Source organism: Elgaria multicarinata, chromosome 1 (assembly GCF_023053635.1).
Source record: "Elgaria multicarinata webbii isolate HBS135686 ecotype San Diego chromosome 1, rElgMul1.1.pri, whole genome shotgun sequence".
NCBI lineage: Eukaryota > Metazoa > Chordata > Lepidosauria > Squamata > Anguidae > Elgaria > Elgaria multicarinata.
Window position 1 is genome coordinate 15,366,439 of NC_086171.1, and position 144,179 is coordinate 15,510,617.

The window sequence follows — 144,179 nt, forward strand, 5'->3', positions numbered from 1 at the left end:
TGAAGCTCAACTGGAATTGCACAATTGTGCATATCACAAACAAAAAATAACCCACACCACCCCTGAAAGCTAGCCTTTATAAAGTAGATGAAGTTAATGAAGGACAAGAGAACAACAAGGACATAGCAGCCTCCCTCTATGGAAGACACTCATAAGATCTCATTTGTTTGCTTTTACAACTCTGTTAGTTTATTGGCCAAATCCTGTAAGCTGTTTGTGGCTCTGTCACCTCCATTTTTGAGTACTTATTTTCTCTTCACTATACACCTTGGAGGGAGGTCAAAAATACTCAGTAACAATGACTTGGAAATGGGAATGACTGCACAAAAACGTTGTGATGGTTCAATCAGTTCTGCCATAATTAGCCTTAACTTCATTAAGCAAGCTGCACCCAAGGATATGACCGAGGTGTCAGAATGTAAGCACTTGATATTCCCTTCCAGATGTTCAAAAGAATCTGTGAGATGACTAATAGTTTAAGTCAACCTCAAATGGGCTGTGCATGAGTAGCCTTGAAAGCATCTAAAACTGTGTGATTCTTATTAAAGATTAACCAGATTTGTTTTATTTCCCTTACATACTTTTTTAGGCATTTTATGAAAACATTCAGTTGAAGAACATAAACATAACTAGGGTTTTCTCATTCATACTTAATGCTAAGAGGAAACAAAGGCTTCCCAGATAATGAGGAGGCAACTAACCATAACATTCCAAAGCGGGGAGTCCTACACTTGGTTAGTTAGGGCAGCTCCATTTTGTCTGCAGTGGAGGGGGGCAGCGCCTCTGGGGATCAAGGGGGAAGGCATTGCCTCCTCTGGATATTATCCAAGCACCCACCACTGGGCCCTGGAGGAGGAGGCCTTCCCCCAAGCTCAGTGATGTTCTTCCCACTTGAGGAGAGAGACGCAGTGAGACAATGTATATCATTCACAATCTAATTCATAAATTTGAATTTGAAAGGTTTTGCTTAGCTAGCACCTGAAATTGAGTTTAATGTATGACTCAGTGTGTATAATCTAAATAAGCTTAAAATGTAAGTGGCGATTTTGTTGTTGCTTTTCTTTTGGACCTACCATATATCCCATAAATGTAGAAGCAGCAGAACTGAAAGCATAATAGCCTAACTGAGCAATCCTGGGGGTGGGACCAGAGGACATTTCAGATTCCTGGATCCAAAGTCAGAGACCGTGCTCTACCTTGGATCCAGGCATCCGTGCTCCCCCTTCCTCTCACAGCTGGCACAGAAAGATCCATGTCGGCTATGTCTCCGAGGTTCAGGAATTTGACCTCGGAGAGGGGATAAAGAAGGCGTTCTAGTAGGTGAAAAGAGAAGCCTGGAGAGACCAGGTTATGAGATATCCCAAGGCATCACCAGCCTCCTTCTGTCCCCCTCCAGAATGCCCCAGTTAGATGCGGGGGGAGCCTGTCTACCCAAAATGCAGAGCAGGAGGACGGGGAAGCAACAATCACCTGTGACTCATCTCTGCCACTTTGCCCTAGATACTCATAAACCTCCAAATTCAGTGGTTTACAAGCAAAGGGTGGAAATCATAGGATTGTGCCCTAAATAAATTTAATGACTGTTCTAGTGACATTTCATAAAGAGTAGTTTTGCAGAAATCAGGAAAGGAACATAGTATTTTTGAGACATGATCAGTAATAAGAACAATTTCCTATACTGAGGAAATAAAAACAACCTAAAGAAATTCCTCCCTCCTCTCTGTATGTAAACACACTTATTAGGCAATAAGCCCTATTGAATACAATGCAGCTTATTTCTAAGTAATCATGTATAGGATTGCAGTTAGTCCCACTTATTTCAAAAGGAGAGTTGTGCATCTGCTTAAATCTCCCCCTTGGAATAAGTGTACTCAAAAATACTTCAGTTTAGCTAGATCATGCTCATAATAATTTTGTAAGTACAATTATAGCCCTTTAGATAACCTGATTTATCTATCATGTTTCATATCCATTCTTTCTGTCCAAAAGCAGCATACGACATAATCTTTTGTACTGTACAGTAACTATATTTCATATAAAATCTCCTTCTTATTCAAATGTCATCCTAAATAGACTGGTAGATTTCTATCACAAAGGTTAAAAAGTCTGCATTTTCATTTATCAGTAAGTTTTTAGGAAGCCGGCTGCTTGAAATGTTTGTTCATCTCTTTTCATGCCACTAGAAGCTGGCCCACAAAGACAGGATTTCGGTCCCTTATTAACGCCATCATAAGTGCAGCAGCTGAATCCATGGTCTCTTGAAGCTTCACATTGTCCTGAAAGGAAAAAAAAAAAAAAAACCTCATCAGTCGTTTTAATTTTTAGAATGGTAATTTCAGAACACTCCTGGAGAAGATAAATTGTAGGAAGAAGAAGGAGCCAATAGCTCAGTGACAGACCACATGCTTTGCTTGCTGAAGGTCATAGGTTCTGCGTTTGGGATCTCCAGTTTTAAAAAGGATTTCGGGAAGCAAAGCAGGGAAATAATTTTGCAGGACGCCTTAGACAGCCACTGCCAGTATATGAAGTGGAAATAGACAGTTACCGTGCCAATTGTCCAACTTCATATACAGTTTCATGTCACTAGATTCTTTTCCCTTCATCTAGGCTCAATTTTCAAATTTCCACAGACTTCAGTACGTGAAAAGTTTAGACATGTTGTCAACTATCAAAGACAGCAGGACAGGAAAACAAAATAAGCAGCAGATATCTTGTTCTCATCCCACACCAATTATCTCGTATTATCGACCACCCACTGCTACTTCTGCAGTTCTGGCATCCTAGTTGTGTGATGCTTATGCATCATGCAAAGCAAATTGTTTGACTCATTAATTAGCAAAACCTGTAACACAAAAAAGATAGTGATCCTGGTAATTACTATTTCTACTCCCCTACCTTAAAAAAAATAGATTGTTCTATCATAAAAATGCTCAAGGAACCCAGCTTAGTTAATGTCTATTGGATCTTCGTAGCCTGTCAAAAAATTTTACGTTATTTAAATGGATGACTTACTGCATTTACGTGCCAAATAGCAAAACATTTACCACACCATGTGGATGAAATTTGGAAAAGAAAACTGTCTGGAACCTTGCCAACCCTACAATCTATAAATTCATATTACAAAATTTTGACTCTACAAGAAGATACGTAACTTCTGTTTTTAAATAAGAAAAGTCTTGTAAATTCCAGATGGATTCAGATCTGCACTTACTGCATCTGATTTGTCACTATGTGGAGGCATCCATACAATACACTGTTTTTTCATGCTTTAATACTTGTTGGATTCTGGTAACATACTGCCAGAAAGCAGTGTCATATTTGTTTTCTGGTGGTGGTGTGTTATTGGTGCTCAGTAATTTGTATTTATATATCCAGACAGGCATATCAATATACAGAATAAGTGTTTACATTTTACTAAATGCTTTAGTGAGAGTGTTTAATATACTTTGGCTTCCCACAAAGTATAAAGAATGGGCACGACTAGAAGAGACTATCAATGGTGTATGTGAAATCTTTCAAAGTAGTGTATTCAGGATGGATTCTGAAGAGTTATAACTTTAGTGGGTGAAACTGTACTGTGCAAATATGATTACATTTTCTTCCAAAAAGTATCAAGACGTCTTTCTCACCACTAACTTTCCCCGCCCCCCTGACACCTCATGGAATTTGGCCATAAGAAGGATCCAACCTTAGTTTACGTATTATATTATTAAAATATTTATATACCGCCCCCTTCATCTTACTGGATTTCAGAGTGGAGCACAACATAAAGCCAATACAGAAAATACAATGCCAATTGTAAACGTAGCAGATAAAAACTTTAAAACAGATTGAGATTTGAACAAATAAAAATCTGTGAAATTACAAATAAAATTGTTTTTTACTGGTGCCTGAAAGACCTCGATGTTGGCACCAGGGCATTCCACAACCGCAGCTCGGCTTCTGAGAAAGCCTTCTCCCTTGTAGATGAATGATGCACCTGTGATGATGGAGGCACATGGAGAAATGCCTTGACAGAGAATCTTAGAGCATGGGCAGGTTGATATGGGAGGAAGTACTCCAAGCCAATTTTGGTCTACAATTTCCATTATTCCTCACCACTGGCAAAGTCTGATGGGCTGATCTGGAGAGTCACAAGTTGCCCACCTTTGTTTTAAAGATAAATACCAGCACCTTAAATGTTAGTAAATAGGTAGCCAGTGTAGCCCCTTCAGAACTGAGTAATATGGATAATATGCAATATGATTGATGTAAGCAAACTAGGCAGAATTTGTTTTAAAGGTAAACACCAGCACCTTAAATGTTAGTAAACAGGTAGCCAGTGTAGCTCCTTCAGAACTGAGTAATATGGACAACAAGCAATATGATTGATGTAAGCAAACTAGACAGAATTCTGGTAGTTGAATTCTGTTTCAGTGCTAAAACCAGATTGAAATGAATTTAAATAATCCATTTCCTCCAACAGAGACTGGAGTAGAACAGCCACCACTACCTGAAGTGCCTAAAAAGTGAATATTTGCAACTGGTTTCAGTCTTCCAGGTTCAGATATGATTTCTTAATAGCCACACAACTGCCTTCTTCTCTCTGGCGAGGAAGCATTAATAAGCTCCTGGACCCACCCAGTTAATCCTCTACAAGATGTGCCTATATTTTCCGTATATGTGGGAGCCAACGGCACTCTACGTTGTGGAGAACACTTGAGAGAAAATGTATTAACAGCCTATTCCATTGTGGGACAAAGGCTTCAACAAGGAGCTACTAAGGGCATTCAAGAATCCATGGGATTCCATAAGTCTCTGGGGATGGCCAAACCTAATGGGTCCACCATTCCCGCAGAGGGGAATGATAGCTGTCAGTATAAAACTCACCAGGAAGCGGTGTGATCATGACAGGGTGGTCACACCACCAAACTCCTAATCAGTTGAAAATATTGATCCAAAGTGTGTTATGGCAGCAATGAAGTCAAGACTATTAAGGCACCCTCAGTATCAATACTGAATTCTGACTACAGCTAATGTAAGTTGAGCAAGATTCAAAAAACATGCTGCTTTGTGGCCGTAGTCACAATGGCTGAGAGACTGAAGGCCAAGGAATCATTGCCCACTGTGTCCTATTATCCTGAATTCAGCTACTGGGTTTAGCTTTCATGCCAACTGAACCTGTGAATATTTTTCTCCTATAAAGCTCTTATAAGCATATATTTAGACTGGCAGCTACTTTGCCAGCTGTGTGCAGTTAAGCCAAAAGATTTGTGAATGGTAGTTGCTTCAAAGAGGTGGTCTGCGAATAGAAAAAAATGAGGTAGTATTCTGTGGAACACATCTGGCAATTCTTTTGGGTGGTTTCAGTAAAAGATTTAGAATAACGTCACGTAACTGTTGTATAATAAAAGCACAGGGGCCCTGGTTTCATTGTATTATTTTGGGAATGAGCAAAGCATTTTTATTTATTTACCGTATTTTCCGGCGTATAAGACGACCCCCAACTTTTGAGAAGATTTTCCTGGGTTAAAAAGTCATCTTATACAGGGCGTATAAGACGACCCCCAACTTTTGAGAAGATTTTCCTGGGTTAAAAAGTAGTCTTATACGCCAGAAAATACAGTATTTATTTATTTTACCAGTAAGGTGTGGTAACACCACAGTGGACTTGCTTTCAAAGTCCGTTGAAATCTGTAGATCCCTTCTCACCCATTTAAGCAGATCTTCTGGATGAGACTTTCACATAAGCATTAAACACCCATCTTTCAATGCATCTGCTGTCAGTACACATATTGGATTGTTGGTGACAGAAGAACAAGGATAGTCTGTAAATTATTTTGGTGACTGGTAGGAATCCTGGCTTAGAAGACCCATCACACTCTTAAGGAAACCATTTAGATATTTCCAGACTCCTGGAAAATGCCCAGCCTTCCAAATCATTTACAGACAGTTTCAGCACTAAAGGCAAAAGAAGATTTAAGAAAATATATAGTTCTTATACAAAATTACATTAAAAGATTTAAGTAAAGACACAGTAAAAGCTGCTTTCCACAGTCCTGTACTACTTCTCCGTTTCTGATGGACACAAACATGAAACACTATCATCAAGAGTATTTCTTACAAAATCCTTTGGATAGTGTACTCAATTCTCTGCTCTACATATTATTGGAAAGTATTCAGAAAACTGTAAAAGTGATGAATGTTTTAGAAGACCAATCCCACCCAAAAAAGTGGGAGGGGGGATGGAGCTGGTTACAATTTAGCCTAAATAAAACAAGAAGGGGAATATGTTTATAGTATTTAGATATTTAGAAGAATCTTAGAAAAAGGTAGTGGCAACAACTGTTCATTCTATGCATGAAGTACTGGACAAATAGCAGTGGCATTAAATACTGGGAGAAAGAGTTGGGCTAAACAGCAGGAAAAACTAACCTTAAACAGTTCAACAATGGAATAAGCTACCAAGGGAGGTTGCCTGATATAGAAATTTCAAGAAATGGTTGCACTATCACCTTCCAGAAATGCTTTAAGCATAATATACCCTGTCTTATGGCACAAAGATGATCAAATAAAACCACGAAATCTATATTCTATGATTCTATGAACATTTGACCTATTATACTCTCTCAAGGTAATACCTCACATGTTAAAAATACTTAGGGCTTTGCTAGACCAGGGTTTAGCCTGGGCTGATACCCGGGCTCGCCCCTGTGTGTCCATATGACGCACAGGGGATCCCGGGGTCAGGCAGGGGTCATCCCTCTCTTGCCCCGGGTTAATGGGCTCCACAGTGTTTCTGTAGTCCCGGGCTGAGCCCAGGACCGCGGAAGATCTAGCCCATTACACAGATTTTCCCAGCTATGTGGCTTACTCGCGCATAGCCGGGATAAGCCGAGCAGGGGAGAGATCGCGGCCGGGGGGGGGGGGAGATCAGGGGTAGGGGGAGCCTTTGGCACTCCTGCGCACCCGGCCCTTTAAAAATAAAAAATGGCGGATGCGATGGGGCTTTCCTTTAGCCCATCGTGTCTGACATGTGGATTAGAGTGACAGCCCACGCTAGTTGCAGTGCGGGCTCGCCCCTCCACACGCCCGGATTTTAGGGTAGGTCTAGCAAAGCCCTTAAGACTATTTAGACTATTGCAGCTTGAGATTTATAACACACCTAGTCCCAGCTCTCTGGCTCAAGGGAACTCACAATAATTTCACCTAGACTTACAAATCTTATCTTTGTGCCAAAGGCGTTTTAGTCTAAGAAAGGAATTGAAGGGCTTGAGGCTCCAAGGATGCTGCTGCTTTTTACTTTGGTTTAATGCCGAAGTTTTAAATGTTTTTATTGTGCCATATTTTATGGTTTTAGGTGATGTAAATTACCCAGAGGGCTTTTGCTATGGGTGGTATAGAAACGTAATAAAGAAATTAAATAAATATATAATAAAGTTGAAGTGTTCTATAATACAGAAAGTGTGTGTGTGTGTGTGTGTGTGTGTGTGAGAGAGAGAGAGAGAGAGAGAGAGAGAGAGACAGACAGACAGACAGACAGACAGACAGACAGACAGACAGACAGAGACTGTATGATCAGGATACCTTTCTGCTCACTAACACATCTATTCCCTATTATCTGTGCTCCTAACTTACACTTCTGCACTGTTGTAGAACATCTTTGGAAGAGACAGCGATGTGGAAGCCACACAAAATACGTGCCCCCGTATGCTTCCTGATTTCCCACATCTACATATCATCTAAGATAGAACATTCACACTTATCCTTGCCCACCCCAGAGACATGAGCAAGCTGCATTGGAAACTTGCATATATCCAGGGCAGGAGCAAAGGGAGAGTGATTCAAGAATTCTTTTCCGACTGAGATGTAAAGCATGAGGCACTGTCATTTTCTATTCTCTCATCTCAATAACATATTCATACACAGACACAGAATTGTAGTACATATAGAACATAACCTACAGAATGTGAGATGGAACTATATCCACTGAAATAAATAAGAGTGTGCAGTGAAGACCAGTGGAGTTCAGTGTGAGTTGAACTGATGTAACTGGATTGTATCCAAAGAGCCCCAGTAAGGAGGAGGAGTAATAAAATGTTGGACTATGATGGCGGAAACCCAGGTTAAAATCACCCTCTTTACTTTAACCTAGCTTACTTCACATAGGGTTGATGTGAAGATAAAACACCCGTGTGTGTGTGTGTGTGTGTGTTATACAGAGGGCATGGCTAGACGAGGAGAGTGGAAGGGGATGATCTCACGATATGATGTTCGTGAGAACCTCCCCCTCAACCTACATGTGGCGCGCGATGTCCCGGGAGGATGGAGGTAGTTGTGCCTGCCATTTTGGATTTTTTTTTTTTTACTCAAGATGAGCGCTCAAGTGCTCCTTCAAAAAAAATTACTCCCACTCTCCCCACCCCGCTTCCAATGGGCATGGAGTTCCTGAAGAGCCCCATGCCAGGTTCCTCGCAGTTACTCGCGAGGAGCCAGAACAAACCTGGATGGCCGCCCACACGTCTCGCAGCCTTGGGATCATCCCAAGACCACGGGAAAATTCAGAATTATGTGGCCGCACAGGGACAATCCCAGGACGATCCCTGGGATATTGCCCCATGTAGACATGCCCAGAAAGAACCATGTATGGCCCTGTTCAAAAGCCACCTTAAATGAAGGTGGTTAAGGCTTTAACCACAGTGGTTAAGGCTTTTTTTATTAACAAAAAAGCCTTATCCACCGGAGTTTAAGGTGTCTTCTAAACGGGGTCTATGCCTCTTTAAGGTCCTTGGGAGAAAGGTGAATAAAGAATTAATTAATTTACGTGGCTGGGAGAGTATAATAAGAATCCATATGTTTTGTGGCCTACATGTTCTGAGAAATATGCACAAAGATTAAGCAACATTAAGTTATTTCCCTTTTTAAAAAGAAATGTCTTTGTGGAGAGTTTTGGAATCCATTAAAAGCTTCTGTGGAACAAAATAATGAGAAGGAAATGCAGTTTTCCATATTCGCAGCTTAAAACACACTACTCTGGCTTCCTGAACACACTGTATTCATAAACAGTAATCTTGAATGTTATAAAAGGCTCCCCTGTCTAGACAAAAACTTAAAGGTACAATAACCTGTATTCATCTATATTTATTATTGGTTTTTCCAAATTTCAATTAATCCTAACCCTTACAAGATGAGAATAAATTGAGAAACCATGAGCAATTTGTAATAACTACTGAATTCATTCCAAACATTCCTCTCAGTTATAGATAATCCAGTTGAGATGTTTATGCGGAAGTGCTAGTCTATGGCAAAGTAATTGATTTATTTTAAAAACTTAATAACTACAGACCAGTATCAAATCTTCTGTTTTGGGGCAAGGTGATTGAGAGGGCAGCTGCTTTCCAATTCCTAGCAGTTTTGGATGATACAGATTTTCTAGACCCATTTCAAACTGGCTTCAGGGCAGGATACGGAGTTGAGACAGCTATGGTTGCCTTAGTGGATGATCTACGTTTGAGTATTGACATGGCAAGTGTGTCCCTGCTGGCACTTCTGGACCTGTCAGCAGCTTTTGATACTATCGACCATGGTATCCTTCTGGAACGCCTGGGAGGTTTGGGAATTCGGGGCACTGTGCTTCAGTGGTTCCGGTCCTATCTCTCAGGGAAGTTCCAGATGGTGATGCTTGGGGATAGCTGCTCCTCAAAGAAGGAGCTGTTGTGTGCCTTCCTATACCCAATGCTGTTTAACATCTACATGAAACCGCTGGGAGAGATTATCCAGAGGCATCTCTTACAACCTGGCTCCACCATTCCAGGATTCAAATATGGCAGACAAAAGCATGGCTCAAAATTCATTCATTCCAAAAGCCATTTTTCTCTATATATATTTTTCAAAAAAGTAGAAAGGAAGATTTGGATTAATTTGCACATGCTTGTATGCAATGTGCAATTGGCCCCTAAAAATCAGGACAAGGTGCAATGTTATAATCTGTGGAATTTTCTTTCATGAGTCTGCCCAACATATGCATTGTCTTTTGGATATGCATATGTTTTTGTCTGGTTGAGCTTTTATATTGTATTTTGTGTTGTTGTTTTGTACTTTGGGTGTTTTTAATTTTTGTGAACCGCCCAGATAGCTCCGGCTATTGGGCGGTATAGAAATGTAATAAATAAATAAATAAATAAATAAATAAATAACATATCACACCAATATAATCCACTATTGTTAACACGGTGCTCAGTACAAAATGGTGTAGAGCAAAAGCAAAACTAGTTACTAGTTATTTTTGTTATTTTTATTGCTTTCATTTTATCAACTTTTTTCACTTATGTATACGAAATTTGAAAACAATCATGACCAACCCAAAAGAAAGCCATTTGATGAGATCTCTATAGAAGATGCCACATACTACTGTACTGAATTTACCTTCGTACTTAATTCCACATCTAAAATAGAAATCACCATAGTCTATGGCATCTTCTATAGGTGTTCAAACAACAATTTACATCCAATATATGATTATAAACTGTGCTGAACAGACTAGCAAATTAGATAAACCTATGTTTGTATGAAAATTCTCTGAATTTTTTTTCTAGTGGTTTCTATGGTGTGATAAATTTGTGAAAATTGTCTTTTCTTAACTTTCCTTGGTAGTTAAAGAAATTACAACATTTAAAAACACCACCACCACCACCACCAAAATGGGACATGGAGGACAAATAGCATCTCCAACATGTTCTAGCTATTATAAACCTTTGGGTAAGACTGCAAATGTCAGCTTCAGCAAGATTTCCCTTTATTCTCTTCTCTGATTCGATTTTCCGTATTAAAAATCCTAGCGGTTTATTCATTTCCAGATTAGTGTCCAAAACTCATAATTAAATTAAAAATCAGAACACTTGACACTAAAAAACTTTCATTTTCTTCTCCGCCAGCCAATAGTGATTCAAGAACATTCTTTTGCAGCTTCACATAAACATCATTTGAAAAAATGTTTTTAACTTTCATCTTTGTTTTCCCCCCCTTCTTCTTAAGCTATTTACATAATAATGTTATTGCCTCATTGAAAAGCATTAGTCATGCAAATTAATTTGATTTTCCACCACTAGCCTCATCTATTCTGAAAAGTTTGACGGATTTAATAAAACCAGGATCTTGATGTCTTTCCAGTTTGGTCACTATCCCCTAAACACCAGCTTACCAAATATCTGGAATAGGTCATCTTCTCTAAATTCAGCATGCTTTCATTCCCATTGTACTTTATGAAAGTTGTATCATAGAACATTCAACTAGACTTTAGAAACAAAAAGTAATTGAAAGTAAAATAATGCTCCGGGGAAAAAAGAAGTTTTTTCTTACTCGTTTTTGTTACTGGTAGAGCTTATCCATACTTTATATATCAGTGCTAGTCAGCATGATTACAGATTCTCCTGCTACTAGTTGCTTCGAATTAAGTTTCAAAAGCAAGCTAGAACAGTGTTTGTTTTGTCAAATCACCAAATAATGAAAATTAAACATCTTCAAGTTTTCATTCTGCTAATGAAATCCAGCTATTGTTATTTGGAGATTTTTACAGAAAACAAAAACAAAGCCCAAAGCAATATCAATTAAATAGCACTTTAAACCCAGTGTGGTTTCAATAGCTGAAAATGGAATCTGAGGTTTACATTAACACATTCTTATCTTCAGTTAGGAATACAATAAATGGGTTGGATCCAGATTTACTCATATAAAGAGGATGTCCCTTGAAATCAATAACTAAGGCCATGGCTAGACCAGGCTATAACCCGGTGATTGCCCCGGAATCATCCGGCTGCACACAGGGCATCCCAGGAGCAGGGAGGGATGATCCCTCCCTTGCCCTGGGATATTGGCAGGCCCTTTTTCCCTGGTCTCGGGATGATCCCGAGACTGCAGAAAGTGTGGCCGGGCGTTGCGGGTTGTCTTGGCTCCTCGCAAGTAACCGCGAGGAGCTGGGAACCAGGCACGGACCTCCATGCCCATCGGGGGTGGGGTGGGGTGGAGGGCAAGTTTTTTTGTTTTTGTTTTTAAACACCTTTCCTTTCGTTGGAGTGCTCATGAGCTCCTTTTCCTTTATAAAACCAAAATCAAAATGGTGGCTGCGATGTCACATGCCGCGTGTAGATGAGGGTGATGATCTCGCAATCATAAAATCGCAAGATCGTCGCCCTCCAACCCCCTCGTCTAGCCATGGCCTAAGTTAATTTTCAATGGGTATATCTGAAATGACTAAATCTGGATCTGACCCAAACAAATACTTGCTGAAAATTCAGATGTGATTAGAAACACTAATCAAGTAAACAAAAAGTAGCAGTGCAAATATTTTTCCCCCCAAAGAGTTTAAAGATAGAAATGTTGGTTATGGTGTGTTATGGTGTGTATGGTCATCTCACTGTCACTTTGGGTAAACAAGGGTTTTCCTCCCCTATTTTCAACTACAGTATTATTTTTTGACAGATTTTCCCAACTGGCAAAACCTAAAAAGTATTAGGGGCAGTAACTTGTTGTGATATATATTTATAATTGTTTAATAATACTAAGATAGTTATACCAATGTTCTGTACATTGGAAGATATAGAGAAATTGAAGAAAGTACTACAAACCCTTCCTCCTGGAATTAAAGAATACGCACAGGAGCAGCAACCTCAGGAAAGTTGAACAGTTGTACTCCTAGAGAGTATAGATTATTAAAAGAAATGCATTTTCCACCAGTTAACACCCACAAATCCCAAATTACCATATGTCTAAACAGAAATGTGACAAGCAACGTGGCCCGCAAGGTCTTCAGGAATAAAATGTGGTTGGGGGAGATTAACACAATAACGTTTTTTTAGATGAGAATTTAGCACAGAGGTGTATTAAGATACCAGCGACTGGAGCTGAAGAGAAGATGTTGTTTCCAGTAGCTCTCAAATTACACGTGAGAGCTGATAAAGCTAGGGCTTAGCTGCATAAGGTTAGAGGCTTTTCATATATCATCTTCATGAGAAGAGCCCAATTCACGAGTAGTTCTCCTCAGTATGTGAAGACTAGTTCTCCTGGCCACTGTCTTATCATGAATCTTAAGATGCCAGGGTTCTTAGGGGCTAGGTGGTGGTCTATTATCCCTCTCAGCCCTAGCTGCTGAGCTCTCTGCCTCTCCAGAAGACAGATCCAAAGGCATCACCCCTGAGGGTCCCAGACCATCTTAGGTAGTGCCAGGATCTTCTGAGATGACCTGTTCCCTGGAGCTAACTGGTTTTGGAGGCTTTGGCACCTTTTCTGAAGATGATTCCAGTAACAGCATAACATCTGGGGACATGAGACTAATAAACCATGGATTGTTAACCACGAACAATACAGATAGAGAACCCATGGTTTGATGTTGGTTTGTGAATTCTGGGTTGTTTAAACCATGGGTTGTCATTATATGTGAACCCAGGACTTTGTTTCTTCAGGCTACAGAGACAGCAGGCAAGAGTAGTAACACACACGCACACAAGCTGCCCTACATGCCAGTACTACACCACCGCAAAAGCATTTGAGATACAGGGAGGGAGTGGGCTAAGGAGCAGGGAAACAAAGAAAACAAACCATGGTTTGTCCGTCTGCCAAACAAACCATGGGTAGGGCAACAGGCCTTGGGTTAACCATAGGTTAAATAAACCATAGGTTAGTGTTATGTGCAAACCAAGTGACTATGTTCCTTAGCATTTTGAGTATGCAGAAGCCAGTGAAGGAACACAGGAAGCCTAAAACCATCCAAAGGCAATAAGAGATACTTGGTATTTAAGCCTGTGATGTCTGTCAAGTAATTATGCTTTTTCAGAACGTACTAGGAAAACTAGATCCTGTGCCGACTATGAGGACTTGTTAGAAATAATCATACAAGTCTTAATCAGCAGATATCTACCTTCAAAAAAGAGAAGCTGCTTTTTTAAAAATGGCCACAATCCAACATACGCTCAACTCTCTGTCAGATTGGTTAATGGATGCCAAAGTAAATGCAAAATGATTTGTAAAAAGAAAAGAAAAGAAAGAAAGGCATCACACATATGGGACCCAGAAGTATGGAATTTTAATCTTTCAGAAATAATAGTTGCTTGTTCCATTATTAGTACCTAAATGAACAGGAAAAGGAAGAGGAATGTAACAAGGGCATTTGACTAGCAACCAAGTTCTGAGTTAATCTGTCTTCACTTTTTCCCCATTTCCACTTTTGTTCTTATTAAGTTCCTTTCTTCAGAGTAGTGGCTTTAATTGTGGTGAAGAGTCAAATAAAGGAAGATTTTTAATTGCTCTGTGAAAGAATGCACATTTGTTTCTGTTAAGATTTCACCATAAAAATTAGCTGGGCTTCAATATAATCTAAAAAGAATGCCATTCTCTGTGTTATGAATTAAAAGACAACTGGTATTACAATAGCCATGTATAATTTCTTTCCCTCAAACCACTAAGACAGCTTGCTTGCAAGAAGGTATAAAATGCACTAATATGCCACAAAACTAACCATCAATAGAATTCACCATGTACACTTATTTGCGCAGTACACTAGTTACAGTGGTGTTCACTGTAACTATTCAATTGGATATGCATACTATATTGCCAGGATTCGACCATTTTTGTCTGTCTCTTCTGCCAAGACTCTCGTTCACGCACTGGTTATCTCTCGGTTGGACTACTGCAACCTCCTTCTCTCTGGCCTCCCCTCATCTCACATCAGTCCGCTGGTCTCTGTCCACCACTCTGCCGCTAAGATCATCTTCCTGGCCCGCCGCTCTGACCATGTCACTCCGCTTCTGAAATCTCTTCATTGGCTCCCAATTCACTCCAGAATCCAATATAAACTTCTCCTGTTGACCTACAAAGCTTTTCACGGTCTAGCTCCTGCCTATCTCTCCTCTCTCATCTCACACTATTGCCCCGCTCGTGCTCTTCGCTCCTCTGATGCCATGCTTCTTGCCTGCCCAAGGGTCTCTACTTCCCTTGCTCGGCTTCGTCCATTTTCCTCTGCTGCCCCTCATGCCTGGAATGCTCTTCCAGAACACTTGAGAACTACCAACTCAATCACAGCTTTTAAAACACAGCTAAAAACTTTTCTTTTCCCTATAGCTTTTAAACTTTGAGTTTGTTCTGACTCTATACTGTTAGCTTCACCCTTCCCGGTGCCTGTTTACACTTCCCTGTGCCTGTTTGCATTCTCTTTCCCTCCTTATTGTTTACTACAACTTTATTAGATTGTAAGCCTATGCGGCAGGGTCTTGCTATTTACTGTGTAATCTGTACAGCACCATGTACATCGATGGTGCTATATAAATAAATAATAATAATAATAATAATAATAATAATAATAATAATATTGTGTTCTAATTGAAATTCATGTAGCAGCTAATTTACTTAAATAAATATGAGATTGCTCTTATAACATATTATAGACGGCCCATGACTTCTCAGAAATAATTAAAATGAAAAAGAGCAGCCCTTAGAAGTAAGTCTCCCTGAGTTCTAACTCCTGAGACTAACTCCTAGACAAGTGTGTTTAGGACTGCAGGTAAGAGCCAAGCTGATTTTTCCCCCTAAGATTTTTCTTTTTCTAGTGCACCTAGAAAACAATTGCACCAGATAAATTTCCCTAGAAAAAGGCCACTTAAGTATTTTGTCCAAATACTCTGCCAACATACATCCTCTATCAGAGAAAGCCCTGATAATACGTTAACAGATTTTCATCAGGAAGGAAAAAGATGGGAGATGCTGTGGGAAAACACGGGACTATTACAAGTGGAAACCATCCCCTAGACTCCCACCCCATAGAATTCTGTGAATGTAGGCGATGGTGCTATAAAAGCCACCTGGAAGCATCCTGGAACAACGCTAGGTCTAGGGTACTGTGGGGGATACAAAATTGATTTTGTTCAAACTTGATTTTGTTCTGACTTTATACTGTTAGTTTTACCCTACCCAGTGCCTGTTTACCCTACCCTGTGCCTGTTTGCTTTCTCTTCCCCTCCTTATTGTTTTATTATGGTTTTATTAGAATGTAAGCCTATGCAGCAGGGTATTGCTATTTACTGTTTTACTCTGTACAGCACCATGTACATTGATGGTGCTATATAAATAATAATAATAATAATAATAATAATAATAATAATAATAATAATAAAATTGGGGTCAAATTGCCAAAAAATCCTTAAGGGAAAAAAGCTGTCCTTGGACTCATCTATAGCTATAAGCCTTCCCGGGGTGGGGGGGGCGATCTCGGGCTTTCTGGCTTCATGGATCCTCCCCCAGCGTCCAAACGCCAGGGCGATGTCCCAAAAGCCAGGAGTGATGTTCTGGTGTGGCACAGGTTTGGGGGGGGGTTGGGGAAGGAGGAGCCGGTTGTGCAATTGCGTGGACCCGATCCTCCAAAAAAGTAAGGAAAAAACAACAACTTTAAAACTCAGTGTCAAAAGCATTAGCAGCCATCCTGAGGATGGCGAAATTGCTCCCAACCCCACCCCGATGGGCACGGAGTCAGTCTGTATAGCTCTGTGCCCCACTACTCACAGGGAGGAGGGAGGTCTTGGGAGCCCGTGCCACTCCGCCCATGGTCCTTGGGGTTGTCCCGGGACTGTGGGGGGAAAAGGGGTTAAAGGTAGTCCATTTTATCCCAAGCAAAATGAGTGGTCATCCCCGGTTGTCCCCGGGATCCCCTGTGAGTCATTTGGATGCACAGGGACGACCTCAAGCTAACCCTGGGATAAATGGATGGTGTAGACATGCCCCTTCTATCCATGTTAGTTGTCTGCTGCCCCTGCTAATTGTGAGACACCCCAAGAAACTGTTGGGAGAATTTCTCTTCCCCCCTGGAGAAATTTGGTAAAATGGTGTGTGTGTGTGTGTCCCTGCATTTCTCCGCCTGCAAACAGCATGGAAAATATGAACAAGCTATTTGCATACAGTTCTAGTTGCAGTCTGAATTCAAGATTTTAATTCAATCTGTTTCATAAGCAGTTGTGCTATGCCACTAACTTAAGGCCAGGGCTGTTTCTTAGGGGGGTGAACAGGGCTCCCGGCTTGGGTGTCAAATTCTGTGGCACCAAAACAATCTCCAAAAGGTAGCAGTGGCACTCTAGCAACTCCCCTATGCCAACCGCCCAGCCCTCCACACTGCCCAGAGAGAGAGCCCGCCCGCCCAGTCTGAAGAATCTACCAGAGATAGCAAGCAGGTGAGCTCTCTGGATAGCCAGCCAGGCCCAAATGCAGTGCTTTGAGGAGTCCTTCCTTAAAATGGGGCATTATGGATGAGGTGGATATGAAGAGTATTTGTACTCTATCTTTCCAGTGCCAGGTTAAGACTGCTATCTTTCAGGCGCGAGGTTAAGACTTTCCTCTTTGCCCAGGCATATGGTGGCACATCTTAATCACCCACATGTTTAGTTTTTTAATGGTTTTTAATGCTTTATGTGTGTATGTTCTGTGTTTTAGGATTTTAAATTTTGTATACTCGTTTTAATCTTAATTTTAGAATTTCTGTAAACCGCCCAGAGAGCCCTGGCTATGGGAGTGGTATATAAGTGCAATAAAGAAATAAATAATAAAATACTCCCATGGCACAGATTACGTCCACGTCCACCTAACCTAAAATGCCTCACTTTAAGGAAGGACCTCTCAAAGCGTGGCATAGGAGTGAAGAAGAGGAGGAAGAGATGGATGGTGGCTGAAGATAAGGTGATCAGATTAGAGCAAGGGAGTGGCAGCTGATGGCTGGGGGGAGAGAAGAGAGGGGCAGTGGTGCCAAACATCATGTTGCCTAGACATCAGAAGCATCTAGAGGTGGGCCTGCTTAAGGCAGATTCCTAGACAGGTTTTTGCTGACCTCAAAACCAAAAATCCTTGTACATTGAGCAAGAATATGTTCCTGAACATTCTTGCTCAACACAGCTTCACTGCAATCTGTGAAAACCTAAATAAAAAGTTAAAAGAATCAGATCAGCTAGGGATAAATATGCCATCCAGTTCTGCAAGACAGAGGCTTGCACCCATCACTTCCTGAATAGGTTGTGTTGTTCAAAAAGTATTCTATCAGGAAAGAACAGATGCAATATGGAAAAGGACAAATAGTTCAAGTTGAGTCAAAGTACCGCGTCAAGGCACACTAACCACCAAACGTCAACTCCTGTTAGGGATATGTATTCTATTATCATACCTGGAAAGCAAGGGTGGCCACCCCTTAAACAGTATGAACACATTCTTGTCCATAGAAATATGCTTTTGAACATCTGCATTGTCAGGATGGATGCATGCACTAGCAGGCAGATGAATGTCTTGTGTCAATATAAACTGTTGGAACTTTGGCAAAACATTTATAATTATAAATCAGTACAAAATGACGATCTATTACCTGTTACTGTAATTATATTAATAAAACCGCTGCTGACTGATGAAGACATATGATATTTTTGCTGGAGGGATTAAAAATGAAAACTCATTGATGAGCAATTGAGTTTTGGTGAGGTGTTTTACCAGAAAGGTAACATAAACTTTTCCTGAACTCCAGCTGGTTAACCCTTCTGATCCTCTCACCTTATTAGACTGACTCATTTTATTATCAACAATATTACTCACTCATTTGTCTACAATTACATTATAACAAAGATGACTATAGATACAACAATCCTATCATTAAAAGAATCTCATGGACAGTACAAAATAGTTGTAACTCTGTATACAGTTGGGCTGCTAAGATCCCATTACTTCATTGAAATTTCAGTGTTTAAATATTGCTATCAAATTATTTCTACTCTGCTTTTCTGTAAAAGAATACACAAAGCACCTTACATAAGTACAGAGCACTATCTACATTGTTTCAAAAGCCAGTCCTTACAACTTCTAATCTTATCTGAAAATAATAATATTTTAGCCAGTGATTTCCCACATGAATTCTTAAAAGGTCAATTGCACTAGTGTTCCCCCCCCCCTCTCTATTTTGCAAATGGCACATTACAATTTAGAGATCAGATCATCTGTAATGAGAAACAAAATGTGTTTCATTTGTGTTTATGAGCTAGTTGTTTAAAAAAAACCATGGAGTAAAGGAAGTTGAACTAGATAAACAGACACTCTCATAAGTTGTATATGAAGAAGGCATGTTTTCCTCAGTCAGTTACTTGTTTTTCAGTGCAGTGGTTTGTCAAGCAGACTTTGAGATAATTCCCACAACCTTACATGGCGTGGGAATTTTCTTATTTTAAGAAAGTACATATACACTGCTTTTTTCTTTTTTCTTTCTAGCTTTAAAAAATTGATACGCAAGGATTTCCATTACATAAACAGACATATTAGTATGCATGCATACATTAAAACATACAAATAACTTATTTAATACTACAGTCAATAAGATTATTCCCACCCCAATCTTATTTTAATTCATTAAATACATAATTAAAGAAATATACTCTAAACAACTTATGAAGTCATCAAGCTAATATCCCCATAATTAAAACCTCTTACATTTTTAATAAAATGAATCACCAGTTATATGTGTTTATTTTGTTGAAATACATGCATTGGGGGAGTGACATACTTTATCAATGATCACATACCGCTTAAGGAAATATATATGCTTTGTCGGCCAGACTTCTAAGTAAATGAACATCAGAGTACATGGAAAAGGACATTCCACTGACAGTCTTAATAGTATCTTCATGTTTTCCAAAGGCTACCTCATATAGTAAAGTATAAAAAATGTTGTTAGAGACTGTTGTTATTCTTAATCCAATTATTGGCTACCCACACACAGATATAGAGAGGCTTGATGAGTGTTGGTTTTCTGCATGTGGTTCAATAAACTAGTGTTGTGTGCCCCATAGAGGGATTGACAGAATAAAAAAAATGTTTGCAGGGAAAAGGCCTTTAAAAGCCTGAAACTGACCCAAAAAGCAAACAAAAAAATCCCAATATAAACGGCCTAAACAGTTATATATACTACTAACTTACAACACTACATGATTATGCACATTCACCTTATTGTTAAATAAGATCCTAAAAATACAAGACTGTTTGATGACATGTAATGATTTTATATATTTCTACTACCTAAAAGTTTCATTGAACTAAACAGGACTGTCTTATCGATAGGATTGTGCTAATAATATCAAACATTTTGCAGGTAAGCTATACAACATATCTTTTTCACACAATTATTTTTTGGGGGTTGCAGCCAATACAGCATGAGTGCATACCTGCCTCTCCTGCTCACTTGTAGTCTCCTGTGCCCTCTGAAAAACCTCCCCTGAAAGAAGGGCCTGGGATATGAATCAGGCATCTGCAGTAGAAGGAATCAGATAAACCTGTTCATGAAAACTCCCTCTGAACCCATCCCCATCCCAAGCCATTGGTGGCGGGTGGGATGCATTCTCACTGTGTGACTGTCCTTAGAGCTGCTATGATTGTTGTCCTTAAGTTTCAGTCTTCATTGCTCTGGTTTCTGAATTCTTGTCAGAATTCTTAAAAACCTCTGCACTCTCTAAATTCCCATCCGAATTCTAATAGCTTTACCATCCATATAAAACATTAAGGCCTCTAAAACTCATAACAGCACAGCTAGCTTTTTAAACATTACATTGTTGTGTAATATCATGATCCATGGTTGACTATTTAGGGGGTGTCCCTAAATAGTCCCCCACACAAAATGTCCATGGTTGACTATTTAGGGGGTGTCCCCCACACAAAATGTCAATAATCAACCATGGAGTTGAGTATTAACACATGGCTGTGGGAGCTAGAAACGTAGCTATGAGCTAGTTCATACATCAGGCAGACTGTCGTAGGAGCACAATGGTATACCGGGTTCATAGCCAGCCCAGGGTTGTGTGGAGGTGCTGCTTACATGAATCAGCATATCCATGGGGCTGGTGTACATGTAGCAGCTCTGATGTATGTGATTGTGGCAACTTTTCCAACCACTATAGCTGAGACTGAGGCTTGTGCATATACCACTGCATACCAGTTTTAAAATCTCTTCATTGGCTGCCAATTAGTTTCCAGGCAAAGTATAAAGTGTTGGTTATCATCTTTAAAGCCCTACATGGTTTGGGTCCAGGCTATCTGTAGGATCGCCTTCTCCCGTACAATCCACCCCGCACACTCAGGTCCTCTGGGAAGAATCTACTTCAGTCAGCCAAAACCAGGCTGACAAGTATTACCCAGAGAACCTTCTCTTCTGCTGCTCCCAGACTGTGGAAAGTCTTGCCGGAAGAGACTCGTCAACTTAAAAGTCTTTTAGCATTTAAGAAAGCTATAAAGACTGATCTAATCCAGCAGGCCTATCCAGTGGAATTTTAGGATGTTTTTAGGATGTTTTAATAATGTATACTATGTTTTTAATTCAGTTTTATGTATTTTATACTTATTGTTGTTTCCTGCGTCAATCCAAATGGAGAGGTGGGTAAAATATTATTATTATTATTATTATTATCTTTATTATTATTATTATTATTATTCATGACAGATGGCAGCCCCATGGATTACTAAGGTAATCATGTGTGGTCTGTGAACCATAACCCAACTTGTTACATCAACATTTTCCAAAGGCTGACTCAGGGTTTGCAAATGTGAAAGTAAAGTGGAGCCCTACCCATTTTTGATCAGCTTTTCTTTATGAAAATGGTATGTGAATGAAATAAACCTAGTTTTCACAATTAGAATTAACTGCATGGGAACAAAGTCTGCATCAATAGCTGCTAATGTGTTCCTCAGGCTGTGTATGTTTATGTTACCCACTCCTGCTTAGTATGTCGAGATCTATGTTGCATTTAGTTAGTAAAATATTTTTTCAAAGAGATGTTAATGACCACCCAGTAGACAAACAGATGGAGAATTAGAAAAGCACATGGAGTCCACTAGGAATTTTTTCCACATAGATATTAGATTATAATTAATAATTGTTGAAGATTGTTAGATATCCCAAACTATTCTGTGTAACAGAAATGAAAAATATAAAGACAGTTATTGCACCATCTTTGCACTAAATCCAAATGTACAACATCATGAAACATCTGCAGCCAGATTATCTGTTGCAGAAAGCAGTAATTAAAGTGTTTGGCTCGTTTTTCCTTGATTCAACCATGACATTCTGAGTACAAGACTTATTTGAGAAAGCAATTACATTATAATTATTTGTTCACACAGTAAATGAATGCAGCTTTTAACAAAATATGTTTTGGCACTCTTATAATTAGTGACAATATTTACATAGCAAAGGTTTGGTGCTCTCAAAACGAAGAGCAATGAGTTGTGCAGCTTTTTAACATTTAATTATTTTTGTGAACCGCTCGGGGAGCTTTGGCTATTGGACGGTATAAAAATGAAATAAATAAATAAATAAATAAATAAGAAATGCATTTCATCTTAGGTGATTAGCAAATGCATGGGTTTAAAACGGCATTTTGGCTTAAAAACAATAGAATATATTTGCTTGAGCATATTACTGGCAGATTACTACACAGACCAGAAAGAGAGCAAAAGCTTCTGCTTTTGATTTTAAACTAACCAGAGTTACCTGTTATAACTGAACTTGGGGGACTATGGTTTGTTCAAACAAGCCAGAATCAAACTGTGCTTTATGATCCTGGCTTGTTCACTAGCTAGAGTTTACATATAACAGCAAATTCTGGTCAGTTTAAAACCCGAAGTTGAAGCATGTGCCAGAAAAGGAGGGAGAAGTGCTGGAGCCCAAGGCTCACCACAGTTCATGCATGAAACCATGGTTTACCATTATGTCAGCACTAGCTCCATAGCTGGATTGTGCCAGGGGAAGTTGTACCTGAATGTGCAGACCTGTTTCAAGGCTGGAGCTATCTCTGAACAAGAAATCTATTTCTTAAGTATGATCGTAGCACTTAAGTCTTGATTAACGTAAGTATGACTAAAAGAGCAATCCTATGTAGCCTAGACAGCTTCTGGGGTGGACATAAGATTCTTTGGTTTCTGGGAACCGAGGACAGAACCAGGGCTCTGACCTTGGAGCCCAGAAACTACTCTCACTCCTCCCTCGTAGCCAGCACAGTCCTTTCCACATCGGTTACATGTATGTGCTCAGAAAAGGAGCATGGAGAAGATAAAAAAGGGGCAGTCCTGGAGGCAGGGAGGGGAGAAGACCACAAAAGCTGCTTTATGCAGCTTCCTATTGGGCCCCCAGGCTCCCTCTCCCTGCCTTCCCAAAGCTGTGGATAGAAGAGTGAAATTGCCCATCTAGACAAAATGCAGAGTGGCTGGAGCATGCAGAAAATATCCTAGCCATGCCCCAGCCAACCTGCATAGTATAGTCAGCAGCCGCCACTTTTGAAGGCTGACAACTATCTGGATAGGATTGCTCCCTAAGTCTGGGTACAATCGATAATAGTCAGTTAAAAAATTCATACAATACACTTTTATAAAATAATACTAGAAGTACATTCAGATGCTTCTTTTGATCTGACAGCTACTCTTTGAGCACAAAAGTTATGTGCTTTAGTTCACTTTACAAATAGTGTGCACTTTTCACTTGTTTTGGAAAACAAGCTGGTTTCTATTAGCAGCACACTCATGTACTGTTTTCTTTTCATACTGCTAGGTTTAAAACAGCAAGTTTTCTTTCAAAAAGGCCAAACCTATTTCAAGAGCTGGTTCTACGAATCCTGGTCTAAAACCCAACATAGAGGCTTGTGGATGGCCTTTTATGTTTGGAATAAAGAAAAGCTTTATTGGCATCTCATAATAATAAAATAATCCACAATGATGTGGTTCTTGTGGCAGTGCAAACACAGGAAATGAACTATTTCTATTGTCTTTTTGAAATAGCACTTTGTTTGTAGCCATTAGTTTTGTGTACAGGTGGATATTCAAACTGTAATTATCTTGCTCCTAGAAAAATATATATTGTTTCCCCAACAGGTGCTTTTATTGCAAGTGCATTGTGTTATGAATTACGCCGGTTACATCATAAGTGAGAAGGCTCAGAACCCAGCCTTACCTTTTCCCTTGCCATTTTGTGGATTTTTAGGGGCTGGAGCTGTAATTAACATCTGTTGACACATAGGGCATGTCTACACCATGCTTATATCCCGGGGTAGTCCTTGGATCCTCCCTGTGCGTCCACATGACACACAGTGGATCCCGGGGGCAATCCAGGACTAGCAAGGACTTACCCCAGGATATCAGGAACCGTGGAAAACTTGACTTTTCGAGGGTTCCAGAACCATCCTGAGGAGGGCGGGCTGTGTGGCCGCTGCTCCCTGGTTGTCCTGTCCTCTCCGCGAGTAGCAGTGACTGCAAAATGGGCACGGAGCTGCATGGAGGCAGTCTGTGCCCACTGAGGGGGGTTCCTTACCTTTGGTGCTGAGGGCGAGTGAGCTCCTCTCATTGTTGTTTTTTAAAAATGGTGGTCATGACGTCCTTCCAGGCATCTAGACACCCAGGGAGGATCACAGAAGTCAGTAAGTCCGCAATCCTCCCCTATACCCTTGTGGTGTAGACGTGCCCAAAGTGTTCCTTGCTATAACAATAGCTCATGTAACTCACCAATTTACAAAAGGTTTCAAACCGTACCAGTTTCCCTTAAGTATATCTGAACACACATTTTTCCACGTGCAAGCATATACTGCAAAGACCAAAATCTACTGACCATTCAGTAGAATTCCTGACAATACAGAAGTGATAGAAGTAGAAGATCACAAGAGAAGACTGAAGGTGGACCATAGGTGTGCACAAGGGGTGTGCCGGGTGTGCCCAGGCACACCCTAATGTCTCAAACAATGTGTCAAATTGAGGGGGCCATTGAATAGGGATCCAGAGGAAGATCCAGATGCAGTGGGAATAATCTTCCGACTGCCCTCCAGCCGCTCCACCGCCATGCTGAAGAACTGTGGCCTCTGAGAGAGCACTGTTGCTCCCGGCAGCAGAAGTGAAAAGGAATCGCTCTGCTGGGAGCCACTCTGCCAGGAACTGCACCCCTACGAGGCCTCTGCTGGAGTAGCTGTGCCTTGCACCAACAGAGTCACATGTAAATGATACTGGATGTATGCCATACTGAAATGTCACCCACACAACAAGAATGGTCCTCTGGCTGCTCCGCTGCTCCTGCCCCTGACAGTCCACCATTGCTTCCAGCAGCAGAAGTGAAAAGAAATCGCTTTGCTGGGAACCTCTGGGCTGGGAGCCATGATCAAAGAGGCCTAGGAGGAGGGGCTCTGAAGGCCAATATCGCCTCCTAAGCTCCTCTTCCAGCCAGTGTCAGCACAAAGCCCCACCAATGCTGGGGCTTGAGGAGCATCTCCTCAATCCCCCCCCCTCATTTGCAACGGCCCTTTCATGGTCAGGCAAGTAGGGCATCAGTGTCTACAGTGCTTAAGGAAAAAATGAATCAAAATAATTTCCATTATGATTAAGTATTCAATAAATGTTCGCCTTTAAAAATAGTTTTTTTAAAAAATCCCTGGGTGCACACCCTAATGAAATGTGCTGCGCAAACCTATGAGGTGGAGGGAATCAGGAAAAGCTGCCGCACTGATTTCAACCAGGCTGCAGTGAGCCAGCAGTGCTTCGGATGTGATGGTCACGCCACACAGAATCTTACCAGAACTCACAATATTTCTCTGCCCATTAAATAAGATGAAGAAAAGTGTAAGTGAAACGAGGAAATAGTCGGCAAGAGGGCCTCACTTTATGTTCCCATAAAATGAAATATATGCAAAGAGAGGATTCAGCAATCATTGGTTAGATCAGGGGTTCCCAACCCCTGGGGCCACGGACCAGGACCGGTCCGCGGCCTGTTAGGAACCGGGCTGCGCAGGTAAGCTGCTTTCACCCACCCACCCCCACCCCAGCATACCTGGTCGCAGGGCGCCATCTCGCCTGCCCAGCCGAAGTGAAGCCAGGACGCTGGGGGCAGCAGCTTCGGAATGGCGCGCCCAGCTGGAAGCCGCTCTAGGAGAGCAACTTCCAGGCGAGCCGTTCCGAAGCCGCCTGCCTGCCCCAGCATCCTGGCTTCACTTTGGCTGGGCGCCCACCCAGCTAAAGTGAAGCCAGGATGCTGGAGTGGGCGTGGCTTCCCAAAACCATCCCCTCAACCCCCACCCCCGGTCCGTGGAAAAATTGTCTTCCACGAAAACAGTCCCTGGTGCCAAAAAGGTTGGGGACCGCTGGGTTAGATTACATTTAAATTAAATTGCTTACCCTTCTAAAATGTATTTTGCTATCATTAGTATAAGAATAATTTAATGCCTAGACTCATGAATATATACTTTGTGTTTTGCGGTTTTGATGTTTGCATAAACTACCTTGGGCAGCAGTTGGTAGAAATCCAGACTACAAACTTAACCAACGAGAGACATTGTGATGCATATTATGCATTAAAAAAAACAAAAACTGAACAGTGTGGTCCTGCTTTGGATAACAGTCCAAAGGATAAGTAAGGCCTACAGTCTGCAGTTGGCCTCATTCCCTATTAGGATGCAGCTTCAGGATACCAAAGGCTGAAGTGTTGCCAAAATATGAATATCGATATTAATGGCAGCGATGTATGTGTTGACTCAACCCAGAATGCAAATCTGCTTTATTTTTCAAAATAAAGTTATATTCTTGAAGGAAAATTCAAGAATCAACAGACTGAACTCAGTACAGTATAATTACTTTACATATTGTCAACTGCTGCTGCCTAACAGAAAGAATAACCTTTTATAATTAACACAAAATTATAATTCAGGGAACAGAACATAATAAACACAATTTACACTGAAGCACTTAAATGGCCACAGCAAAATTAGGTTCCCAAATATGCTGTAAAAATCAAATATAATTAGTTCAGACTGTCAGAAATGGAAATTCCATAAATTATGACATGGACTTCCCTCTCCCCTCACCAATGTGGTAGGAAAATATTTCTCACTCAAATTCAAATATAACTGCAGACCAGTATGCATTTCTTCCCAAGGTCCCATGAATATTTCTGAAGATTAACCCATTCCAGTAACAAGCACAGCTGCCAGTGTCAAAAACTGCCTAAAATATATTTTATACAATTTTGAAAAAAAACTAGTCTGCAGCAAACCGCTAAGCCCTTCTGCACATGCATGCATGCATGCATGTAACAGGGCTTTCTCAATGCAGTGAATTGGTTTTCAAACATGGGTGATCTGTGACATGTGCAGACCTGAGTTTTGGACATTATTTGGAAGTCCCATTGGAATCAACAGGACTTGCTTTCAAGAAAATGGATTTAGGTTCAGATTATTAGTTTGATGGTAATCATTCCAACAAAGGGATTAAGGAATACATAACATAGTTTTGTACACTCATACCAGAAGATACTACCACAAATTAATTGTTATGAACTACCCAGAGAGCTTCAGCTATGGGAGGTATAGAAAAGAGATAGATAGATAGATAGATAAATAGATAGATAGATAGATAGATAGATAGATAGATAGATGCCCTTAACCTGCACTCTTGACAATTGGCTGTTTACTGATTTGGGTCAGCAGGATGTATAAGACTTCAGGAGGCAAGGTTTGTTTCCCCTTACAAACCATCAGGCTCTGCCCATGTTTCTCACAACCTAGGCACAAGCTTCTGAATGAGCCACGTTAACTATTATTCTGTGACTCACTGGTCCATTTTGGACATAACAGTAAACAATGGTTTATCATTACATCCATGAGCCTTGGTTTGCAGACCCTCTTCCCTTCTGGCATGGTCATGGAGATGAAACTAGAACCTTTTGCTTCTGATTTCAATTAGCCACAAGTTAGCGATATATCCAAACCCAAAACTGTGGTTAGTCATAACTAAGGTTAGTTGAAATAACAAACAATCCAGAATTTGAAGTTACCTTGTTTCTAGTAACCATAGTTAAAGATTAACCACAAAGGCAGCAGCTTCAGAGACCTCACTTTACCCCTCTATGCTAGAAGGAACATTATGGGCAGAACCCAGCATTAGTCCTAGAGTACAGTCATTAAAATGAATGGGTCTAGTCTACATAGAACTAACATTGAATACTACCACAAGTCCAACTGACCGTTCCTTAGGACTGCTAACTCTGGCCTCATCCATCAGCTTAGCAAACAAAGGGCCACTGGGAGGCTGCATCCCCTGCCTTCCAGGAGGAACATCACAGCAAGGGGGAGACCAACCAAAGCCCTATACATTGGCCAGAGAAGGACCAGCTGCAGGGGAGATTGTTTCACCCTTCCTTGCTAGAAAGAACACCTATAAAACCTTTGAACACCTATAAAACCTTTGAAGCCCAAGAGCAGGGGCTATCTTATTATTAATCTTTGTAAGCCATTCTGGGAGCTTTTTTTGGCTGAAAAGCAGGTTAAGAATGCTGTAAATAAATATATAAATAAAACACTAATTGTAAATGAAAAATGCAGAACTGGAGGAGTGGGGGGGGAGAGGAACATGTGAAATACTGAGGAAGCTGAGCTCATTTTTGTAATGACAAGCCATTGTTTATTACAGAAGTGGAAGGGACTTCAAAGGTCATCTAATCCAAACCCCTGTTGATGCATCTAAATTTGGCCAACAAATCGTGGATTCAAAAAGAAACAAAAACTTGTTTACACTGTAATAATCCAATATAAAAATTGGAATGCATATTTTTGTAGAAGTACTTCCCCCCTTCTAAATATAGAAGTCTTCTTCCTATATTGTTGGACTTGGACCTGAGAGACCAGGATTCAAATCCCATTCAACCTTAAAACTCTCTGGGTGGTCTTGGAACCATTACTGTTTCTCAAACTATGTCATGGAGTATCGAATGGGATAGGCCCATATACTTTACCCTGAGCCTATTTGGAAGAGGAATGGGATAAAATATATTTTTATATTCTTTATAAAAAAAATCTTTCTCATTGTATTTGTTTTTCTGTAACAAACAAAAAATCCTCAATATCTATTCAATCAAAAAAGATGGTAAAAATGTAACCTAACCATGATGCAGAAAAACTCAGAGAATATCAGAGAAGAAGCATCCAGCATTTAAATGTTTCAAGCGGTCACCTTTAATTTTCAAAATTAAGCATAAATTTAAATATTTCCACAAACATCTTTTTAAAAACAAAACTACCTACCACCCATGATGAAGCATTGAAATCCTTTAATGGCAAACATAGCCCTCACTTGGAAGCTTTAAAAGCGGATTAAGAAAAGAAATCTGACCTTTTCAACATAAGTGTTTCAAGCTTTAATGAAAGTAGCCCTTTTAGAGCTTTCACTTACACAGAATTGTTAAATCAAATGCCCAGTTTTTAACAAACTGAAAGCTTTAATTCATGCATTAAAAAAAAAGCTGTTACTCAATTGCCAATAACCCTGATAGCACACCTTAATTGGCAATCTCTGCAGCAAATGTGAAACATGAAGGATGGGCATGTGTTCTTCAATATGCAGTGGTGATGCACAGGGGACTCACAGCCCATCATGTGTACCTAAAGGTTAAGGGTTGATTCACGTGCTCACTTTGAGAAAGAGGATGGGGCTGCTGGCTTGTGTAGAAGCATCATTTCATAGAACTGTAGCCTTCACAGGTGAGGTGCATACATGGTTGCTCAGATTTCTGTGACTGGCTTTCAGCCCCATGCCCTTCTAGCGGAATTGTATGAACTAGCCCCATAGCATCCCACCGATGTCATTATTACAGTTTATCTTATCCGAGCTGTTCTGAGCTGAATCATATTCTCTCCTCAGTGCTCATTTGTCCAGATGCAATTTTATAAGAAAATATGTGCCAGAAACATTTACTCAATCCATGTTATTTCAAGGCATAGAGTATACACAAAATCTATATTTCTAGATTTTGTTTAGCACAGGAAGCACTGCCGTCACACATTATATTCCCTGAATTATACTTACATAGTACTGGGAATAGCTTCAGGCAATTATTCAAGAACTGAAATTAAAAAAGACAATTCCCAAAGGCAGAGATGAAATATAAACAGAGCTAGAAGGAACTGTAGTCCTGAAGCCCTCGTTATATTATGGGGATATGGTCTTTTCGGACAGTTATTCTTTTTTTTAATTACATATTAAAAGTAACTACAATGTAGGGGCAATGGATCTTGAAGTATGGGATGGTTCTTCCTGAGAAATGATAAGTTACTGAGCCATGGAGTTGGAGGGGCCTTGTATTTCACCTAGTCTAGTCCCCTTGATACAGGAGAACCAGAACTAAAGCATCCTCAGATGGCTGTGCAACTTCTGCTTAAAGACCTCTAGCAAGGGAGAGTCTGCCCTGCTCCAGATAATTGGTTCCATTGTCAAACTATTCTTACCATTAAGAAATTCCTCCTAATGGTCAAGCAGAATCTACCTTCCTGAAACGTAAGCCCATTAGATCTAGTCCTGGCATGTTGGGCAGGAGAGAACAAGCTTTTGCCTCCTTTTGTGTGACGGTTCTTCAGTTATCTGAAGCACTGCCAGCATCTCTCAGCCTTCTCATTTGTCCACCTGTGAGAGCAATTAGGTGGGTGTCCATACAGGAGAGGGCCTTCCCTGCAATGGCCCCAAACCTCTGGAACAAACTCCCATTGGGGGTCTAACATGTACCATCCTCGCAGGCTTTTAAAACGGGCTTAAAAACATTTTATTTTACCATGGCCTTCCCATGATTATTGCTGCTATTGTTGTTCCTGCTGGTTTTATCATTGGTTTTATTGTTTTAATAGCTATTTTATTGTGATCATGGGTTTATTGCTTTTAATATTTTAAGTGATTTATGTATTGTATTGCTGTAAGCCACCTTGTGAGGGCATCTGAAATATTTTAAATAAATAAAATAAAAAACGAAATGTTTTAAATAAAAAAATTAAAATTCTCTTCTCCAGGCTAAATATACTCAGTTCCTTCAACCCTTTCTCACAGGTTTTTATTCCATACTCCTGACTCTCTTTGTTACCCTCCCTGAATCTGTTCGGGTTGTTCTACATCTCCTTAAAGTACAGCATCCAGAACTGGGCAGAATACTCAAAATGAAGGTAAACTAGTATGAAATGATGTAGGAGCATTATTTCATGTGATTTGGAAGCTATGATTCTATTAATGCGCCCTAAAATCACATTAGCCTTTCTTGCAGATGCATCATGCTCCTGACTCATATTCAGCTGTGATAAACTGCAATCCTGATATATTTTCACATCTACTACTGACAAGCCAGGTATCCCCTACCCTATTGTACATTTGAATATTAGCATTATTTGCCTTACTGCACAACTTTCCACTTGTCACTTGAATTTCAATTTGTTAGTTTTACTCCAGTTTTCCATTCTATCAATATTATTTTGAATAATATTCATGTCTGGCGTTTTAGCTTGCCCTTCCACTTTTATGTCATCTATCTGCACATTTGATAAGAATTCCATCCACCCTTCATCTAAATCACTATGGACACAATCCTATGCAGATTTAGACAGGAAAAAGTCCAACAACTCCCAGCATGCCCCAGCCAGCTATGCTGTTTTTTCTGTCTAAACCCACATAGGATTGTGCTGTAATAAAAATACAGTAGAGTACTAGGCCCAGAACAAAGCCCTGCAGCACCCAAGTCAAAACTTCCTGCAGTTTAATGATGAATCATTTGAGTAAAAAGTTTCCTAATCAGTTATAAATCTACTTGATAGGGATCATTATCTAACCATCACTTAATGGGGAACTTTATCAAATGCTTTGCCGAAATCAAAATAAGTCCACAGTATTCCTACAATCTAGGGCTGTGCACCACCTTGGGGTCAAACCCTGCAACCGGAACTGAAGCAGTCCAATTCATCTCACTTCGGTCTACATCCGGATTGAGCCCGGATTGGGCCAAGGCGGTCCAAACTGCCTCAAACAGGTGGGGTGTGTTTGGCTGGTGGGGGGGAAAGAAGAACAGGGACTGCTGGGGCTTCCCTCTGCAGTCTCTCCCCTCACCTGCTGGGCGTCAGCTGACTGAGTGCTCCACCTCTCCCTAACAGGTACATCTGCAGCCTGCCAGAGGCTGGGAAGGTGGGGTGTGTTTGGCTGGTGGGGGGGAAAGAAGAACAGGGACTGCTGGGGCTTCCCTCTGCAGTCTCTCCCCTCACCTGCTGGGCGTCAGCTGACTGAGTGCTCCACCTCTCCCTAACAGGTACATCTGCAGCCTGCCAGAGGCTGGGAAGGTGGGGTGTGTTTGGCTGGTGGGGGGGAAAGAAGAACAGGGACTGCTGGGGCTTCCCTCTGCAGTCTCTCCCCTCACCTGCTGGGCGTCAGCTGACTGAGTGCTCCACCTCTCCCTAACAGGTACATCTGCAGCCTGCCAGAGGCTGGGAAGGTGGGGTGTGTTTGGCTGGTGGGGGGGAAAGAAGAACAGGGACTGCTGGGGCTTCCCTCTGCAGTCTCTCCCCTCACCTGCTGGGCGTCAGCTGACTGAGTGCTCCACCTCTCCCTAACAGGTACATCTGCAGCCTGCCAGAGGCTGCGCCTCGGCGACGCGCAGAGTGCGGCGCTGAGTGCGCACTTGGCGCCGCACTTTGCGGCGCACATAGGAGATACCATACTACTGTACCTGCAAGATCTCCAACCAGCCAACCAGCAGCAAATTTGTAAAATACATTTTAATTACTTTTTAATATGTGCCTGGGGAGCTCTGGGGGATACGGGGATGCCCACATAACTGTGGTCACGGGTAGGGGGAGGTATGGTGCTAGGGGAGGAACAGGCCAGATGAGGAGAAGAGGGGATAGATTCCTTACAGCTATTCCCTCTTCTGGTTCCTACCCCAACCGGATAGTTCCTGGTGGCCATATCAGCTTGCTCTCGGGTCTGGTGGTGCTGCTGCTGAATGCCAGGTCAGTCCAGAATAAAATCTCCCTCATCCATGATTTGATTGTGGATGAGGGGGCTGACCTGGTATGCATCACTGAGACCTGGGTGGGTGAACTGGGTGGGGTTGCTCTCACCCAGCTCTGCCCTCCTGGGTACTCGGTGCAGCACCAGCACAGACTCGAGGGCCGGGGAGGGGGGGTTGCCGTGGTCTATAGGAATACAATCTCCCTCTCTAGGCTTCCTGTTCAGTCGAGTGCTGGTCTGGAGTGTTTGTACTGTGTGTTGGGTACTCGAGACAGATTAGGGATTCTGCTGGTGTACCGTCCACCCCGCTGCCCAACAGTCTCCCTGCCTGAGCTGACGGAGGTTGTCTCGGACCTGGTGTTGAGGACCCCCAGGATGGTGGTTCTGGGGGATCTCAACTTCCATGCCGAGGCTGCTGTATCCGGAGCGGCTCAGGACTTCATGGCTGCCATGACAACCATGGGGCTGTCTCAACATGTCATCGGCCCAACACATGCAAAGGGACACACACTTGATCTGGTTTTCTTGACTGGACAGGAGGATGGTGATCTGGAAGTGGGGGAACTAACATCTACCCCCTTGTCATGGTCGGATCACTTCCTACTGAGGTTTAGACTCTCGGCGGCCTTTCCCCTCTGCAAGGGTGGGGGGCCTATTAAAATGGTCCGCCCCTGGAGGCTAATGGACTCCGATGGATTCCAGAGGGCTCTGGGGGATTTTCCTGCTGATATGGCCGGTGCTCCTGTCGAAGCCCAGGTCGCTCTGTGGAATGCAGAGATGACTCGGGCGGTTGACACGATCGCGCCCAAGCGTCCTCTCCCTCTGAGCAGAGCCCGGTCAGCTCCTTGGTATACATCTGAGCTGAGGGCGATGAAGCAAGAGGGGAGACGGCTAGAACGCAGGTGGAGGAAAACTCGTGCTGGGTCTGATCGAACACGGGCTAGAGCTCACTATCGAGCCTACTCTGTGGCGGTGAGGGTGGCAAAGAGGCAGTTCTTTTCCACCAGCATTGCGTCTTCTCGGTGTCGTCCGGCGGAGCTTTTCCGAGTGGTTCGTGGCCTGTTACACTCTGGGCCAGGGCGTGAGATAGTTGAACCCTCGGTAGCACGCTGTGACGAGTTTGCACGGCACTTTGAAGATAAAGTCGCTCAGATTCGTCATGAATTGGACACCACACTTAATGCAGCACCACTAGTAGAGGCGTTCAGAGCGCCGTCCGGCTCAGTTTTATTGGATGAGTTTCAGTTATTGAGGCCCGAGGATGTGGACAAGGTGCTTGGCCAAGTCCGGTCGACCACCTGTGTGCTTGACCCTTGCCCCTCGTGGCTCATTACATCAAATAAGGAGGGGATCGCCGGCTGGGTCCAGGAGGTTGTAAATGCCTCCTTGAGAGAGGGAGTGGTGCCGGCCTCTTTAAAAGAGGTGGTAATTAGACCACTCCTGAAGAAGCCTAATCTGGACCCGGAAGATGTAAACAACTACAGGCCGGTGGCTAATATCCCTTTCCTGGGCAAGGTGCTTGAGCGGGTGGTTGCAGGACAACTCCAGGCACTCTTGAATGAAACGGATTATCTAGATCCATTTCAATCGGGTTTCAGGCCTGGTTTTGGAACAGAAACTGCCTTGGTCGCCCTGTGGGATGACCTCTGTCGGGAGAGAGACAGGGGGAGTGCGACCCTGTTGGTTCTCCTGGACCTCTCAGCGGCCTTCGATACCATCGACCATGGTATCCTTCTGGATAGGTTGTCTGAACTGGGAGTTGGAGGTACTGCGTTGCAGTGGTTCCGCTCCTACTTGGATGGCCGATTCCAGAAGGTGGTGCTGGGGGATTATTGCTCTGTGCCGTGGCTCCTAAGCCATGGGGTTCCGCAGGGCTCTATTTTATCCCCTATGCTGTTTAACATATACATGAAGCCGCTGGGGGAGGTTATCCGGAGATGTGGACTGAGGTGTCATCAATATGCGGATGACACCCAGCTCTACCTTTCCTTTTCATCAAACCCAGGTGAGGCAGTGACTGTTCTGAACCAGTGCCTGGGCACGGTAATGGACTGGATGAGGGCTAACAAACTGAGACTCAATCCAGACAAGACGGAGGTACGGTTAGCGGGTGGTTCATTTGTCCGGCGAGGTGATGTTTGCCCTGTCCTGGACGGGGTTGCACTCTCCCTAAAGGATCGGGTCCGTAGTTTGGGGGTGCTCTTCGATCCAGAACTGTCACTTGAGGCACAGGTGAACTCAGTGGCAAAGAGCACCTTTTATCAGCTTAGGCTGATATACCAACTGCGCCCTTATCTGGACAGTGATAGCCTAGCTACAGTTATCCATGCTCTGATAACCTCTCGTTTGGATTACTGCAATGCGTTATACGTGGGGCTGCCTTTGAAAACGGTCCGGAAGCTTCAGCTGGTACAAAACAGGGCAGCCCGTTTACTAACAGGGACTGGCTGGCGAGATCACATTACGCCAGTCCTTTTACAACTTCATTGGCTGCCAGTCCAGGTCCGGGCCCGATTCAAAGTGCTGGTATTGACATTTAAAGCCCTAAACGGTTTGGGGCCAGGTTATTTGAAGGAACGCCTCCTCCCATATGTACCTACCCGGACCTTAAGATCATCTACAGGGGCCCTTCTCCGTGAGCCCCTGCCAAAGGAAGTGAGGCAGGTGGCTACTAGGAGGAGGGCTTTCTCCGCTGTGGCACCCCGGTTGTGGAATGAGCTCCCCAGAGAGGTCCGCCTGGCGCCTACACTGTACTCCTTTCGTCGCCAGCTGAAGACCTTTTTATTCACTCAGTATTTTAACACTTAATTTTAACTTAAATTTAAATTATACTGTTTTAACTCTGTATTTTAACCTTATATCAATTTTGCTGCATGCTTTTATCCTGGTTGTGCTTTTTATATTGTATTTTGTATTTGTATTTTTAACTTGTTGGTTGTTTTATGATGATTTTAATTTTTGTGAACCGCCCAGAGAGCTTCGGCTATTGGGCGGTATAAAAATGTAATAAATAAATAAATAAATAAATAAATAAAGACTGCTTTGGCCCGATCTGGGGCAATAGTACACCACTGCCCCCACTCGCCCTTGGGACTTAGCTGACTTTTCCTGCAGCCATGTGTTCTTGATGAGAGTTGCTGTTTTAGAAGAAAAAGGGAGCTTTATAGTTTCCTACATCTAAAGTCTCAAACTATGGAAATAGCCCTTTGCTTCCACCGTAGTTTGCGACTTTAGACATAGGAAATTACAGAGGCCTCATCTTCCTTTAAAATGGTGGCTGTCATTGAGCATACCCAGCTGCAAGATGGCTCAGGTAAGTTCCATATTTACCTACACACAGATATTAAGATCATTGTCTGAGGTTCTCCTCCAGGTGACCGAGCCAAATTAGGTGATGTGGGTAGCGACGTGAAAGGGCCTTTCCAGTTGTGGCACCATTCATGGAATGCTCCCCCCTAGAGGTTTGCCTGGTGCCTACCTTATAGTCTTTCCAGCACTAGGTGAAGAACTTTTTATTCTCCCAGGCATTTTAAGAACTATTTGTAGTGCTTTTAGTACTCTATTCTGCTGCTGGTTTTTCGATGTTATAATGGTTTCATTCTTTGCTGCTGTTTTTATCTTGCTTTTATTCTGCACTGCTTTTATTTTTTTTTGTTTTAATGTTTGTACTGTATGTTTCTACTGTATTGTCCACCATACAGAGAACTTCAGTTTTTGTTTAGAAGTACAGTTTAAAAGTACAGGAAATAAAATAAACTTTCCTAGCTAACTTTTCTTCTTAATTAACCATGAGACACTCAAACATGTATTTCATGGCTAAATGTGCAAGTAAGGATACTCTACCTGATCAATAACTCCCCTCCCCCAATTGGCATGAACTTTCAATAATAACAATATAATCAGAATTTTTTTTAAAGAAAGAGACTGGAAAACTGTGCCAGGCTTTCTGCATAGAGGTTCATAATCGATTTAGCTGTAAGAGGGTTTCTTCATCAAGCCTAACACTAACTTGAATCTTGCCAAGCAGTGGGTTTACCAGCTGATGAAGTGAGAAAGCCTAATATGAAAGTTTACATCAGGACTAATTCTTCTTAGGTGTAATACTGTCTACTCACTACAAAGAGTACTGTCAGGTAAAGTTGGCTTATCTTAGTATGGGCAAGTTAGAAAGTATATCCTTTGCACATTTTGGTAGGCCATAAGTTAATATACAAAGCAATGGCACTAACCTCATTTCTAATATGGAGGCCTCTGCCACAAGGTGAGTAAAATAAGCAAATGGGCAGATTGCATGGAAATCAGGCTAAAGTTTAACCTGTATCAGTTACACATTTATAATAATCTTATGTACTTTAAAATTTGAACTGGTGCTTGAGATACAGCAGAAAAATGTACTTACTTCAGAAATAAAACATTTTTTTAAAAAAAGTTCATTTTAAATAACTTTCTAAAACTACTTTTTAAAACATAGACAATTTACAGGTTTCATTAATTTCATTTTTGTCATCCACAATTGTGATCTTTTAAAACATACATTTTAAAATAGAACAGGAAGTACATGTACTTAGGTCAGTCCCTATACTCGTCCATCATGGTCTGCTCCTGTTGGACTCTCTCTCTCTCCTCCCCCCCTCCTGAACTCCTGTTCCTTGTGTGTCATGTCTTTATTAGACTGTAAGCCTGAGGGCAGGGACTGTCTTTTTTGCTAAGTGTAAGCTGCTCTGAGAGCCTTTTTTGGCTGAGGAGCGAGGTATAAATATGATAAATAAATAAATAAATAAATAAATAATAAGCTGGCCTCACTCAATCTATATTAGTCGGGCCACCTCGTGGGTTCCCCAGAATCACCATTTATGCAAATTTGCATAATCTGCACAAACTGCAGCTGCAAATTTCTTACTTTGCACAATTCATGCAAAATTTAGCAATTTATGGTCATAGTTTGTACAAATTAAGCAAATTATATCTGTGATTTGCGTAAATGGCGATTATAAGGGGAAAACCCCAGGAAATTTTCCGTATTTCAGAAAACGGCCCATGGCTCAGCTCACAAATGTGAGCCAAGGTAGGAGCTCTGCGGAAATCCCTTGAGCCCAAAAAGGGCCAGATTTCCCCAGGACAGCATCCCTAAATGTACATCACCATCACTGAGTATATAACATTGGCCAAGAAAAGAAGCTTATTGTGAACTGCTTTAGGATATAACTTCAGAAGGGTAGTGTACAAATACCTTAAATAAATAAAGCTGAAAATATAACTTTTTTTCTGTTAACCTGTGTCTTCTCATGAGAACACTTAAATTAGGGATTCTGCTGAACAAATATGGACAGGCAAACACCTTCCCAGAAAAAAAGATTTGGGTCATATTTATATCATGTTTTATATTTTTAGAAACAAAAAAGAATCAGTTAAATGGGTCACAGAAATGGATAATTCACAGATAGTTCACATTAATTTGACTACATACCTTTTGGTAATGTATGACAAGTCCATAAAGCAAAATATTTTTCGGTTTTATTTCCTTTGCAAGTTTAGTTAAGCTTTGCATTTCACTGCTAAAAGATGCATTTTCTAAAACATTCAAGTGTACCTAAAAGGAAAGTAAGATTAAAAAAATAATGATATACAGAAATGAGTATATTTCCAGGGTAAATAAACGCAAATGAAATTGATTGCTATTTATATGCAACAAAGAAAACTTTTCCTGAAATCTTTCGTATATTTTTAAGTACTTAAAATGCTAAGGCTGAAATCCCAGCCCAACTAGACTTATTCCTGAATAAACATGGACAAGACTGTACTACAGATCCAACAGTTCTTTAATGCTACTATAGAAAAGGACTACCAATCTTGCTTAATGTGTTTAAAAAATGTATTGCTTTAAAACTTTAATTGTAATGAGGGTGGCAAGATTCCCAGCTGCAACATATTTTCAGAATCCTGTTCTGGAAGAGTATGAGATTGCCAGAAAGTCTTAAACTAATAGCATAATTTTGCGTTTCTGTTGTTACAAAGGTCACAGCAATTTTTAAAAACAAAATCTCATATGTGGCCCTAAGTGTGACAAACCTCCTTTTATAAGCTGAGTGATGTAATAAATTAACCTACCGAAATGAGAACAACGGAGTATAAGACAGAAGCATTTGTGTTTTCGAGTAGGTCCACTAGCTGATGGGTTTCTTGAAAGTCAGACAGTTTATCCTGAGAAAAAGAAAAAAAACTATGTTAATAAAAATGCTCTTCAGATTAATGGTGGACTACACCATCATTCTCTCTTGTTCTGTGAAGGCTTTGGCACATCCCTCTAGTTCATATACCCTACTGTGACTAAGCCTAAGTAAATGTAACTGATGTAAGGGATATTATCCTTCCTCCATTGTCTTCCTTGTGCTGCATTATATATTGTAAGCCCCTCAGGAACTCGTACTTTATAAAGTGCTCTGCACAGTGATGGTGCTATATAAAGAAATAAGAATAATTTTATAATATTACACAAATATTAATATACATCTGGTTTCATCTTGATTTGTGCAATGGAGGGTCAAAGAATCATGAGGGTAAACAAAAGGACAAAAAAAAAGTGTAATCTTATTCTATATGGGGAAAAAGGCTTGTATCTGTGACACAGTCACAGATACAAGCACAGATCCAAAATTAGAAGGGACAAATTTATTAAATTTATATATTTCCCCATAGCTGAAGCTCTCTGGGCAGTTTACAAAATTCTGCCCTGGTGACAGAGAATAATATCCAATGTTAGTCTTACATAGAGTAGATCCACTGAAATGAATGGGACTGAAGTTAGTCATTTATTGTAATAGTCCTGTCTGCACATAATAACAGACCAGGGGTTACATAACCCTTGTTCTGTCGGGGATGAGCAGGAGACAGCAGGCACATTGCCTGCAGTATGCCAGCACTTCTGCTTTTAATCAAGAACCTATGATCTGCCTGTTTGTAGGTTGTTGAGCATGATGCGTGAACCTGGAGCGCTGGATTTTTAGGGCTAAACAATGCAGCAATTAACCTAGCAATAAATTATGGGTTATATGGTGGGTTGTTTACCCCCTAAAAAACCCAGCACTCTGGGAATATTATCCTATAAATAACTTCAAACAATTTCAGATAATAATAAAAAACTTCACCCAAACCAGCCAAATTACATGACCAAAAAATAAAATAAAAGAAAGATTGCTAGCAATGCTGACTGGGAAAGTATTTTTCCAATCACAAATATGATAAATCAATCATACGTTTTGGGATTGGAAGAAGTAAGGATTTTGTGAAATACGTTATACTCTGTGGAATGTCTTTATTTAAACACACACAAACACACAAACAGGTGATAATGGTAAATACAATGGGAATATTGCAAGAAAACAATTAAGCAGGTAATAATTGTTCTAATATAGGAATACCGTTCAATATTTTTGCCAGCTGAGCAAAGTAGATCTCAAATGTACTAATGAAGAAACCTTTGCACGAGATGAATTCAGTCGTAAAGCACGCCAACAATACTTTTTCCTAGTCAGCAGTCTAAGTATCAAACGGACAGAATTGAAGTCTAGCTGCAACATATGGCTCAGTTCAACTAAAAATCTGTCCTTCATAGTTGCAGGTCTGAGTTTCGTCTGTTTGACAGTACACCATGAAACTTGTAAGGAGGCCAATTTTCACAAGGACATTGTATCTAAATTTTGTGGCAAGGGGGAAAAAAACCTGTTTCATGCTGCCTTTGGATTTTCCACAATACTTACATTTATGCAAATAAAGTTGTAGCACTGTCCTAGTAAGATACTTTGTAGATGGTTATCATTTTTAAAAAGGGATCTTGATATTCCTTTAACGAGCTGAAAAAGAGAAGTCAGATTGTATTAATGAACTCACTCCTAGACAGTGTTATTCTGAACATCTTAAAGTACTCATCACTTAAGGATCCATGTGTCATTTACGTTGTTTATAAGCAGTAATTAACACTTCGTGGGAAAAGCAAAATACGCTATCGTACTGTAGTATAGAACAAACACACTGTGTAAACTACTTTCATATCCATCCAAAGCCAGCCAAGAAGAAATGTTTAACAATGCTTTTGTCTGATAATAAGACCCAGGGAAAGAGGTGGTCTGTTTAATGTATGGGATGCATGTAGTTATTATTGATCAGCAGCATGTTTTCTGGGCAATCTCAACAAAAAACCAATGCAGGATGCCAATTGAATCCAAGCTACAATTATTCCACTTCAAAAGTCTTTGAGAGAGGCCACTAAAGCTAAATCTACACTACCACTTTACAGTGGTATTGAAGTACACTGATAACTGTTGGGGCACATGCCACATTCCATGTACCGCGTTCGTAGTACTATTTCCTGCTTTTTATTCCACATTATCCAAAAGACCACAACAAATGTCATTGTGTGTCCTATGATGTATAAATGCGTAAGATGGATATAGCATTACCATGATGGGATCATAATGATCTGACATGAAGTGTAGATATCTGGCCTAAGTTTAGCGGCACAAAACAACCCTTGTAAATATTTTTCACACTGGGAATCCCCTTTTTTTATATATGCTGTTGAGAATCAGAACTTATACTTACTTTCACATGATTCTTCAGTGTTTCGTGAAGGAGAAATCCTACTTGCACAGTATTTTCCTTTATATCAGTAATAATACAAACTTGTTGTGATATGGCATCTAATAAAGAAAATTGAAAATGGGGGGGGGTGTTATTCTTAGAATTATCACCACTGCTTTAGTGTACATGCACTTTAGTCATTTTTATTTATATGTTGAATTAATATTTTATAACTACGGAAAACAGTAGGTTTTTTGACATGGGAATAGTCACAAACAGCAATCAGAGATACATCATTAGCTGCCATAAAAAATCCCTCTCCTCCAGTCTAAGGATTGTTCCAAGTTGACTCAAGTTTCTAAAGAGTGAATAGAACATACACAGCTCAGTGTTCCATCCCATGTACTCATTGGCTGTCCTCTGTTATGGGGTAAACATGTTCCTGAGTTTCCAGTGACATGAGTTAAAAATAAACTGGGGTGTCTTGAACTTTATGCATTCCAAGTCTCAGGTCTATTTCTATTTCAGACATGCTTTAACTAATTTGGGATACACTTTAACTATTCCATTTTAAGAGAGAAATGCAAAAATATCCTATTGGCAGACTTTCATAAGCAGATGTCTTGGATTTTTTGTGTACCAAATTTCAACTCTCTGTTGTGGCAGTAACAATTGTTCCCATCAGTGAGCATCATTGAGGCTCAAGGCTTTTATGTACAGATTATATTTTCATCCATGGCTTACATCTTATAGCACACACATGTGTGTGCATATATACACACAAAAATAACACAGTACTGTAGGGAATCTAATAGTAAATATAATTTCCATGGCAATCTCATTTTCTTCTCAATATGGCTGATGCTTCAGAAATTTTCCTCTCTAGTAGTTTGTACTTGATGATCCAATTTTCTAGGCACAGCTGAGGACTAATTTGCATGTGAATAAAGATCACTAGATAGAATCTATCTATCTATCTATCTTTATATGGAAGAATCTGATTTACTACCATGTTTCTCATGTGGGATGTCAGACTGTAAAGTGCCCAATCAACAACAACAACCCAAGTCAGCAGTAGGTCCTATTTAAAATTGGCACACTATACTATGAATGCTAGAATCCTGCAAGTTTACTACCTGTGACAACTTCTCAGACTGTCCATATGGGTTAAAGGCACCTATATGATTCCTAAGAGCTCCACTACCTATATGATTCCATATAAGAGCTCTGTCATCAGCCTTTACATGATGTCAAGATATATACAAGCAATATACAAAGTGGCTGAAGAAAATCAAGTAGCTAGACCATGTCAATCATCTCTAGCATTACCTACCTTTCTTATTTACTTTGTTTGGCAAATACTAAAAACTACACTTTTATTCTGTAACACTAGAATAAATATGAGTTTCATAGTAACGTAAGAAGCATGCTCTGTTCTACTTTTATTTTTGCACTTATGTACCCATTTTCCCCACACCACCACTCACTCTAGTCTACATAGTTATTTCCGATTTATTATCAAAATAAGTATAGTAATTAAGATGGTGGGTCAGACTCATACAGTATGTAATGCCAAATTATGGTTTGGCATTACATGACTTAAGCCTTGGGTTTTCATACATTCTCCTTCTCTTGCACACTCCACTTAGTTGCTTCTTACTTTGCTACCACAATATAAAGGGATGACTGCCAATTTGGAGGGCTTTAAAAGGGGATTAGACAAATTCATGAAGGTAAAGCTATTAATATCTACTACTCATGAAGGCTATATATTACGTCCAGACAGCTGGTTGGACCCTAGACTAGATAGGCCTCTGATCTGATCCAGCACAGCTCTTCCTATAGTCTTATAACCTGCCCATCAATTACATTCGTTATTTGCCTAAAATCTGTGTTTATCATCCGAGGACCTCTTTCCCAAAAAGTGAGAGGCCCCCATGGGTTTCTAGGTTGAAGAAAAAACAATGGCTGATCACCCATTTTGATAACATAAAGCCAGATGTTACTCAGCAATGCAGTTTTATGTAACAGCTGGATTATGCCCCCCCCAAAATGGGGGGGGGGATCAACCATTGGGACAGTTTGCACAACACAGCCAGCTCATCAAAGGTTATTTAACTCTTGCATAACTTTACTACTAATCAAGGGTTATGCAAGTGTTGTTTAACCCTTTAATAACCCATGGTGGCCAGGATCACACACACACCGCAATCCCCAATCACACATTCAAAGCAAATCATGGGTTAAATAACCTACAATGACCTGGTCGTGGTGTGCAAACCAGGTCACTGTTTGTTTGTTTCTTTTTCCTAACAACCCCTGAGAGGGCCCCAGGGGGAAACTGAAACCATTGCTGTAGCTGTAGGGCTTCATTTGAATGTCTCCAGCCTTCTCCCAGTTGTCATTTTAAGACTGTAACCAAATCATAGAATAGTAGAGTTGGAAGGGGCCTAAAGGCCATTGAGTTCAACCCCCTGCTCAATGCAGGAATCCACCTTAAAGCATCCCTGACAGAGGGCTGTCCAGCTGCCACTTGAATGCAGATTCCATGACTTGAACATGAACCACTTTTTTCTTCTTCCATCTCCCACCGTTTATTTTTTAAAATTGTTTACTATCTTTCCTGATGAAAAGTTCTGATGAACACAAAAGCTTGCACATTATTTTGTGACCATCTGAGTTGACCTAATAAAGGTATTACAGCGATATGGATTTGGGACATTTTTTGTTGGATTTTTTCTTTTGGACAACACAGCTTACCTTAGCTTTTTGTGTTCAAATAGAGAATCACTAGGCTGCACAATAATAAGTCAACTGCTGAAGAAGTAGCAAGTCCAAGCAGGACACAATACATTATTTATTGCTTAAGGGCAGTTCCGCTAAAACATACTAATTAGCACCCGATTTTTAAAAAGTGAGGCTAAATGTTTGTTACTAGTTACAAGCTGGAATTTGGGGTCGCATATTCATAAGAATTTTGGCAATCAAGCAAATGTGCAAATCAGAGTTAGAGTTCTAAAAACATTCATTCTTCACCTATTTTTGAATGCACATTTCAAGGTATACCTGAAAGGAAGGCTGAAACTTTAAAGTTTACATGTTTCAACTAGAGGTTCAAAGATATAGTTGCCCTAGGGGAAGAAGCCCTTAAAGAGATTTTTTCAGGATGTTTTTGTAATATCCAGGTTCCAACTACCTTTCTAAATGAGTCATCTTAACTGCAGGATGAGGTTTCCCTATTTGCAGACTAATAATATGAGAAGGAAAAAAGACAGACATGCGCCACATTGTCTGCACATCCAGCAAGTTCCTACCTGTTTTAAAGTACATTAAGATTGCTTTTTATTAAATCAGTGTTCTATTATTTTTAACATTCGTTGTAAGAGAAAGACTTACAAAAGCTAAAAATATGCATCATTATTTGTTAAGAAATCATTTTCTGAAGTGACTCAAATGGTTTACATATTGCAACCATGTTGCTTAGCATTTGAATGATCATTCTGTTTTTCTTACCTACATCAGTGCTCAGTTTAACAGAATGGAATGTGTCCTTCATCAACAGCTTATTTTGCCTACAGCGGAAAACTTTACTTGAGTTTTTCTGAAGCATTTGGAACGTGTTAACTGTATTTGCACAGGTAGGACTACCTTTGTAATGCAAATTACAAAATACTGCTCAAATAATTAAAATCATACTAATTTTTCTAAAACGATTTTAGGCCATATATCTTAATTGAGATTTGATCAATCCCATAAAGAAACGAGATAAGTTATCAGGTCATTTTAATTACATTTCTTTTAATCTCCAGCAAAAAAAATCTAAGTAAACATTACTGCATAAGAACAGCTTCACTGGTACAGCACTTTAAAATGTTCATTGTGCTTTTAGTACATTATTTCACTATAATTCTTACAAAAAGCACCATATAAAGTAGGCCAGTATTATTATTCCAATGTTGGGAGGTGGGAAGAGGCTCAGAGAAGATGTCTTGCCAAAAGCCACCAAGTGAATTATTGCAAAGGCAATATTCTAATTAGTAACTTGTTGGTCCATAGCTCAGGGCACAAAACTATGTTGATAGTCCGCAGCCTCCGAAGTCAGAGTACCCTACTGCAGGGAGAGCGGAGCATGGAAGCGATCTTTTCCTCAAGCCATACTGCATTTTTGCTAGATGAGCGATTTTGCTTTGAAGTGGGAGGAAAGGAGGCTGGGCTGAGTCTAGGAAGCTACTGCTCCCCTCTCCTCCCCGGCAACTCCCCCTTTTTCTGATTGCGGAAAGGTAGTCAGGGGGTGAGGAGGGGGCGGGGAACATGGTTTCCTGGCTCCCAGCTTTGAGCCCTGTCTATGAGCTCGGAGTCAGGAAATTGAACATACCTATACTACCTGCAGAGCACCCTACTGCAGGGAGAGCTTCAGCTATTGAGCGGTATAGAAATGCAATAAATAAATAAATAAATATCTCCCCAGAAGCTCTATAGAAGCCATAGGATTGCTCTCTCCATGAGTTAGCCATAATACTATAGCAGCTCTACATAACTCTGGCTCAACATGCTGTTTTATATTGAAACTATTTTCATATTTGTGAATAGGGAAAAGTAGACACTACTACGGTGACCATATGGAAAGGAGGACAGGGCTCCTGTATCTTTAACACTTGCATAGAAAAGGGAATTTCAGCAGGTGTCATTTGCATATATGGAGAACCTGGTGAAATTCCTTCTTCATCACAACAGTTAAAGCTGCAGGAGCTATACTAGAGTGACCAGATTTAAAAGAGGGCAGGGCACCTGCAGCTTTAACTGTCGTGATGAAGTCAGAATTTCATCAGGGTCCCCATATATACAAATGACACCTGCTGAAATTTCCTTTTCAATACAACTATTAAAGATACAGTAGCCCTGTCCTCCATTTCATATGGTCACCCTAGACACTACACATTCCAGAAATCAGGAAAGATGATTGTTCACTGTTGTGCCTCAGCTTGGGATAGAGCTGAGGGAGTATTTGGGGAGTGGCCGTTCACAGGAACAGGCAGAAACTCAGTGCGGGCCATAGCAGCTGACAGCAATTCCTAATCACCACCATCCCAATAGAAGACATGCCAGAGCCCCTGAGAGACGCTGGAAGCAATTGTTGTATTCTCATGCCTTTGCCCTTGTCGCTCGCATACCAGCTCCTTGATCTTGCTTGGACGTGACCTGACCTTGGAAAGGACTTGATGACTCTTTAGCACATTCCTGAACTCAGTGTTGTTTGACTTGGCTTCTGATAGATACTTTTGGCCATGGACTGTTTTGTTGATGTTTCTAGACTGCTTATCTCGTGAAAGCTGGTGATTTATGACATTCACAAAATAAAATGTAGAAGAATATCCTATATTCATTGAATATGTAGATTATTAATTTAATGGGATATAGTTATTTAAAATAGAAACTGAAGTGAAATTAAGCCTATTTGTTCACATTCATCACTTGTTACACTTGCCTCTCATCTCCCTTTTCTATCTCCTCAATTGTAAAAATCTAGATTGCAGACTCCTCTGAACAGGGCCCATTTTATTGTTTTACTTATGATATTATGTATTACATTTATATACCACCCTATAGCTGAAGCTCTCTGGGCAGTTTACAAAAGTTAAAAACATTCTGTAAAGATCCATCTACACCAGTGGAACTGTATAAATACTAATAAATTCACATTATGCCAGTCCTTTTACAACTTCATTGGCTGCCAGTCCAGGTCCGGGCCCAATTCAAAGTGCTGGTATTGACATTTAAAGCCCTAAACAGTTTGGGGCCAAGTTATTTGAAGGAACGCCTCCTCCCATATGTACCTGCCCGGACCTTAAGATCATCTACAGGGGCCCTTCTCTGTGAGCCCCTGCCAAAGGAAGTGAGGCAGGTGGCTACTAGGAGGAGGGCTTTCTCCGCTGTGGCACCCCGGTTGTGGAATGAGCTCCCCAGAGAAGTCCGCCTGGCGCCTACACTGTACTCCTTTCGTCGCCAGCTGAAGACCTTTTTATTCTCTCAGTATTTTAACACTTAATTTTAACTTAAATTTAAATTTTACTGTTCTAACTCTGTATTTTAATCTTATATCAATTTTGCTGCGTGGTTTTATCCTGGTTGTGCTTTTTATACTGTATTTTGTAATTGTGCTTTTAACATGTTGGTTGTTTTATTATGGTTTTAATTTTTGTGAACCACCCAGAGAGCTTCGGCTATTGGGCAGTATAAAAATGTAATAAATAAATAAATAAAGGACATTGCACCCACTAGGACTATTTAGTTGTGTTTGTTTTTTCAGTATCCTTCAGATTTTACTTTATGACATCAGTGTAGAGCCAAATCCCATCCCCTTTCTTTATAACTGATTAGATAACCTTAAGGACAGGATTATGCATTGCAAGTCAAATTGTACATTTCTGTTTTGTCTAAGTTGCACTTGGAGAATTTCACATCCATACTTTGGGAATCACTGATTTAATCAATGCAGGAGTGGCACAAAGTTACCCCAACGTTAATATAGGCTACAGAGATGGGCCAAGATTTAAAACAAATTTTGAACATTTTCACACCTTTGTAAAACCCTAATCCTAAATAGATTCCACTGAAATGAGCCTCATCAGTCAACATATTATGTTGATGGTTTGTGAATATTTAAATTCTTACAACTCCTACTCTTTACTCTGCCTCAGTAGTTTTCAATGAGACTGCAATTGGACTAGATATGAAGGTTGTCACACCAGATGATTATCGCTGTACAGCCATTAGCAAGACAGTCATTATGCACTATAACACTTGAAGGTCCAGTTCAGACAGCACGCTAAACCATGCTGCTTAACCACAAAATGTTTAACAGAATGCTTAACCGTGGTTAATGGTGTTGTCTGACACACGTTTTCCCTAACCAACTGCCCTGTTAACCACGTGCACTAACCATGGATAAAAGTGTTGTCTGTGTCTCTGGTTAAGGGGGCATGGTTAAGGGTTTAAGGGGTTAAGGCAGAGCTCCCAGTACAGAGTTGCCTAACTAAGTGGGGCCGCTCTAGCCAGTGGGCTCTATGGTTGCTCTGGACTGATGACTGATACGCTCGCTGTGGCTGCCATTTCGTGTTTTGCATTAGTTTTTTGGAACGATTTTTGCTCTTCTTAGCAGAGCATGCTTACAGCAGAGCTTTTTAAATACCTGCTTGCAAATTCCCCATACGAAACATCCATTTCTCCTACCTTGTTGAAGCGCCATTACACCCCTCAGGTTCTGATTACTGTGGCTGTACTGCCTGATGACGCAGCTAGCGCAGCCGTCCTGGAAGGCTTCCGCCTCCCCTATGATGACTGTAGAGGAATAGCAGGCATGGCGATGCAGAATGCAAAACGGGGCGATGCATGCATGTAATTGCTGATTTCATTGGTGCCTGCTCTAAAATGACGCCCATAACTGCCAGGGCTCCTAGCGCTAGGGCTGCTGGGATACAGGGTGGATCAGTTGGAGGAACCAGGTGCTCCACTAACAACTTTGTGGTTAGCATGTGGTTAAGGAAAACTTAACCACAAAAGGGTTAAAAGTGTTGTCTGCAAGCATTCCTCATGTAGTTAGCGTTAACCACAGCTGAACATGGTTACGCTAATCACAAAGCCCAGAGTATGTTCTGAACCAGGCCGAAGTTTCCTCATGCCATTGGAATACATTTTGGGGGAAGGGTGTTAAGCAAAGATGATTTGACACGTGTACGAATTCCCCTACATTTAATGTGTTGGATCCAGACTTAAGTCATATTTAGAGTAAACCCACTGAAATAAAGGAGACTTAAATCAGTCATGACAAACAAGTTTCATGGATTTCTATGGGTCTATTTCAAGTATGATGAGGCCTGGAACCAACTCATTGTACAATTCCCCTATATACTAAAATCTAGGATAATATGAGCAATCCTTGCGAATATGTAGCATTAATCTCATGTGTTACTTTACAAGCCCTGAAAGTATTCTTGTAAAAAATAAAATAGGGAACTATAAAATTCCTTGACTTTCAGAATAGTACTCAAAGAATATATATACCATTAAATATTTGGAGAAAATTGAATTCTTTACAACTGAAGAACATTGAAGTTCATATAGAATTTAAAAATGAATTTGTACTATATTATGTTCAAAGGGAAACACAGATACTACAGATGATGGGTTGATATATTTGCAGATGCTATAGAGAATAGCTTGATAAAATGTATAATACAATCAGAATATATGATTTAAGAAATCAAAATTTTTACAAAGTGATTTTAATTATTTGAACCCAATTTATTATGCAACTGTACCAAAAAAAGGTAAAGAGAAAATGGAAACATAAGATGCATCTGGATATTTTCAGTTCCTACTAAGTCGATTAGTAGAACTTTTGGCAAGAAATGTTTACTGGGAGAAGAAGGAAAACAATCAGTATTGTTTTAGATTGGTTTGTTTACGTAAATTAAATTCAGCTTTTTTAGTCTTGGCATTTTTGGCTGATTTAACAGCTGTTAGTTTGAGCTTGTACCGCAACTGTGGGTGGGCGCAACAAGCCTGCACAACAAATACAATGTTGCATTGTTGAGAGAATGTGCCCAAATACCTAGGTAAAAACACAACATGCAGTGTGGTTTTAGCTTATTACAACCAGTTCTCTATTTGTTATTTATAAGTCAGTCTTCACACATGAGCTCTGCAGATTTAAAGGACTACAATTGTTTTAGAAACAATCTCTAAGTGCGCCAAAAAATATATCACAGTTTAGCATGAATCTTTTAAATGAACATATTTATACACTTTCAGGAGCCAGGATTCAATTTTGTTTCTAATTTGTAAGTCAAATATACAGACTATTTGGGACCTCAAACCTGCCCGCAAATGCTGAATTTATAATCTCAATAATTCCACTACTGAAAACCAGAGTAGCAGTTTTAAAATTTACTGTTCAAATAATCAAGTGCAAATGTATTCTGAAGATACTGTATTTAAGGTTGTAATCTGACTAGGATTTGAGGGATAATATTGTATCCACTCATGTCTCTCAGGATCACTTGCAGGGAGAAGAAACTGCTTGGAGCAAGTCCCTATACAGCAATTTGGCTCTCTCACTCTGTCCCTCTACCCCACCCCACCCCCGTGGAGATGGGGCAGCTAGTGCAATAGCAAAAATTAAGGGGAGATTTTAGAATAGTGTTCATATACGAACCTGATCCACTCCCCTTAGCTTAGCTAATCAAAGGCACATTTCTCTCCAATGCATGTGCTGCTGTGGCAAGGCCTCACTACTATAAGCGCAACACAAGTGTTTGTTCTTTAAAAGAAAAAAATGGGATTAATTAGCACAAAGGTAGTTATCTAACAATAATTTAATGATGGTGTCTCCCAGAAGGGATGAGCTAGTTGCCAACTTTTCATAAGCCGAGAAGGACCCTTGCCTCTTTCCAACAAAACTGAGATGTAAGTTGGCAAGCGTAGACAACCCCACAGACATGGAAAAGAGAAACCAACAGGGATTATTTTTTTATTACCCACTAAAGAATATACATTTGTGTACATGAGGAAATTGAAATGCTCCAAGCTCCTTAATGTAACCAAAATCCTAAGGCAAACATTTCCTTCTTAATTGATGGGAAAGGAAGATAGCTTATTTAGCATTTTCACATCCCAGACTGTCAGAACTGAAATGACTCCAATTTTATTTTATAGATTTCCATTTCATCTTTCAGGGCTATCTACCCTCATAAGGCACCTTACAACCTCAACCTCATCCAAGAATCCCCTAACACTGTCTCTCTAGCTCCTTCCTTAACAGATCACTGGGAAGCTGGGAGCCAGCAAAGGAGCTCTCTTCACCTGAGTGACCTCACTGGAGCTCTAGACATTTTTTATTGTTCTTGGCTGACTACATAGTAGCTACAAATACTTGCATGTCACCCAACAGTTGACAAACAGCTCTCTACCCACGTCCCATGCTTAGTATCACATTACCTGACCTCTCCTGTTATCCTAGCCTTTCTGCTGCTACACAGTCCTTTCTAACTCTTAAACCTGCTTCACAGCATTGACCTCTGGACAGTTTCTGGACCTTGGACCTGTATTCTCCTACTTCAGTTTGCTTACCTGTCCTCTACACTAACTTCTCACCTTGACTTTGTACCAGCCTTCTGTATTGAGCATGCTGTCTTGATACCAGAAAGACTGACAGCTCTCCAAGGGTAGGAGCTGACAATATAGAGCTAGACAGGGCTTAACGTACTGACATCTTCTGCCAAAATAGTCTGAGTCAAGATACTAATGTTACAGGTTTGTCTAAAAATGCTTACTGAGATGTGAGAATCAGTCTTATAGTGAAGTGTGAAAGAGTCTGAGGGCATGTGATGCACACACCTTGCTGAAACTAAGCAGGTCTGGGTTTGGTCAGTGCCTGGAAAGGACACCACCTGGAAACTACATGAACATCACCATGATGGAAGAAAGGTAGGATGAATGTACTATCTATCTATCTATCTATCTATCTATCTATCTATCTATTTATTTATTTATTACATTTATATACTGCCCCACAGCCGAAGCTCTCTGGGCGGTTTACAACAGTTAAAAATAGTAAACATTAAAAAGTATACAAGATTTAAAAAGGGTGCATCTATATAATAGACCCCTGAAATGGAAGCTACTGAAAATAGCATACATGCTGTGACTTCTCCCAGTAGCAACCAGTGTCCTTAACCATACGGATCTTTCATATTGCATGGACTATCTCCACACTAGTGCCACATTTTTCCATCATCACTCAGTAAAGTACTCACTACTGTCTTGATTGTGTACTTCCTGAGACTCCCCCTGGATAGGGCTTCACTTTGGTTAAAAGGTCAAACCTGAATCAGAAATAGTATTCAAAACCTAGGAGATGATATTCAACATCTTTTCATTCTCCCTCTTCAAAAGAGGATGAACTTCCTTTATGCAGGATTGTCAAAGCTACTTGTGTGGTTTTATGATTTTACCATTCAAATTCAATTAGTAGTATTTATGCTCGTTCTACATAAAATTGTGGTTTTAGTTTGGTGACTATATGAACTGACAAACACAAGGACAAACACATACCCTTAATTAAACAGTCAGCTGCATACATATCCCGTTTGTAGGTCACCTAAAGGACAGATAAATCTAATTAGATTTTATGGAAGAAATAATGTTTTTAAAAACCAATAAAACAGAGCCCAAAGGCAATTCTTCACAATGAAGTACCACCAACAGATGATAGTCAATTTTTAAATTATATTTAGCAAAGATGCAATGAGAAAGAAAAAGGTTTAAAATCTTAACATCTTACTGACCTATAATTGTATTGATCTTTTAAAATCTGTCCAGAATTCATTTTAATTCATCATTCTTTTTCAAAACCTTGCAAAGAGTGTTACATTTGATTCACCATTAAAGATTTATCCCATTCCTTCTAAAAGTGCTTACCATTATTGTATTTTAGTGAAACAGTACATTTTTACTTGCATATTTTCAGATCATGGACATCTTCTAACTTACTATGATGATTCTGATTCAGAAATGGGCAACATGTAGGCTAATACCTCTGAAGGGCCACAACTCCAATCAGTCCTAGTAACAGCCATAGATTTGGAAACTGTAATCCTCTGAATGCTTGAATGAAGTTCTGATCTACAAAGTACCCTATTTCTTCGATTCTAAGACACACTTTTTTCCCATATAAGCATCTCTAAAAATGGGGTGCATCTTAGAATCGCAGGTGTGTCTTAGGTTTTTTTTTCTGTTGGTAGTACTGAAATTAGTGTGCGTCTTACAATTGATGGCGTCTTACAATCGAAGAAATACGGTATTCATGGTGTTCCTAGCCTTTCGGCTAAAACTATTTCTACACTGAAAATATACGGCAATGGAAGCATGTCTAACCTAATTATAGAACATAATACATATATCTCCGCAAGGACCATTATTTTGGAAAAAACACATTAGCAACTGAAACACTTTCTATTTTCCAATAGGGCATTATTTTGAGGGGCATTGCAAAAAGTAACAATTGCTGAAAAGGATAGGACTGCAAGAAACATAGAAAATGAAAAGGTGAAAGGTTATGAAATTAGGAAAATTCTAACGTGGATATGCAGCTGCTATCTTGACAAGTTTACTCATGGTTTGGGGTAAAGGTTCCTGTTGCTCTTTTTAAGTGTGTTGTTATTTAACATTTGTTTTTAGACGTTTTTCTATTGTACACCACTTTGAGGGCCTGATGGTTAAATGACATTTTAAAATTATTTAATAAACAATCAAAACTGACTAGCAACTTTCAGCAATGTAAATACGGAGTCATCATCTACTTGCCAAATTTCTATCATACGAAAAAGCTTTTTGTTTATTAAAGCAGACAAAATATTACTCCTACCTTCCATAAGTCAGGGGTTCCTTCAATAAGTTTAGCATTCGTTTTACTGTATTTTAGAGCCAGATGCAAACATTCTGTTCCATAATCCAGGTCATAGTCACTGCACTGTAGAAAATGTATTAAAAAGTGCATTGCAGAATAAATTTATATAAAATATGACATTTTAAATTACTGGTTATCAAGCTATTATTTTATATTATATTTATTATATTTCTATTATTATTTATTGTATTTCTATACCGCCCCACACCTGAGGTTTTCTGGGTGGTTTACAAAAATTAAAAAAACATTAAAATACAGTATACAATTCTTTTTTTTAAAAAAAACCCACCATTTCCATAAAACACATAAACAAAGAGTATACATGGAGACAACATATATTTAAAAACAACTTTGAGCTATCAGCCATAACTTTAAGACATATCCAGGACTGATTAAAAACTTATCATATGCTGCCAAATGCCTGAGAAAAGAGATAGATCTTAACCTGGCACCAAAAATATAACAATATTGGTGCCACGCAGGCCTCGTCAGGGAGATCATTCCACAATTGGGGGGCCACCACTAAGAAGGCCCTCTCCCTTGTTGCCACCTCGGAGGCACGTGAAAGAGAGCCTTAGATAGCTAGGTTCATGTTGGGAGCGGCACTCTGTCCAGGTATTGCAGTCCTTACCCCTGAAGCACTTTGTAGGTTAAAACCAGCACCTTGAATTGAGATTGGAAGCATATAGGCAGCCAGTGCAAGCGGGCCAGAGTTGGTCTTATATGTTCGGACATTCTAGTTTGTGTTATCAATCTGGCCGCCACATTTTGCATTAGCTGCAGCTTCTGAACCATCTTCAAAGGTAGCCCCACGTAGAGCACATTGCAGTAATCTAACATGGAGGATTACCAGACCATAGATATGTATTACTGGCAACTGCATACAGATTGCCTATACTTGGCTAACAGGCTCATGTCAATCAGATTCACATGACAAAAGGTTATTGCCAACAACAAGCACACACATCTGTGCCAACAAATCACCTCTGCGGTGGTCCAAATGTCCTTAGATGCCACACAAGTAAGCAATCAGCATCATGCTTCCCCATCCATCTAACTCTTCTGATGTACAACAGACATACACTGTTGCATGCTGTAGCTGATGGTGATAGGAATTATTGGGGTAGCATGGGTACTCCAAGACATGGCTTTTATGTTGCCATCATCCTGCCTCATTTACGGAAGATTATGAAAGGTCCAGATGTCGTCATTTGAGACCTTCCCATGTTTTCTTACCACTTCTTTCATCGTTTCCCTTAACATAGAAAAACTGTTAAGAAGAAAAAGAACTGCTGTACAATGTTTTCTGGTAACTAGCGCTAAGAGACCTCCAACTGGAATCCGTGATTATCAATACAGAGATCATCAAAGCACAAAAGCAGCCAATCTACAATGCAAGCACATACTACAGGTGTACTATTGTGCTGGCACACCTATACCTGTGCATGTATTTGCTGGTATTATGTCCCATAGCATCAGGGTACTTAATGTCATTTTAAAAATTGCCAGCTTATTCTAATAAATTGAAAGTGTTATGTCAAGATTGCTGTGAATTAGCAAAAATAATAATAAAGAGAAATGGAAGCCAGTAATACTGGTTAGAGATGATGGAAGTTGCAGTCCAACTCATTTGCAGGGCATCAGGTTTGGAAAGACTGCTCTAAGGATAGAATAGCTCTTGTCATGGTAGAATCCCTCCTGTAATGCATTCATGAAATTTCTGGAGGAATTCAAGTTAATGGAAATTAATCAGTATCAAGAAGCAGCTGTCCTTCTGTGCACTCCTAACCGAAGCAGAAAAATTTAAGTCAGGAAATGCTAGGTCTTCCACAGCACCGACAGGAATGCGGACTCAAAATAACTAATAATGCCTACCAGTAAGATGTCTAAGAGTGAAAGGTGAAGGAGTTTACCTGGAACAACCTAGTGATAGCAACTAGTGTGTTTCTTAGCAATCATGGAGGGGGGCAAGATGAGACAAGATAAAGCTTGATTGCTGCAAACAAGATCCTTGAACTGATGGTGCCACCTACCAAGCTAAGCTCTGCTGAAGCTATCAGGAATCCTGCATTAGTAATATGCAGAAATAGGTGTGTTGCCTCATCCAGTGCAGGGTTTCTATTCTTCTTTGTGCTTGGTTGTCAGTATGGTGTATGGAAAGGAAGATACCTCACACTAAAAACCAAACATGACCAAGACTAGAGAGAAAAAAAGAGAGGGGGGAGTACACACACACATGTGATCTACTGATTTATATGTGTATGAAGCTATAGTAATCACACTGGCATCTTACATTTCAAAAGCTTATTAGAACAAGTATTTTATTTTATTTTAATTTATTTTATTTATTATTGCATTTATATCTTGCCTTTTTTCCTCCAAGGAACCCAAGGTGGTGCACATAATTCTCCTCCTCTTCCTCCTCCTCTCCATTTTATCCTCAACAACAACAAACCTGTGAGGTGGGTTGGGCTGAGACCGTGTGATTGGCCCAAAGTCGCCCAGTGGGTTTCCATGGCTGAGTGGAGACTAGAACCTGGATCTCCTGACTCCCAGTCCAACACTTTAGCCACTACACGACACCACACTGGCTTTTAAGCACTGCTCAAATTTAAATAGTTTAAATTCGTGTGACATCAAATGATTTTGCAAAGTATTAGGAGATATAAAAACATAATACAACCTTAAGGAAAAAACGACTTTATAAAAAATTGTTATACGTGGTACATTAAAAGTTTTAATAGAACACATCCTTGCTAAAAGAAGCAAGGAAGTGGGTGAGCTTCCTGCAAGATGAAGAGCAATGTATATATATGTTATTATCCCATCAACAAAATGGTCCTTTTCTTCCTTCCTCATGTATGACACTATTTCTTTGAAACGTTCCACATTGTGCCCAGTTATCCAACAAGTTTTATAGTAGATCCTGAACACACCACTTTGCCAAAGTGATAATCAAGTCCAGAGCTATATCTAAAATAGTCCAGTCCTCTCAGACCACCAATCTTGTTTCAGATTTTGAATAAATTAAAATGTTACTGAACTAGTCTCATGAAAATTATTAATCAAAACAATATAGGATTCGTTTAGACAATGAGGTGGGCAGATGGTGTATTCCTGCTTCCTGCTTATGCTTTGTGAATAGCTAGTATGAACTGGAATTGCCATGAAGCAATAGAAATGGGAAGCAGATGAGATGTGCTTAGCTTGAGAAGACCAAACAATTTTTGTGAGCCTATTTCTTTCTCTTTCATGCCAGGACAGTGTACGGTCAAGACAAACATTTACTGAAATACAATGAACGAGGATGAACAGCTCCCACATTTGTTCTGAGAAAATTCAGTGTGTCTGCAGACTAAAAATATGTTAGAGAATAGATTAGTAAAAGAAAAAAAACTTACGACCAAACTGAAGAAACTTTGAAGCCACTTAGGGTGCAGTCCTATGCACACCTATCTAAGAGTAAGTCCCATTGAAATGCATGGCTCTTATTTCTGAGTAGACATGTATAGGGCTGCACTGTTTGGAAACTATTTCAGTTTCACGAAACTCATTTTAAGCCAAGTGTCCTTACATCTCAGTTCTAGGCCCAAATGCTAGACTTTAACCTTCTTCTTGAGGGTTAATAGACCCAGGCAAGAAAGTATTCCAATTCCTACTCTCAGGAAACAAATTGCTCTGAGTGGTAATGACTAGTTTGCATGATAGCCTAAATTAAAGCCTACCTCACAGGTCAGGAAACCAACCCAAGGACTAGAGTACTACTACAGCTTGGAGTAGGAGAGTATCCATGAAGTACCACTGGTATAAGCAACACATAACTAGATAACCCTCAATCAAGTTACAGCTAAAATTTTCAAGCTGAATGAAATTGCTTCAGTTGCAATGGCTAGATTTTTCTGGGCCCAAGGTAACTGCATTGAAGTTGGGAACTTTGCAGCTTGATCATCACTGCTCCAGCAATGATCACTGGACAGGGATTCAATTACAAGGATGTAGATTGGCCGTGGCCTGCTTTGCTTGTGACAGACCCTTTAGTTATTATTTTGGAAGGCTAAATTGGGAGTAAGGAATATATGTATCAAGGAATACATGTAAGTCATGATAAAATAATCCGGAACATTATGAGCCTATTCACATGTCACAGCCCATAACTCAGCAGTTAACCTAACAAAAAACCATGGATTAACCACAGGGTTGTTTAGGTACTAAACCACTGGTTTGAGTTTGGACATCATGCTCAACAAGGTGCCAAAGGACCCGATCGTGAGTATTGGAGTAAAAGCGGAAATAGCAAGTGTGTGAAAGGCAACACATTTACTCTCCCGCTTGTGCACGATAGTTGATGGGCGTGATTATGTGCAAAGCAGGTCAATGTCTGTACACAATCACAGGGACTCCTGCCACTTCCGTCTATTCAGGCCATCTGGCAGAGCCCGGCTCGATATATCCTTACAGCCGTCACTAGAAGAATCTTTATAGCTATAATCCTAAGGATATGAACTTCCAGATGAGATTTGGCAATCAATACCTCTCCTGCCCTTATGGGGAAAAATGTGACGTCACGTTTGCAAATGGGTAAATGAGATGCACAGTCTGGGTACTACTGTTGGGGGGATTATATTGTATTTTTAAGTGGGTTTTAGGATTCTGTTTTTAACTAAGTTTTATATTCAAGTTGTAATTTATGTTTTAAGTGTTGATAGCTGCCTTGAGTGCAAAAACAGGCAAGGCAGAAATGGTATGTGTGTTTTTGTTTTTAAATGCAAGTAATAATATAGAAAACTTAAACTATTACCCTAGGACACTTCTAGGTTTGAGTTCTTCAATGAGGGTAAAGAAAGGGTACTCAGTATACAAGCATTTGCCCATTTTGACAGGCAGCATTACACAAGGTCCAATACAATTCCCATGTCAATTATGTATGTAAGACATACACACTCAGCACATAAATTGTTCCATTGAGAACTGGCTTTATTTGTCTGAACATTTGATAATGAAACAGTGCATTTAACACAATATAATTATACAAAATGTTTGCATGGTTATTGTCATTGACAATAAAACAAAAAACTGTCAAAAAAATTACAACAAATACCTACAAAGCAGTTTCCTCTTACTGTACACTGAAGGAGAAAACAGTGAGCTTCTTTTTGAAATGCCGAAATTCTTACCTGATGATATGCTTGATGGATTATATCAAATAAGAAAGCCTGAGGCATTTCACTTGCTCTGTACTTGGCACGATCTAGTGAATGGTCTAAACATCCATCTGCAGAGGAAGCAATAACAGTGGAGACAAGAGGACGGATTGCTCCTGCTGCCTAGGGAACACACACAAAAAAGTATTTAAACATAGATTTACATGTTTACCTTAGTTAATCTGCTTAAAGAACGAGTCCAAACAAATTAAAATTTTGACTTCCACATACATTGCTGGCCCAATCCAGACAGACATTGAATTCCCCCTTGGATATACTGCACATGCTATTCCAAATTACATGAGTGAAAATTGAGAGTTATACAAAGCATTTATATCCAGACCCGTGCCTGATATTTGTACTGTGTAGGAAAAGTAGTGAAAATGAACACTAAACTCGTCCCAATGAGTGCACAGTGAAAGATTAGCACAAACCATTCATAATTGTGAAAAATTGCTTAGAGCACGCATTCCTATTATATTTTCAGGACTTTCTATGAGAGACAGAAACCTACTTCATAAGGGACAGTGAAAAGCGAAATGATTCAATCCTTTGTATGTTCTGAAATATGGATTGAGAACTTACACTGCAATGTATACATGAGAAAGTATTAATTTGATTGCTACATCAACCACAGATTTGTCTTTGAACTTATGATCACATGCCCAAAAATTATCTAGGAAAACAGATGACCAAGTCATCAATTGGAATCAGATATAACCAAAATCATTCCAATTACAAAGTATCATGTGAATTAGCCCTGACACTATCAAGAATACAACAGCTGTTATTCATCTACATCAAACATCCACTTACCAACAGTAACCTAAAAGCAGAGTTTTTTGTATGTCTCCTTCCTGGATAGTTTGTAGGTAACATAGAAGAATTGTTCTGATTGTAAGTTTCCTTGAAATGCATTTTTAAATGGACATGATTCTATGTTCTGGTTGCACCGCAAGATTAATTTATTTAAATGAATATGAATCTATTTTAAAATGTAAATCTATTTTATCTTCTTTTTTAACATTTTAAATGGTAGGATGCTGTACCTATGGTTTAGTTTCATGTGTTCTTCCAAACACTTTCTAAAGCATGGTACAAAACACATACATGGTACAAAACATAAGTAGCCGCAAAAGTACAGCAGGTGAAGCAACCCTTCCTGTAAAGCTCTATATAGCCACTTTAATTCTATTGTATCATCTTGGTCATGCTTGTAGACATCCTAATGTTAGCATCTAAATAGGTAGTGAATTCATTGGCAGTATAATCAGGTCAGAACTATAGCATAACTGATGGGGGGGACCCAACAGTTCTAGAGTATTGCACTGGAATATGTACTAATGGGGCAAGTATTCAAGGGACTGTGTTCCACTGTAGGAACAAGCACATAAATCAGAACTTTCCAAACTGTACAGTTCTATCAGTATGGGTCCCAGGGAAATAATCAGAAACCACCACAGCATGGTGATCACAAGATCCAGCACCAGGAGCTGCCTGGTTATGGGAAAATCTATTGTAACTGGAAATATGAGATGTGGGTTTGAATCCCACCATGGGGTTTGCACGACTCCAAGGCTACCAATAGGTGTTCTGCCAGCAACTATAATTTTAGATGTAAGAGTGGGAAGACAAAAAGACAAGAATCCAAACTCTACAGAGCAGCTTCCAGACAACACAGCCATAGATAGGCTTTCCAGTGGTTCGAAACCAGTAGGCCCTTTGCTCTTCTCTCCTCCCCTGCCACCCCACGAACAGTACCCAGCCACACATACAAGAATTAATTGAGTCCGATTTTTAGGTTTATACCAGTGGAATAGTGCATTATACAAGACAACCCAGGTTCAGTTCTTGCCCATCATTTCACAGTGAAAACAGATAGAAGGCACATACATTTCAGGCAGTACAGTAACACAGCCAGAGGGAGTGCTACAAGGGCCAATTTATGTCTCAGCATATGTAAGGGATTGCCTTGGCTACCCAGGAATCCATGGACCTGTGCACTGCTGTCCCAAGTGGTAAGCCACAAAGTTACAATCTAGAGCAGGATTAGGTAACCTGGTACTTTCCAGGTGTTTTGGACTACAACTCCCATCAACCCCAGCCAGTATGGCCAATGGCAAGGGATTGTGGGAGTTATAGTCCAAAACATCTGGATGACACCTGATTGCCTATCCCTCAGCCCCGGGCAATACAGTCTCCTGGGCTTAGGAGACATAGGGGGCCCTTCGCTAAGACGAATGCTTACTTGCTCAGGCAGGCACCTTGCCTGAGCCACAGCAGTCCTTACTGGGTCTAACCCCTGGCTCTGGTTTGATGACTACCAATGGCCCAACGTCCTCATAATATCCAGTTAGCCTGTCTCCTCACTCATTTGGTCAGTTGTCAATACCTGCCACCAGGGCTGCTGCTGCGATGACGATGATGATGCGTAACCAGACACAAAATGTGACAGTCTAGGGGAAAGCATGCAGTTCCAAAAGGACTTGTGCAGCTCAAAAATTAAAGGATATGCAAAAGTTGTATTATGTTTGCTGATGTAAAAAGTGCCTGATAACAATGTGAAAAGTGAGTAGTAAGGATCCTTTAGACCCCAGGCCCTCATCAAGCAAACAGAGTACCCAGTTCTCATCTCCATGCCAACAACACTTCCCAATGTTACTTTCTAAAGTGTTCACCAATGCTTCAAAAATGAAGGAAATCATTCTAGAATGTAAGGACCCCATGTCATTCTTAAGTGGGATCTTGCTAAGGCAAAGGTACATGACATTTACGTCTTGGTATCATCACAGCACTGCAGCCATCTGGTCTCCAATGAAAAAAGCCTCCTTGAAGCTGTTTTAAGAGTCCACCAGACACAACCAGCAACACTCAAAAACAGTATTACTGAGCTCTAAGAGAGAAATATTTTATCTAGAAGTCGGCTACATGTGCACACATATAAAATGCTCTGGTACATGCATATAATAATCACCTACCATTATGAAGTTCAAAATTTTCCTTTAAAAAAGCTCTGCCTGCTAGTTATTCACCCAGATGACCTTGTTATTAATTCTCCACTTCGTTCTAGTTCATAAACACGTCTGTTTGGCTTAGTATACCAATAGTAATCAAAGAGACAATCAGGAGGACATTGAGTTAAATGGGACTTTCTCCCTATAAAATATGTATAGGATTGCAACCCTAGCTCGAATCTTGTCCTCTTTGAGCAGAGGGGAAGAAAGCATGTGTGTGAGAGAGAAGGGTGGGTGGGGGTCAGGGAGCAGTCATCTGTGACTGACCATTAATTTCACATACCTCTTCCTTTTAACACACCTCTTCCTTTGTAGGAATAGTGACACCCTTGAAGGAGTGTGAAGTTTTGAGACCTACAGAGGCAAAGTAAAAAAGGTCAGCCTTAGAGGCCTAGGGTTTTTCTGTTGGGAGGGGGTATCCCTGAGAGGAGTAGTTTCATTTATCCAGTAGAGAGAGAGAGAACAGGAAAAGACTAGAGCATGAGGAAAGAGCAGGAAGAAGCAGCCTGAAGAAGTCTAGTGAAGCTAGGGTAAGGAATTTGCATTTTTTAAACTTTTGTTTTATTTCAATGTATTTGTATCACTCAGTTCTATTGACTAAATACCTTTACTTGTAATTTGGTTGTTTTAATATTGTAGTAAACTGTTGTGTAAAACCTAAAGTGTCTGGAATGTCATTCACTTCACGTCTGTGATCTAAACCCCATGTTATTGGAAAGGGGAAGGTAAAGGAAGGACGGTGGGACTACTGAGGAGGCAAAAGATCCTTATAGAGTTGCTCAGGGGTCCAGGTCATAGGAAGAATGCTGACAAGTAGACAGAAACATGCTCTGAGAAAACACATGATTCTGATTCAGCTCTTCCATTGCCAACCCCAGTTCTGTCCATTTTTTGTCCCTTGCACTGGTGGAGCTCTGCCACTAGAAGGGCAACAGTGGTGCTATACTGACATGGAAACCTACTCTAGTGTATCTTCAGGCTCTGCAAACACAGAGTAAGTTAGAAGAGATTTTCTCTCTGCCCAGCAGGCATAAACTTAAGCCAGAGATAGTATTGCTCTGTAAATCAATATGATTAATGTCTTCTCATCATAATTAATCAGATTCTTTGCACATGTTACTGCACAGAAAATATTACTTTACACCATTAAAACAACTTCCATTAGTGGGCATTTATAACCACATGTATTTTTTAAACTAAAGTAGAATTACCTGTGTATTTATGTTTGCAACAGGTAGGAACATGCACTTCTATTCAGACATCTGCACTCTTGCCAGTTATATCTCTAGTAATCAACATGCTTCAGCCATATACTGTAATTACCACTTCTAGCAGAATTGTCTTAAAAGAATACTTCCTCTAAGTTTACAGAATACCACTTTCAAAGATAACGCAAATACTGCCAATTATAAGATTAACATATTTCAACTATTTCTAAAAAATATATTAAACGGTTGGTATATTTGAACATTAAACTGATACTGTATTAAGCTACTCTTTTAGCATTAACCTGATTTTAGAAGAATTCCTTTAATTTAATGGCCAAAACAAAACTGATTACTTTGTAGTTTCTAGGAGAACCAAGATTTATATGACATTTTTGCTTCTTTATTGTTGAGTCTGTGGTTAATACATTCATAATGCTCTTGTAAGATCTAGAACCCATTCCCTCTATGTAGGAGACACTACCAAAAGCCTCATGGGATTCCAATATGGGCAGGGACTCCCCCATTTGCTTCTGCTAGTACTGCTCAGTACACTTATGTCTGGTGTGCACAAAAGACATTTCCCAACACTGTAGACATCAGTGTGCACAGTGAAATTTCCTCTTCATCACACTAGTTAAAGCTGCAGGTGCCCTGCCCTCTTTTAAATCTAGTCACTGTAGTATAGCTCCTGCACTTTAACTGTTGTGATGAAGAGGGAATTTCACCAGGTTCTCCATATATACAAATGGCACCTGCTGAAATTGCCTTTTCTATGCAACTGTTAAAGACACAGGAGCCCTGTTCTCCTTTTCATATGGTCACCCTAATTTAACCCTCTTGACTCCCCCTTTCAACTTCCTTTTCACTAGTTCCCTCATTTTAAAGAAGTTTCCTCTTTTGAAGTTAAATGTAACTGTGTTGGACTTCCTGGGCAGTTTCCCACTTAAATATAAATTTAGTCTGATAGCATTGTGGTCACTGTTCCCAACTGGTTCAACAACATTTACATCTCGTACTAAGTCCTGGGGCATGCCATTTAGGGTTTAATCGAGGGGTTGCCTCCCCTATGGTTGGTTCCATAACCAACTGTTCTATGGCACAGTCGTTTAGGCCATCAAGACATTTAATCTCTTTGTCGTGACTGGAATATACATTTATCCAGTCAATGTGGGGATAATTGAAGTCACCCTACTGGAGAACAGGCAGCTGGTTCAGTCAGCTCAGTAATTAATGTGTTTCCCAAAATACACAAGAGCACAGCATTTGAGTCTTCTAGGTCATAGGTAGGCAGAAAGTAGATCACCAGATGTTTTGGATTTCAACTCTCATAAGCCCCTACCAGTATGGCCAATGGTCAGGAATGCTGAGAATTGAAGTCCAAAACATCTGGTGATCTACTTTCTGCCCATCCTATTTTAAGTAGGGGATTGACCTCATAATATACCCAGCAGGAAGTAACAGAGTCAAGATCAGAGATCTTTTCAAGATGCACCCACACACACACACACACACACACACCTCCATCACAGTTCACATACTCCAGGGTATGCCCAGCCAATGATTGTAATAACAATTACAATAAAAACAGTAATAATCACAACAACAACAAGAATTAGAACAAAAACACTGTCTGGCTTTATTACCAGTAAGGGGAAAGTGGACGTGCCCAGTGGGACAGTGTGGACTGTGCCAGTCATTCGGCCAGTCCCGTCTAGGTACCTGCCTTTGAGAAGCCACATCACACATTAACTTGTGCAAATTATTGGCTTCCTTCCACTGGTTCCCCTTTGGAGGGTTCTGATTAGCCTCAAGGGCAGTGGGCACGCCCACATGCCGTACAACACATCATCCACTTGCACCACATCTATTCAGTTGTTCACCAAGGTTATGGTGGTGGGTACCTTGCAGTGCTGTGTTGCCTATCTGTTATTTTACTTTGTATATTATTTAAGGTTGTGTGTGTGAGTTTACTGGGGTTACTGCTTCACCAATCCACTACAAACTGAAAAAAGTCAGAGCCAAAGACAAAGAAATAAAAGTTACTAATACTAAGTATCCCTTTTCGCTAATTCCCCCCCCCCCTCCAACATTGGGATTGGAAAATGCTTCGCATAGACTGATCACTTATCACGATTGGGAGCTGAACCTGTCAATCAACGTTAAAAAAAATAGGTTTCCCCCCCGCTTTACCCATTCTATAAAAATTAATAGCAAACAAACTGCATGATGAAAAGTTCTGAAAATCGACACAAATGTCCCCCAATCATCACTCTCTAAGCACAGTAAGTTTCAGAGATGTAGCTTTAAAAACAATGAAGTTATAGGCATTCTTTCGCCCAATGCAATCCTATGCGAAAAAGTTCCAAAATGGCAGGCGGAGCCTTGCGACTAAACGGATCGCTCCGCAAATGGGCAACCTGCTTTGCAACGCTTCACTCCCGACCAGATCCGGCTCCACCTTTAGCGGAGACAAATCAGGCCGCTCCGATATTGCTTCTATGAAGCGAAGCGGAGCACAGCCCTAATATTTGTAGGTACACATGAACTAAGGGCTCTCAATAGCCAACTGATAAGCAGAACAGTATTGTCTTGAGTGAATTAGGAAGTGGCTTTAGTGCATCCAAGATCCCCGGCCTCTTTCAATGTCAGTAGAGGGTGTCCATGGAACCTGCAAATATGTTCTGTCTTTCTTTAACAACTATGGTTCCAGACACAATGGAGCCCTGAGAAACAAATGAAAGAGTGGGGATCAAACTGGAAGTGAGCTGGTGTTCTCTGGCAACAATCCCTTGTACATATTTTAGCTCCTAAGTATTAGTATCAAGACACTGGCACAAGGCTTAATCTGGTGGGCAGTTATTAATAAATATTCCATGCTATCCGATTAAAACAATGAGCAGGTCTGAATTCAATGGATTCTTGAAGCGTCCAGTCTCAAATTCCTTAATTTATAATGCTGAGAATGAACTGTTGAACCTATCCAAAGTATTCTGTGAAAACGGAAAATGTTATGAGTCACTGAAGAGAACATTTAACATAATTTTGAATCAAACAAAGAGAAGAGAGTAAATTATAACTTATCCTTAAGTTTGTTTACCCAGCTGGAGGAGGCCAGTTGTAGAATTTGCTACAATAACGACACCAGGAAGGAAGTTTTAATATGTTTATTCCTTAATGCAAAATAGATAATTAAAAACTTAATACTTTGAATGAATATTAGTAACTTGGTATCATGCTGCATATTAAGCTGACTTCAAAACAAAGGTTAGCAGAATGGCCACATGTGCATGGAAAGAAAAGCCAGAATTCTGGAAAACTGCGTGCTGGTACACACAGCTTCTGCTTGGCTATTCGGCATTTTTAACCACAGGGAGAGCTTCCACGTATACAGGAGGCTCTCCCCTTTATAAAGTCACCTTCCATGAGTAGAGGGCAATGAAGGAGGGGGCATGCTAGAGCACTCCCTCTCCATACAGATTTATTTTAACCACTTTCTGAACACTTGAATACAGCTACTATTGTCATGTAAACTTCTTAGAGATTATAAAGCAGTACACAGGTATTATTAATCAATAAGTAATACACCTTTGATTCCTGATTAGTGTATTCCGCTGGTGGGAAGACCCAAAGGAGAGAGAAAAGACAGATTCTCTAATTCTGGTTTATTGTTCCATGTGCATGTGGGCCAATGTATATTTCAGTGCACTACAAAAAAGGGAAAACAGATTACGTTTAGCATTTCTTTCTGACTACTCAATAAACACAAATTTACAATCCAATGGACTGATGTTGCTAGGACTTATTTTCAAACTTCCTTTCTTTTCACAGTTCCTATTATCATGTGTCTGAAAATAACAACCACCATAACAATTACCAGTTAAAGGATACATCCCACATCAGCGCTGCCTCAACTAAACTAAAATGCTCGCTGCTTGTAGATTGGCCTAACATCTGTTGCCGGATCAAACAGGGGGAAATAATCACTAACTGTGTCAAACAAATGTCAGTTTCCTAATTTTGAACTAGAAACTTCTTGGCCAAGGTTGTTGCTCAGCCTCGTGAGCTACCTGGGACTATGTGTGCACACTGAAGAGATTACAGGTGAGGAACATCAGCCTCTGTAATCTGCAAACTGTAAGAAGCCTCTGGATTAGCAAGGCCATATACTGATACTAGGAGCCTGGCCTTCTGCCTTTGCCTGACCTTCCTGCCTGTTCCAATTTGGGTTTCAGATACAGCCTTACGTCTGTGTCCAGCTTTAGGTACCTTAAGCTGGAGATCATTAACTCCAGGTGTGGATTCATGTATAGACATCCATGCCGCTATCTTGCACAGTATAAGACAGAATTTTCCCCTATGTTAACAATTACAAATGAATAGTTCTTTATATAACTCATCTAATTTGTTGAATTACCAAGTGCTTTAATTTTGTCAAGATAGTCCAGGAAAAAAAATGCCATTATATCCTGAACGAATAAACTGCTCTTTTAAGGCATGGTAATTATTCCAGTTGTTTAAGTGTATATTGTTTAAAAAGAAATACACAGTGGTTTTCTGCAGAAGTAGACAATAGTTCTTCTAAAGACAGAACATGATCTGTTCATGACAGACAGGAACTTCATAGACACTCAAATAAACTGAAGGTTCTAATCAGTTGCAGCAATCTTTCTTGAGGAAGGTCTCTCTTTTCTTATAGATTCGGCACACTAGTTCCCAATTTTCTGCTGCATTTAGTCTTTAGGTTAACCATTATTTTATTTTTTTACAGCTTGGATTTAACCAGCAAAATCCTTTCACCCACAAAGAAGCTTTGTTGAAAGCTTCTTTTTACTATAACAACCTCGGAAAGCAAATTTCTTTAAATACTACCTGCTACCAATGATTCATGACCTGTTAAAAAGGTGAAAGTGTGAAATAAAACCAGGTTTCAGATCATAAACTGTTAGGAAGGGTTTCATTATCCTTTTAAAAGAAGTACTTAGGAATTTCAAAGTTGTAAAGGATGGAGCTCTACAATGAATACCATCAATGTTTTTGTGATGTACAGTAAATTATGCAGAAAAAAGCTCCCTATACAAGAAATATTCACTCTGCACTGGACTTTAAATAATTTTAAATTAGAACTACTTAATAATCTGTATTCCAGCAGCCTAATTTGGGATAGTCATAATTTTAGAACTGAATGGTATATAGTGTCCCACAAGTTATGAATCATTGGGGAAGTCCTTCAGACTGCCTTAGGGGAAACAATATTTTACTAATGAGCACTGTAGTGAAGTATCTAAAATTTGAAGGAAGCTAGGAATAGAATCTAGAGGCTGTACAAGACCACTTCTGCCTCTGCCCACCACTTGCTGGCTTCCTGCCCGACAGCAAAGGAAGTCAAAAGAAAAAAAAATACTAAAAGGTTCAACGCATACCTGAAAATTTGAACACTGAATAGAACATAGGGCAAGAGAAGGATTGCATAAGGCCAGTAAATTTTGTGGAGCATGAGTATCCCAACGATTTTGTAGAGGGCCACTCTGCTGACCATGTCAAATATCTTGTTAATGTCAATAAATCAAGGCAGAGCAGCTCTATGTTTCTCTTGCAGCTGATGGAGGGACAAGGAAATATTGTCCTGAATTTCTAACACTGCACAAGAAAATTTGCCGGGTTCATTATTAGATAACAAGCAGCTGCATGCATGTGCAAGCACAGTAGCTCATTTTACAACAATACTGAGGCAAATTGGGAATCAGAAGAAAGATACATGACTCAGGGCTGTTGATTGTTTAAGTTACAGACTTGCACTTCTCAATGAAATGACATGCACTAATTGCACGAGGACTGTTTTCAACTGGTCCCTGGATCTATCACATATGGCTCCGGGGGAGGGGAAAAAATCATGAAGTGGCTTTTCAAAAAGACATTGTGGAGCAGGAAACCTTGCATTGAGCTACACATATAGCATCTAAAAGAAAAATGAAAATCACCCAAAGGCAACTTTAAGGACTGCTTCGCACTTATATTCAGCAGTGTTCTGGAGGTCAACACAGGAACAAAAAGAGCAGCGGTGCAGCCTTTCTTGGGATTGCCACAACATACAGAAAATGCCAGTTCGAATCTGGCACACTTATATTATAATGACATTTTATTTATTTGTATCCCACTTTTCCCTCCAAAAGGAAGCCTAAAGTGGCCAACATCCCACAAAGGCAAATACAATAATTTTAAAAGTCTTGCAATCGGAAAAAAATCTGATAATAAAAATACTACCATAAATCTATAAACAAACTTTTAACTCCAATTCAGGGTGCAATTCTATGTATGTTTAGACAGAAACAAGTACTACATCTTCCAGCTTTTGTAGGACTTTTTTGTCTAAACATGCATAGGATTGCACTCTCAGTTCATAAATAATACAAAACTCATAAAAAATATATCAGACAAAAGGATAATAAAAATACAAGCCATATTTTAACCAAAAATAGTTATACTTATAGGTCCTCTCCAGCAGCTAATATGAATACAGAAAGTCTGTTTAAAAGAGATGACTGCACACATACATGAATACACACATACATGAATACATTGAATTCAATGGGACTTGCATCTGAGCGGACCTGAACAGGATTATACTGTAAGCCATCCGAGAACCAGCAGAAGCCAAAAGAATTGGGCACAATCATTTAATACAGAAATACCAGAGGATATAAAGAGCCACCATACTATGAAACTGCTCAGAGAGCTTCGGCTATGGGGCAGCATCTATATAAATAAAAATGTAAATGTCCGTTCGAAACAGACGTTATATCTCCGAAAGTTCTTCACCGATTGCTTTGAAATTTTGACACAACGTTGCATTCGAATACGCGAGCGTTGTTATGTAACTATGTTCTATACGGGGTCAAAGGTTTGTCTTAAAATCGAAGAAATAGGCCTCCTCAAAACCAGTCCTGCTGATCATTGTGACATCGCCAACCAGTAGGCCAATCCACTGCCTCTGCCTCCTCTCCTATTTTCATGTTTTCTCACAATTGGCTGAGTGAATATAGATGTCACACCTGTGACAGTTACACGTTCTGAAGAAAGGTAACTGCCAGGAGTTTCCGCTAACCTCCTCACCGTAAAAACATCCTTTTTTAAAAACCAAACAATTTGATTTACTTCATCCAAATAATGCCTCACAGAAGATCACACTTAGGTCGTCGTACTCGCAGAGCGGAAGCACTGCGACGAGAAATTGCAAATCAGACTGAGGAAGAACAGGCATCAGCAAACGAGAAAAAAAGAAAAAGAATGCCTCAAATACGTGCCAAGGAACCAGGCAAGCAACGTTCAGCCAGACTTGAGGATGCACGATTGCGAGCACGGCAATCACGTTCTACAGCTTCAGATCGAGTCGATGGACAACCTGGCATATTCAAAGAAACAACGATAGGCAGACTGTACACCGTGCATCCCAATCAAGATGAATGCTTCTTTCTTCGCATGCTGTTGGTAAATGTGCCCGGTCCAACGTCTTTCCATCAATTGAGAATTGTCAACGGCATTACACATGCCACTTTCCGCAGTGCATGTCAAGCTCTGAATTTATTGGAGAACGACCGACACTGGGATGTATGCATTAATGACGCGTGCAACATGTCACATCCAAATCAAATTTGTGCATTGTTTGCAATCATATTGACCACCTGCTCTCCTTCATCTCCAACAGAGTTATGGGAGAAATATAAATCGGACATGGCTGAAGATATTCTCCATCGAATACGCAAAGAAAATTCAAATATAAACATGGATTTCACACCAGAAATCTACAACGAAGCGTTGATAATGATTGAAGATTTGTGCTTAGGGTTCTCAATCAATTGGGAATGCCATCACCGAATCGAACTGTTGCTGCTTCGTTCGATGTAGAATTGCATCGTGAACAAAATTACAACACGGATGATCTTTTGTCGTATGTGCAATCAAATATTCCTAAGCTAACGCTTGAGCAAAAACGCATTTACGATCAAATAATGAAAACCATCAATAACGGGTTTGGAGAAATCTTCTTCTTAGATGCGCCAGGAGGAACTGGTAAAACGTTCCTAATTAGATTGATTCTGGCAGCAATTCGATCCCAAAATGACATAGCCTTAGCTCTTGCGTCGTCCGGAATAGCTGCGACATTGCTACCTGGTGGAAGAACTGCTCATTCCGCTTTGAAATTGCCATTAAACATACAATTCATTGAAACTCCCACGTGCAACATTTCCAAAGCATCCGGCATGGGAAAAATATTACAAAAATGCAAACTTATTGTTTGGGATGAATGCACAATAGCACACAAAAAATCACTCGAGGCTCTTGATAGATCATTGCAAGATTTGCATGGAAACATCAGACCATTTGGGAACACATTAATATTGCTTGCAGGAGATTTCAGGCAAACATTACCTGTAATTCCTCGATCGACACCAGCGGACGAAATAAATGCTTGCCTGAAATACTCCACTTTGTGGCGACACGTAAAGACGTTAAAATTAACTACAAATATGCGTGTCCAGCTGCAAAACGATCGATCAGCTGAGATATTCTCACGTCAATTGCTGGAAAGTGGGAACGGAAAGGTGCCGGTTGATCTGACCTCAGGACGAATTTTATTACCTCATAACTTCTGTAATTTAGTGACGTCAAAAGAAGAATTGGTTGAAAAAGTATTTCCAAATATTCAAACCAATTATAAGAATCACGATTGGCTGAGTGAACGAGCTATTCTTGCGGCCAAGAACAAAAACGTCTACGAACTTAACAATATTATTCAATCTAACATTCAAAGCGAGGCAGTCACATACAAGTCCATCGACACTGTTGTGGAAGCAGATGAAGCGGTTAATTATCCAACAGAATTTTTGAATTCACTCGATCTGCCAGGGATGCCACCGCACGTACTGCAATTGAAAATCGGCATGCCAATTATCATGTTGCGAAATATCAACCAGCCAAAACTTTGCAACGGCACGCGGCTTGCAGTAAAAAAATTACTGAGCAACGTCGTAGAAGGAACAATCTTGACAGGACCTTTCAAAGGTGAAGATGTCCTCATTCCTCGCATTCCTATGATTCCAACAGATATGCCATTTCAATTTAAGAGATTGCAATTCCCAATTCGATTGGCGTTTGCAATCACCATCAACAAAGCTCAGGGCCAATCTTTAGAATTGTGCGGTTTAGATCTAGACACAGATTGCTTCTCACATGGACAATTATATGTTGTGTGTTCTAGAGTCGGCAAACCAGACAATCTCTATATCTACACAGACAATGGAACAACTAAAAATATTGTATATCCACAAGCATATACAATATTGTATATTGGTGGATCCCGTAATGAAGCTACCAAGGCTGAATCCCTAATTTTGCCTTCTGATAGGCTCTGAGGTCGCCTCGGTATCAAGGGTAATTCAGATGTCGGTCTCGAATGAGGTCTCGGTACCGAGACAGTTACAGGGACCGTAGGTGCCGAAGGAGTAGTTGACTGAGTCTGGATAGGTTTAGAGGACCAGGGGGACCTCTTGGAATGTTTCTCCCCGTCCTTCTTCTTCTTCTCAGCGTCGGAAGAAGACTTGGGAGTCCGGGCCTTTTTAGTAATTTTTCTGGCCGCGGAGCTCGCCAATGACCGCCCAGGCGTGAGGGGTATCAATGCCCTATTGTTCGCACTGGTTTTGTCGCACTTTTCGGTACTGCGGTCTCGAACGGTCTTACTCGGTGCCGTTTTGTCCATTTCGGTCGTGTCTGTGGCTCTGAGAGCTTTTTCCCACAAGATAGCACGTAAACAGTCCGTTCTGTTTTTCCTCGTCTGCTTGGTAAATGCCATGCAGTGATGGCAGGCTTCTACTTTGTGGCCTTCGCCCAAGCAGAGAACGCACAAGGAGTGTCCGTCGGTCGGAGGAAGTTTTGCCCCACACTTAACACATTTGCAGAATGCCATGCGGCTCAGGCACCTGCGACTAGGCACAATGGCGGACGACGAAGAACTGAGGTAAGGGCGGGAACCCCATGGACATGCGCGGTAGCGTGGGGGAGGGGTTCCCACCAAAAACGTTCCACTTAGCTATAGAAGGTTCCGGTTCGGTCTCTGCGCAGGCGCAAAGCCCATATGTGTGATGCACAGAGACCACGATGAAGAAAGTGTAGTTCATTCTACCACCAAATGACAGTGCCACTTCATTCCACTGCACGTGGATAACAGGCCTGTTCTGCAAACATGTATTTTAAGAACAGATGTGAAGCATTACAGAGTGGCATATTCTCAGCCACACTGATAGCCAAGGTGCACATTATTCCTCACGCACAGTAGACGACTGCTCAGTTTTTATCCACTTGTGTCTGCTGCAACCAACATTGAAAGTTCATGTTTAAGGAAAGAAAAAACAAATTTTCAATTAAATATTTCTGTACCTCCTGTCATGTAATACATATCCAGGCTTTATATAGCAATAAAAACATGATATAAATTAAGATTTAGAAACCTTAATAGGCATTTTCACATTGTAAAGATGTGCCTTAGTGTAACTGGAGGTGAGGATGACATAGCCCATTAGTACAGTACTTTGCGTGTTCCATTATAAGCTCTTAGATACAGGTGTAGCTGAATCCTATGTCTACTTACCTGGGAGTAAGTTCATTGAACTCAATGGGACTTACTTCTATGTAGGCATGTATAGGATTGTGCATTCAGTCCATCAAACCCTCTGTGTTTCCAAAATGTCTCCTCTAGCATGACATTTTCCTAAACTGCCACAACATCAGTTTAAGAGATTTCTTCCTACGGTATAGCAAAACACCTTACAAAACTCAGTTATAATCACAGTTAAATATAGAGGACAATATTTATGTATTTTATTCAATATAGGTAATTTCACACACTAAATGTTGATCTAAATGTCTAAAAAAATCCTTGTCATTATTTAGTTTGTTGCCTGCATTTTCTTTTTTTTTAAAGAAGAAAATTGATTATTAGATTCTTGAAAACGTGAAAGGCTTTCAATTGTTGCAGTTTTACTTACAACAGTAAAAGTTGCAAAGGGAGAATCATTTTTAATTTAAACTTTGTTGCAATTAAGGTATCTCTGCCTTTCAATCCTATATTTCAAGCAGGATTGACACGTTCATTTTTTTTAAAAAAAACAACATGCTGCAGGCATTTTTCTTTGTGGTGCTGTTTAAATTGTTGGCAATAAAAAATTGCTAGGGGCTTTGGAATGCTGCCTTCTTCTGTTTCCACTACCTTCCACAACTTGTAGTGGCAACAAAAAAATTGGTTTCTAGAAATGTATAATTTTAATTAGAAATTGCTTCAAAACATAAATGGAATTTAATTGGTTACAAAGCTATATTCCAAAATAACCCGGAGATTGTTTCATATAATTAATTTATTAAGGCATAATTTTGTAGTTCTGGTAAGTTGCACATTTGGTTCCTGAAGGCAAATAACAAGCTGATTAGTAAATGTAATACAGTAATTTATTCTACTGACAAGTGGAATTAAGGAGTGCAATATCCTACTTGATCAATTGCCATTTTAAGAACATTAAAACTTCTTAGAATTATGCTATCTATATGGTATGCAGAACTGAACTCTAATATAGCATCATCTTTGTTGCATGAGTGATTTAATGTGATGTTTCAGCCAGATTTTTTTAAAAACCAGGAAGTCTAAATACATAATGCAAAAGGAAATAATTACTTTTCATAGAGAAGATTTAACCTTACTTTGTTTATTTATGTAGATTTCTAACTAATTCTACTTCTTATAGCAGTTTTGCAGGTTTTAGAGTGATTTTCTCTAAATGGTGTTCCTCACAAGAAGGGAGTATGCAAGCAGGATTTTAATCTACGTTCTTCTATTTACAGTGGCAACAAAAAGTAACCTTGTGGTTGTTTTTCATTAGATCCAAAGATAGGATGCTGCTGTAGGTCAGGGGTAGGCAGAAGGTAGATCAGGATTTAATGGTAGCTCTCAGGGTGATTTGCACTAGATCAGCAACAATTTCTGAATCCTAATGTTTTAACAATAGCAACAACTAAATCTCCCCCCACTCCATAAATTAGACTGTTCTAACAAAGGAAGCTTGGGGTGGGGGTGGGGGGGAGAACTATGTGTGTATCCAGTATGTGAAAGGACTATGAACTTAGTTCTGGTACAGGAAATGAATTCTTGGGCTGAGCATGTGCTCAGAGGCAGTGTGGTCCTTAATTTAAGTGTACAGAAGTCTCCCTGGGCCACCATTTTGCATATGGCTCTGGTGAACCATACCATGAACCTCTAATAAAAAACAAAATACATCTGTTAAGCTTGAAGTCTACCAATCCCTACTGTAGGCTCAATCCTCAAATATGAATATAAAACATACTTCTGTAATACAACAATAGAAATCTTAAATCACCCCTTATGGTCATCACCAGCCACTAACATCTTAGTATTTACATTGCTTTTGAAAGTCGTTAAGGCTTAGTTAGTGAATCTCCAATGGCAATTCTTCCCTAAAAGGCTTCGATATTTGTGATTAGAGGCCTGTTCATTTATTTTTCTAAAAAAAACCATTGGTCCCAGGGATTGCATCCCAGCCCCTGTATTGATGGCGGTGTGGCAGCACCACGAGGCCTTGGGCTCCCACATTGGTATTCCTTCCTGGCATCTGCACAGGAAGGAGCGCCAATGTGGAGTTGCCGCCACTGCCGGAGCCGGGCCAAGCACCGGGGAGGAACAGGGCAGCTGGCTCTCCTCAATCTGACCTCCCTCTGGCTGCCCCATTCCTCTCCCTGCCTTTTTAAAAATTATTATTTCAGATTAAATAACAACAACAACAACAGCGGGGAACAACAGGGCATCCGGATCTGAATAGGCTCTCTTCCCTCTGACCTCCCTCCAGCTGTCCCGTTCCTCTCCTTCCCCACCACCACCGTGGGTTTTTTATTATTATTTATTTACAGGGACGTGCAGTGCCTGACCAGCTCTCCTGACTTGGAGCTCCTGGAGATCTGCCCACTTCCCTGTCCAGCCCAGCTGATGGCGACCAATCAGGGGGCACCACCAGTTCCGCAGCCAAAGAAGTTGGGATAAGTGCCTGACCTTTTTTTAAGCGGAGTTTCTGGGGTTTGCCCCTGGATGGCTTCGCAACGGTGGCTGCGTCATGTAGATGACCTGCTGCCACTCCAAATCCACCCTGAGGCAAACCCTTCATCAAGACAAACCCCATGTAAAATCAGAATTGGAACTTTGGCATTTCAGGGTAAAAAAACCTGAACAACAGGATCTTACATTTATTTGAATATAGTATATCCCCTATTCAGTTGTTCACTCTGTACAGAACCATGTACATTGATGGTGCTATATAAATAAATAATAATAATAATAACAATAATAAGTGAGGATGGAAGGGAAAGAAACATCATGAATTTGTCCATCCCCTATTTGTTTATTTATTTTATTTATTTATTGCATTTATATACCGCCCCATAGCTGAAGCTCTCTCGGTGGTTTACAGATAAGTAACTTGATGTGCTACCCCTGTCTTTCCATTCTGCATAATGAAGGGGTTGGGAGGCTCTGGTGGCCCTGTTTATCTTTGCATGTGCATGAGAGACAGAACGATCTTCCAACGGGGCAGGCCCCAGTAATTCCCCCCTGGGAGTACTGTCTGTCCTGGAAATTGATACTACAGCATGATTGGGCATGGGAGGCAGCAAGGGGAGGGGACCTACCATGCAAAGGGACTGCTGCCTTGTGGAGTGGGGAAGAGAATAAAGGATTGACCTTGTAGACCTTGTTATCTGATACCAAGAAAGACTTGAAGGGCATTGCAAAAAATGACAGCTTAAAATAGAGGGCAGGGGGTGGTGAGCTACCTAGGGAGGTTGTGGGCTCTCCCACACTAGAGGCATTCAAGAGGCAGCTGGACAACCATCTGTCAGGGATGCTTTAAGGTGGATTCCTGCATTGAGCAGGGGGTTGGACTAGATGGCCTTGTAGGACCCTTCCAACTCTGCTATTCTATGATTCTATGATTCTATGATTTTCAAGCGTAGTCCAGAGCTGGTCTGACTGAGAAGAAGGAGCTCCTCCCTGAGAGATGAGAAGCCATGTCTGCTAGGATCTGCCTGGAAGCCTTCTTTTGGCGAGGAGTGTCATGCCCTATCTGGAATTGGGATCTCTGGATTGCCAACCAGCCAAGCTCGTTTTGGGAAGGTACATTGTGCTCCAGTTCAAGAAGGATGTTGGAAAGGGTCCAGAAGATGGACTGTGATGACAGGGGAGCAGATGAGAGGCAAATCCAGTGAAGGAAAAATCCACCTCAGCATCTATCCACCGACCTGGGTACCCAGTAGGTTTGATTCTGAAGGGGCAGCGGGGAAGAGTCCTGTAGGTTGGCATATGGAGTACATTCTGATTCTCCTTCGCATGACAGAAGCAAATGGCTGGGGGGTTCTCCAGGACTGTAAGTGCCTTGTGTGAAAAGAGCTTTGGGCTGGACATGAGTCCAGGGCCTCTTGCGAGGGCCCTTAGTGTCGGGAGTGTGTGCTTCGGAGTGTCCCAAGGCTGTTTTTGGGAGGCAGCTGCTCCTGTGCCACTGTGTTTGGCTGAGGGACTGGAAGCCAGGGAGCGCCATCAGATGATGCTAGTCCAAGAGTGGGAAGAGTTTCCTCCAGCTTTTGCATGCTAAGTACTTTAACACACTCTGTTTGGTGTGATCGTTGCACTCTCCATTGTTTTCCCTTCTGGTGTTCTTTGTGGGAGCAGGGCAAGTGAGTCCCGGATTTCCATGGGGTCTGCAAGAGCACTTTGGCCTGTAGCCATCAAGAAGCCTGCCTAGAGTAAAGTGTGGTGGTACGTTGGTCACTATGGCAACAGAGGCTCTAATAGAAGCTGACCTCCGTGTGGTTTCCTGGAAGCAGGGGAGCGAGCCGGGCGCAGCTTTGGCAGGCAGACAAGCTGGGCCGGAGAAGGGAACCTCCAGGGCCCGGCCTTCATCCTGGCCCACTGGGCAGAAGGCGAGCTTAAAGCTAATCACCATTCAAATGTGGTGATCAACATATCTTGTGGTAGTTATTTCCAAAGTTTAACTACGCACTGTGTGAAGAAGTACTTCTTTTATATGTCCTTACTCTCCCACCAATCAGCTTCATGGGGTGACCCTGGGTCCTAGTATTATGAGAGAGGGAGAAAAATGTCTCCCTATCCATGTTTTCTGCACCATACATAATTTTGTACACCTTTATTATGTCTCCCTTTACTTGCCTCATTTCTAAGCTAGACAGTCCCAGTCTCAACCTTTCCTTGTAGGGGAGTTGTTTCAACACCTTGATCATTTTAGTTGCCCTTTGCTGCCCCTTTTTTAACTCTAGAAGAATCTTTTTAGGTGATGTAACTGGAACTGTGCACAGTATTCCAAGTGTGGTCACACCAAAAAGTAACAAAAGAGCATGTAACAAAAATAAATATAATCTAAAAACAGAGTATAATTTTCATCCATTTAATTAACATTGCCCCACCCTCTCCCAACATAACCATGAGCCCAAAGGCTAGTTGAAACAGAGCCTTATAATACTCCCAGAATTTACTTGGACTCTGGTGAGTTTGAGTTGGAAACAATCACCAAGAAATCTTATATCCTAAGTGACTGAACCTGACACAGTACCCTAAAGAGGTCATACACATCAATAGGGCACAAGAGAAGAAGGAATTTCTAAGGTATATTGCACACGAGCTGTTTACTAGTTACCTTTTCACATAATCACATCTTGAATTAATTCCAATTAAACTATATCACAACATTACTACAACACTAAACAATCTCGTGATTTTGCAATACTTACCCCATGTTCTTTGGCAGCCATAACTACTTTAAAAAGAATCTCCTCCTCAACAAATGGTCTGACAGCATCATGGATTACTACTACTTCTGGTTTCTGTAGTGAGGAACCAAGCTGGTTGCCTTTTACAAATATTTTCAATCCATTGAAGATCGATCTATGACGAGTTATTCCACCTTCGACCACTGTTGTCCGCTTGTGCCCATATTTTTTTACAATAGACTTCATTATTTCAACATTTTCTGAGGACACCACCACGACAATATCAGATATCCAGCTGATTCTATAAAACAATAAAGAAAATAATTTTATGCACATTCTTAAACATTCTTGGGACTCTCTTTTGTACTTAAAGTTTGTTCTGACTGTAAAAATGTATATGTTTATTTGTAAAAGTATCTTCCAGAGTTTCTACAAGTATACTTGTTTGTTACTTCAGTATTTTTTTTTGGGGGGGGGAGAGAGAAACAAGCACGCATGCACCTGTTCAGAGCTGCAGTGAAGTAATAATGTACTGGCCAGATGATGTTTTACCCAAAAGAAATGGTTACAGTAACAAGTTCAAGCCTGTGCCCCAAAATAATTCACAACTACGGTCTATTTGTTAAAGATTCAGAATGTTATTTAGGCATAGGAAAATACTGGGTTGGATACAGTCTTTGTCATACTTGCAAAAACCCCATTGAAATAATGACTAAATCTCATTTATTTCAATGTGTCCACCCTAAGTATGACTAAGTTTGGATCCAACTTGATGATTTGGGATCGAGTGGAGCTATTGTCTGAGAGAGAGGTCAGTGTCCTCCTCCCATTCAACACTTCCCCGAGTGTCCAGCAAGTCTGGAAAGGGTTTTCAGCGCTAATCAGCTGCACAAATGGGTTCCTCCTCTCCCTTAGTATTATTTTTCCCTGGACCTTGGCAACTGTGAACAAATTAGCTTTTGGCACTCCCTTTGACAGCTGAAACATACAAGGAAATTGACAAGGCTCGCATACTTGTGAAGGAATGGGGGGGGGGGGACCTATGACCCAATATGCATACTTCTGAAGGATAGGGGATGGGGGAGTAGCGAACGAAAAGGGTTAGCAATCACAGTGGGGAGGAGACAAGATGGGCTCTGCTGCAAAGCTGCATGGGATATGCGCCGGAGCCAGCTGGAAGAATAAGGAGAACAAGCTCATGGCAAGCCCAATTGTCCGTCAGGGATACCATGAGTTGTTGAGCAAACAACCAACCCATAGTGGCTTATCACAGGGTGAGTTAGTATGACGTATGAACCCACCCAATAAAGTATTTCCCCATTCATTTAGTTTTGCTTTAAAAACGATCACAAACTGTACATGTTTTCAGATGACAGTCTATTTCTTAATTGACACCAAGTGGAGAATTCATGTTTTCTATTAAGAGATTATATTTAAGCTTGGGAAAGGAGGTCAAAAGACAGAACATCCCATTCTCTCATAAACGTTTGACATTTCTTTGGTACCCTATATTACAGAGGTTCTCAAACCATGGGTAATCTGACAAGTCCAAGTAGTCTGCAGAAAGGTTGATAACCACCATCTTGCTTCTCTGTTTGGAAATATGAAAACTGAACCTGAGCTAAGGCTAAAGCTGACAAACTTTACACCCACAGAACTTTGCCAACAAAAACAGGCAAATCCATTGTATTATAAAGGCAAGACTATGGTTATCAAAATATGTTATGCACTTGATTTGTAGAACAAAAAAATTAATTTCAAGCAGTCCACAGGGAGGAGATTGAGAACCGTTGCTATGGTTCATTTGACTCCCTCAGAACTATCTTCACTTATGAAAAAGTGGAATATTATGGAAATCCAAGAATTAATTTTATCAGGACAATTTAGGAGACATCTTAATTTAACCTAGAAAAGAAGTGACTGTTGTACTCAATAGTAGCTGTAATCATGTTCTGCCTTTTGCTAAGCAGACTTAATCAAAAAGTAGATCACAAAGCTAATCATAGATCAGAATTCCTTTATAAGAAAAAAGATTCTGGAACATTATGGTACCTCCCACTTTGTGCTAAAATGTGCAACTAACATTTTCCAGATGTCCCTTCTTTTAGAAACCGCCAGCTCTCAAAAAAAGGTACATCACATGGTACCCTTTGGGGATGGGGAATACTTGATTTTCCTAGCTAAAAATATTTTTTATATATGGCCAGGGAATAGGTGGTGCCTGATCAGGGCAAGATGCCATCAAACAATAATTGAAAACGAAGAGAAGGTCTGCAATTACTGGAAAGAGGCCACAAATGATGGGGGTGTTCTTTTCATGTGTTTTCTGAGAAGGGTACTAGCTGCTGATGAGACCCAGAGATTGAGGCAGGAGCCAATTAAATTGTTAGCATGACACAGTATAAAGTGCTGCCAAAGCTCAAAGCAAGACACAGTAATCCTCTGGCATCTATAAAGAATGAAGGCAACCCACCCAGGATGGGGTCATAGAAGGCTTCTTGGGAAGGAGAAAATATCAATGTGGATAATGGCACAAATGGGGGGGGAGTTAAAAAGCCAGAGAAGGAGCATAAGCTCAGGGTTACAACACTAGAAGTTTATCAACCCATGCATTAATGTTGCAGTATGCAGAAGCCAATGATAATGAAATTATTTGTCAGCTGCATCCACATACACCAGTGTTACCACTACCACCACTTGGTTTTGTGGGAGGGGATGGTGGTTAATCTCCTCCTCTGGCATCTTTTGGAGGTATTAGAGAACAGGGTTACACATAGTTTTATATACAAATGACAGCCTTGTTCCTTCCTCTCTAAGTACCATCTCTTTCACTTGGCATCTGTGCTGAGTAATTTGTAACTTTAACTGAATTCAAGTGCTCTCTTCTGCCCAAGTGTGAAAGCTTGCTGAGACAGAAAAGCCAACCACTGGGAAATCCCTTCTGACCCTGGAAGGTACTGCATGCCACAATAAACATGCTCTTAAATGCTGTCTGATCACTCCTGCTGCAAGTGGGAGTAGATAAACAAACCATTGACTCCACCTCTTGCCCAAAGCAATGGTGCAAAGGAAATCAGGGAGAAGCTAAGGATTCCCCTGCACCAATTCTTCCGCCGTGATCGGGGATGTGTACAGCATGGGAAAGAGCACCCCATCAGGAGCATGGAACACGTTTAATGCCAACCCCAATGATATTGCCAATTGGTACCATTTAGTGATACCAATTGACCCATTACAATGCAAATGTCATGGTAACCACAGCCTGGGGACAGTCTAATCTAAATGCTGCCCCACAAAAAATCCCAAATTGTATGGCTGCCAGTTTCAACCTACTGAAAAAATGCTCTAACATCAGCATCTCTGACAAGCTGGTAGAAGCAAAATGTAAGGAGACATTTTTTATTATTATTATTTTATTTTTTGCTTTTAGTATACTTCTGCAACGCAGGCACAAGAGGCAGTTGCTGTTGTAGATAATGTATAACTAAAGCAGGGAGTTTTAAGCAAGAAACTTAAGCAAGAAAAGGTGGTACCTTTTTAAGCAAGATTTTCCCACAGCCACCTGCTGTATAAAACAAGGCTGAGGCACATGATGCAGGTATGCTCATCAGCCAGGTCAGGATACTCTTCCACCTACTAGAAGTGGGAAAAGGGACCTTCTAGCAAAACTGACAACAAGAGCACGGAAGGTTTGCTACCAACAGCAGCAGTACCTTGTAGAGCTTTGTTACCCTCCTTTTCCTTTCCTATGCCTCAGAACTTAAGTCCCATTTCCGTGCCTTCTCCGATCCCTTTCTTTTTATATTTTTATTCTGCTGCAGTCACAATGTGCTCCATCCAGAAAGTGGGAACCAAGGCCACAGCTAGACCTAAGGTTTATCCTGGGATCATCCAGGGTTTGCCCCTGCCTGAGCACTAGATCCCCTGTGTGTCACCTAGATGAACAGGTTTGACCCCTGGACGATCCAGGGATAAACCTTAGGTCTAGCTATGGCCCAAGTCTTAGAAAAAACACTTACTGTCCATCACTTGGCTTTCCTTCACTCTACCCTTCATATATCTACCATTTTCCCTTTCTCTTTCACACACAATCTCTTTTCCATCCCCATCCTCACACTTTTACCCCTAACCTCAGATTTCTGTCTCAATTTTCCTTTTCATTATATTTCCCCTCCCCTATCATTGCAATACCTCTGTTCTTTTCTCTGTACTCCAATTAAGCTGTCACCGATTCCATTGCTATCTAGTTTGAGAAATTAAAAATATCCTTAGGGGGATGGTAATTATTCCAAATTAATAACTGTAGAGTTTAAAAGTGTGATCTTGTATATTGATGGGGTCTATTCTTTGGGGAGTCTGCAGAGATGGATTGGGATTGGAATTCTAGTCCATCTGTCTAAAATGAGTCTATTCTAAACATTCTTAAGGAGTATATTTTTATTTAAATCAAGAATCACTTCAAATGTCTCCCCTTACAAGAACGAATTTACTGATACCTTTGAAAGCTCAATCCTACACAGACTTTAAAACTGCATCAGATATGAGCTATAAGCAGCAAAGTGTCTGTGAGTTTTTCTGTGCACAATCTGATTTATAAAGGACTTGAAAAATTTTCTCCATATCCTTTTTGATTTAACATAGCTAAGTTAAAAGCTTTCTTTACTGGATGACCAGATGACCCGGAAAACCCCAGAGACCTCCAGAAAAACAGGGATCCCCGGGGCAAACGGGGCTGGAGGACACATTCCTGGGCTTCCAGGAACTTGTTCTCCTCCCCTCCCCACCCCAAAGCGCCGTTCTGGCCTTCTCCTTGGCTGGCATGATTGTGTCGGCCAAGGAGAAGGCCTGGATCGGCCCGGGGGGGGGGGGCTGGATGACGCGTTCCCAGACTTCCGGGAACGCGTCCCCCAGCCCCCCTCCCCCCAAGCACTGATCTGGCCTTCTCCTTGACTAGGAAGAAGTGAGAGGAAGAAGGAAGAAGCAAGAGGACAAAGGAAGAAGCTGGAAGACAAAGGAAGAAGCAAGAGGAAGAAGCAAGTAGGAGAAGAAGCAAGCGAAGAAGCAAGTAGGAGGTAAGACTGAGAGGTAGGGGGTGTGTGTGTGTGTGTGTGAGAGAGAGAGAGAGAGAGAGAGAGAGAGAATGGGTGAATGGGGTGCCTGGTTGTTTGTGCGTGTGTTTTGGAGTGGGTGACCTGTGTGTGTGTGTGTGTGTGTGTGTGTGCTGGCAGTGTGTGAGTGTATTGATGTGATGACATCTGAATGGGATGCCTGGATATTTGACTATGAATGGATGCATGTGCATATTTGCAGTGTGTGTGTGGGGGGGAGAGCTGTAGTTTTCTGTGTGTGAGTTGGGGGGGATGATGTGGAGGTGATCCTCCTATTAAATAATGCATTTTGACCCATAGACCTTCCTCTTCAATTTGTTTGATATAATTGACGATGTAAGTTTTGTAAAAAATTCTGATAATTGTTCGTCCTTAAAAATCTTTAAAAAAACTAACAGGGTTGCCATTATTATTATAATTATTTATCTCTCTTTTCTTGCTCGTGGTTTTTCTAGATGAACATGATGGGCTTTGCCAAGTCATGCTGTCTTTTACTGATTCAGAAATTTCCTGACTATTAAACATGTCTTAAGTATGACTGCTTTCTGGATGTTGGTGTGTATGAATTTTGGTAGGCCTAATTTCTGAAGATTTTCTGTAAAAAAAATACATGATGTGGTGCTGGTGACTGATGTGACTAACGGAATAATTGTAAGTTTTTCCTGTTGCCATAGTTCTTTAGCCAGTGGTGTAATTTCTCTCTCTTTTCCTCTTCCTTTTCAGCAACAATTTTGTCATTAGGTATTGCTATGTCAATGAGGTCAGTGTGTTTTTCTTTGTTGTTTTTACTGTGTCTGGTTGAAGTTGAAACAAGCTAAGAGGTGCTAGCCTTTAGTCCATTTTGTTCCATGGTTAATGTTTGCAGGGTAATAGTAGCCGACACCGAAATCAGATTGACTACATCCTTTGCAGCCAAAGGTGGCGGACATCTATACAGACAGTAAAAACAAGACCTGGAGCAGACTGTAGTTCAGATCACGAACTTCTTATTGCACAATTTAGAATCAAACTAAAGAGAATAGGGAAGACCCACAGATCAGTTAGATATGAGCTCACTAATATTCCTAATGAATATGCAGTGGAAGTGAAGAACAGATTTAAGGGACTAGATTTAGTAGATAGGGTCACGAAAGAACTATGGACAGAAGTTTGCAACATTGTCCAAGAGGTGGCAACAAAAAACATCCCAAAGAAAAAGAAAACCAAGAAGGCAAGATGGCTGTCTGCTGAGACACTGGAAGTAGCCCAAGAAAGAAGGAAAGCAAAAGGCAACAGTGATAGGGGGAGATATGCCCAATTAAATGCAAAATTCCAGAGGTTAGCCAGAAGAGATAAGGAATTATTTTTAAACAAGCAATGTGCGGAAGTGGAAGAAGACAATAGAATAGGAAGGACAAGAGACCTCTTCCAGAAAATTAGAAACATCGGAGGTAAATTCCAGGCAAAAATGGGTATGATCAAAAACAAAGATGGCAAGGACCTAACAGAAACAGAAGAGATCAAGAAAAGGTGGCAAGAATATACGGAAGATCTGTATAGGAAGGATAATAATATTGGGGATAGCTCAGACGGTGTGGTCAGTGAGTTAGAGCCAGACATCCTGAAGAGTGAGGTCGAATGGGCCTTAAGAAGCATTGCTAATAACAAGGCAGCAGGAGACGACGGTATCCCAGCTGAACTGTTTAAAATATTGCAAGATGATGCCGTCAAGGTGATGCATGCCATATGCCAGCAAATCTGGAAAACACAAGAATGGCCATCAGACTGGAAAAAATCAACTTATATCCCCATACCAAAAAAGGGAAACACTAAAGAATGTTCCAACTATTGTACAGTGGCACTTATTTCACATGCCAGTAAGGTAATGCTCAAGATCCTGCAAGGTAGACTCCAGCAATTCATGGAGCGAGAATTGCCAGATGTACAAGCTGGGTTTAGAAAAGGTAGAGGAATTAGAGACCAAATTGCCAATATCCACTGGATAATGGAGAAAGCCAGGGAGTTCCAGAAAAACATCTATTTCTGTTTTATCGACTATTCTAAAGCCTGTGTGGATCATAACAAACTGTGGCAAGTTCTTAGTGGTATGGGGATACCAAGTCATCTTGTCTGCCTCCTGAGGAATCTTTATAACGAACAAGTAGCAACGGTAAGAACAGACCACGGAACAACGGACTGGTTTAAGATTGGGAAAGGAGTACGGCAGGGTTGTATACTCTCACCTTATCTATTTAACTTGTATGCAGAACACATCATGCGACGCGCTGGGCTTGACGAATCCAAGGCTGGAGTTAAAATTGCAGGAAGAAACATTAACAACCTCAGATATGCAGATGACACCACTTTGATGGCTGAAAGCGAGGAGGAGCTGAGGAGCCTTATGACAAAGGTGAAAGAAGAAAGTGCAAAAGCCGGGTTGCAGTTAAACCTCAAAAAAACCAAGATTATGGCAACTAGCTTGATTGATAACTGGCAAATAGAGGGAGAAAACGTGGAGGCAGTGACAGACTTTGTATTTCTGGGCGCAAAGATTACTGCAGACGCTGACTGCAGCCAGGAAATCAGAAGACGTTTACTTCTTGGAAGGAGAGCAATGACAAATCTTGATAAAATAGTTAAGAGCAGAGACACCACACTGACAAAAAAGGTCCACATAGTTAAAGCGATGGTATTCCCCGTAGTAACCTATGGCTGAGAGAGCTGGACCATAAGGAAGGCTGAGCGAAGGAAGATAGATGCTTTTGAACTGTGGTGTTGGAGGAAAATTCTGAGAGTGCCTTGGACTGCAAGAAGATCAAACCAGTCCATACTCCAGGAAATAAAGCCAGACTGCTCACTTGAGGGAATGGTATTAAAGGCAAAACTGAAGTACTTTGGCCACATAATGAGAAGACAAGATACCCTGGAGAAGAGGCTGATGCTAGGGAAAGTGGAAGGCAAAAGGAAGAGGGGCCGACCAAGGGCAAGATGGATGGATGATATTCTGGAGGTGACAGACTTGACCTTGGGGAAGCTGGGGGTGGCGACAGCCGACAGAAAGCTCTGGCGTGGGCTGGTCCATGAAGTCACGAAGAGTTGGAAACGACTGAACGAATAAACAACAAAGTAGTTTATACTTTTTCTGAATGCTTGGTTGCTGGTTTGTTGTACTAGATTTTTCTGTACTTGTCAACTGCTTCATTTGTTCAGTGGTATGCTGAATCTGTGAGTATGGATATGAGAAAGGTGGTAGGGAAAGAGTGTTAAATGTCAGGAAAGGTTAGACTATGGTCATCCAGTGAAGGATTTGCAGTCAGAAAAGATATTTGAGGGAAGGGGAGACTGTATCACACAGAGTATAGCAAAAGCTTCAAAGTACAACAAAAGCTGCAAAAGTAGGAATGAGTGAAGTTAATTTAAAATACATTGAATGTCTCACTTATTCTTTATTCCAGTGATTTTAACATTAAGTTATTATGTAGAACAGGTTTCTTAACTGTGTGTGCTGTGAAATCAGACATGTGATCGAGGCCATGTTTGGGTGGGAATGCCCCCTTGGGGGTTGGACATGTTGGTGAGCACACCCCTTTGGGGGCTGGACATGTTCATGAGCACACCTTCTTGGGGGCTGGACATGTTGGTGGGCATGCCCCCTTGGGGACGGCCATGTTGTCCTTTTTGGTTTCCAAAATATGGTCACCCTATTTTACTTCAACTTTTGTAGATAACCATTTGAATTACACTGAATTTAGCATAAAAAATGTCATAAAAATCTGTATAGTTCAACAGTTGCATTCTGTTGTAAATGAAAAACAGGTGATATACCAGTCAGACCACTCAGCCAACATACACTGACTAGCAGCAGCTCTCTGGGTTTTCAGACAAGGGAGATTTTCCAGCCCTATCTGGAGATGCTAGGGATTGAATTTGGGAGTCCTTTTTGCATGCAAAGCTATCTGCTCCACTACTGAGCCACTACCCTATGCATTACATTCCTTATAATGCTTCCAGCCCATTTCTTTCCCAACAATCTTACAGAATTGCGATCTGGAATATGAAAATACTTGGGATACAGAGGGGCGGTTTTATAGACAGCTGTATACTCAAATCACTTGCAGCCCAATCCTATACAGAATTAGGGGGGAAAACATTGCTTTAAATTGGATTAGGTGTATCTAACTGAATAGGATCAAGCTCTAAGGCTGCAATTCTAAACACACTAGCAGCGAATAAGCATTACTGAATTCAATAGGATATCCAGCTGAACATGCTTAAGATCGTGCTTAAGCTTCTGTTTGTGAGCATGAGTCTGTAATAGTAAGTATAAAGTTTTCTGAATGTTCTCTTAATAGATGAGTTAGACTTTAGCCCTGATAAAACAATTGGTGTCCCACTGCGTGAGCGGGTAATTAAGGCTGTAATTCTCTGCACATTTACTTCAGAGTAAATCCCATTGAATTCAATAAGAATTACTTCTGAGTAGACATACAGTAGGATGTATCCCGTTCAGTGGGGCATATTGTCTAGCAACTGTGTGCACATTCACTTGGGTGTCAGTCCTATTGAACATAATGGTTCTTACTTTCAGAAGCAGGCAAAAACCTCTTTGTTCCGGCAGTCCTTTGAATAATCTGGTCCTCCATCTATGTTAAGGACTTGTAAAATTGTTGTGTATTTTAAACCTTTAATGTTTTAATATTGTTTTTTTTAAAAAAAAAAAAAATCCTAGGTTTTAAAATGTAAATTTTGTAAGGCTGCCTTGAGGCCCAGTATTGGGCGAAGGGCGAGATACAATTATTATTATTATTATTATTATTATTAATAATAATAATAATAATAATTCATAAGAACATAAGAAAAGTCATGCTAGATTAGACCAAGGATCCATCTAATCCAGCATTCAGTTCCGTGGCCAACCCATGGGAAACCCACAAGCATGACATGAATACAAGAACACCCTCCCACCCATGTTCTCCAACAACTGGTGTACATAAGCATACTGCCTCTGATACTGGAGGTAGCATATAGCCATCAGGACTAGTAGCCATTGATAGCCTTTTCCTCCCAAGAATGTTTTTCTCCTCCTTTTAAAGCCATTCAAATTGGTGGCCAACACATCTTGTGGTAGAAAATTTCATCATTTAACCATGCACTGTGTGAAGAAGAGTGCACAGAATAGAGCTGTACATGTGAATTCTATTTCATATAAGCTCCCTTCTCATTTAATGTTTATCTCTATATTAAATGGTCAGCTTACAAGTAGGGCAGTGTCCACTTAAAAATCTCAACCTAGTTGTATTTCAAGATGATGATGATTCCTCTCATGTCAGAGCAGCCTCCCCCATTCTGCTCCCCGGCGGGGTTGGGGGATGCTGGGAGTTGTAGTCCAACAAGTATGAAGGCCGTATTCACTGGCCTCACCACCGGTCAACAGCCCGTGTGCGCATGCGCGGATTAGGGAAACAGCCGTTGGAGGCACCAACGAAAGCCCGCCCCCGCGTTCTCTTCCCTCAGGAGTGGGAAGGGCCCGGAGTAGCGGTGGCGGCTCCTCCTCCTCCTCCTCCTCCTCTTCTTTACCTTTCTATCGCCCGCACCGTGTAGCTCACGAGCGGCCTCCCCAGCAAGGCGCAGAACTGCTTCGGCGTGCCGCCGCCCATGCGCTCTCCGCTTCCTCCGGCAGGGAGCACCGCTGCCACCGACACCGGCCGCTCCCGGGGCACAGCCGCCCCCGCCGCTTCGGGTTTACTGTCGCCGCTAGAGCTGCCCTTCCTAAGATCGGTCGCCGGCGGCTCCATTGTGGAAGTTCAAATGGCGGCTCCCTGCGCTCCCTCCTTCCCTCAGCCCCAAGGGAAGGAATGCCCTTGCTGCGCGCGACGCTCAGAGGGGCTTGAGCTGCCGACCACTTCACTTTTGGCCCCAAGCCTACCCGTGAGTCAGAGAAACCACCCCCCGCACACGCGCGCTTACTCTGCCGCCTGCAAGGACCGGCCCCCCTCAGTCGATCGTTTTCTCTCCCCTACACAATAACGACCCCCCCCCCAGCCCCATATTTAATAAAAAGTGCTCGCCTGGCCCTTTAAATATTCCCTCCCGGAAGTGAACAGGGGAATAGGGAAGAAAACCTTCGTTTGTGATGCGCGTGCAGTTCTGGAAGAACCCGGGAACGGAAGCCAGAGCCTCGTGCCGTAGTTCAGTGCGGAAAGGTGCAACAGCCTCATGCTCCAATTCTTCCTTTTGGTGTTCATTGTCATTGCTTCTTCATCACTCTGAGCCACCCAACGCTTTTTCATTTTTAAAACATGAATTGGATCCAGGTTTAGTCATACTTAAAGTAGACCTCTTGAAATCAGTGCGACTTAAATTCATTATGATTAACGTCCCATTAATTTCAATGTGTCTAGGCTTAATTGTGACTAAATCTCTATCCAGCCCAATGTTTATAGAGTTTTGTTAACCAACAAAACATGGAAAGGGTTGTTTGTAGTATGTCAAAGAATTAATCTAACTTGCCCCATTCATTTCAGTGGGTCTACTCTAACATTGGATGCAACCCTTTTTCTATGATTCAAGAAGTGAGCTACTGACCATTTGAAAACCTATTTAACATGGGCTGCAATGTAGTTGAGGGTACATCCCTATATACATCTAACTGGGAGTAGGTCCTATTGAACTCTTGTGCTTCTCCGAAGACACGTACAGGATCATATGTGAATATATTATTTTACAGTGTGCTTTATGTACATCTATAGCGTACATCTATTTCAGTATTTCCTTCATTTAAAAGGCTGGTTAAAGCAATGTCAAGCAGTACAGTTAGGCCAAAGAAAAGCAACATGCAGTTGAATCAACAAAACAACACCCAAAATCAGCTCAAATGTATAACTCAAGAGTTGCCAGGTCCTGTTGTTTCAAAGATAGGTTTGTTGCAAATGAGGAATGCAGTATTATATAAAAATAAAACTTTTATTGCCTCAAACAAACATAGCTTCTACTAACTAACTTCTCTCCAGCCCTGACTGACTCCCAAGAGTGCTGAGTTACTGACTGCTGTGTCACCTCCTGATTGGGCGAGTATTCCTTCAATCAAAGTCTGTGTCCCTGACTTCCTCTTCCATCTAACTTCCTGTGTGTCTCACTTAGTTCTACCTATTGATACACCTGTGATGGCTAGACCCTGAACACTAAGGGAAGGGGCATTTATTTATTTATTTATTTAAGGATTTTTATGCCGCCATTCAGCCAAAAAAGGCTCTCACGGCGGCTTACAAAAGTATTTCTTGACAGTCCCTGCCCACAGGCTTACAATCTAAAAGACATGACAAAAAAGGAAAGGGGATTGGGAGGGGGGAGGAGGAGGAGGGGGAAAAGGAAAGCAAATTCAGGCACTACAATCTTAGTTGTAAAGTTCAGCAGTTACAGTTGACAGCAGGAGGGAGGGGGCTCTCAGCTGGAGCTGGACCCAGGCACGGTGGAGAGGTGCCTGGCTGCTGCTTCCTCCCTCACTGGTGGCCTCTGCAGAGACAGTTGGTAGCAGGAGGGAGGGGCTCTCAGCTGGAGCTGGACCCAGGCACGGTGGAGAGGTGCCTGGCTGCTGCTTCCTCCCTCACTGGTGGCCTCTGCAATTACAGTTGACAGCAGGAGGGAGGGGGCTCTCAGCTGGAGCTGGAGCTGGACCCAGGCCCGATGGAGAGGTGCCTGGCTGCTGCTTCCTCCCTCACTGGTGGCCTGGCCCAGAGCTTGGAATCTCATTAATGTGTGGGCAGAAGATAGTACCATGCATGTACTTATTTGTTTATTTAAAATATTTATAACATACCTATCCACCTTAAGTGGTTACTATGACTTTTGAAATCCATACATAAATATGTTGATTAGAGAAGATGCTTTCTAGATACAGTTGAAATTTGACCTTTTTACTTTAAAAAAATACTGGGTTTTTTGGAAGCAGTGCTTAAATGGGACTCCAAAGAGGCACCAATAGGGCCCAACAAAGGAACTCCAGAGGATTCAAACCAGTCCCCAAGACATGTCTTGTTGGACCACTAGAAAAAAGCCCCTCAAGTAATAGTTGAAAAATCAGCTTATACATCACAAACTAATCAGCAAACTATTAAGTTAGCTACATTTATTTTATGTTATTTACTATAGTTTTAAACGACCTAGGCCCGATCTACACATCGTTGTGAAGTCGCTTCAGTGCGCGGTTTTTTAATACGTACCTAAATGAAGCGCGTCTTTCTTTACTGCCTCATGTGCTTTTTCTTTCGTTTCGTTTCATTGGAGCGGTTCACAATTCTAAATTCCTGTCCCTTCTGTCACAAGTGGGCGTTTCTTATAGGCTGGCTTTGGTGGATGCTTGTGACGTTCTCCCTTGCTCCCCCCCCCTTTTTTAAAAATTCCTCAAATCCCAGAATTCCCTGTTTGGGTCGTTGTGGAGAAGATGGAGTCTACGGATAGCCAAACGGAATTAGTCAGAACCATGGCTGTTTCTATCAATTTACTTCTATGTGCTCTTCGAGCACTGTGTGTGCTTGAGGATGAGTACCAGCATCGCCGGGCGCAACTCCGAAAAATCATCAAAATTCACCACAGACAGAGGATGCTGTTCTTGCAGCAGCTTGAGCAGGACACCAACTTTTTGGTGTTCGGCACAGAGTTCATTCGTCTCCCTGCTGTTTTCAGACGCTACTGGGTCCGTCCCAGTAGCAAGGACTGGTGGGAGAATTTAGTTCTGAAAGTATGGAATGATGAAAGGTGGATCGAGAGCTTCAGATGGCCATGAGGGAGCCACTTTCCGTCGCAAAGTGTGTTGCGATTGCTATTTGGAAGCTGGCTAACCCTGGGTTCTATAAAAATGCAGCAGAGCAGTTTGGGGTTGGCCGCTCGACAGTTGGCGAAGTCTTTGTTGAAGTGTGCTTGGCAATGGAGCTAGTTCTTCTTCGTCGCACAGTCTATCTTGGCGATTTTCGGAAGGTAATTTTTTTACTTCTAAGCTAAATTGGATGCACACATGCGCATGTGTGATGAATGACTGTGTGTTATGTATATAGGAAAGTTTTTTTTCTTTGGCCCTAAGTGGGATGCACATGTGCGCATGTGTGATGAATGAACTAGTGCTATGTATAGGAAGGTTTTTTCTCCTTTTGGCCCAAAGTTGCCGGTACACGTGCGCATGTGAGACAAACGAACGAGTGCTTTGTATATAGGAAGGTTTTTTTTCCCTTTGGCCCTAAGTGGGATGCACACGTGCGCATGTGTGATGAACGAACTAGTGCTATGTATAGGAAGGTTTTTTCACTTTTTGGCCCAAAGTTGCCGGTACATGTGCGCATGTGAGACAAACTGCTATGTGTTTCAATGTAAACGTTCCTGTTGGTTTAAAGATTGTCTTTCACTTTTTACTACAGGTAATGGATGGCTTTGCAGCTTTGGGATTTCGGGGCTCCTGCGGAGCCACAGATGGAACGCATATTGAAATTGTATCTCCCGTTAGGCAAGGCAACGATTTCATAAATCGGAAAAACTATTATTCTATGATACTGCAGGGGACTACGGACCACACTGGCCGCTTCACCCATATTGAGGTGGGTTGGAGTGGCAGGAACCACGATGCCCATGTATTCCAAAATTCATCCCTCTATGAGGCAATGGATGCTGGAGTTTTTTGCCCTTCCAATGAGGTTTGGAGAATTGGGGACGTCGAAGTGCCGCCTTTCATTGTTGCTGATGGGGCTTATCCATTGCGGAAATGGCTTATGAAGCCCTATGGGGGTAACCTTGAGCCATCGCAAGCTCACTTCAATTACTTTCTTAGCCATGCCAGGACCGTTGTAGAACGTGCCTTTGGGAGACTGAAGAGCAGATGGAGGTGCCTCAGTGGTCGGCTGGAAGTGGCAGAGGAAAATGTTCCCTCAGTTATTACTGCTTGTGTAATTCTGCACAACATCTGTGAAGCCAGAGGTTATGCAATCATTAACAGTGACGGACCACAAAACCGAGTAACACTTGCGACCCTAGGACAACCCTATGTTAATAATGAAAACGAGCGTGGAGCGGAGGGAATCAAATATATGTGCCATTTGTACATATTTGTGGTGTAATAGGGAGTTGCGTCGCTAAAATTAAAGTGTAATATAATGGAAATGTTGCTGTATATTCGTTCACTCTCTTCGCGACTTCATGTTATGTGTTACGTTGTTTCATATGGAATAAAAAACTTTTGTATTGGCATGTGTACTTCCCTTTTCAATTAATATCAATACGCATGTGCGATTATGTGTAATTACTTTTTAGGGATTATAGGGGGCGCAATTCAGGAAGTAAACCTTATCCTTTTCTGTTGGGGAACAAGACAAACATGGCTCCTCACAGAGTGGCCTACTGGCAACTGGAAGAGGTGGAGCTCTTATTAGAAGAGCTCCTAAAATCAGGGAAGGCTGAGCGAGTCATGAGGAGCTCCAACCTGGAGACTATCTCCATATTTTAAAAAGCGGCGCAGACACTAACCTCGGAAGGGTACCCGAGAAGTGCCCTTCAGGCCCAGACAAACTTCAAAGTGCTGAAGGCCAAATTTTTTGAAGCCATGAAGAACCTTCAAGAACCACCCCCAAGGCGGCATAGACACACACACACACCCATTACGATGCCCTGCACAAGCTATGTCTGGAAGCAGGGCAGCCAGGCTGGATGGAAAGGCGACCAGCAAGTAAGTTTTTATTATTAAGGAATATAAACCCATTTTGCATTTTAAATACTTCCAAGTTTATTCATAAAACTAGTTAGATTCAATACACTATATTCATTCCAGTTTAATTCTGTTAAATAAATATTTCAGTCATGTCTAAGAACCTGACTGTATCAGCAGCTGTTACAGCGTAACACTAACAAACAAGGTAGTGTAATGTTATGGCCATTGATAATTCTATATTTATAGAGTTGTGTCATTATAGTAAATATATACACTAAAAATGCCTTTAAAAACAGCACTGTAAATTTGATACAGAAATACAATTTTTTTAAAAAAAATTATAGTTTAAAGTTATGTGCTTCCTCTTTAGTTATGAAAGTGCATTTGATTTTTTTATTAGTGTTCATATAATTATATTTAACTTTATTATTAAAAAAAGTATTATAATGATTTAACTATGACTTGCTAGTGGAAAACATAAAAATTCTTAATTATCCTGCACTCAAATGTTCTACTACTTTGTTTACTTTTCAGACATGCAGCCAGCTCGCCGATCAAGAAGAGGCCAGCAGCAAGCCACTGCAGCTACAGAGGAAGGTGAAGATCTTCTGTCACCACCAGTTCCTGATGACCCAGGTCTATCACTGAATCCAATAAACTATAGAATAATTTAACACACCAAGGTAATGACTGATGATCACTAGATTTCATTGCTAAAAGTACATGCTTCCCCTTTCAGGCGAACAGTCCACATCCACTTCTGAAATCTCTTCATTGGCTTCCAATTCACCTCAGAGTCCAATATAAACTTCTCCTGTTGACTTACAAAGCTTTTCACGGTCTAGCTACTTCCTATCTCTCCTCTCTCATCTCACACTATTGCCCCGCTCATGCTCTTCGCTCCTCTGATGCCATGTTTCTCACCTGCCCAAGGGTCTCTACTTCCCTTGCTCGGCTTCGTCCATTTTCTTCTGCTGCCCCTTATGCCTGGAACGCTCTTCCAGAACATTTGAGAACTACAAGTTCAACCACAGCTTTTAAAGCTCAGCTAAAAACTTTTCTTTTTCCTAAAGCTTTTAAAACCTGATTTTGTTCTGACTTTATACTGTTAGTTTTACCCTACCCAGTGCCTGTTTACCCTACCCTGTGCCTGTTTGCATTCTCTTCCCCTCCTTATTGTTTTATTATGGTTTTATTAGAATGTAAGCCTATGCGGCAGGGTCTTGCTATTTACTGTTTTACTCTGTACAGCACCATGTACATTGATGGTGCTATATAAATAAATAAATAAATAAATAAATAATAATAATAATAATAATAATAATAATAATAATCAACATTCCAACCTCCTGCAGCTCAGCAGTCTGGGGAAGGACATGCAACCTCAGGGAGTCAAAGCAATGCGGAAGTGTTGCATGCTGTGCTCCGTCTGGAGGCTTCCTTTCACAAAACAAGTAAATTTGCGTTTTAATAAACTATTTTAAAGTGTAAATTGCGAATAACCTATTTCCTGCATTGAATAGTAACGATTATACTCTATTCATAGTGCGTCGCTTGGAAAGGAGAGTCACAATGTTAGAGGAGCAGATGCTGGAAGTGAGACACACCTTAGGACTGCAAGCGGGTGGACCAGCACAAGCCCCTCCAAAATGAAGTTTTTATAATACTTTATTTGTTTTTTAAAAAATGTATTTTTTAATTTAAACAATAACTTTAATAATTGCTATTATGTAATTATAAAGAAACGAATCAAACTTCCAGTTTAAAATAACTTATATTTCCTGTAAGTAAAGATATTGTTGCAAACGAAACATAAAGTTGTTTTTTCCTTTTTTGAAGTTTTAACAGTTGCAATCTCGTTATGGATAAGTTGTAAAGAGTAACAATAACACTTCTGTCTTCTAGCCATTAAAACCATAAGTTTAAACTTGGAAAAAAAACTTTTAGAACATTTAAACTAGAACAACCGTTTAACCAAAGCAGTAACCAACTCCATAAACATTTAACAAGTTTAAAGCTAATTTCACATGTTTGAGGAACTTCCGGATGAGCTGCCTGATGACGCCATGGTCCTTGTAATTTCTAAACTTGATACTACACGCTTCGGTCTAATTGTAGCATCACCCCTGAGAATGCTGTGTAGCTGTGAGAAGTAGGGACAGGTGGTTGCATTGTTACCTGACTTTGCATTGTGATCACTCCACAATATTCAAGTCTCATAGCTTTGCTTTTGCTCCTACACTCTACAGCTGTTCAGTTGTGCCCCCTGTTTCGTAGTTCCTGTGCTATCACTTCAAATAAATCAATGTTCCGATGGCTTGCCCTCAGTTGCTCCTGAATTTTTTCTTCCCCTCCATACGTCAAGCAAATCCAGAATTTCTGGGTGACGCCATGAGGTTCCTCGCCCCTTACTGCCACTTGCCATTCTCAGACTTTTATGAGAGTTGGATCTAGGGATTACGAAGAATAAAAATATTGATAATATTATTAATTTATAAATATATTGCCTGCTGAAACTCTTTAACTCCTTTTTTTGGTTTTAATGTTAGGTAAATGAGAACTTAGCAGTATTGCTAACAGAATGAAGTTTTTTAATATGTAACAAAAACTAAAACCTAGTTGGATTAACTGTCCTCATACAACCGTTACCTGAAATATGAAGAACAATTACAAGCATGTATTTGCAAGGGAGGTTGGGGGGAGAGGAGTGGATGCTGCTTTTCGTGCCGGATTTGTTAATTGGATATAGACTTTAAGCACAATAGACACCGCTATGTAAACAGCAGATTAACACTAACCGAACGAGCACATATGCACATCCCTATCATCATTTTAAAAAAAAATAGAAATGGGAAAGGCAAAAGAGGAAAGGAATGAGGAAGATTGAACCCACCCACCTCCCCTCTCCTCGCGCGCGGGAAAGGTGAAGAGTAAAGATGGATGCTGCTTTTCGTGCCGGATTTGTGGGTGGGATATTGACTTTAAGCACAATAGACGCTACTATGTAAACAGCAGATTAACCCTAACCGAACAAGCACATATGCGCATCCCTATCATCAACTAAAAAAAAATGTAAAAATGGGAAAAGCAAAAGAGGAAAGGAATGAGGAAAATTGAACCCACCCACCTCCCCTCTCCTCGAGCGCGGGAAAGGTGAAGAGTAAAGATGGATGCTGCTTTTCACAGCAGATTTGTGGGTGGGATATTGAGTTTAAGCACAATAGACGCCACTATGTAAACAGCAGATTAACCCTAACCGAACAAGCACATATGCGCATCCCTATTAACAACTAAAATAAAAATAAAAATGGGAAAGGCAAAAGAGGAAAGGAATGAGGAAAATTGAACCGACCTCACCTGTCCTCGCACGTGGGAAAGGTAATGATTAAAGCTGGATGCTGCTGTTCGCACCGGAAATGGTATCGGAAGTTGAAAGGCAACAAAATAAGTCTGGGTGGAGCGGGGCGGGGAGGAAACAGCGAATAAATGTTACATACGTTGGAAGAAAGAACGCATTAAATTGACTTAAGATGGAGTAAATAACAGCATTCAAAAGCCGGGAAACCGATTTGAAAGTAAGCCTGTGTGTCTCGATGAGCTTCGGGGCGCACTTGAGACGCACGCAAGCGACTTCACAATGACGTGTAGATGCGGCCCTGATAACTAGTTTTCTGGGCAGTGTACAATACATTAAAACACAAAGTACAAACATTAAAACACAAACCTGCAGCATAAACCATTCTAGCACATAAAACCAAATTAAAAGCAGCAGGAGAATAAAGTACTAAAAACAGTTCTTAAAATGGCTGGGAGAATAAAATGTTCTTCACTTAGTGCCAGAAAGACCATAATAGAGGTGCCAGGTGAGCTACCACTGAAAAGGCCATCTCTCTCTCTCTCTCTCTCTCTCTCTCTCTCTCTCATATACACCCACCATTTGGTAGGGATACCTGGAGGAGGAACATTAGGGTTACTGTTAATTCTGCCGACAGACCAAGTTGCCCAGATGGATGTTGGTAAAAACTGTTTTTATTTGTTTGTGTCAGGTTTTTTCTAGTGACTCATGTTCAGAAGTATTAGGATACATTGGCTATACCATCTTCGTTCTCCATTAAAATTATCTTGATATATGAAAGTAGCTCTTCTGCTCTACAATGAATGGCAGCTGTCTTAAAATATTTCATTAAATACGTTTTTCTTACACATTTATGTACTCCTTGCATGTCCAACAAAGTAATCTATTGTAGGGGTGTGATCCGCTCCGATTAGGAGCGTAGAAGCAGTAGCGGATTGGCCTGCTCCGCCTTACCCAGAGGCGGAGTAGGAGCGGACCGCGGACCCCCTAGAAGCAAGGCGAAGAGAAGCGCCCATTTTTCGGAGCTCCTAGTTCAGGCGGAGCGCTCCGGTCGCCATCTTGAAAACATTTTGCCATAGGATTGCATTGCGGCAAATAATCGCGCATAACTACGTTCTTTTTGAAGCTATCGTTCTAGAAATTCTTGTGCTCAGAGAGTCGTGGATGGGGATCATTTTGAGACCACTCTCACCTCTCTGCGTTGTCTGGGTCGCGTGCTATATTTTGGTGAAAATCGGGTCAACCGCGCGGCTCAAACGGTGTTTTCGGCTTTTCGCCCATAGGATTTCATTGAGGGAAAGAATCGGGGATAACTGGGGGCGGGGTTTAAGCTATCATTCTGAAAATTCTTGTGCACAGAGAGTCGTGGATGGGGGTCATTTTGAGACTACTCTCAACTTTCTGCATCGTACGGGTCGCGCGCTAGAAGTTTTTAAAAAATCGGCGGGAAAAATACCTTTTTCAAAGGGCTGAGGGGCAGAGTCAGCTCCCGGTCATGATGATCCCAAAGTTGGAGGAGGGCATAGGCAAAACAGGTAACTTGGGATTCTGGGAAACTTCTCTTTCTTCATCTGAACGGGCTTTTCCCCGTGTTTTTTAACACAGTAGCCCCACCAAATGCACAAACACAACCTGAAATCATATACTAAGCCAAGAATAAGAGATAGAAACACAGCACTGCTCCCCACCCTAACCTTGGTGAACAACTGAATAGATGTGGTGCAAGGGGATGAGCTCCCCTAGGGCATCTCATCGTGGACGTGCCCCCACTCTCTCCTGCACTGGAAGGCCATTAGAGCCTTCCAAAGAGAGTAAAACGGTGGAGCAATGCCTATCATGAGTCGAAGTGAGCGTTTACTTCTCAGTGGTGGAGCGATGCCTATTATGAATTGAAGTGAGCGTTTACTTCTCAGTGGTGGAGCAATGCCTGTTATGAGTTGAAGTGAGCGTTTTACTTCTTCTCAGAGCTGTCGGTGGCTGTCTTGAACTGGCAGCTACTTCCCCCTCCCCCGGGCACGTCCCCCTATTGCTGGTAAAAGACAGATATAGCCTTTTTAAAAAAAATCTTCTTGCTGTTTATTGAGCAACACTGCTGCTTTTAATTCCACCCCTCCTTTGTTTATTTATTGATTTATTCCATTTTATATGCATTACTGGCTTATCCTTGGCTCACTTCCTTATGCCCCCAGAAATGCCAGCTGCATGCCTGCCTGCCTTCCCTCCCTCCTCCCCTGCCCACCTCGCAGGGATGTTGTGTGTGTGGTGCCCGATTTTCAAAAATTCGCCAAAAATCAGGGGATGATGGGATTGCTTTGAAACTTGGCGTGCGTGTGTATATCCCCATGAGGTGTCATGGTGCCAAACATGAGGTTTCTAACTTGAACAGAAAAAAAGTTGTATAATTTTTTAGCTTTCAATGCAAGCCTATGGGGGGGGGGGAAACGGAGCTCCGGATCCGGAGCTCCGAGCGGAGCGGAGCGGAAGTGGGCGGAGCGGGGGCGGGGCGGAGCGGCCCGATCCGGAAAATGGCGGATCTGCAAGTGAAGCGGAGTGGGGGGTCCGTGCACACCCCTAATCTATTGTTCAGATTTTGAAAGAACAAGGCAAAATTATAGCTTTGAAGAGGTTTTTTTTTTTGGGGGGGGGGGTTGCTAAAAGTTGTTCATTGTACACCAAGCTGAAAATTAAACAGTTCCTTTTCCCAAGTTGTTTATCCAAGCTGTGACTGCAAACATTTGTGTAGACCAGTTAGACCTTTTTTTGTTTAGAGTTGCTGATGAAAAGATTTCTGAATTCCACAACAATAATTCTCTACGGCTGCCATTATGCCATACTATCTGTGTTATATAGTAGTAAGCCACATTGTACTCAGTGGGTTGTTCTTCAGAAGAAAATATACATATCTATAGGATCAGGCTGCATGACTACAGTCCTATAGGAACATAGAAAGCTGCCCTGTACAACATTAGTTCATCTAGCCAGGTATTGTCAACACTGGCTGGCAGCACCTCTCCAAGGTTCCAGGCCAGTTTTTCCAGTTTTCCATTTACCTATGGGTAAATGCCAGGGACTGAACATGGGACCTTCTGCATGCAAAGCATGTGCTTACCACTGAGCTACAGTCCTTCCTTTGCTTACAAAATCAGTGGGTCTTGCTTCTGGGTAAATGTGTAGAATCCAACTTTAAGACTGAGTACTTGAGAGTAAGTTCCATTGAACTTGGTGAATTTTATTTCCAAATAAAAATATAGGACTGGGCTGCAAGGAGCAGTACACTGCTAAGCATACTCAGCAGGAGTTACTTCTGTGTAAAATGGGCTAAGTTGGGATAAAGAAGGCAGTGCCATTTCAGAAGCCACATCATTTATTGTGCCCTAAGATTTACAGACACTATCCTGAACTTTATTGGAGGCAATATTGTGCTGTTGCTTCAATGGTCTGCAAGCAAGACAAACAAACAGCAGTAGTAAAGTTAACGGGGTTGATTTTTGACAAGTTTTCTCATGCTGGTACATACAATGGAAATTAGGATCCTGTTCCTTAAGAAGAAGCATGCTGGACATGTATTTATTTATTTGCATTACTAAAGATCTGGACAGAACTTAGTAGAAGTTAGTCATGACTAAGCCCTATTAAAAGCAATGGAATAGGACTTTGTCATCACTCTTTTGTTGGATTGTGCTTGTTTTATGGATAAGAAGTGAAATCCACAACAAAATATTACAGGTAGGTTCAGGAAGCGAACATGTTCTGGATTGTGTGGTACTGCGTTCGCTAAATAATTTACTAGGCAATAAATATCTGTGGTTTCCCTTACTGTTACACATTTGTGCAAAGTATGTGTTTGGTGATGGGGGAGAGGTTACTTCCTGAAAACCATTCACAGGATCTCAGTTTTCAAGCCTGTGTCTAGAAGGATATGGTCAAGCCCTGGAGCAAAAGCTAATCTTGACCTCTACCCTACCAGTGTCTGGAATGAGAAGCAGGTTTTGTTCTATAACTTCAAGGAAGACACTTTAAGAACCAAACTAGTCCTTATCTGCATAGCCCTGTCCAGGATTCTGTTGTTTGATCATCTGAGAGAATATTGGGATAATGGTACAGAGTGGTTGGGATTGTCTTGTACATATATAAACAAGCAAGAAGCCTATCAGATGTTGGTGATGTGATCTTGGGATAGTTAGGTCCATGCACAATTAGCAGAGTTTAGGGTTTATTTCCAATGCCATTGTTTGGCCTAAACCAAGATACATGTGTTCCTAACACTCCAAAACTTCCACTGTCATGCAGGCAGCAGCTATATTAATTCTTGACTGTTCGTCTCTGTGCCATTGATCCCTAACTATTGTTGCTTAGTAAGATGGGCCCTGAGCAAGGAACAATTTCCTTTCTGTGTTTTCTTCTCACTAATCTCACCGTGCTTAGACTGGCTTTTTTAAAAAAAACAATTTAATTCTAGATAATACTGTAATTCTCCCCTCAGAATATGAGCAGTATAGGATCTGAGTGCATTTGTCAGCAGCATCAACAGAGGTGAAGGTCAGTTAATTTCTGGGTAACCTTTTGAGTTAGCAGCATGGAATGTACAACAGCTGTTTGTCAATTAGTGCTGAGGGTTGTAATTGTGCAAACAGGTGTTAGAAGAGGCAGGGGGTTGGAATAATAGCTATGTTCTCCACAGGGCCAGTATAAGGGTTTGGCAGAGTCTGGCACCTGCCAAAGCCCATTCCCGAATAGGAAGTCTACTGCCAATCTCTGATGTCTCCTGGTCAGGTCTCTCTTCCTTTCTGCTACTGGCTGTCTGGGCAGAGAAGGAAAAACAAAGAGCAGGAACCTTTAAAAGGAAGTGTGAATTGGGCCCAGGGGAGAGGGAAGTGAAAGGAGAAAGAGGTCAGTAGGTCTACGTAAGAAGAGCCATGCTGGATCAAACCGAAGGTCCATCTAGTCCAGGACTCTGTTTACACAGTGGCCAACCAGCTGTTGACCAGGGACTCACAAGTAGGACATGATGCAACAGCACCCTTTCACCCATGTTCCCTTGCTGCTGGTTTACTGCCCACCCTGCTGCCCGGCATCCTCCCTGACTGAGCTGGTGGAGGCAGTCTCAAGTGTGGTGTTGGAGGAACCCAGGACGGTGGTTCTGGGCGACTTCAACTTTCATGCTGAGGCTGTCTCTGGAGCTCCGGCTCGGGACTTTATGGCCTCCATGACATGGCTGTCTCATTTTGTCATTGGCCCAACACATGAAGCAGGGCATACCCTTGATTTGGTTTTTGCTCCAAGCTGTGAGATGGTGGATAGTCCAAGTAACCCCATTGTCATTGTCAGACCATTTCCTGGTGAGATTTGAACTCACGGCGTTATTACCCTCCTGCAAGGGTGAGGGACCCATTCGGATGGTATGCCCCAGGAGACTGATGGAATCCAATGGATTTCTGAATGCTCTTGGGGATTTTCCAGTGGAGAGAGCTTGGTGATCCAACCGAGGCCCTAGCCTCACTGTGGAATGGTGAGATGCGGAGGGCCGTCGACTTGATTGCACCTGAGTGCCCTGTCCAGTTCTGTAGAGCCCGCTCTGCTCCTTGGTATACTAAGGAGTTGTGGTCAATGAAACAGGCTGGACGTTGGCTAGAGCACAAATGGTGCAAGACTCGAAGCGAAGATGACCGAGCACACTGTAGAGCACATAATCGTGCCTATTGCGTGGCAGTGCGGGCAGCAAAGAAGGCTTATTTTGCTGCCTTCATTGCGTCCTCGAGTAGCCGTCCAGCGGAGCTCTTCTGATTGGTCCAGGGGCTGCTAACATCCTCCCCAGCAAATGGGGCCCTGGCCCCATTGAGGACCCACTGTGACCTTTTTGCATCACACTTTGAGGACAAGATTGATTCTCTCTGCAGCAAGCTTGACGTTGTTGTTAGTGCAGCTCCAGTTGAGGTGTCCTATGCCACCATCTCCCCGATTTTGTGGGATCAGTTCCAGTTATTGCAGCCTGATGATGTGGACAAGGTGCTTGCAGCAATGTGACCAACCACTTGCCCTCTCGATCCCTGTCCCTCCTGGCTTAGGGGGTCTGACTGGGTGGGTCCAGGGTGTGATAAATGCTTCCCTCCAGGAAGGGGTGGTTCCTGCTGTCCTTAAGGAGGCAGTAGTGCGACCACTCCTGATGAAGCCCACTCTGGACCTGATGGTATTAGGCAACTACTGCCCCGTTGCAAACACCCCTTTTTTAGGGAAGGTACTTGAGAGGGTTGTGGCAGAGCAACTGCAGGCATTCTTGGAGGATACTGATTATCTAGATCCATTCCAGTCTGGGTTCCGATCTGGTTACGGGACTGAATCAGCCTTGGTCGCCCTGATGGATGACCTTTATCAAGAGAGGGACAGGGGGAATGCAACCCTGTTAATCCTTCTCGATCTCTCAGCGGCTTTTAATACCATCGACCATGGTATCCTCCTGGATCGACTCCATGGGATGGGCATCGGAGGCACTGTGTTACAATGGTTCCCGGTCCTACCTACGGGGTTGTTTTCAGAGAGTAGCATTGGGTTACCAGTCCTCGGCCTCTTGGCAATTGAGCTATGGAGTGCCGCAGGGCACCATCTTGTCCCCAATGCTATTTAACATCTATATGAAGCCGTTGGGAGCGGTCATTAGGGGATTTGGAGCTAAATGACATCAATACGCTGATGACACGCAGCTCTATCTCCCTGTGACAACTGAATCAGGTGAGGCTGTGCAGATCCTGGACCAGTGCCTAGACTCAGTAATGGGCTGGATGAGGGCCAATAAACTGAGACTGAATCCTGGCAAGACGGAAGCCCTGTGGGTGAGTGGTTCCCGAGTCCGGGAGACAGGCTCATTGCCTGTTCTGGATGGGGTTGCACTGCCTCTGAAAGAACAGGTTCATAGTTTGGGGGTGATCTTAGACCCATTTCTGTCATTGGAGGCTCAAGTAGCCGCCACGGCTCGGAGTGCCTTTTACCATCTTCGGTTGGTTCGCCAACTACGGCCTCTCCTGGACAGGGATAGCTTGACCATGGTGGTACAGGCATTGGTAACCTCAAGATTGGATTACTGCAACACGCTCTATGTGGGGCTGCCCTTGAAGCTGCTCCGGAAGCTGGAGCTGGTGCAGAATACTGCAGCTTGGCTGTTGTCTGGAGCTGCCCCTTTCCAGCATGTCACTCCTCTGCTGAGGGAACTGCACTGGCTGCCTATTCGCTACCGGACCAGGTTTAAGGTTCTTGTACTTGTGTACAAAGCCCTAAACAACTTGGGACCAGGATACCTGAGAGAGCGCTTTCTCCCTTACCAACCTGCCCGGTCACTGAGGTCATCTGAGGGCCTGCTTCTGGTGGTTCCACATAGATCCATCCTCTGATTGGAATCCACCAGGGGAAGAGCCTTCAGCGTGGTGGCGCCCCTCCTGTGGAATTCCCTGCCTCTGGAGGTCAGGCAGTCTCCAACCTTGTACTCCTTTTGGCGCCTCCTGAAAACATCTTTATTCCAAGAAGCCTTTCCTTAATATGCAGCCTTGAATCTCTGTTTTTGCTTCTTTAAAATTTTGTTTTAACTGTTTTATTCTGTTTTTATTTTCATTTTATCTTGTACACCGCTCCAAAATTTTTCAATGGGGAGCAGTATATAAATATTCTAAATAAATAAATAAATCGTGTATATAGGCTTACTGCCTCTGATACTGGAGGCTTCTGATGCTTAGGGAGAGGGTCACATTAAGAGCATTTCAAAATCTAGAATCAGCACTGGTCCCAAAGGCAGTAAATCTGTGCTGAGTTTCAGATCCTTTAGAGTTCTGACTGAAACCCAGAGCAGATTCACCATCCCACTGAAATAGGAACCACCAGCCTCCACTGCATTCCATCAAAACACTTTCTCATAGGCCCTTCAGGGGAAGGCAACTAAAGCATCTGTGCCTATGTTTGCAGCTATCGATGCCTTTGAGACCAATGCTGATTCTAGATGTTGAGATGCTTTTAATGGGACTCTCTCCCTAAGTATCAGAGGCCAAAGCACTGAAACAGAAGGTATCAGCTTCTACCGACGGGAATGTCACAGAGCTTCTCCACATGAGCAATTTACTGCACACTCATGATTGGCCACTCACATTGTCTGAATACATTAGAACAACATCAAATGACTGCTTCAGCATCAGAAACACATGACTCTGTAGAACAACACCCTAACTGAGGAATGAAAGAAATAACTATTCTGGGAATCTTACAGAGAGGATTTTAAAAAGCATTTTCTCCCATGGCTTCATTATTTCCAGATATTTTACATCTCTAGTCTTTCTATAATAGTGTTCTTATTACATAGCTTTAAGAAATCATTTGGAGGGGGGAATAAAGACTACGTAACACACACACACACACACACACGCTTTGTATTAAATTCTAAAACAATATTTCATAATCCAAAACTGCTCAATTTTTCGGACAAGCAAAACAAACAGTCTTAAAAAAATGAGGAAGAATTTTTTTTTCTGGACCTTCACACCTCTAAGTCCAGACAATGGTGGTGGTGAGAAAGAAGAACAGTAGGTGCCTCCGCCGACTTGCTCACTGACTCTCTGTATGTCAAGGAAGCAAGTGGTAGCAATAATGAGAAAGAGGATGAAGAGCAGCAGCAGGTGGCGACGATGGTAGTGAGAAGGTAGACTCACTGAGGGAGGAGGCCCAGTAGCTCTCAAAAATTTGGAGATCTTGTGACTGACTGTCTAACAAGGAAATAATCTCTGTGCCTACAAAGTTCCTTGGCCCATCTGAGCTCCCATCCATACATATCACTTGAAAGTTGCTGACAGTCTTTTCTCAGGTCTTAAGAGGCATTGACTAAGTCCCCACAATCAGAAGGGGGTCAGAGGGACCACCATGGCTTCTTCCTCCATTTCCACACATGCCACTTATGTGACTACCCTTTGCCTAATTACCTGAGGAAAGCTCATTCCAGAATTACCTAATTTAAGACAGACTGGTTATTTTGCCAGTTTTGCGGGACAGGCTTACAACGAATATCAACAAGCACCCGCTACAGGAACAAACAGAAAAGAGTAGCCATGGCCAGGACTCACAGAAAATGCAACCCTCCAAACAGCAGAAACAAGATCTTTACCCATGTGGGTTTCATTACAAATTATCCGAGACTCATGTGGAAAATGAATCCTCATGGGTTTTTCCTGGTTGTGCAACATAAGCAACACATGTTCAGGAAGGAAACAACTGGCCAAGAGGTTTATCCTTCAACAATCCTTTATTAATATATATCACTGAAGCAATTAAACTAATGTTTTGTTTTGTTTTATTTATTTATTTATTTATTTATTGCATGTATATGTTACCTTTCTGCCAAACCATTCAAAAAGAATTTTTAATAATGATTTGTAAGCTAAAATATGTGATACAGAAGGAAATTAGAACAGGGACGGAAGAGGAAAATATGCAAATTCAAGCACCAACACTTTCATCCTATTACACAATGGAGTTACATAATGACCAGGTGAAATGGTTATTGGCAGTTCTGAGAGAGGAGGGGCCAACGTTAGCATTGGTTCTAGCTGTGCCAGCAGAGGGGCCCTTGCTGTCTCAGATGCAGCCAGGTGGAATAGGAGACCGTTCCAAGAAGGGAGGAGCCAAAGGTCCCAGTTGAGCTGATGAAAGGGTGCCTTGCTACCTTAGGCCATTTCTACACCTGCTTTTTTCCCCAGGATCATCCTTGGATCGTTCCTGTGCATCCAAATGCCACACAGAGGATCCCGGGAGCAGGCAGGGACGATCCCTTTATTTTCCTGGGGTAACTCATCGTTGTAGAAAGGGCCTTAGATGCAGTGAAATGGAATGGTTGCCGGTGTGGTTCTAGAGGAAGGGGAGCCAAATGGCAATTGGTTCCAGCCAAGCCGGTGGAGGGTGTTCTTTCTCCATTCCCTATGATGTCAGCTTGTCTGACAATACTAATGAAAGTGATTACGAAGCTTCTAGTGCAACCTGAACAACTTTGACAAACACACACACACACACACACACACTGAATGCAGCCCATAAGCAATTCATTTGTGTTACTGGGACTACAAAAGCATTGGTCAAGTTGTCATTACACTTCACTACCATTATAAAGAAGTAGTGTAGAACCTGCTTAAAACTCCAAGGTTTAACCAAACCCAAGCACAACACAGGGGTACAAGCTTTTAAGGAGTATGGGGCAAGATTTAATGAGAAGGGTGCCTCTGAGCACATTCTCAGCACAGGAATATGCTTTTAGCCCCAGAATTTAACTCATTCAAAAAATTATTCCTGATTTTCTTTAAAAATTTCTAGTTTCAACAACCAATTTGGGGTTTGGAAAACACCTCTCCATTCTGATCGAAGCAGGGAACAGCAGCAAATATAAAATACATAAAACTGAATTAAAACATAGTATACATTATAAAAACATCCTAAAAACATCCTAAAATTCCACTGGATAGGCCTGCTGGATTAGTTCAGTCTTTATAGCTTTCTTAAATGCTAAAAGACTGTTAAGTTGACGAGTCTCCTCCGGCAAGACTTTCCACAGTCTGGGAGCAGCAGAAGAGAAGGTTCTCTGGGTAATACTTGTCAGCCTGGTTTTGGCTGACTGAAGTAGATTCTTCCCAGAGGACCTGAGTGTGCAGGGTGGATTGTATGGGAGAAGGCAATCCTGCAGGTAGCCTGGACCCAAACCATGTAGGGCTTTAAACACTTTATACTTCGCCCAGAAACTAATTGGCAGCCAGTGAAGAGATTTTAAAACTTTTCTGTTGTTGCATTTGTTAAACACATGCCAGTGAGAAACCCTTGCCAATCTACTACAGATCACCCAAAGATCTGCCAGTAGATCCGATCTACTTTCTGCCTACTACTGTTCTCTCTGAATCATGAGAAATATTTGGAAGATTTTTTTTTGCTAAACCAGTGTGTTACTGGCATGATTTTATCTTCAAAGCTTTCACTTCCAAATAATGTTGGTGTTTTGTATTGCTCAAAAAGATTTATTGTCCTTCTTTCATATGCCCTGAATTAACAACCTTGATAAAAATCTTGCTTCCGTGTTTTGCGTTATCTTTTACATTGTTTGTGGGAGAGAGGATAGGAGGGGCTAGAGCTCAGTGGCAGACCGCAGGTTGTTCATAGGGAAGGGCCTAGTTCAAACCCTGGCGTTTCAAAATAAAAAGGGACTTGGGTAGGGTGTGGCAAATGTGGGTCACCAATATCCTTTTTTCTTCTTTTTTAAAATAATTTTCATGAGTGTGGCTGGCAGAAACTCCCAGCCTGGCAAGGCAAAGGGTTGAGTAAGGTTGTATCCACCTGCCATCTTAATTTCCCCAAGATTCCTCTTAGCCACACCCTAATAGAAAGAAAGAAAGAAAGAAAGAAAGAAAGAAAGAAAGAAAGAAAGAAAGAAAGAAAGCCAGCCAGCCAGCCAGCCAGCCAGCCAGCCAGCCAACCACTGGTAAATTTACCAGGGGAGCGGGCAGATGGACCCTTGGCCAGGGCCCCTTCAAACCTGACACCTGTCCTGGTATAATGGGGAAGACGTCCCCCTGAACCCTTGGAGATCTGCTACCAAACAGAGAATTCGATACTGAGCTAGCTTGACCAATGGTATAGCTCGGTATAAATTATTATTATTATTATTATTATTATTATTATTATTATTATTATTATTATTATTATTATTACATTTATAGCTCATCTTTTGTCCTCTTGCAAGGCACCGAAGGCTGCTCCTCTCCTCCAGTTCCTTTTTTTAATGCTCATATAAAATGCTCTCTCTTTTTTATGCCTACCTGTGAGGTAGATTACATAGGCCTCCTCTAAATCCTTTTTTTGGCACAACAACCCTGTGATGTAGGTTAAGCTCAGAGTCAGTGACTGGCCCAAAGTCATCCAGTGAGCTTCATGGCTGAGCGGGGGCTAGAATCCAGCTCTCCTGAGTCCCAGCCCAGCACTCTATCCATTACACTACACTGATGTATCCCATATTGGACTGTATTTTTGTGTTGAGTTCAGATTTAAGACATTCTCATATATTTTTAAAAATAACTTTTTTCATTATCAAGCAGCTACAGGACTAGCAGTGGCTGAAACAAACATTCTATAGTGTGAAAAATGGCATTAATTAGCCATTCAAACTACTTGCTCTGCCCTTGGGTTCTGACTAGTCAAGTTTAATTAGCCCTATTCTCTCACATCTCTGTATATATATATATATATATATATATATATATATATATGTGTGTGTGTGTGTGTGTGTGTGTGTGTGTGTGTGTGTGTGTGTGTGTGTAATGATGGAGATGTGCTTGCCCCCAAAATGAAAGCAGCCTTTCCATTCTAACAGTCAAAACTCCTTAACAGGGGTTGAGGCCAAGAGGTGTTGTTTTTTTAAAAATTGTATTATAAGATAAATAAAACCAATAAAACCAATATATATATATATATATATATATATATATATATATATATATATATATATATGCAAGTGTAACTACATACTTCAAAGGCCTCAGTTTCAATTATTGAATTGAATAAAGGAAAAGGAAAAAAGGAGTAAATTACACATAAACTTCAGTAGAGGCAGACCAAATATCCAAATATAAGTCCATTCATAAATGGTGCCTATATAACACTGTTTCAAATGTTGCTAGTGTTGTTAGTAGGGCTGTGCTCGGCTCCATTTCGGGTCGGAGAAGCGGTAGCGAATCGGGGTGCTTTGCCTCCGTTTAAGGCGAAGCAGATCAGGGGGGCAGCGGAGCGTCACGGAGCGGATCAACCGTTACGCAGAGCTCTGCGTCTTTTTGGAGCTCCGTCCACCATCTTGGATTTTTCCCATAGGATTGCATTGGGCAAAAACACGTCTATAACTGCTTTGTTTTTTAAGCTAGTTAAAAAACAACTTACTGTGCTTAGAGAGTGATGATTGGGGGTCATTTGTGTCGATTTTCAGAATTTTTCGTCGTGGGGTTTGCTTGCTATTAATTTCTTTAGAATGGCTAAAAGTGGAAGAAGGGAAGCTCTTGTTTTCTCCTTTGACAGATTCAAGTCCCTATCGTGATGATAATGTGAAGCACCCTCCAATCCCAATGCTGGAGGGGGGTGGGACTAAGCCAGAGGGAGCCAGAGACAGTTTCCTTTCTCTGGAGGGTTAGTTGTAGCTGTGTTTGCTTGGGCGGGGGGCGGGGGTGTTTGTTTCTGATTTTTTGCTTAGCTTTCCTTTGTTCTGTTTTGACATTGCTTTATATAAGTTTATAATTCTTCATTTGGAGTGTTTGTTTGTTGTTTCCCACCCACAACCCCTTCCCAATCTATCCTCACTTTCTCTCTCTCACTCTCTCTCTCTCTCTCTCTCTCTGTGTGTGTTGCTTGGGGCTGTGACTGGGTTTGCTGTGCACTGCTTGTTAAGTGCAAAAAGCAAATAAAGTTAGAGCATTCAAATAAAGTATGGGCAAAGCACTATACACACTTTTCCCATTTCCCCAAATAATAAATACATCTGTATGCAGAAAAATGACGGAGATATTGTCCTATCGATTGCAATGTGCAAGCGATTTGCAATGGATCCCTATGGGCAAGTTTGTTTTCCCTTTGCTTTCTAACACATTTATGAAAATGGGGTGGGGTTTTTTCACATTTCCCCCCAAAATCACTGGAGGCTCGGATTTGCTTCAAACTGGACAAGAATGTGGATACATGGATAAGCTCTCAGGTTGGCAATTTTGGGGTTTCTAATGTGAAAACTGACGGAGTTCTCGAAAGGGGTGTACCGCCCAGAGAGCTCCGGCTATTGGGCGGTATAGAAATGTAACAAAAAATTAATAAAAATGGGGTTGGGGTGATGCTTAAAACGGAAAAAAAAAATCGCCAAAAATCAGGGCATGCTTGGATTTGCTTGAAACTTGCCATGAATGTGGATCTAGATGGCATCTGCGAGGGTGCCCATTTGCAAGTTTGTATCTGTAAAAATATCGGAGTAAATCCCATTTCTGAAAATGGGGTGTAGGATATTCAAAAATTCCCCCAAAATCAGTGGAGGCTCGGATTTGCTTCAAACTGGGCATGAAGGTGGATACATGGATAATCTCTCATGGTGCCAATTTTGAGGTGTCTAACATTAACAGAAAAAAAGTTATAGGCTTTTGAATTTCAATGCAAGTCTATGAGTGGAAAACACGGAGCTCCGATCCAGATCTGGAGCTCCGCAGTGGAGCAGAGTGGACCATAGGCAGATCAACATGGAGCGAACCCAATCCAGAAGTTGCGGATCGGGATCGGGAGCAGATCAGGGGGTCCGTGCACAGCTGTTAGGACTTCAATCCATTGCATTCTAGGCAGTGCATATAGACAGTGACCTTTTATTTTTCCAGCGTTGTAGTTATGCTGAACTTGTGTTACATTCCAAGAAGCAGGTATATAATTTAAGGTAACATGTACATCAGGAAATATTATAGAGCTTTCCAACACAACTTAACAACTTGGGACCAGCATACCTAGCAGACCGCCTTCCCTTATATGCACCCGGACAACAACTAGTATTGGGCAAAAGGAGGGATACAAATAAATATAACAACAACAACAACGATCCTCAGAGGAAATCCTGCTGGCCATTCCGAAACAAACTGAATGTTGCCATGAAGAACCTCGGCGGTGGGCCTTCTCTGCGGCACCCACCCTCTGGAGGACCCTGCCTCGTGAAGTTCAGGAGGCGGAACACGTAACATCTTCTCAACGCCTCCTGAAAACATACCTTTTCACACAGGCTTTCCCTGGAATATTACTTAGCTGGTTTTATATTTCCTTTTTAACTTTTAATGTTTTAAATTTATACATGTATTCTATGGTTTTTGATTGTGCACTTCCCAGAGAGCTTCGGCTGATGGGCAGTATAAAAATGTCATAAATAAATAAAACACAAAGTTTGTGTCTGATGATTTCCTCCCAAAAGGAGAAAACTATTGGACATTTCTAGAGCATATGAACAAAAGAAACATTAACTGTATGACATCTCCAACAATTAGCTGACTTAGACAAAACTTTGTTAAAAAAAACATTATGGTGTCCAATAGACCCGAAACAAAAGTTTTGCTGAATAAGACATAACTTGAGGTTCACAGACATATTAGATACAAACAACAAACATTGGTTCATTGATTCTAACAAATGATGCAATTGCAAGTACTGTCATTCAGTAGCGGCAGGCAGTTCAGATTTATCTTGCAAAGCTGACAATAGCAAAAACTCATCATCAACACACAATAATTCATCTAGGGTAAAAATCAGTCTGTCTGCCCAGGTCTGCCAAAATATATTTTCTTTTGAATTTTTAAATCCGGATTTCCCCTTAAAGTCAATTAAGATTGGAAAATGGATCACACTGTAATTGGCAGGACATTATAAGCCACACATCTCTAACCACTGAAATTGGGGGAGGAGCACTGGCCATCTTAATAGGCCAAGACCCTGACCCTAACATACCCTGACCCTAACCCTCAGTACCACTGAGACTTCACTCCAGCAACTCAAAGTCAGTATGCAAGCTGTCCTGATGGCCCACTCATTCTGTCTGGACCTTTTAGGCTCTTCCACAGCCCTGGTTCCTGCCAGGGGAGCCATGTCTCCTCAACTTTAACCCTAACCTGAGGATTAACCGTAACCCTAATTTAAAAGTGAGACTTCCCTCCAGCCACTCAAGGTTAGTATGCAAGCCGCTTTAGTGGCCCACTCAGTCTGTCCTGCTAGGCCCTTCTATGGCCCCAATTCCTGCCAAGGGAACTCTCCCTCCTCAACCCTAACCTGAGGATTAACCCTATACTAGTTTAAAACTTCAACTTCTCTCCAGACACTCAGTATGCAAGTCGTCCTGATGGCCCACTCAGTCTGCCTGGCCCTACTAAGCTCTTCCACAGCCCCTTGTCCTGCCTGGGGAGCTGTGCCACCTCAAGCTTAACCCTAATCTGAGCATTAACCCTAAGCCTAACTTCCAGCCAGTAATAGTCAGCATGCAAGTCCTCCTGGTGGCCCACTCTGTCTGTCAGGCCCTGTTAGGCCCTAACCCTAACCTGAGGATTAACCCTAGCCCTAATTTAAAACAAACTGCCTTCCAGTCACGAAAAGTCAGTATGCAAGCCCTCCTGGCTAGGCTTTACCGAGCCCCCTGTTCCTGCTCAGGGAGTCATGCCTCCCAAACCATGTCCCTAACCTGAAGCTTTACCCTAACCCTCATGTGCCATTGAGATATACCCCCAGCTACTCAAAGTCGGTTGACAAGTCATCTGTGTGGCCCACTGGCCAGGCTAAACTCTACTGAGGCCCTGGTTCCTGACCAGGGACGTGGACCTCCCCAACCCTAAAGCTAACCTGAAGCTTAACCCTAACTCTCATGTGCAACTGAAACATCACACCATTTACTCAAAGACTACTTCTTGGTAGCCCATTCAGTTTGTCTGGCTAGGCTAGGCCCTACCGACACTCTCGTTCCTGCCTGGGTAGTTGGGCCTCCCAAACATTAACTCTAACATGAGGCTTAACTCTAACTCTCACATACAATGAAACATCATGTCAGCGACTCAAAGACATTAAGCTAACCGTCCTTGTGGCACACCAAGTCTGTTTGGCCTAGCTAGGCTCTACCGAGGTTCTGGCTCCTGCCAGAAAACTTGAGCCTCCCCAACCCTAAAGTTAACCTGAGACTTAACCATAACCTTCACATGCAATTGAGACATCCCCTCAGTTACTCAGCGGTGGTTGACCACCCAACCTGCAGCCCACTAAGTCAGTCTGGTATGGCTAGGGTCTACTAACATCGTGGTTTCTGCCATTGGAGCCAAACTTCTCCAACCTTAACTGTACCCTGAGGCTTAACCCTAACCTTCACGTACCACTGAAACATCACCCCCAGCCACTCAGTGACAGTAGGCAAGCCATCCTTTTGACCCACAGAGAATTTCTGGCCTAGCTAGGCTCTACTGAAGCCCTGGTTTCTGCCTTTGGAGCCATGCTTCTGAGGCTTAACTTTTATGAGTATTTTGAGGACTTGGTTCCTGCCTTGGGTTCTATGCCTCTCCAATCATAACTCTAACCTGAAGCTTTACCCAAACCATCACATTCATCTGGCACATCCCCAGAGGGTAAACAAGCTGTCCTGCTGGCCCACTCAGTATATCTTGCCTGGCTAGGCTCTACTAAGGCCCCAGTTCCAGCCCAGGGAGTTGAGCCTCCCCAGCCTTAATGCTAACATGAGGCTTAACCCTAACACCCTTCAAAACATTACAGCAGCACTGAAGGCCAGCCTGATGAAAAAGCTTGATCAAGAAAGCTAGGTTTCTAGAAGGAAGGTATTGTTCCAGAAAACAAGATGTTGTTCCAACAAACAGATCTCTTCTGAGAGCTTCCCAGACCCAGAAACCTGGTTTCCCAGACCCAGGTCCAGCTGCATGCCGTTAGCGCTTCCCTAATGCAAAGGAGTCTCTTACTTTTGAATAGTGCTTCATGAGGAGCCTCATTGCTTCAAGCCTTGAGGTGGTTGCTTCGCTTCCAGGTGCCTGCCTGATCTTGCACCTTCTGGTATCAGCGCTCCCTGGGTCTGGGGAGAGAGTGTCTTGACCTTCCACTTTGCCTCCACAGTGGAGACCTTGTCCAATGAGGACCTCTTCTGCAGGTCTGTCCAGGTCTTCCTCTTCAGATGGGCCTGATGTGGCCCCTTCAAAGGTGCTGGGGTTGACTAGAGTAGTACTTGAATATGGGTATGGAGGACCTCTTCTTCCCCATGGGTCTGAGTCATTGTCAGAGGAGATCTCCCGGGTTGAGCCTTGTCCAGACATGACAAGAGAACCCGGTTGTGGAAGGCTGGGTTGCTCTGTAATACCCATCACTTTATGATTCAGCTGCTCTGTTAGTCAGGTTACAATCTCCCTAGCAGATCCATGGTTCATTTGTGAAGAAAATTACTGATACCCCTCTTATCTGGTAGCAGTGATGAATTTACATTTCAGTCCCTTTAAAGCTGGATTAGTTACAGTGTACTTACTTGATACACGTTGGTGCCCCTGATTACATTCTACATTTCAGTATGTTACATTCCAAATTCCAGGCATCACTGCTTCTCATTTCAGGAACTGGAAGATGAGAAGCACAGTTGATTTTTTTAAAGAACAGAACAGGCTGTCCAGCCATGTGTCCAAGATGTTGTCATCTCCAAACTGTGTTAAGAACAAATTAGGAGCATTGCAAAAAGTTATTTGTATTCAGTATTATGACCATTATCATCATATTCTCCAGTTATTAGAATGGAACATAGGATATATTTCCATACTGGTGGTATGTATGTGTTTCCCTTTGTTTTGAAACAGGAGAAGCTTTAGATTTTGAGAAGGGGACGTGCAATATGTATGTTTTCTCAGAAGTAATCCTCCTTGTGCTCAATGGAGCTTACTCCTAGGTAAGCGTGCATACGATTGCAGCCTAAGAATGTAATGGGGAGACTAATAAAGCATAGGGGGAAGGAATTAATGTGGATAAATGTGAAATGATTTGAAAAGCTGGATATCTTTCAAAAAGATGCACCGGCAGGTTTTGTTGTGGGGGTGATATTCAAGCAAAAGGAACAAGCCTAGTGACAGAATGTCTGCCTGGCTCATAAATCTGCAGACAAATTTAAGTTTTTACCTGGAGCTACATTTACAAGTATGTCAATGAAATTAAAATCAAAGCCCCCTTGCCGGGCCTGCGGGAAAGGAAATGCATCATGAGAAGAGAATGCTTTCCAGCACTCACGGATCCTTCTAAGTTTCTGAAAACCTCCAAGTTAGCACTGTAGAAACAAGAATCTCAGAGTGGAATGTGTTGAACATGCACATGATTAATGTGGCACTTCTTCAGGAAGGATGTAAAGGTCAGGTTTAGGAGGACTCAGGTTATTTATGAGGCAGAAATCTTTTAGGTATTTCCAAGGGCGTTACTCAAAAGTCAGCATCACTCTACTACTGAACTTGGTTTTGACATTTCTGGGTTTGAGGACTGTTGAGAAAGAATGAATTGCAGGTTGTGGGACTGCTATTGGAAAAGGAAAGAAAACAAAGCCAAACGGAACAAAAACTCAAATTATAATCTTGGTTACAACTGTGCCATGAACTTTTATCTTCCAAAGAGAATTTTTTTGATGTCATTCTAGCTCACTTCTTTCAACCACAATATGTTGTTCATCTGTATTTCCATGGTGCTATCAAAACAGCCAACATGCCAGAGGAGAATGTATTTCCTTTCATTATATATAACCCTGATTACTCCTTGGCTCTGAGCATTTTTCCTCAACAGATAGCAGATCACTAATGAGGATGATAATGTTTTTTCAGCTTTGCTCCCTAACTAGTTCCAGGACAGGGATTTATCAATTAAGAAAAAGAATGCTTATCCTTGTTTTTAAACATAGTTGATACTCTGCACACACACCACATTTTAGGAATCATATGGCAGACAAATCTTATCCATTACAGCAGATAGATCTGTTTACGGTCTGTAAAAGAAATACTTATTCATTCTGAATACTCTATCTAGCCATTGAAAAAGAGACACCAGATGAAATGTATCTTTTTAAAGCAGTGGCTGAAGTAAATCTGTGAAGAGTATCATTCGTTCATCAGCACTTTAGGGTACAATCCTATGCATGTTGAGGCACAAAAAAGGCCTACAATTCCCAGCATTCCCCAGCCATTATGGCAGGCTGGAGAATGCTAGGAGCTGTAGGACTATTTTTTGTCTAAACATGCATAAGATTGTGCCCTTAGAGAACATACAGATGTAGGCTGACTTTCAGAAAGTCATGAGCTATGAATGCTACCTCTTGAAATATAAAGTTATGGTAGCTGGGCATGCCTAAGGTTGGAGAGCAAGGAGGAAGAGCAGAAACTGGTGAGTTAGGAGCTGGCACCCTGAATGTTAAGGAGCAGATACACGGATGGAGCTGACAAAATTTGTTCATTTAAGTCAGCCTTCTCCAACCTGGTGCCTTCCAGATGTATTGGACTTCAATTCCCATCAGTCTCAGACAGTATGGCCAATGGTCAGGAATGCTGGAAGTTGTCATTCAAGGGCCCGAGGTTAGGGAAGGCTGATGTAAGTTGTACAGCTATTGCATGTGAAAGTCCCCTGCCACTATTTAGTCTTAATACCATGCTCACAGAGATCAAATCTTGATCAAAAATGTAGCACAAGTACAAGGCAGGATAGTTCAGGCCATGGTAACAACTCAAGCAACCACATACTACATGTCAAATGGTATTTGTAACATTCATACGTACAGGGTAATGTTAAGGACTAAGCATGTATAAAATGTTCTGGAAAACATTTACCCATTTTACAGATGGGTCAACAAATGTTAAGAAAATGTTTCATGTACACTTACATACACAACACAGAAACTCTCTCTCTCTCTCTCTCTCTCTCTCTCTCTCTCTCTCTCACACACACACACACCCATTTTCACATGCACACATTCACAAACTCAAACGAGGGGATAAGCTGACCTAGCTGCTGGCTACTCTTTGCATGTATTGTACTGGGCTAAGCAGCACCTTGAGTTGTTCAAGGAAGCGTAATGCAAATGGCAGGCAGATAGTCACTGGTGAACTGGTGGCAGCAGTAGCTGGCTTGCATTCATTGGTCAGGTTTAGAAAGCAAGTGGCAGACAGAGCCAACAAGATGGTGGAGGTCCTTCGTGCCCCATCCTCATTATGGACTCTCACCCTCACATTCTCTCTTTGGATTTTTCCTGCTCAGTAGTTCTGCAGGTGCAAAATTAAAAATAAATAATTTGGGAGGGCGGGGGAAACTGGCCAGAAACAGAAGGGGGCAGATGCCCCAAGCCCAGTTGGATGGTGGTTTTCTCTGATTGGCTGGCAGCTTGCCCTGTCGTAGGCAGAAGAAAAAGACTGCCTGAGCATTTCCTACATATGACCGAACCCTTGCCCAAATATTATGCTCAGTTAATTTTGTGAGGATTCATTTTATGGTTCTATAAGGCAGGGGCATTGAATCTTTTTCAGCCTGAGGGCCAAATTTGATTTAGGAGAAGATCTTGGCAGTGGAGGAGTGGGGCTGCCACTGGTGGGTGAGGCCAAGGGTAAAGGGGGCAGGGCCACAGATCCCAGAATATTTGAGCTTAAAGCACTTATTGCCAATTACTAAGCTCTAGGAGAGAGACTACGACCTTTTACAATGGGGAGAACATTGCACAAAACCTGGGAAGTAGGTTGGGCCATCTGGGGAACCCAGGAAGGCTGGATTTAGCTCCTGGGCCTGAAGTTCTGCACTCCTGCTATAACGTTTAGTATTTAAGCATTAATTGTTCAGTTGCTTGATTCAATGATTTGCCTTCCCTAGTTTGTTGCAGTGTGGCTGACGCAGTTGCTGATGGTATTGCTTTTGCAGGAGTGGTTTTCCTCTTTCTAGGTTTGCAGCGAATGTGACTTGAGACAATATCTGATGGATGGCTCCCAGGTAAAATGAAATGTGTTCTTTGGTTTGGCATCTGAGTAGCCACGAAGCTTCAGCTGCCCCTTATGGTGAGCTATCATGACTGCAGTGTGGGACACCTACCTGGCAACAAGCGCTTTCTGTTTCTGGAGTCTGACCTCACTCACCCATGGTGACCATTGGGCCGTGTTGTACAGGAAAATGTCTTGTTTGGGCTGAGAGAGGGGGTGGGAAAAGGAGGAGAGAAGGGGATTTAGCTTCTAATCAGGGTGGAAAACTTTACTAGTGCTCTCCAACTGCAATGCTTTTGGGAAGGGATGCTGAAGTAATATATTACAGGACTAATCAGTGTGCTTTGCTAGGATGAGCAAATACGATGGAGGACAGGCCTTCTGTATCTTTAACAGTTGTATTGAAAAGGGAATTTCAGCAGATGTCAATTGTATGCATGCAGCACCTGGTGAAATTCCCTCTTCATCGCAACAGTTAAAGCTGCAGGAGCCCTGATTAGATACAGAAGAGGACTAAGCTCCTGCAGCTTTAACTGTTGTGATGAAGAGGGAATTTCACTAGATGCCTCATGCATACAAATGACACCTGCTGAAATTCCCTTTTCAATACAACTGTTAAAGATACAGAAGCCCTGTCCTCCTTTTCACATGGTCACCCTAAGTAAATAATACTTATAAGACTATTAAGAAGCACTACTTGTTACTAGTCACATAAGACTTCCAGAAGCCAACGCAATGTACTGGAATATTTTATTTACACTTTATATTATTACGAGTGGGGGTTGCCCACAAATTTTAAAACAATGTTTTACCCACTTTCTTGAAGTAATGGCATTAGTCAGCACAGTTTTTCCAGAGGACGATTGTAGACAATGCCATAATGTTCCAAGTTAGAGAAGGACATTAGATTTGGGCATGATTAAGGGTGCAATTCTATGTATGTTTAGACAAAAAAAAGTCCTACAGCTCCCAGCATGCTCCAACTATGCTGGCTGCGGCATGCTGGGAGTTGCAAGACTTTTTTCTGTCTAAACATGCATAGAATTGCACCCTAAAGCCAGTATGACGGGGGAAATTGTTGCCCAGAAGGCATCCTCTATCACCTTCATTTCTGTTCTCAAGTTTCAACAGTTTTTGTATTCCTTCAAAAATCAGCAAAATCTATTTGATGAGACTTGACATTTATATCAGGGATGGGGAGATCTTGCAGGAAGAAGAGGAAGAGGAATTCTGAGGTCCATGAACTGTAGTCAGGTGCAAAATAATGGCTTGAGGACCAAATATACTCCGAGGACCAAACTTCACCTAATATTACAAGCATTTTAACTAACCTTCTTAGAAGAGGCCACATCTAGAAAAAAGCAGCTGTGGTTAGAGAAGGACATTAGATTTAATCTGTACTAGAATTGCAGAGGGAGGGGAAGTTTAACACACATTCCATTTTCCCACCAGAAAAAAAACCCCTCACCACTCAAAACTATTAGTTGGGGGCAAATATCTTTGGGGATGATTTTGGATGGGAAAATGGAAGAGGGGAAGGATTAAACCACTTTCTCCCTTCACTGTGGTGCTGATCCACATCCCTACCCTCATGACCATTTTCCCCCCAAAGAAGGACATGTCTGGTTCTATGCATGTGATTTAAAACTACTTTTAACAGGTGGATTAGTGGTCAGTTTGGAAGTGCAGGTGCTCATCATGATAGTCCCCACAGCCACGCCCCAAGGTAGTGAGTCCCAAAATGCAGGCAGCTGTGTTATTCCCTGTCAACAAACCAGTTTTGGCAGTTTTCATCTCCATCAGGAACAGGTCTTTTATAAAGCTGATAGGTCTTAATTACCCATGCAACACCCTGCCACTCCAAAATATTTTTGAACAACATCACAAGATTTCTCTCCCCAGCTACTGTGAGGATTGCAGATAAACTCAGAGGGAGCAAGGAAGTCTGAGGGGGGTGGCAGAAGTGGTCAGCATCCCTGCTGACCAAAAAAGTGCTGGTGCTTTGTCCTTGTGAGCTCTGGCTCCACTGGGGGCTCATCTACACCAAGCAGGATATTCCACTATGAAAGCGGTATGAAAGCGGTATATAAAATGCAGGAGCCACACTACTGCTTTATAGTGGTATTGAAGTGCACTGCAGGATCTACACTACTGCTTTGTAGTGGTACTGAAGTGCACTGACAAGTGTTGGGGCCTATGACACATCACACCAAGATATAGCACTATGGATATAGCACTATGAAAGTGGTATGAAAGCTGTATATGATGTGTGTCAATGGGCCCCAACAGTGGTCAATGCACTTCAATGCCACTATAAAACAGTAGTGTGGCTCCTGCCTTTTATATACCACTTTCATACCGCTTTCATAGTGGAATATCCTGCTTTGTGTAGATGAGCCTTGGGTTTAATTTAATGTATGTTTGACCATTAGAATTAAGGAACAGGCTGCCTTTGAGCACATGCTTAAACCAGGAATTTGTTTTCAGCACTTTCAGTGAGCTTACAGCCTTTCCACACACAAATCATTCCTTTTTTCCCCACACACAAACTTTCTTCATTTCAGAAGCCTAACTTTTGATGTGTGGGATAGCCTTTGAGTTGTTGCTATTGTTAAACAACTGGGAGTCAGAAATCCTTGTTGATCAACTGCAAATCATCCAGAGGTCTACCGATAGATTTCAACCTAGCATCTGCCACTCCTACTGTACACCTTGGGTGTACACCTTTATAAGACTATTTGTTTCTATTTTATAAAGTTTTATTTTCTTCTAGCACTATTTAAGGTTTTGCCTCCTCCTCCTCCTTCTTCTGTCTTTATGATACCACTTTCAACCATCTTAAAAATTGTTGTTTATCTTCAGCCACTAACTGCACACTGGTGTCAATGGCATGGAGGCAATTATCTCCATACCATCAGACAAATGTCCCCTCAAGGGTCTGTGCACAGAAAGGCATTAGATCTACATGGTGAGCGGCGTGCTGATTGCCAGTGCATCACATGGAGCGATTTAATTGGCCTTCTCATTACAGATGCAATTTTTGTAAAGTAAGCATCATCTATTTAACTTCTTAAAAGATCTGTAGCAGCATCTACCTGACAAGAAACATGACCTATACGCAGTTAGACTGTTGGTCCATCTAGGTCAGAATTGCTTGCTCTGATGGCAGCAGCTTTTCCAGCCAGACCTGGATGTGTCAGGGACTTAACCTGAGGTCTTTTACATGCCAAAGCCATGTGCTCTACTACTGAGCTATCACCATTTCATTAAGCCTCACATGCCATTGATGCATTATTCTACTATACCAGATCAAACCAAAGACAGTAATAGTGTTTAATTTTTATTATTGAAATTGATATGGCGTATGGGTTATCTTTTGACTGCACACTTTAAAAGTACAAATATATTTTACAATGCATTTACAAAACATTTTTTCAAAATTTCTGACTTGAAGATTAAAACAACATCAATAACAACAACCCTACAAAGGTTAAAATATTTATTTTACATTATCTACAAAATGTATATTCTACTTTGACCACAAATCATAGGAAAACACTTTGATGCATGGAAAAAGTCATAAGACATAAAACAGCATCTTAAAAAATAGAAAACACATTAAAAGCTCATTAAATAATTACATTGACAAATAAATAGGTTTTGTTCAAATTTATGTTTCAGCTGCTGCCATGCATATTTTGTTTCCATTTAGTAATTTGTTGGTAAGGTATATATCTACAGAAGGAAAAGATAAGCATGTGCAATGCTTTGGTTTCACTGGAATGATATTCGAAATATTCATTTCCTTTTAAATGAGATGTATGAGATGCTGACAAAATACTTGGTCTGGAAAATGTGCCCATGAGAACTCGCAACAGCAGCTCTCTCTACAATATAAAATTCATTGAATGTCAATGGCAACAATTATTTGTTTCCAGAACACATAAAGAAAACAATAAACATCAAGAAGTAAAGTTCGAACAGCTGTATGCTTGTAGCCCATCTTAAAAATATGAATGATCACCAAAAAAGGAAGGAGAAGGAAAAGGCCCATATGCACAGAATGCCCTTCCGAGTTCAGTCAAAGCCACAAGTGTATGTACACCCAGCCGAGAAGCAAAAACGATGTGATAGGGCTGTTTTTTCTTGCTAGGCAGTAATATCTGTAAAGTGGGCAATTATTGTTACATTCAGTTTTTTAAATGCATGGCCGAGTTCTAACTTGTGGGGTGCTTCGTAGATTTGCTGTTCCTTTTCCTCTCTTTATGATGTTGGCTTGGCTTGGTTTGAGACGCTCCTTCAAAGTTATGGCTGGATTCATTGTGTTGTCGGGTGTATCTCTTGCACTTACAAGCTGTGACTACAGTTACTTTGTAGGTTCTGGTACTTCCATCTTGACACTGAAGCTGAATCCGCTGGGTGCGTGTTTTGTCATTGACACACCGCCATTCCTGTGAGCTCCTTCTGCTCCAGTACTTGGATCCATAACCTCCTCCAATCCAGTTTGGCAACACTGGCAAAGGGAGACACTCTCCGGCACAGACCAACTCTTTCAGAGGGTTGATGCTGGTACATTGGCCATCTGAAATATATTTGGTGGATCTCAGTTCCCGGCAGCCGACTTGAACCCGACCTGTCAAAGACACAGAACACAGACATTAATGTCCAGATTCCAACTATTTCCATTTTCTTCTTGCATCAGAGCACCTTACAAAGTCACAGAAGTATGTTCACCAGTCCTTCATGTGATAGAGGAGCGGTGCTCCTACCCACTCCACTATGTAGATGATGCCACGTACAAGCCAGGAAGTCTATGCCAACATGCACTTGCACAATTTGCATGATTGCTCCTCCCCCTTATTGCTGCAGGGAGATGCTGCAGTCAGCTTACTTGTACAAATATAACTGTGTATTCATGATCTGCTCACATATGCAGTTTAACACATGATGCAAGGATTCACAAAAGAATGCAGGATTAGAAAAATTGCAAGATACTTCAATCGCAGAAGTAGCCACTACAATCTTCCTGGATTCCCTTCTCCACATGTTACACTGCTTAAAACACAGCATGTATATGCTGCTGCACTAAATCTTTTTCTTAAAGAAAGGTCAGGAATCTTGTGAGCAGGGCCTCCATTCGGGCTGGCATAGACTGCTCATCTTGTGTTATATACTATCTGCATGGTGAAGGAATGCTGCTTCTCTGCCATATAAAGGCTGGGTTAATGTCTGAACTGGACCGCAGACTAGGTTCATTTGCAGACAATGGACGTTTTCTGGAAGTCCCGACATTACACTGGAATAATCTTTTCCATATATGTGTATAGTATACCTAGTAGTTCTAATAACTGGCTTCAACTTTTCACTCCAGTCCTAATCTGAATTACTGAAGCTGTAACCTACCATTCCAGAGGAAACCAAATGGGACTGCTCCAGAGTGAGTAGCTCGTTATCTGTATATTAGAGCTGCCTCAGCTACTGATGGTATTAGAAGTAATAATTTAATGTTACAGGGCTCCCTTTCATCCACCTGCCTTTCATAAAACATTGTCCTGGATCTTGATCCAAGCTGGATTTGCTCCAAAATGTCAAGTATTAGTTTAAGTATGAAATTTTCGTGTGTTTCTTTGGGAGTTTGGGAAATTAATATGTTGTATTAAGATATTTATAATCCGTCAACGTACACCGTGGTTTTCTTCCTTCAAGGAAAGCTAATGCTAATTCTGAGGAAGATTCTTAGAAACTTGTATTCTATAAATTTTTTGTTGTTAAAATAAACAGTTTTCTTCAGGCAACAGTATAACAATATTCTTGCAACACTGCTTGTAAGTACTCTTTCTTAAAACAAGTAATACTGCCAAACCCGAGGCAATGTTATTTCATTTTTTAAGGCAACTGACATTGTACCAAGGCACTGAACAAGCTGCAAAGTGAGGCATGTCTGTGCCTGCTTATATCTGTAGATATCCTCACTGAAGTAAGCACAATTCCTTGTTTTAATAATCATCCCTTTGAAATGAACACACACCGTGAGTTTCAACACACCGTCTTTCACTCATGCACTTTCTTTTTTTAAAGTAAATGTTATCATGGAAACTGTGTTATGTTATTCAAGAGCACTGCAAATAACAGAATTAGAGTTAATGAGGAGTCTGTCCACGCCCATGATATTTTGGCTTACGTTGGCTTCTTTGAAATTTAGTAGATTCGAAGGAACTTTTTTTAAAAAAAAGAAAACCCACAAAATGACTTCCTTTGTTGTGTGTTTTATTTTTTGCAATTGCCTTAGAATGAAGATCTCCATGGAAGTATATATAAGAAAGCTTTGCCTTGTATAGAAACCATGGGCTAAGACAATTTGCCAAACATTTTCTGATAAGGTAGGTGTAATTGGTTTGTGCAGGTTGGATTTTTGCACCAACTCCATTCCTCTGGAATCAGCAAGCATTCATCAAAGCATCCTCCACACAGGCATCCTTCAGTGCAAGACCCATTGAAATTAATGGGAGCTATGCCAGAGTTTAGGAGTATGCTGCTAAAAGTCTAGTGGACTTTTGCATGGGAGATCTAGGGGATTTGGGCTCAGGTATTGCAAAGACAAGTTTGCATATGGTGCCAACATGTTTCAGCTCAGTCCAACAATCAGTTCCAACTTCACTGTAAAGTGACTGGGAAAACATCCCCTTTCAGTGGGGGAAAATGGTTTATGAATGAAAGTGATTACACCTTCAAAGACTAGCCTGTTTAGACTATTTTTCAGAGGAGTGGACTTCTGCACACTATCACTTGCCTGAATAATTCTGATGCAGTTTGCATCCCGCACCTGGCTCAGGAGCGTACGTGAAAGGAAATGGTTACCACTATGTATTATCTGTCTTTTCTTCTTTATCATGGTGACAGTTTGCTGGCAACGAATACCCATGGGGCTGCTTCAGTAATCTTATATTGACAAGATATTTCCTGCATATTTAAATCATGCAGTTAAACCTAAACAGAAATGCAGTTAAGCCTTTTTTTTGTCGTTGTTGTTGTTGAAAGCTGTGATCAACACTTTTGCTTTTTGAGATAAAGGTGTTCATGTTGAATCAGTGCACTTTTCATGTCTTTCAGAGTTACGTTATGGCTCAAGCCAGCAAAAAAAAAAAAGACTTTCTAGAATCCAACCAGGGGAGTAGGACAGGAAGGTGAGTTTTGGGGTGGGTGGGTTGCAGAGCGGGAGAGAAACACATTTTAAAAGGCAAGTTGGAGCAGAGAAGTTGTGAACCTGTTTGTTTACACTGACTAGAGGAATTAAGCAGGTAAGTGCAAAATCAGGAAGTAAAAACACAGCGCTGGAACAAAATCAAAGCCTTCGCTGCTGAAGGTAAATGTTAGCTTTGTGAAGTGCACAGACCAGTGCTCTAGCTGTAAAGCATGTGGAGCAGAAAGAGAGTTCAAGGGAGCCTTGCTGCTCCTGAACTACTACTCAGACCCAAACAAAAGACGCTTTATAGGGAGATGATCAGATAATCTCAAATTGCCCTTGATATTTGGGAGGAGAGCTACTTGGGGAGGGGGGGGGAATCAGACAATCCTCCTTTTCTCTATTTTCCCAGTGTATCTTTTGCTCCCGACATCATCCATGCATGCGGAGATGTGGGAGAATAAGAAAATATTCCCGGTGCCAAAGCCTGAATCTGATTTTGAGAGGATGATGATCAAAATAAGCCTTCCACATTTTGGCTTGGAAGTGAGCCCAAACAAGTTCTTTGTTATTTATTTATTTTGAGAGAGAGAGAGAGAGAGAGAGAGAGAGAGAGAGAGAGAGAGAGAGAGAGAGAGAGAGAGAGAGGATTAAAGGAGACTAGGAATTCTCCTTGAGACTGAATTCCCAAGAATCACTTCTAAAGGGACACATTCCTAACGACAAACAGAATTCCACACTTGCACCTTCCTATTTAGAAAAAAAGAAAAAAGGGGACACGCGCGCGCGCTCCTTGATGGGAATTAAGCACATCTGTAGTTATTAAAAGTGGAGGGGGAGGCCACGACTCAGAAGACTTACTGCTTCGATCGAATCCAGGATGCCTGCCTCCATTTCTGGCTTGATTCAAGGTGCTGTTGCTGCTGCTGCTGCTGCTGGAGCTGGCTGGCCGGGATTTGACAACGTGCGAATAAAGGATCTCCGTCGCGTCATTCTTGAAAGCCCAGCAGCTGTCCAGGAGCAGACAGGCGAGCAGTAAGCCAGAGAGGTGGAGGCCAGAGGGGAGCATTGTGGCTCGCTCAAACGGCTGGCGCTTGTGGGAATCCCGGCTTCTTGCTGCTGCTTGCGGCCGCCTTGTCTCCAACTGTGGAAATCCTCCCTCAAGACATCCTTTATATAGTCCCAGAGCCTTGGCGCTCCTGAAGGTGTAAACTTGGGGAGAGCTTCTAGGATGAAAAACGCGGACCAGGAAGAGGGTGGGACCCCCTGGAAGCAGCCAGGGTTCTTTACCAATAGAAGGCTGCCCTAAAGGAGGAGCTAAAGAGAAACGAAATCTCACTAATTGCAGGAATCCTAGCGGAGGCTTTGGGGGATGTCGAGGGCGTGTGTGTGTGTGTGTGTGTGTGTGTGTGTGTGTGGAAATATCAACTCATCGGTAGCAATTTGGAGACTGCACAGCATGCAAGTTAGCGTACAGTTTTGCACACTGGTCTGCACACGTGGACGTTTTATCAGGTGTGATTGGTTCGGTGGGACTTGGGCCAGATCTACACCTTGTGTCAAATCATTACGAATGTGGAATAAGAAGCAGAATATACAGTAACTCTATGAAAGCGGGATTTGGAATGCGTAATGTGCCCCAACATCAGTGCTTTTCAATATAGCTATAAAGCAGTAGTGTAGATCTTGCCTCTGTCTGTCTTCGCCCATATTGGATGCTCTTCGTCTTCTACAGATATATGGGGTGGGGTGGGAATTTTCCCGTTTTGTGAAGGATGCAAACTTGTGATCAACAACTACAGAAAAGTTCAAGAAAGAAACATCCTATTAAGGCAGCAACACTTTTGGGGGGAAGGGGGGGAGAAGAGACCCACAACCCTCTCTATATGTAGTGTGAATAATTCAATGATCGCCTTGAGAAAGATTTTAATAATGCAGCTTTGATCAATTCAAAGCTTTCCTAAAGCAACGTTTGTGTTCAGGGAATAGTCTCTTCTCAATATGCAGAATGTTAACATGTTCTGCTGTGCTGCTCTGACACGATCGACTAGAAGCCATTTCTCTGGGGTTTACAAATATATGTGCGTTCTCTTCGTACCAAAGAAACTTTCTTTAGCCTGAGTTCTGCAACTTGCATGCCCCAAGTTAGCCCTGCTGAACCCAATGGGAATACTCTAGAGTAAGCCCTGCCTAACCTTGCAGCCTTAACTTCATTAATCATCTATGCATATTTGAAGAATGTTAAAGCATATTTTACATAATGAGCCATAAAAAGCTGTTTTGCGATGGAGAAGCAAAAAACGTAGTTTGGCCTGTAGTGTTTTTTTGATGTCTTACTTCTGGATATTAAGCATTCATGCCTCATTCATCTCCACCTGACGCCAGTGCAGTGTTACTGCAGTGTCAATGTAATCTCAGACGTTGTGCTACTCCACAACTGGAACACCACCATTCTAAGTCTTTATGGCCCACAGTATACTGGCAATGGCTTTTGTTGAGTACACTTCATCCAGGCTAGAATTCCCAATTAACAGGGTGCTAACTTTTCTATAGTGCAAGTCTCCATTAAACTTTGCCATTTCAAATGGCAAGATGGCACCCCAACCTTTAAGTCAGCAGTAGGGAACCTCCAGGTGACAGGCCTAATCCAGACCTCAGAGGTTCCCCATCTGGCCTGTGGAGGCTTGGCCTCCCTCTCTGGGCCCCTCCCTCTTCCCAATCCCTCCCCTTGTCCTGTAGGCTACCAAGGAATTGAGGAGGAGGCCTGGAGATCATGCAACTTCCACTCCCCTAGAGGAATCCCCTTGTTATCTCTGATCCGTGATTGGCCATAAGGGAATTCTCCAATGCTCTACTTCCCGTCTCAATGGGAAGATGAATCTGCTTCTTAACTCCAACACAGATCAAAGATAACAAGGGGATTCCTTTGGTGGAACATTAGCTGCAGACTTGGCCAGCACTTCCAGGAGTTCCTCACTGGGAAGGTGAAGGACAAGCAAAGCCAGGGTGAGTATTGGCTGGTGCTTGCATCCCGGCACAAAGATTGCCTCTCCACTTTGTGGCTCTGATACCTGTCAGGTTGGTACCTGCTGGCATCGAGATTGTGAGTCCTGTTTGAAATGCAGGTACTTCACCCTAAGCAACTGGAGGGTCATTGCATAGCTACTAACTCAGCAGGCAGATTGTGATCTCAAAATCAAGGAGTAAATTGAAATGAATGGTATAGTTGAGGGATTCATGCCTCAGCAGAAGAAGCACGTGCTTTGCATGAGGAAGGTCCTGGGTTCAGTCCCTGATAACTGCAGTCAAAGGGTCTCCAGTAGCAGGTCTGAGAAGGACACCTCCTTCCCAAGACAGCTGTCGCCACCAGCAGTCAGCACTGCAGTCCTTTTCAGGGAAGGGCTGCGTCTCAGTGGCCCAGCATATAGGTGGCATGCAAGAGGGCCCAGATTCATTCTGTGGTATGTTCAGGTATGGCTGGGAAAGACTCTTGTCCAGTACCCTGGAGAGCCAGTCAACGTAGACAAGGGATGGGCAACTTGTGTCGCTCCAGAGGTTGTTGAGCTGCTACTCCCAACAGCCTTAGCTGGCAGAGCCAATGGTGAAGGATGGTAGGAACTGCAGTTGAACAAGGCCTGGGCTAGATCTAGAGCATCATCAGACAAGCATTTTATAGCCTGCTCGTTGCTGGGCACTCACAGATTTTCACGGGTCCTTTTCATGGCACCGTCCACCTTCTGTGCACCTCCTGCTCCTTCTGGTTGTTTTCCTGTTAAAAAAAAACAACCCTGGAAAATCAATTTTTTTCCTCCTACAGCAAACTGTGCTGCCATTTCCTGCTGTGTGCAGAGAAAGCAGCACGATGAAAAATGCCCACTGAATGGGCCATGTGGTCTTTGTTTACTTCCTCTTTCTTCAGCATGTGAAAAAGGAGGAAGCTTCTTGTCCTTATGGTGGAACAGTAGCATGAGGCAAAGCGATGGGAGGGAAATGCAACCCCACCCCCGTCTGAATAAGCTCCTACACAACTGCTTTATAGCAGTATTGAAGTGCACTGATAGCTGTTGGGGCACAACCCACATTCCATATACCGCTTCCACAGTGTTATTTCCTGCTTCTTATTCCACATTTGTAATGATTTTACACAATGTATAGATCTGGCCCTGGAGGGACACAACAGAAGAACATAAGAAGAGCCCTGTTGGATCAGACCAAGGGTCCATCTAGTTCAGTATTCCATTCACACAGTGGCCAAACACCTTCCCAGACAAGTTGCCCACCTGTGGCCTGGACAATCCTGAGCTAGATGGACCAGCGACCTGCTTCTGTAGAAGGCAGCTCCCTCTGTTCCTAGATGAACTCCTGGTCTGACTCAGGACCAAACTACACAACACCATCCATGCCATTAGCAATGGCATAAAAGGCTTTTAAAAAGCAAATTGCAGGAGTCCTAATTCAGATCATGGAGGGAGGGAGGAGGGGGGGGCTTTAAACCTTTGTCACCATGTCTGCTACTTGCAGGGATGGGGCTTCTAGTGGAAGCAAATGTGAGCTTTCTACCCAATGCAAATAGCATGCCCAGAGGACAGCATCCAGATCAGGACTGCAGCCCCCTCTTGCCTGGATCTCAGTGTTAGTTCCCCCACTCTTCCCAGCGCATCTGCAATTTTCTGTCATTGATGCAATTGCATCAAGCGCTTCATGTGAGTTCCTGTACACCAGGGGTGGGCAACCACTGGGGGTTGGGGGCTGCATTTCCTCCCCCAGAACTGAACCAGTGGCCACATCCTGCGCCCACCACCCAAATTGCCACCTCCGTTGAATTTGTTGCCAAATTTGCAGCAGTGGCAAAAATCATGGCGGTAACAGAATGGTGCTTCCAGGCAGCTTCCAGGAGCATGATTCCGCTTGCAAACAAAATGAACACTTCCCACATACCTTGCTCCTGTGCAGAACTGCAGCGATTTTTGCCACTGCTGCCAGCCCACCGGTAAATTCAGCAGCAGCAGAAGCAAGAGGAGATACACAGAGACACACCCCACGGCAAAAATGGCCACAGGGGACAGCATGCTGCCCACCCCTCTGGTATGAGATTTAAAATATAGCACAAATTATCTTCCATTAAATTCATAACTGGAACTCTCGCCATTGACAAGAAAAACAGCTTCTACATCTAATACTAGTTATACCAATGGATGTCTTTGCCCTAGTTATTTGATGTTGCAATTTAATCCAATTTAGACACATATGGTTAAATTGGGCTTAAAATGCCAAATACTGGATGCAGTGCCCCCCCCTTCAAGGCATTAACCTGTACCAGTTACGTTAATGAGAACTATGCCGCTCACGTCAACAATAGGAGATCAAGCACCAAAACACACCGCCCAGGTGACAACGTCTGTGCGAGAGACGGAGGCATAGCAGAAGTGTTGAAAAGCAGAACCCAGAAGTCTTGGCAGTTGTGAGGGGGGAAGCTCGAACCCTACCTGCCTGCATTAGAACTGGCCACACCCTTTTCTGGCAGAGCAAGAATGTTGCAGGGTGGGACAGAGATGTATTAGCAACACTTTTGTGTGCGGAAAAGCTTGATCAGTACTTGGCGGTCTTGCGTCTAGCCACAACCAGACAATTCGTTCTTTGCTTTTAAACACATCCAATTTCACCCACACACACATACACGCACAAAAATTGCAGACATGATGAAATCTATTTTCTTAAAAGCAATTATAAAGCAAGGCTTTCTTGTATTCATCAAGATATGTTTAGTGAGGAAGGATATTGTATATAATGACTATAAATCCCACCCACCCCAAATATGCTTCTATTGTTTCTTTTATGTGTTCTCTTTTTCTGTGCCCTAGATAACACAAAGGCCTCATGGAAATGAAAGTCCTCTGTACAATAAACAGCAATCACAATATACACAAGGGATGCTTCTGAAAGTCACATTTCTCCCCCAAATTACACTTGTATATGGTATAACTACAGGTGTTGAAAGTATCTAACATGTCTGTTAAACAATTCGTGGATTGGGGATGTGGGATTTCCAGTGGCAGCAAGTAATGCATGTATGCTTGCAGAATACAAGCTTTATTTATTTACCAGTTAGCCATCAGTCCTGAATTGATAAACATAGATACACACACACACACACACACACACACACACACACACACACCACTATTACATAAATACTGAATGTTAGAGATTGTATATATATATTCCATTTGGAACTTTAGATAGTTTAGAATAACAAATAAACAGAATAAATTTTCCTAGGGTGAAGTTCTTCACCTTAATTTCAGTCGGCCTCTTGCAAACTTGTGAACTGTCCAAGACATACTTGTATAAGAACATATATATTTAAAATAAAGTTTACTCCTTGTTCAGTGTTTTTCATTTGTTCAGTATGTTTTATAGATATTTGCTTCCAAAATTTTCTCTGTCAAATATGGAGGCTCCTTGGGAGATTTAAAAATAATTTGTTCTGTGGCATCACCAGAACATGGGCCACAATCTCCCATACATCAGATCCAGAAAAGGCCATTTCAGTATTTGTGTGGGGGTCATGGATGCATTATTCAGACCAGACAGGCATCAAATGATCCGAGTAGTCTGGTTCACCTTTTGTTAAGGCACTCTGCAATCTGGAAGTGCTTCTTAGTGACCATCTGGCTCCTAGATTCTAAATTATGTTTCTTTGCGCTCTGTCTTTGATCAGAAAACTGTCAACAGCTCTCTGATGAAGTCTTTGCCAAAGTTATCTGAACTTTTGTGATGTCCTGATTGAATAAATGTGATGCATTGTCTATTGGCTGCTACTGTTTCTATAAAATATGGCTCCTTAATTAATTAGTAGTATTGGCCATAGGAAGCATAAGGCTTTTGAAGTCTATATTGCCTTCCTATTTGCCCCCAGATAAAATATTGTTAATGATTTATAAAGACCTATTCTTTTGAAACCCTGCCTGAGAAAACTATCCCAACTGTATCATTGAGGAGATCTACACTGGTACATATTACGTCGTTTTGTCAGTCAGTAAACGTAATATGTTATACCGTTTTTAAACGTCCCTGGGCACACGTAGGTATTAAGACATTTCTTACCATTTTCCTCTCCAGTAGGTATGGAGTACTCTGGGCCACACAATATATGTTGTTACAGGTTTTTTCCAATTCCCCGTCTGCACAATCCTCTGAGAACAGAAAATGAAAGTGGCTGCAAAGAGGAACATGAGGCAAGAAAGAGGAAAAACAGCTGCTACTTTGAGCGCGGGGAAAAAAAGAACCATGCCCCGAGGAAGGTGATTGGCTTAGGAAAAACATATATAAAAAAGGAAGCTTTCTTACGATGCAATCAGCCACATAAGAGCTCATACAACGACTTATAAGGATAAGATCAGAAAATAGAACGACAGAAAGGGTAAGCGATAAAACCTCACAAGGCGAGCATCATGTGGCATGATAATACGCAATAAAAAACATTTATAAGTCGTATATCCACCTTAGTGTAGATCTCCTCATGCTGACAGATGCCGTTTTCAATTTCTTTACAGGACTGACTACACCGGGATCTGGAGGTGCATTTTTCTCAGGGTCCCATTGGTCTGTCAGAACTGGAGGAGCAGCAAATGGCAGAGGATTCATCCTTTTCTCATCAGACTGTGGGGAAAGCAATCCATTTTTATCTTTAGGCAAGCTGGATGCCTTTTGTGTACACTTATTAAATTTAATATCTGGTGACTGGGCAGTAGCTGAACTGAATGAAGTTGGCATAGTGCAGCAGTGAAGAGCAATTATGGCTAACCTGAAGCACAGTGAAGAGCAATTATGACCTAAAGAGTTCTAGCTCAGATGTCGACTCATAACTCACTGGGTGGCCTTACACAAGCCACTGTCTCATACCTTTAGTCCTGATCTGTAATCCATGGATAATATAATATCACCCTAAGGGTCACTCAGATAATTATGTGAAACACTTTGCATGCTTAGGGAAAACTCAAAGGAGTCAACTGATCAGTGGAAAAACTCTGCCTCCGGAAACAGCTGGTAATCAAAGACTAGACAAAATATGGACGGTAGACCAGATTGGATCATTCTTCTCCTTGATCTGGGCCATAGAGAGAGGACTGACAGCACACCTGTCTTCCCTATCCACCTGTCACACCTGTCTCACTTGGTATCACCTTGGTCTTCCATGCAGATCTGTGATGTTTGAATATGGCTCAGGCTTGTGAAACCAGCATGTGAAGGCCAATTCTGCACAGTCAGTTTCTTGGATAAAAATAAAAGCACAGCACACTCTTAATGGCTTGTGGTAAGTAGTTGTTTATTTGTTGTTTCAACCATCATGGTCATATCAGCTTTACAGATGCAATACAGATGCAAAACTCTACAATGCAACAAAGTAAAATACAAAAAGATACTAAAAAGGTTTTCATTAGAAGTTGACCACAAATATGTAGAAGTTCATTTTAATACAAAGAATTAAAATAAAAGACACTAAGAATTTACATTAAAAGGTCCATAAATGATGAAAAGTTAATGCTACTGATATATTAAAACTTCATGTTAAATTTTATCGTTACAGTTCACCATACTGACCTCTATGAATCTTCTTCTCAACTTTTGGGCAGCCACTGTGAATCTTGCAACTCTGTCTGTCACAAATTTGTCAGCATCAGAGAGCAAATATATAACTTTAACTTGATCATCACTGTCAGATATATCCCATAACAGATTCAAAATAAATTTTGTCCTGGGTTCAGAATACAGAGAACAATATAATAAATAGTGGTTGAAGTTCTCTACTACTTGAGCATCACATATACAGTACCTCTGTTCTACAGGCATTTTACAGTAACGGCTCTCTAAATATTGTGAAGGCATAGTTTGGAAACACAATGCCAGGAATGCCTTTCTAAAGGATGCTACTGATAACTCATGTAGATAGCGCTCAAATCCATGAGTTAATTTTAAATGATGGAGTTGTGGAGATTAATGGCTTGTGCTCATTAAAAGTTCCCAATGCAACTAGATCTAGCCAAATGTTGAGAAAAGATTCTGGGTTCAACGACATCAAAGCTTCCTCATATAGTACATCTTTTCTCTTCCATCTAGACAAGGAACTACTATAATAGTTTTTAAATAATGTTTCATTACAAATCAGGGATGGAGAGTTACTCTCATGATATTCTTGCTTTAATAGAGGTTTTAGTAGCACTGGACCACAGGACTGCATTTTGCCATTGTCTGACTAGGGATCTGAAGGAAATGATCAGAAAATGATTCTGCAGTTTGGTAGGATCCTTCATACTTTCTGTATGTTTCTACAGAATGGGATGGTTGTACTTCTCTAGTCCCTAAATCTTTTGGCAACTCCTGGCTATGGAAAAATATCCCATCATCCCAGTGTAAGTACATAATAATGTACTGATTAAACCCTGTAAAGTTCTTATAAGAGAATTCCCTTCTGACAAACATTGTGGTCATTTATAAATCTGTCAAGTTCCTGTCCCTGATATGCCCTAGGCACCAAGATTATATCCAAAGAGCAAGGTATTTTTCAGAGCTAACACCTGTCCACCAGCACAAAGGATCCAAAGGGAAATGAAAGATATGCATAGACAAGTACAAATTACTAGGCTTGCCACTGCAATCCTCACTTTCAGTGTACATCAAAAAGTTAGAAGGTAATTCCAAAGTCCCTGCTTTGGAATTCACAGGACAAAAATGTCCCACCAACAGCAGTAGCCAATGCAAAGAGAAATTTTCAAGAGAAAGGCACATATATTTGGGTGAAAACCACAAATAGCAAAATGTAAACAACCTAGCAAAAGTAGGTTCTGTAATAAAATGTTGTGGCGTGGAGTGCTTCTATACTGTATTCCAGTCATACTCTCATTCATGATACCAAATTCTCTCTCCCATCCTGCTTTCACTCCCCTCCCCAGACAGCCTAGTAATTGTAGGAATTGGGCCCGGCATCTCTCCAGATGCATCCCAAGAAGATATGAGAATGGGTTCTGAGTCAGACTGGGAGGGGGAGGTAGAAAGTGTTCTCGAGCCACCAACACAGCTTAATCATCGGGATGACCACCAGGCCAAGACCTCTGAATCTGTGGGAACACAGGCTCCTAATGACGAGGATGAAGGGGTAGGAATATGAGACCCCAGGGTCAGACATCAGTTGAAAAGGAAGAGGCAATGTAGGGTCACAAGAAGCTCCAAAAGACTGGCAGCCAAAGAGGCAATCCCTATTAAGAAACATTTTAATGGCAGGACCACTAGGGTTGAGAAGGAAGGCCCACAGTACCCCGTGGCAGTTTCACAACAATTCTCTTTCATGGTGCCTTAACCCAGGTGGCTACCTGAAGTTTACATGATCCTGCATTATGCAAAGTCTCTTAGAAAAGCGTGTCTCTAATGGATACATGAGAAGCCTGAGTCAATGCCTGTTTGCTTGTAGTTTGCATAATAAAAGTAATTGACTGGAAATAGGACTTGACAGTTTGATCATAAAGAAAGCAAGGGGCCAGATGTCTTACTCTGATCATGGTAAGTCCTCACTGGGCCATTTTTAAGGGGTTTGTACTTCTGCAAATCTTGGGGTTCTTCAAGCCTGCTGATAGCTCTCTTTTGTGCACAGACAGTGCCATTCTGGCTACATAAGAATCCACACTCACCTCTGAGCTCCAAAAAAAAGAAGAAATAATTCTGAGATAACCCAAACCTTTCACCTCTCACCAGTTTTTACAGTGAAAGCACATTAAATAAAATGTGAGATAAGCAACTGCCAAAAAGGACATTGACATTAATTGCGTTACACAGCATGGCAGCAATGGAATTCCAGCTTCTCCCGCCCCCTGCTAAGTAATAAGCCAAGCAATGTACTTCAAAGCAGAACAAAATGCAATCTGGAGTATGATAAAAGAACAAGACCAAAAACGAATATAAAATTGTAATCCACATAAAATTCTTCAGGACTTAAAAGAGAGCTGTTTAGCAACAGGTTTACATAGTTTGAAGGCCTCATAAAGAATACATTAGAGCTGCAAAACAGAAAAATGGAAACTTTAGAAAATGGTACTTCTATTGTCTTGTGCATGCTTAATCAATTCCATACATTTCAGAGATTTAATAGGAAACAGGAGCATATATTTTAATGATCACAAATGGACAACAATCTATTCTACTATATGTGTCTCATTTTTGAACATATTTTGCATATAGAATTGGACTTCATTTGTCTTTGTTTCATACCTAATCTTGGCAGGTTAGATAAGAGCTGGAGTCCTGAACATACTTAAAAGGGAGTAAGTTCTAGTGATCACAATGGGACCTACCTGAAGTCTACAGTAGAGATAGGGATGTATAGGGTTGCACTGTCAGCAACCATTTTATGCAACTCTGGGTTCTTCCAAAAAATAAATAAAAAAACACCATGTGTTACAGTTATACTGGAAAAGATACATAACCTAGACTGATGTTTTAGATTTTCATGTTTAAATCTTAACAAGGTATGATATGTAATAACACTATTTTTGCTGTGGGTTCACACATTTGTGTACACCACTTGATTTCTCTATACTTGATTACTCTGTGCTAGATGACTGGAGGTGATTTGTATGAACTGCGCAGAAAGTGTTGTGTGTGTTGGAGGTTATAGCTGTGATGACTCAATTACATATATAAGTCACATATATCAAACCCTTGATGCTACAGTCATCAAGTGGTGAATGCACACTGTGAACTAACCCCTTTGCCATCTTTTCTTCAGATGCAAGTACCTGAGTGCAATACTTATTAAGGATTGCTTCTGAACCCATTTCAGGGGTGGGCAACATGAGGCCCTCCAGATGTTTTAGCCTTCTCCATTGGATATGTTGACTAGTCCAAAACATCTGGAAAGCCACAAGTTGCTCACACCAGCATTACATTAAACTGGGCTAGAATGAGAACATAATACACAGCATTGTTCCACACAGAACTAAAATGTAAATGTTCTTGCAGAGTTGTGCATTCTTATTGCTAAATGCACATTGGTTTTGTCTGCATTATTCCCCAGAAGATGAAAGTTATGAATTGCAATACATTCAAAATAAACTGATTATTTTAGGGTACTGCTTTTGTTTGTTTGTTTGTTTGTTTTTAAATATGCCCAGAAAGTTTCAGCAGAACTTTCAAGCTGAAGCAGTCCAATCCAAAAAGCATATCGCTCAGGTTGTGCCAGTTCCCTATAAAGTAGAAGGGCAGGAAAGAAATTTCAAGCACAGCTTGGGTGGGCATCTGTCTATGATGTCCCACTCAAAATTCCTTCTCCCCAGCTGGTTTTTTTGTCCCTGCCTGGTGTTACTTTCAGCCACAGAGCCTATTTAGGAGAAAAAAGCACAGCTAAGTGTTTTCAGGTGAAAAAGTTTGAAAGGGAGTGGATTGAGCTCCTTGCTCCTGCCCATCCATGCTGTACTTCAAATCATCCCATACCAATGACATTTTATAGGAAATCGATGGCAACCCAGTTCTTCCCCAATCTGGTCCCCTTCATTAACCCCAGCCAACATGACCAGTGATTAGGAATGTTGGGAGCTGTCATCCAAAATCTCTGATCCGCCACCATTACATGTCATTTGGCCCTCAGTGGCCCTTGACACCTTGATTTTTAAATGTTATATACACCAGAATAGCTACAGCAGCATTCTGCACATGTCAATGGCAGGGTGGTCTGTCCTGTTATGCTGTGTATCAGCTGCAGCCTCACTTTGACACCTATCTCCAGCTTTCAGATTGAACATTTGCACACTGTTGTGACAATCATCTAGACTACAGATCAGCTCACATTTCCACCAAAAAGCCTTGAGATATGGCATTATGCCAGCACAGGAAACATTGCAACATAGTAGTTAGAGGGGCGTTCTCCAGGAATTAGATCCAGGACCTGCCTTCCACAAGATGAAGGGCACCTTCCATGAGAGGTAGGGATCTGCTCGCAACGGTTCCCCAACCCCATGAGGCAAAGCAGCAGCACTTAGTAAAGTATAGCTCATTCAGGATTTCTTGACTGTGAAGCATTTTCAGTGAGGTGAAATTGAAGTCCAAAATATTTGGAGCTACCAAGTTAGGAAAGCCTGTGTCAGGCAAAAACTGGTGAAATTCAAATCTCACCTTGCTCATGAAGTTTATAGGTGACTTTGGGCCAGTCAACATCTCTCAGCGTTACCTACCTCACAGGGTAGTTGTGAAGTGGGAATCTTGAGCTCCTTGGATGAAAGTTGGAGTAATAAACAAATAAATGCACCATTCTTAAAAGTCATGCAGCCCAAATCTCAGTAACCCCACTCACATTCAATAGGACTTACACACAATTAGTTGTGCATAGGATTGCAAACTTCTTTGCAGCTACACTAGAAGGCATTGGACCTTTGGACTCTATTCAAACATTTCCTTTAAATGGGAGGTTTCATTTATTCATTAAAGGCCTGGAACATCAAGTCCACAGGCTGTATCTTAAATAAAAGTTAATTAAAGTGAGAGAAAGGCAAATGACAAGTATAACCTTCCAAGTCACAGATTAATCTTTTAATATGATATTGCGCTAATTGTGTTTAAATTCGCTACTTTGTTTCTAATTATTTAAGTGTTCTGAAATGACTGCAAGAGCACCTTAGAAAAATATGTACTCAACAGCAAATCCGTCCAGAAAATCTGGCAGAGTTGCAGAGTTTTCTAAATAAGTGCTTGCCAAACCTGTTCTTTGATCCAGCAAAAGAGCCATAATTTAAAACAAGGCCTACAGGCCTCCAAGGAATCAGGGAGGGATTCCATTCCTTTCTCCTTCCTCTTTCCCCCAAGGGGACCACTTCACCTTGCTCAAGTTGTAATCTACAAAGTGCAGCTCCCACACAAGCTGCATTAAAATAAATGGATCTCTTGGGAAAAACACTGCATCTCATGTGGAATGCCACAAGTTCTTAGGAACCACATTCTTTAAGCAGCCGCATATTCACAACTTCTGCTGTAGACTTGAAGGCAGGCTAAAATGACTCATTTTAATTTCAACCATTGTAGAATCATTGAAAATTAGATGTCGCCAAACAAAGAAAATAGCCTCCACTTAAAACATAGCAGTGTTGTCAAACTTTCTGCCTTTAGGGAACATTTTTTTGCACTGACTTGTCTGCCGCAATCTTGGTTGCATTTATTCCACAGGGGAAAATGGCACACCATGAACAGAATGGGTTGTATGATCTGACCTTCACTGAAGACTTTGTTACATGTAGGATCTGCTATGTTCCCATGCTTTGAAAGTCAGTGTTCCTTGTTGCTATTGATAAATTGCCATATATATTTGTGCAGAGCGATGTATTAGTTCAAAGACAAAAATATTTGTAATGACTGAAGTTACTTCAGACTACATAAGATGAATTGTTTAACAGACATGTTGGATACTTTCAACACCTGTAGTTATACTATATATAAGTGTACTTTGGGGGAGAAATGTGACTTTCAGAAGCATCCCTTGTGTGTATTGTGATTGCTGTTTATTGTACAGAGGACTTTCATTTCCATGAGGCCTTTGTGTTATCTAGGGTGACAGTTATGATCTTCAGAAGAGATGCTGCTGGGCATTCCGAAACTAACGAAATGTCACCATTAAAAACTTTGACAGCGGGGCCTTCTCAGTAGTGGCACCCACCGTCTGGAAAACCCTCCCTCATGCAGTTCGGGAGGCGGAGAATATAATAGCTTTTAAACGCCTCCTAAAAACGTACCTCTTCACACAGGTGGGCTTTCCCTGGACTGTGATTTATCTGATTTTATATTGCACTTTTACCTTTTGACACTTTAAATCTATTGTACAGTTATTGAATATTATGGTTGTAATTGTGCACTGTCCAGAGAGCCTCGGCTATTGGGCAGGATAAAAATGCAATAAATAATAATAAATAATATAATATAATGGGAAGAGGAAGTGGGGCTGATTTGGGCCTAATCAGCCTCTGGAATGTCTGAATAAATGGGAGCTTATCTCTGTCAGTTTTGTCAGATGAAAGCAGGGGTAGTGAATCTCTCCTATCCATCTGCTATTGGTTGACCTTGAATGTCATGCTTATAGTTAAGGCAGCTAACAGCCTTTCCATGAGAAACTAGCAGAAAGGGTGGGGTTTTCAGATGTTGCAGGCAGGTTGACACATCAACTCAAGAGGGCAGAATAGAAACAGCCTGTTTGGTTTAGGTTTCATTTATGGGCTAAGGTCCCCTCTCAATTAGATTGTTAGGTGGTGTGTGCTATGCCTTGACCCATGTAGCGTTGAGATACCAAAGCAGAAACTATGGACATCGAAATCTCTCTGTGGGGGTTTACTATGGACTTACTCTTGAACCTATGCTTTGACTGTTGGATCCATGTAGCATGGGGGTACCAGTGAAGATTTCAATATTGGACTAAATCTCTACATGCCTGGATTTACTTAGGTCCTTGATTGCCTGGGATGTCTTACACCAGGAATTATTTGAGCCCCTTGCCCTGTATTCTGAACCATAGAGATTGCAGTGAAGAAACCAAGTTGTATTGATCTCTGACACAGTTATAATTATTAGTCCTGATTGTTCTTTGAATTAAATATTGAGCCTATAGGTAGTTGCCATCAGCTGCATGATTTCTGGAGAGTTGCAACCATTAAGCTCTTGCTAAGAAGCTCTTCTATGAAACCTGATATGCCACCAATAAAAGTTCTCACTGATTCTGGTGCTTTGTCTTAGCTTGCCAGGATTTGTTTGTGCAAAAGTTGGGCAAAGGACAAATACGTGCTTTCTATGTAGCTCCATGTCATGGTGATCTATGGACTTAATGTTGCCTTTTAGATAAGCATCTAATAATCTAAAAGTGACTTATGTTCCACAAACCAGTTGAATTAATGAGAATGTGATCATATATTTGTACTTTGCTAGAAGGAATCCAAGTAAAGTATAATATCTTGCCCATATATCTATTTCTTCCAGGCAACCTTAAAGAAGCAAATGCATTTCTCAACTCATAATGAAGATTATTAAGCTATCAGTTCCCAATTGTTGAAACTTGGAGCCACAAGTTAGGCTATCTGGAAAACCCAACACACAAGCCTTGAAAATAGGGTGAGGCCTTAGGAATTGCAAAGAAAGAGAGAGAGAGAGAGAGAGAGAGGAAATGCATCACCAAAAAAAAGAGGACACAGATTTACATGTGCCGATTTGTATGCATCAATGTAAACAAGAAATAATTGCTCTAACCTAAAGAGAAATACAGTACATCTCACTATCGTGGAGAAGGCTGTGACCAGGCAAGCTGTGTGCTTGCTTAGTCTGATGTCTAAGTGCTAACTCTTGATGACAACGTTAACGCCCCTGTTCTCCCTTCTTATGGTGGTTTATCTTTAAACCAGACATCCTTTCAGATAGAAGACATCTGGCCATTCTACTTGAAAGCTGAATGATACATAAATAAGAGCTTAAGCAAAGTCATCTAGTAAATCAAAATCTAACACTTAATGTTAGATGATGTTAGATAATGTCAGATAATGTTAGATGAGACATGATAGCACTCTTCAAGTACTTGAAAAGTTGTCACACAGAGGAGGGTTAGGATCTCTTCTCAATCATCCCAGAGTGCAGGTTATGGAATGATCGGCTCAGGTTACAGGAAGCCAGATTCTGGCTGGACATCAGGAAAAACGTCCTGATGTTGAGTAGTACGACAATGGAACCAATTACGTAGGGAGGTTGTGGGCTCTCCCACACTACAAGCATTCAAGGTGCAGCTGGACAGCCATCTGTCAGGGATGCTTTAATGGGGATTCCTGCACTGAGCAGGGGGTTGGACTTGATGGCCTTGTAGCCCCCTTCCAACTATACTATTCTATGATTCTATGATTTTCAACTGAAAATCAAGTGACAGTCCCATAAAATAACATGCAGCTTCTTAGCATGAAAATCCAGTATTCAGAACAATGTACTTCACATTGGTCCAAAGTATATTAAACTTAGAATTGTGAACAAAAACACTTGCCCAGTTCAGACACTTATTTGCTAGTGATCTTATTCCCACAGAGGGCACATGTGCCCCCCCCATCACATAAGGGGATGAATGCTCCACAATTTAGGCATACATGCAATGGCTTGATTCATATAATCTCCACCCACCCATCACTGTGTTTTGAAGAGTAAGAATAAAACAAAAGAGGATGTCATCTGTGTGGGCTTCTATGTGCTCAATGGAACAGAGACACA

The 144,179-nt window shown here is 41.5% G+C and overlaps 2 protein-coding genes across 2 annotated transcripts; both read right to left on the bottom strand.

The window, feature by feature from the left end:
• Positions 1 to 1,336: 1,336 nt before the first annotated feature.
• CRPPA (CDP-L-ribitol pyrophosphorylase A) lies at positions 1,337 to 89,978 on the bottom strand. The gene is made up of 10 exons (XM_063118439.1): positions 89,761 to 89,978; positions 79,118 to 79,397; positions 59,020 to 59,169; positions 53,804 to 53,908; positions 52,492 to 52,537; positions 41,401 to 41,498; positions 40,560 to 40,652; positions 38,911 to 39,003; positions 38,270 to 38,392; positions 1,337 to 2,276 (listed from the first exon to the last, which is right to left on the bottom strand). Exons 1-10 carry the CDS (start codon positions 89,976 to 89,978, stop codon positions 2,172 to 2,174), a joined length of 1,311 nt encoding a protein of 436 aa, XP_062974509.1. The 3' UTR covers positions 1,337 to 2,171.
• A 33,126-nt stretch (positions 89,979 to 123,104) lies between these two features.
• Positions 123,105 to 128,148, bottom strand: SOSTDC1 (sclerostin domain containing 1). The gene is made up of 2 exons (XM_063118543.1): positions 127,779 to 128,148; positions 123,105 to 124,367 (listed from the first exon to the last, which is right to left on the bottom strand). The coding sequence occupies exons 1-2, from the start codon at positions 127,984 to 127,986 to the stop codon at positions 123,952 to 123,954; spliced, it is 624 nt and encodes a 207-aa protein (XP_062974613.1). The 5' UTR covers positions 127,987 to 128,148; the 3' UTR covers positions 123,105 to 123,951.
• Between the last annotated feature and the right edge of the window lie 16,031 nt (positions 128,149 to 144,179).

Bases quoted from the DNA above. Each gene is read 5' to 3' on its own strand.
- SOSTDC1 (XM_063118543.1), bottom strand. From the start codon at position 127,986: ATGCTCCCCTCTGGCCTCCACCTCTCTGGCTTACTGCTCGCCTGTCTG. The intron at 124,368-127,778 runs GTAAGTCTTCTG...TGTCTTTGACAG, and splicing joins TCCTGGATTCGATCGAAGCA to GTCGGGTTCAAGTCGGCTGC.
- CRPPA (XM_063118439.1), bottom strand. From the start codon at position 89,978: ATGGAGCCGCCGGCGACCGATCTTAGGAAGGGCAGCTCTAGCGGCGAC. The intron at 52,538-53,803 runs GTAGGAGTAATA...TCTGTCCTTTAG, and splicing joins GAACCCCTGACTTATGGAAG to GTGACCTACAAACGGGATAT. The intron at 41,499-52,491 runs GTATGTGTTTGT...TTTCTTTATTAG, and splicing joins AGCTGACTGTTTAATTAAGG to ATGCCATATCACAACAAGTT.